Raw genomic sequence first — 135241 nt, 5'->3', positions numbered from 1 at the left:
AAATATGTAAAATATATTAGCTTGATATACTATTTTAACAAGAAGTAAAGAATAAAAAATATCACAGATTAAAGCGCAATGGCAGCAAATGCTAAAAATCAGTCCTTTGCTACATTGTGTTAAGTTTTTAATCTCAAATAAATTGGAAATTTTTGCGATTAATTGCCATCAACATACCTGGAAATGTAGACCTTCATTCAGAGAGGTTGTTTACCCTACTTTATGAATTTCAATAAGATATTTTTATAAAATATTTTTGAATTCATACACACACTTCACAAAACTTTGAATACAGTTATTTCCTCGCATTATCAGCAATTGTTCATTCCTTATTAATTAAATCGAAATATATAAGTTAAAATAAAAAAAATACTTGTAATTCCCAAATGTCTCTTCATAGTATTCTTGTCTCATATTATAACTTACAAAAATAGTTGTGTGAAGTCTTAAGTAGGGTGAATTTATAATTCTATGTATTCCACTGAGTGTTAAGTTTGGAATCAGCCCTTGATGTTTCTAAATGTTTTCACAACTCTTGAATCTTTTTAAACCTAACTAGAATGGATGAAACAGTTGCAGATTTTATATCTGATATTAAAAGCTAGAATTTTATTATAGGCACTTGAACATTTAACCAAGAAGTAATTATGAGGAATTTCTTCAATTAGTTATTGCATTTCTTTGGATTCCACAAAGTGTAAGATTTTTGGCACCAGAGGCTGTTCTTTATACAGTAAAACCTCGCAACAACAATATTTTGGGTCCAAATTAATATATTACATCGAGGGCCTACATACTTTAGAGACACGAAAAGATTTATTTTAATGTTGTATATGTACTAACTACACTGGTGTGCAAAACTTAAGCAACAGGTGCGTTTTTTGTCATAACTATACAAGAAATCATCCGATTGACATGAAATTTGAATATGATGTACATTATTTTGTACTTAAACGATGGTAAAAGAATAATGGCGCAGAAATGAATATAAAGCTTAAAGTAGGGTATGGAACAAAAAGAGGCTTTATTTGACATATAGTGGCGTTACACATGATTGCCTGAAGAAGCGTAAGTACAACTGGCAGATGTTCCCTAGTATGGGATATGCCCTCCCCTTACTGTAATTGTTGCTTGGCATTGTCTCTCCATGCTAAGCAGTAGCTTATCCAGGAGTTCTTAGGGTAAACGTCTCCATTCCTCCTTTAACGCATCTTTCAGCTGATGGGTGTTACCAGGAGTATACTGTCGTGTCGCAAGACGTCTCCCTAATGCATCCCACACATGCTCTATGGGATTTAGATCTGGAGAGTAAGCTGGCCAATCCATTCGTGTGATATCTTCACTTTCCAGTAGCTCTTGAACATTAGCAGTACGGTTTGGCCGGGCATTGTCATCCATAAAAATGAAGTCTGGTCCAATGGCCCCTCGGAACAGACGCGCACATGGGGTAGGATTACCTCATTGTAGTAGCGGTCTCCAGTTACAGAACATCGGTCGAAGATCTGAAGCTCAGTCCGCCCGTTCAACATAATGCCACCCCAGACGACAACTCCAGGACCACCGTAACGATCTCTTTCCGCGATGTTATTTGGATGAAATCGAGCTCCAACCTCTCCCCAGATCAACTGACGTTGAGAATCGCTTGTAGCACTGAAACGACTCTCATATGTGAAGAGGACGAGACTCCATTGATGAGGTGTCCAGGTTTCGTGTTCTCTGCCCCACTTCAAACGGTGCCGCCGATGGCTAACTTTTAAAGGTATGCAGCGTTCAGGACGTCTAGCAAATAAGCCACCTTTGTGGAGGCGTCTGGCCACTGTAAATCTTGATACTTGTCGTCCTGTGGCTGTGCACAGTTGCTGAGATATGGCGCTCGCTGACTGAAAACTGTTTCTTTTCGCCTGGAGGACAATGTAACGATCATCTCTTGGTGTTGTTTTCCTTGGATGGCCCCCACCAACCTTCCGAACAGCTGTACCAGTAGTTTTAAAGGCATTCCAAGCGCGAGAAACAACACTTTTGTTGACCCCGAACTCTTCGGCGACACTGGTCACACTACGCCCCTCCTCAAGCTTCCCAATCATTCTTCCTCGAGTAAAGTCGTTTAAATGATTTCTTGAAGACATGTTTCGCGAAACAAATCACTTGCACTTGCAGCGAATGTCTTTAACTACTGTGCTCTTCATCCTTTTATCACAACTTTGACCTGCTCCCGCCGACCCACAAGGTTTACGTACACTTACATCACCTACGACGTTTTATTTCTAAAATTTGCATACAAATAATCTTTCTACAGAATTACGTGCATATTATACTATACTGCAATTTCATGGCTATCTAATACTTTGTTTTGGAGCTGTGGCCGAAAAACCACTTGTTGCTTAAGTTTTGCACACCAGTGTATAAATGTATTTATATATTATGCAAAAAATTAAATTGCAGAGTGTTAATTATGGTTAAGTATGAAAAACATTTGAAATAAATTCAGAAAATGCGATCGTAAACATACCTGAAAACATATTTTATTGAAAAGAATCTGATATTTTTTTTTTATTCATTTTTTTGACTGTCGAGTCAACCATCAAAGTATGCATTGAGTCCAAAGCATGAAAATGATTTTCGTTTGTAAATGGTGCCCCAACCACCCTTAACAGAAAAAATTCTCTTTTGGGTGTTAATGTGATGCTTGTGGCATAGTTGCCAACTGTTCCGATGAAATTGTATTTGTTCCGAATTTTTAGCTTTCTTCCGAAAACACGATTTTAGATCAAAATGTTCCGATTTTTCGATATTCTAGCACCTTTTCACTTCTTATGCCAATTTTCTTTAAACCCAGGAAAGGTCTGAAAGCAGGTCATGTGATTTTTCCGCGTAACTCAAGACCATTGGTTAGCAGACTTCCGTGAACCAAAAATATATAATCCGACGAAATTTTGAAACTTTAGCTAAATCACGCTAGCGAAACATTTATGATTCTTACGCCAATTTGATTTGACTGATTTTCGCCATTTTAAATATTAGGAACTCCGTCAGAATCTGCTAATATCGCGATTCCTATTCACACGATTTTAATATCAATCATCGATTTTGGTATTTAGCTTATTTAAAATTTACGCGATTTAAAAACTCAATATAGCAATTTGTATTTTCTTGATTTTAAAATCCAATATAGCGATACCTATTCGCGCGATTTTTAGAATCCAATATCGCTATTCTTGTAAGAAGTAAGCTTTTTTTAATTAGTTACTATAAAGTTGTGATATTCTTCATTAATAAGTAATTTAATTAAAACTGTTAACTCAAAAATTATGTTATATGAAACGTGTATGGTTTATAAATTGATATTTAACTACTGATATTATGATTTTTGATATTCTGTTTTACTCTTTGTGTCATTGCTGTTGTTGTTCATTTACGTCGCACTAGAGCTGCACAATGGGCTATTGGCGACGGTCTGGGAAACATCCCTGAGGATGATCCGAAGACATATGCCATCACAATTTTGATCCTCTGCAGAGGGGATGGCACCCCCGGCTTCGGTAGCCCGGCGACCTGCACGCGAAGTCAAGCATTTTACGGTAGAACAGTTTAACGAGGACCCATACCGCACACCCTCGGTCCCTACGCAGGCTGATCCAAGTGGTCACCCACCCGCACACTGACTTTTTGTCCTTATTTCCCCTGATAGGAACACAAAGCACGATAAGCCAGTCATTATTTCCCCTGATTGGCTTATCGTGCTTTGTGTTCCTATTTTTGTTTTTAATAAGTTGGAAGCTATGTTGTGGTCATTTGTGACACGTAATCAGCTTTTAGCATGAAGGAAATGAAATCAGATAAGAATCTGTGACTTCTTAAGAGATAAAGGAGACAAGTTTTGGAGGTGGTCAGCAGTGAGTCTTCTCTTGTCAAAAAAGGATAAAATAAGATTTTTTACATTTGAAAACCAATAATAAATGGAGAAAATAAGGTTAAAATTTGGGGGGGGGGAACGATTTACAGGGGTTTGTTGCATCAGAAAATATCGTAATATTGAGAGGAGCATGACTTTAATTCATGTGCAAGTTCATCGGGACCACGAAACATAATAAAGGGAGTTATTGTTGTATTGGATATTGATACAAGGTAGCCAGAGTTAAATGCAGTATGAAAATATGGATGTTTAAATCCAAATTCAAGCTCACTATAAAATAAGAGGGTAGAGGGTTTACTGAACATAAGCATATTTGTAGCTCGAATATATGTCAAGGCTTAGACAACTCGTAGTTATATAATGCACCTTATAATGAGCTGCTTAAAATCTAGATTAATCAGCTATAAATACAGGGTTGCCACAGAAAAAAATTATTAAAATAGTTGCTTTTAGTAGACTAAAACTAGGAAAATAGTTGTCTAAATAAGAACAAAAATATGACTAAAATTTCGTTAATGACCTCATTGTCATACTATGATCCATTCAGTCAAGTTAGTGGCAAATATGATAATTTTTATGTAAATGTTAATATATATATGACAAGAAGTGATTTCTCAAATTCGAAATTTACACTAATATCGTATTAAAAATTGTTTTTTTTTTAAAAAAAATCATGCAGAATTTCGTAGCAATAATCATTTAAAAGGCGATCGAGAAATGAAATAGTGCAGATTGAACAAATTAAAAAGTAGACTCAAATTTGCAATTCAAAATTTTTTAAGAAAAAAAAAGTTCAGAAACTATCTTGTGGGGTGCAGATTTTCCACCCAATTTATGCTTTAAAAAAAACATCGCTAGGAGTACAGAAAAGTCTCCTTTTTCAGGCAAAAAGAGTTGTCATAGTTGCCTCATGCCGAAAATAGTTGCATTTTAGTCTCCTGTGGCAACCCTGTAAATACCAGCATTTCCAAAGCTTCATCTCAGAAACTGATAAAAGCATCTTTGATACATGTCAGATCTTATAATATAAGCTATATTTGCCTGTTTTTATGAAACCACTTATGTTGAAGGTTATGAAAGAAGTCAAAATAATCCTCAAAAACGAACTACTATTGCACTTAAATCTTACAAAGAAAGCTTGAAGATTTTGTGACTAAAAGATCACCTATATTGTTTAATAGAAGGGAACTTCCATGTGAATTCCTTAATGTTGGTCCAATTGTATGGATAGTTAGAAAATATTTTCATCAAGCTTCCAAATTTGTGAAATCCATGAAAAATATAGATAATTTTACTGAACGTAGTATTGCTCTTATTCGGAAGCTCAATTATTACCGAATGATGAGTCTAAATTTAAGATTCCTTATGCAAGTGGTTGAAGAGCATGGACGAGTATATCCAGACAGCGGTAAACGACCCCATGTCCATTGATTTTCAATAGATATAATATACTTACTTTTTATTAAGTTTAAACCATTTATCTTCTTCCTTATCCCCAAAATTAGCAGGGCTAAACAATGTCCATGAAATTCATGACCCGGAGGAAGTTGGCCACCAAAAGTGGGTTATTAAGAATGTCCCTTTTGTCCAGACCAAGACAGTCCAGGATATGTTGGGGAGAAGTCTGCATGTTGTGGCACCTGGGGCAGTTTAGGTAGATTTTAATACTACCCTCGAAAGAAAGGGATTTAAGGTGGCCACTGGTAAGTGCAGTCTGGTCCTCGCGGTTGCACCGAATGTTGAGTGCACCTCCTGGACGGGTGCTCTGGTGCCAGAGATGTTTGGGGGTTACGAGCCAGGAAACAAGGTCTTTTTTCTTTTTTGATGCCAGTTCCATGAAGGTGATAAACCATTTATAACAGTATTGAGTAAGAAAATATTAAAATTTGGTTTGCATGCAGGGGTCTGTTTAGGTTTTTATGAAAGGTATCTATTTTGTGAAAATTTAGACATAATTTGTGAAAAATTATATTAAAAAATCAGCACAAAATTATAGATTTATCGTTTCTTAAGGACAAAAAAATAAAATTTTAAGAAAAAGTATTTTGTGAAACTACCGTTTTTCCTAAAATTGAATTTGTGAAGGTACCGCTAAACGGTAGTAAATTCGGCCTGGACAGACCCCTGGCATGTTATCATTAATCACTTGCTTTACATACATTAAAATCCAAGCTGCTTGAGCTACCTCTAAATTTTAATATTTTATACTGAAACTTAACCAATCTTATTATTTCTCAAACCTTTTTAGATGGTAAGACCAAAAATCATGCCTTTTAGTTAAAATATTATTTGAGCTTTTGTAGCAAACATTTTTTTATGATGAATATTTAAAACAAAATAAATATCTCAAATGATTAATTAAATTAGTGAAACATGCCCTTCATGTGAACTTTCAATGCTGCTTTTCCCACTTGAGCGATGTCAATATTTTTACAACAAGAGTTTGCTTTTTTTAAATATCCTCAATCGATTCAAGCCAATCCTTATACAAATCATGAAAGCAGGGTTTAAGCTGAGTCTAAAAATTCATTAGCAAAAAAGCTAAAATCTGAAAAAAAGTTTTAGCAAAATGCTAAAATGCCATTAGGCTTATAAAATTACTTTATATCAAGCAAGTACTGTAAGTTATCTGACAAAGAATAGCTTAATGTACAAGAATATCAAAAAGAATACCTATAACAAAAAAAAAACACATTTATTATTTATGAAAACATTTTGGTTTATAATTAACAATCTTCCTTTCTTTCATGTTTGCCCATTTTACAAATGCTTCTTGAAAATTATATGCACTTTCAGGGCCCTCAATATTAATCATTAACAAATTTTTTACATGGTTGATTAACAACCTGTTTCGAATATTAGTTATAATCAAATTAAGGCAGCTAAAGCCCCTTTCACAGTCAACAGTGTGCATTGGTATTGTTGCACAATACTCTATAACAGAAGTTATTAATGGGTACTGTTCAGACACATCATCTTTATATATATATTTCGTCTGTTCGTGTGTATGTCACTGAACTCCTCCTAAACGGATGGACCGATTTAAATGAAATTTTCTGTGCACCTTCAGAAGGATTCGAGAATGGTTTGTATCTAATTTTTTTCATTTTTTGGACAGATTTAACGTATATTTTAAATATATCTTTATTTAATCGTATTCGGATCCAAACTAGACATAGAAACATAATAAATCAAAAATAATATTCACTCACGCTGCAACAAGTCATATTAAACTCTAATACTTATGCATGCCCTTAAAAGAAGAGCATCAAATATACTTGCAAGTATGTGAATAAAGGCAATGATATAGCAGTATTTCGAGTTGAAAATACCAATATGACCGCTTTTCCAGTGAATAACAACGACGAAATAACGCTCTACCAAATTGGCCGGTACATCAGCTCCAATGAAGCTGTTTGTCGCAACTTTGGATTCCCTATTCATGATCCTACCGTTAGTCATTTAGCCGTCCATCTTGAAAACGGTCAGCGCGTATATTTCACGAACGAGACAGCGATTGACAGAGCTATAAATCCACCAAGAACTACACTCACCGATTTTTTTTGAATTGTGTAATCGTGCGGATGCGTTTGATGCCTTTGCACAGACATTACTCTGTTCAGAAGTACCACACTATTTCACATGGGCTCAAACAAAAAGAAATGGACTTCCCGCAAGCAAGGCACACCGATGAAGGCCGTTGTCCCGGTTTATTCAAATCAAACGCCTTGGGGAGAGCATTTACAGTCAATCCAAGGCAGACTTAGTGCTTTTATCTTCGAATGTTGTTGGTTAATGTCACCGGCTCATTGTCATTTCAAGATATATGTAAAGTCGATGGAAATCAGCATCCAACATATAAAGATGCGTGCTTTGCACTCGGCTTGCTGGAAGACGACAACCAGTGGGGATGTATGCTTGCTGAAGCAGCATTGAACTGTACTGCAAAGCAAAATCGTCTACTATTTGCTATAGTATTAGCTACATGTTTCCCGTCCCGTATAGAAACGTTATGAGAATATCACAAAGATTCGATGACTGATGATATACGGTATCAATATCGCACACGTTGCAACGATATAACGATAGTATTCAGCGATGCTATGTACAATGAAACACTGATTGTTATTGAGGATCTTTGCATTATTATTGCCAAATTGCCACTCAGTCATTTCGGTATGCTTTCGCCAAATCGAAGTGCATCTGATTTATTAAACACTGACATGAATCGTGAACTTCAATACAATACGATAAAAATGGCAGCGATTGTTACTCGCAATGTCCCACTAATGAATGAGAAACAAAGGAGCATTTATGACCGCATTATGCTCGCAGTTTCAGCACGACAGTGTGGATTTTTTTCCTGATGCACCAGGTGGAACTGGCAAAACATTAATTACTTCGCTAATTCTCGGTGAAATACGGTCAAATAATGGCATCGCGTTGGCCGTTGCATCATCTGGCATTGCGGCAATTTTATTGGACGGAGGCAGACAGCTCATTCAGTATTTAAGCTGCCACTAAATATTCAAAACAACCCAGATGCAGTGTGCAACATAAAAAATATTTCTTCTATGGCCACAGTGTTAAAACACAGTAAAATTATCATCTGGGATGATTGCACTATGGAACACAAAAATCGCTTGAGGCGTTGAACAGGACATTGAAAGATATAAAAAAATAATGACAAATTATTTGGCGGCACTCTGTTACTCCTTTCAGGTGATTTCAGACCAACACTTCACGTCATTCCGCGTTTAATGTACGCTGATGAGATCGATGCTTTCTTGAGATCATCTCCACTTTGGCGTAATGTTGAAAAAGTTCTACTAAAAGTAAATATGCGCGCCCAAATGCTTCAAGATCCATCTGCTGAAACATTCTCAAAACAATCGTTAGATATCGGTGATGGAAAGGTTACTAAGGATGAGACTGGATGCTTAAATTACCGAACGATTTCTGCACAATCATTGATTCACAAGATGCTCTCATTAGCCTAATATTTCCCGATGTACACACGCAATGCATTCATCATGAGTGGCTGGCCGAAAGGGTGATTTTTGCAGCAAAAAATGTGGACGTCAATGAATTGAATCTGTAGATGCAACAGTTATTGCCAGGTAACTTGGTGACATGCAAATCCGTTGATGCAGTTTGCGATCCCATTGAAGCTGCAAATTTTCCAACAGAGTTTTTAAACTCATTGGATTTACCTGGCACATCACCGCATAATTTAGTACTCAAAGTAGGATCTCCGGTTATTTTGCTTCGTAATTTGAACCCACCTTGGCTGTGCAACGGCACACGATTAGTCATTAAAAAATTAATGAACAACGTCATCGAAGTCATTATTTTAAATGACAAATTCCGGGATGAAAGTATATTACTTCCACGAATCCCTATTATGTGCCAATCCCTATTATGCCCCTTATTATGCCCATACAGATGTGCCAATTCAATTTAAACGCATTCAGTTCCACATTAGATTGGCATTCATTCGCAATGATAAGGCCAAACAATGCCTGTTTGCGTCTTAGATTTGAACACACCATGTTTTTCGCACAGATACGTGGCATACTCTCGAGTGAGCAAACCATCCAGTTTATTTGTGTTAGATAAAGATGGAATGACAAAAAATATTGTACACTCCATTGCACTAAGAGATTAATATTGTTGACTAATATTTTCAGAATTCGTTGCATGTATAATTTATAAGAAAAAGTTGCAATAAATTAAAAAAATATATTATTTGGTGTGTTGTTACTTGCACATTCCATCATCGTTCACAGCGCTCCATGAATCTTCCACTCATATACCACATACGCACACATTTACAATAAATAAGATACTAGGAGGCTTTGCCCCCTGCTCGCTGGCGCACGCCAACCCCCGGAACTGCTTTCGCAGTTAATTTCGGATTGCTTCGCAATCCGATGCTCGCTCATTGGATACGTTCCTAACGTCTAGCTTTTGTATACTTTTTTGAACACTGAAGTTCTGAAAACTTTTCACTGTAGAAAATTCTAAACCTGTGCATTTCAATATTAATTTGAAATTGAAAACAGTTCGCATATTTTTCTTAATCACACTATTCTAAATTTCAGTTGTTGAGAAAAGTAACTATTGTAAGTTTTGTTTTAAAGTCTTTCCCACCAGAGGGCTAAAACCATGTGTTGTAAAACAATATGTAATAGTACTGAACGCCGGATGTAAAGTATCGACTTCGATGAAGATAATTTTGTGAGAATTTTCTTGATAATACGGTGAGAATTCACCCGATTAGACATATGATATTCACTACATGCTCTTGCGCGCCAAACCCTATCAATTAAAACGTAATTCGCGATCGCAACGAACTATAGGGGGCGTTGTTGTATGAGACGCTTACCTGCGATTTCCATATGAACCGTCATTCAGTTACTCTGAAGACGTCGTTAATGTAGCGTGTAGCATTGCAACGTTCCTTCTTTAATGTGGCTTATTAAATTTAAAAAAGAAAAATGCTTGATCTTCTTTCTTGTACAACCGAAAACAAAATGGTATCTCTTTTTATTAGAGAAGGAATATCCAAAACACATAGGAAAAATATTTGTACATTTACAGAAAAAAATATGTATATTCTTATAAGAGTTAAAACCTAATGCCCGAGAAATAGTATTACTAAATTTAATGATATAACATGAAAGGCCCATTTAAATTTTACATTCTATAGTTTTAAGAATCATATTAGTTCAAAAATTAAAATGAACAAAAAGTATACATAAGCCTCATAATTTTATGAAATTTAATTTTGTAAACAAAGCTTTTTGACACAAATTTTTATTAAAAAATTTCAAGTTTCAATAAAAATCATTATTTAGAAACTAAGAAACGTAAAATAAAGAATGCTGATGAAACAAAAAACAATTCTTTTTTGTCGCCATTTTTAGTGCTACGAATATTCGTCTTTGGGATTTGCCAAAAACAAAACAAGATGCAATTTTATTTTTTCAGGAGGGAAATATTTGACCGAAAAAACGAAAATGTACCAATTCCCACAACATAAAACTTTATCTTGGCAAACGTACGTTTTGGAAATGTTATTTCATTTGGAATCTTATTCATCAGAGTTCATATGGCGATATGATTGTTTTGAATCTATGCTAAACTCTATATCGGCTCATTTTCCACCGAAATCCAATTAACTATTTTGATTTTAAATAAAGTGTTTTATTTTATGAACTGTCGCAAAAATTTTAAGTGTAGATTGGCGGCACTTAAAAACCGCCAAATCTGTAGCGGCGGTGGCGTTAATACATCGTAAGTACCGAATTTTTATTCCATACTTTTCTGAATCATATTATTTCAAACATTGGAATATACAATATGTTATATCATTTAATTTTTCAAAAGTATTTTGAGAACAATTTTTATCAAAAAATTATAAACTAAAAAACGGAAAATAAAGAATTCTTAGGATAAAAAAAAACGATTTTAAGAATTATTAACATTGAAATAAAAACTTTCATATTGTTTCTTTTTTTATTATTCTTATAGTTCTTAATCAGACGTAAAAAACCATTCTGTAGAGAACCATCATCAAATGAAAAAAAAATATTTACAAGCAAATTTTTTATTGTAAAAATCATTGCACTTACCTGATTTATGATTCCCGGAGAATTCCAAAATGATAAGTTCCTTGTTTGAAAACTTTATTCTCAAATAATAGATACATAGTTTATACCTTCATTACTTTTAGATAACATACTACACAGCAAAATTTTATAATTGATATGAATTTGAATATGTAGCTAAAAACAGAATAGCTGAATTCTAGTTGAACTTATTCTTTCAAAATTAAAAAAAACTTACCAAGAAAACGATTTAAATTAATTAAGAATCAGCACAAATGGCACTATTTCAAGTAACTTGGATAATTTTTTATTGTTGTTTTCCGAATTATATGGATACAGAAATATATACTATTCTATAACGAAGAAGAATATGCTATAACTATTACAATTCTGTATGTTCTGAATTCATATTTATTCACTGGAATGACGAAAGCAATGTTGACTTCACTTTAATTCGTAATGAAATGAAGACAAGAAATGCATTTTACCTTAATACACACATCTGTAACAGTATCCGAAATCGGAAGTCATCAGTTGCAAGTTTGTTGATAATAGAAATTAAAAATTATTGAGGAATTTTTCTTCAAATGTTTGGCGTGTTCTGTTCCTGAAAGATTTACTAATATTCTGGAGATTTTTTTCAAGTTCTTCGGCCTTTTCCTTAGGGAAATTTTGTTTCTTATTTGCTGCTAAAAAATGGCGTCTGATTCAGTCAATGACTTTGATGGAACTAAATGAAAACGTGATAAATTAATGTCCGATATTTACAGGCTCCCGCTAGACGGCGTACTCGAGCGTTGCGATCGCGAATAGCGTTTTATATAATATAGATTAGCCATATACGTGCTCTTGCGCGCCGAAGTCAATCAATTAAAAATGAAAACTGTTGCCAACGCGAGAAAAGAAATATCATCGGTTTTATTGATACATACGTATTAGCGTTTTATATAATATAGACTAGGAGGCTTCGCCCCCTGATCGCTGGCGCTCACCAACCCCCGGAACTGCTTCCGCAGTTCATTTCGGATTGCTTCGCAATCCGATGCTCGCTCATTGGATACGTTCTGAACGTCTAGCCTTCGTATACTTTTTTGAACACTGAAGTTCCGAAAACTTTTCACTGTAGAAAATTCTAAACCTGTGCATTTCAATATTAATTTGAAATTGCAAACAGTTCACATATTTTTCTTAATCACACTATTCTAAATTTCAGTTGTTGAGAAAAGTAACTGTTGTAAGTTTTGTTTTAAAGTCTTTCCAACCAGAGGGCTAAAACCATGTGTTGTAAAACAATATGAAATAGTACTGAACGCCGGATATAAAGCATCGGCTTCGATGAAGATAATTTTGATAATTCGGTGAGAATTCACCCGATTAGCCATATCATGCTCACTACGTGCTCTTGCGGGCCGAAGCCTATCAATTAAAACGTATTAGCGTTTAATCTAATATAGATTAGCCATATGATGCTCACTACGTGCTCTTGCGCGCCGAAGCATATCAATTAAAAATGAAAACTGTTGCCAACGCGAGAAAAGAAATATCATCGGTTTTATTGAAGCATACGTACGTATTAGCGTTTTATATAATATAGATAAGATATATTTTCATACTCTAGAAATAATTCCTATGGCAAAACATCGTTTGCCGGGTCAGCTAGTTGGTATATAAAAATAAAAGTAATTCATTAAATGACATGTTTTTACATCGTTGCATTAAGATGTGTTTAAATAATCCCCATTAACAAAGTAATTCAGTTTCTGTAAACTGAAAATCTTTTCTGGGAGATTCCGAAAACAAATTGAAAATGCAACGGATTTCCTTTACACCATAATGCTGTAATTCTTCCGAACTATGGGGCATCCTGCTAGGTATAAATATATTGAACATTTCGATTTTATCCAAATCTCCCAATCTATCAGTAAGCTTTTTTTTTAATGGAATTTAGTAAAATCCTTTAGCAAAAATGCGAAAATGCTTTGTTGAATTTTAGCATTTTTGAGGGGTCTTTTCGCATTTTGCGAAAAAAGCTACTGTAGCGGAAACCCTGCATGAAAGACACATTTACCCATTTAAATTTGTAAAAAATGATCGAATTAACAAGAAATATTATTGTATGAATTAAGATCAAAGACAAAAAGAAAATTTAAAATATTTTTACCATAAAGCTTCATTGGTAGTAACAAATGAGATAACGTGTATAACAAGAAAAATGAACAATTGCTGCAAAAACAAAAAAAAAATAAATAAAATTCTTAAATGTAACAAACATTAACTAACAAGCTAATAACTTGAATTGAAAATTTAACAAAATTAATAATAATACTTTCCCAAATGTAAAATCACTCATGAAATCTACAAAATAATGTAAAACTGGTTAGTTGGAAACTCCTCTCTTTTCTCTCCACTGGCTTTCTGCCTACACCAACTTTTCAAATTCCAAGTTGAAAAGATTACCTCATCTTCTGAAGTTAATTCTGGAGGTGAACGGGAACACAAAGAGCTAGTATACTTTCCCTTAGTGTCCCCACCTGGCTCGTGATTCAATCACCCCTTTGATTAATAACTATCTTAACTAAAGGGATTTTTTTTTTAAAAAGATATTTTTTCACATTTTTTCTGATGATGAAAAAATAAGGACTCTTAAGCACCTTAAACCTAAAATAAAGACTTTCAAAGGGTACTGAATTTTAATGATGCAACATCAGATAATCACATTTCAAATATACTATCAGGATTTCACAGCAAGTTTTTTTTTTATATCTCTTTACAATTACCAGAATTAACTATTTCAATTTTATTTTTGATTCAACCTTTTAATTTTTCACTAATAATAATTTTCATTATTAGTACTCTAAATTAGTGCTCTATTAGTACTCTAAATTGCAATACTAGAGTGAAAAAATAAAAATAAAAATCTTCCAAAATATTTCATGAATGTATCGCAGTGAACTGAAAAATAAAGAGATAAAACTCTTAAGGATCTAAATAATTTTTTTATATACATCTATACATGATCACAATATGTATATTATTTTATATATGAAAAAAAGTATAACATGAGTGAAGACAGCACTGATATAAATTTCTATACATTTTTTTCTTTTGTATTGTTTTCCATGTTACAAAATGGTTACATAAACAACACCAACAGTTTATATATGTATATATATATAAAAAAAAAAAACAAATGAGAGATTCGCAGAAAAAACATAAAGTAGCAAAACTCTTCAATAACAACAACAAAATTAACTCTCCCCTTTCTCCACAGGGCATGATATGATCAGTCGTCACGTGGTTGCAAGTGGTTAGGCGCGTCGTCAAACATGTACTTCAGCCTGTAGGCTTCTGCCACGAGGACGCTGATCTCATTGTCACCCCAATGGAGGGTCGGAAGATTCTGTAGTGTTAACATGAGACCCTGTTAATAGAACAAATCTTGATAATAAAAAGACAGAATCAAAGCGAGAACATACACAAACCTCCATATAAAATGCAGTATCTTTTTATTATATTATACCAAAACTTTTACATAATGATGAGGGGTTGAAGTTATGAAAGGAGAAACACATCTAGTAAATGTGATACTTTTCTATTTGTGTAAAGTGGCTACCTTGGATGGGTGCATTTTAATGCCTCATTTTTCTTGTGTCAATAATCAACTATGTGTTGAAGGACAGTATTAAACATTACACAACTGAAATCTAACCAACACTGAAAATTTTAACACCTGCAAATGTGCTAACTAAATCAAGAATTATAAAATAACTATCACAAAATAAAGATTTCAAAAAATTAATTAGGTGCTTGTATTTAAAACTAGTTGTTCTAACTACAAGAATATATCTTAGTTGTAACCTACAATGCATGATGAAATGAAGAGGTAGGAAGGGTTACAAAATATAAGGAGTCTTAACTATCTTTATTGGCTCACAATGTAAAAGTAGTTAAACCTGATTGCGTTCCTAATATTCACTGTTGATGGGTAATGTAATAACATGTTTAAAGTCACTTCACTCGCAGTTATATTTCAACATAAGTTTCCTTTGTAATTTTATTTTACAGTCCTAGTATGATTAGCCTTCATTTCCAGCAGGGCCGGTTCCCGATTTTTAAGTGAAAGCAAAAAAATTTTTGGTTCCCCCCTCCACATTAAGGATAATAATAAACATGTACAGGGTAAAATAAATTTTATTCATAGTTTTAAAAATAAGTCAAAGTTTTCAAATTTTATTTATATTTTATATAAAAATGCTTGGCAAACTATTTATATAATGTATTTTTGTTTAAATTCGATAGGGCGGAAAAAAATAATATCCTATCCTAAGCAATTTCAGAAGAGCAATCAAAATATTAGATATTATATTTACATTTTTATCTACTTATCATTTATGCCTGGTTTTCTCAAATTAAAAGAAAGTATTGTTTGCATACAATTAGAAATCTTACCTTTTTATAATTTGAAATTATTTTATTTGATAATGATAAAAAAAAAATACAAAAAATTGGATAATAAGGTATAACATTTTGTTTTGCTTCATATTTTAACATGCCAAAATACAAGACATGAACGAAATATTGCAAAAAAATAAAAATTGTTCAAATGTATATATATTGGCTTATTCAGATGTTTTATTCAAAAGTTTCTTGCTTGATTATATGAATTCATTGCCAAATATTTATGACAGTACATTTCTTTATTTCATTCATCTAACCCTATTCATATTTTTTCTTCATGGATTGCTTCGCAAAGCATGGTCTTGAATAATCATTTAAAATTTATTGAATAAAGGTAAGAGCAAGGTAGAAATTATAAATATCATACTGATGCTAGCATTTATATTACCAGTTACAACTGATGTATACTAAGTACAAACTTTTAGACACTACAAAAATATGTCAGATTCCAAGGGAAAATTTTTTTTTTACAATAATATTTTACTAATACTAGATATGAAATAACAAATAAATAATTAAACCTATTTTACACTTTTCATGTTTCTTTCAAACTAAACTTGTGAAAAAAATACCCCAAAACTTTTTCAAATTTCCTCCTTTATGTGACGTTCAAAAGGTAATTTATCTTTAAATACATTAATCTTATATTATTGGCGAGGTGTAAGAGTTCTATGTAAAGCAATCCGATTCTACTAAACATTGATAAACTCTAATCATGAAGGTAGGAAAAATTAAAACTTTATTATAAATGCTTAATTTAATTATAAACATTTCTTTTTCACTATTACATTAATGTCTTAACCTGATTTGAATCAAGTTTAGATGCACTTGAAGTTTATTATTAATTGTTACAATGTCAGACCATGAAGTGGAGAGTCTTTGACGACTACCAAAATAGGTGCCAAGGTTAACTAAGATAAATTTTTATTTAAGTCATATAAAAAGTGATCAAATAGACACTTTATTTTAGCAGAAAATCAAGCTATTTTCTTTAATTTTTTCTGATGTAGTGTCTAACAATTATTCCCAAAATACTATAAATGACTAAAATTATATTAGCAACACCTACCTTTTTTCAAACAATCACCTTTTTGTAACTAACATATTGTATTTCTTAAAATGCAATGTCTATGGTTGCTATCGTAAAAAAGAAAGTTTTCAACCTAAATTTTCTGAGTCAGAAAAGGTTATAGCAGTTGACCTTTTTATCAGTGCAGACAAGAACTAAAATCATTTAAATTAAGAAATAATACAAATTTTAGGTTTTTAACACATGTGGTCATGTTTTTGTAAGCTTCAATGTTTGTTATCACCTGAACGAAAATTAAAATCAAGAACTGAAGCAAAATCTAAGCAAAAAAAAGAAAGAATCGTGGCAAAAATAAATAAAAACATGCTTTATGAAAGAAAAAGACAGACCTGGAAATCTTTTTCTTGAAGTAACTCTCGAGACCAGTACATGAGAAATGCTGCACACACATAAAGATGGAAATTGCTAAAACCATTTGCTTCAGACTGCAAAAGATAAAATAGTATTACAGTGATGAAAGATCCTAAAATTATTTAAAATGATGATTTTTATAAAAGATATAGTGACAAATTTGTATTGCCATACAAAATTACATAAAGTTGAATAGTAAAAGAATAATGTGACATTTTTGAGGAGAAAAAAAAATCTTACGCAGAAAATATAATGTTTTAAAGAATAAAAATATTCAAGCTTAGGTATATATAGTTCATATTAATTTTAAATAAACTAAACTGAATTTAAGAAGAAAAATTAAAATTTTCTTAAATATGTTTTGAAATTTCATTTTACTACTGGTATATAATTGATTAACAAAATATATTACATTTTCTTCATTGTAATTGAACCAAAGAACAGATTTTCTTGGATTTTAAAACCAGAATACAACATTTGATCTCTTAACACAAATTTGGGTTGTAGAAACAACTAAAACACATCATTAGCATGCATTTAGATCAATTTTGTATTCAATATATTGCAATAGGACTCAGGTCATTATACGTATAGCATAGCTGCCAACATTGGATTTTTAAAAAAAGGAAGATTTCAAGTCTACTCACGGTCCTTGAGAGAAAGTCATTAATGTAAAGAAACTGGTCAATTAAAAGAATAACTCAAATAATTTGTATATTTAATTAAACAGGGTAAATAAATTTTTAACAACTTAACAAACATTTAATAACATTTGAAGTAAATTACAATCAATGAAATAAAAAAACTTTGTTATAATAAGAGATAGATAGAATTACAGATAAGTAAAAAATTTATATAAATTATTTTCACGTATTATAATTATTTTTTCAAAGATTGATAAGTGCATGCTTTTGCCTTTTTTAAAAATTTGTCATCAAATGAAATTTCATAACATTTTTGATCTTTACAAAAATAATCTGCTTGAATAATTTTTTCAAGCATATCATCACTAAGTGATGACCAAAATTGAGTTCTGGTCTTCTTCACCTGGCTGAAAGCACATTCACTTTCAGCATTTGAATGAGTGAGAGATAGTACAGACAACATGAATTTGGATAGTGTTTCATATTTTTGTTGACCAGTTGCCCTTTTTATTTCTCCTATTCTTGCCCAGTACTTATCCATTTTCTCCTCCTCAACTGATTCTATTATTTTTTTTCCAATTTGAATTTCACAAAACTCCTGCTGCAGTTTGTCAATTATCAAATGTTTTTCCCCATCAGCTACTTGCAACATAATAGGATATCTTTCTATGAAAAACTTTATGCTAGTGAATGAAGCATTTTGAATGTGTCTAATATCAGCTATGGCTGCATGAAACAAAATTTCACTTTGAAAGGGAAATTTCAGACGCATGTAGTCACATATTGTGCAGAAATATTTTCTGACAACTTTAAAAAAATTCTTTTTATCACAATCTGGAAGTGTTCCCACTATTTCAGAAGCTGAATTCCCTACAATCAAGTCAGGATAATTTTTTTTATTTGAGGGCATATTGTAATTGATATCCAAATAAGATTGGCAATCCTGCATAACAGCAGGTTTGACAAATCTTACAAGAATATCCTTCAGAAAACTCAAGAGGACTGACCTAAGGACATGAATTTGAGGTGAGTTGGATTGCAGAAAGGTATTAAGTGTATCAAACAAATTGACAACATTTAAAAGAAATAAGCAATAAGCTTTATTTAAATCGTTAGAGAGAAAATAAAGAAGTCTCTCTTCTCGAGAAAGGATGCTGGAAGATCCTTTCTAAAAATCATATACTTAATCTACTTTCCGCTTTTTACTTGAAGACTCAGGAGAGATACTTCTTGAAGAATTAACACACTTGGCACTATCAATCTGACATTTTTAGGGAATTTTATAGTTAGATAAGGATGAATCACTGACCTTGGACTTACAGCCATCTTTGAAGAAGCTCAATAAGGGTTGCCACTGCTCTATGAGACAAGCAAGACATTTGCCTACTGACAGCCAACGAGTGCAAGCATGCTTCAGAAATTTTTTTTACCTCAGTGTCATGCAACTTCTGAAATTCCCTGAGTCGCTCTTTTCTTTTAGAGCTTTTCTCAAGATAGTAATATACATCAATGAGAAGTTCATCAATCTGAAAAGGAAGCATCGCAGAGCCTTTCTCTGCTGTTAAGTTCCCCAAATGGCAACAACAACCTAGCAGTGCAATATTTTCATTTGCTTTTTGCAATACCGATATTACACCTGCCTTTTGCCCTACCATCACAGGTGCATTGTCAGAACTTAAGGCGATGCAATTTTCAATCGGTATTTGAAGTGATCTAAAATTGCTTAAAATTAAATTCCCAATATTTACAGCAGTAGAGTCTCCTATTAAGACTGGTAGAGACAACAAAATGCACTCAACTTTAGCCTCAGAAGAATTAACTTGATAATTATAAAAATTAACAACAATTGGATATAATTTTGAATCATTATCATTGCTACCATCTAAAGAAATTGTAAAAGGGCTAATTTTAAGTGCTTCTATTACTTTTCTTCTTTTTTTTGATGCGATTTTACGCACAATTGCCGATGTTTTTGTCCTTCCTCATGCATAATTTTTCGCAATTTTTGAGTCTGGAAACATTTTTCTGAACAACTGTCCAGCATGATCGGCACAACTAATTGGCAAATTATGCTCAATTATAAAGGCAGTAAACAAACTTTCAGCCCTAATCACTGCTTCATCATTATCATTCGTCACAAAAAGATCCTTTTTGTTATTTTCAATGGCTGAAAAATTTCTCACATGCTTTGATGTGCCCACATGGAAAACTATATCGCTATGTCCACCGTGCACAATGTGGAAATCAGTTCGACATGGAATACAAAAAGCAAAATCATTGCCTTTTACCGACTTTTGAATAAAATCAAACACTTTTGAATAACTGTCTTTAAAATTTTGATAGTAATAAGTTTTTTTTGACATTATTAAGAGTACGAAAGACCTAGAAAACTGCTTCAAATGAAAACATAACAATCCACTCGAATGCCATTAGATTAGAATATTTACTAAAATATTTTGCGGCTGCGAGTAATTAGTTTTCTCCCTATTCTTCACTGAGGTTACGTTCCCGCTTACACGTTGATCACGTGATCCAGAGGAATTGGATTAGTTCTTCAAGCACGCTAAGTTTATGACGTATTTTGAAATTGTAGCACTGTTGTATCAGATTTTCGCTATAAAGCAAAGAGTGGAAAAATCGGAAGATATTAATTAAAAAACGGAAGATGGAAGAATTTTTTAAAAACAGGAAATCTTCCGGGTAAACCGGAAGAGTTGGCAGCTATGTGTATAGTTTATTAATTTTCCTAATTTCTATTTAAACCAGTGAAAGTGCTGTACAGAATTTGCTCCAAATGTTTCCTCAATTGTATGCAAATTTATAGAAATTTCTCCACAATTTTTTATATATGGGATTAAGAAGAAAAAATAGCAGACGAAGCAGGAATGTCTTTAGGCGTTAGTCAAAGTTTCAGAAAACATACTTTAATAATTCCAGGGGTCTGTTTAGAAGAAATTTGGGTGCGTTAACGGACCCTTCACAACATATCTTTTTATAAAAACGGACCCTTAACAAAATATTTTAACTTAAAAACGGACCCTTCACAAAATAATTTATCTTTCAATGGAACCCTTCACAAATTTGTTTATCTTCATTATTGTTTTGTTAATCGAATAAATCCTTCCCAGGATGGGGGGAAAAAGAAAGACAAATGCAAACGAACTAAGTTTTGTCTTCGGCAGAAGCTCCTTCCTTTATTCGTTCGTAATGAATATTCTGCATTCAGTAGTATAGGCTAAATACCAAATATTTGCATGTTGCATCTCTAAAATAGTAGCAGCAATTGCTGTTTATTTTTTAAAATTTAATTTTTTGAATTATAATTTTTCAGTGTTGAGCATAATCTTGTATGTCTTTACAATTTAAAAACTCTTTGAAGAAGTTTTTTTGCAATAACGGACCCTATTTGCACAAATTCACAAAAGCGGACCCTGGTTGAAAGAATGTGACTGAACATTTATTTTATATTCACAAATGACGAGCAATTTTTCACAATTTTACAAAAACGGACCTTTCACAAAATTTCTGGACAGACCCCTGAATTTCATTCTATTACGATTGGATTGACTGAATTTGTTCGGTGTATTTTATGAAATGGTGCCTGATCATCCAGTAACAGTCAATATGCAAATATTTTTTCAAAAGTTTAGAGATTACCAGATATGTATCCCAGAGGCGTATGGTGCATGCGAGAGGTAGTTCTCTCATGAGAAGGTTATTCATCCACCGGAACGAAAACTGCAGGTACTCAATGGAATGCTTCTTCAGGTGGGTGTGAAGGGGAGCTATGGGAAAAGGAAGGAAAAAAAACCATAAATATTCATTTAAATAAATAGTAATTATTCAAAATGAGCTGCATATAATTGAGTGCTAGATCAATAAAATTGCAATATCAGAACTTGTGTGGCATATTGTATTATGAAACTCTAACAACTTAAATATTTAAAATTATCGTCAATGTCTTTACAAAACAAAAGTTAAAATTAATACAATTATAAATAATCACTAACATGATATACTGGCAGAAATGAAGAATGTATAGCAACTACTTTGGCAATATGCTGATCAAATTAATTTTGCTATTCTATTTACAATTGTATTATGCTAGTAAAAAAAAAAAAAAGACTTTAATTTATTGAATCAATTATTAAATACAATCAAGACAAAAGATTTAATAGTATTCAGTCAGTGGCAGAAACAAAACATGGAAGAGACATCCAATCGATATTAAGATTTAAAAAAAATTTGAAAAATAACATTTATAATTATAAGAACAAAAATGTATCAGTTTGGCCTATTCACTTAAAAAAGCAAAGAAGCATCAAAATATGGAGAGAAGGCACCTTTACTTGTTATAATTGTAAAAAAAATTATAATAAAAAGCAGAATACTCGTAGCTCTATATCTATAATTTATTAACTAAAACCATTATAATTATTTGACATACAAAATTAAACTTTTCAACATGTAAACATGAAGTTCAAGGAAAATATTTTATGATGTATATGTTTTTTGAACAAATTTCATAAAGAGGTTATAACGCATTAAAATACTTTACAATTGAAATTTTTTTTTATTGGCTATGTAGTCTTTTTTTTATTCAATTTTTGCTGAAATCTTCATGAAAATAAATTTAAAATTAGAATTTAGGTTTTTAGTAATATATATATTTACTATGTGAAGACTTTTATATATTTATTTAAATAGGTTTTAATTAACTTCTTAAAGGCATCTAATTAAAAAGTTTTTAAATAACTACTCACATGCTTGAATTTATTAATAGAAAACAGTAAAGGCATTCTTTTTTTCTCTTTTAACAAGTTAAAAGATTTTTATGCTGGTTGTGCCAATTTTTCTATCCATTCAAAAAACAACATTTACTTTTTTCAATTTGCATAATACACACAAAATATTAAAAATTTATTGTAAAATCCTAATAAACATTTCACATTTTAAAACCTTCAACATTATGTCCACAATGCTGTTATTTTAATAAAATAGTTGCCATTGTATGATTTCTTATTTTAAAAAATACAAAGATGTACTGAAGGGAATTCATTGATTCTTTTAAAAATAATTTCAATATTAGAAACTACTGCATAGCCAGTTAAAGGGATAACCTGTGTATTACAATTTGAGTTTATCTTGTCTCATAAAATTCAATTTTGCAGAAAATTTAATATTTTCAAAATGCTGCTTTAAGTAAAACTAAGATAAGAATTTTTTAAAAAAAATCTTTTTCTTCTTTAATTAACAAAATAGCATTTTATTTAAAGATTCCGACAACCGCAAAAACAAAAGTTATGAATTTTAAAAAAAAATAATTCCTACAACTATGAAATATGAACATTTTTTTGCTGATTAAATAAGTTGCCATTTTAGGAATAAATAAAATAAACAAATAAGTGAATGAAGATCTACCATCAATCCTTTGTATGAGCTCCTTCAAGAGGTGAACTTTCTTCTGAATGCCTGGTTGGGCGAAAGTATAGTTATCTTGTATTCCATCGAGAAGCTTTGCCATGCACCAGTAACTGTCTGTTTCAACCTGCTGAAGATAATCCTCATCCAGGGTGCTCACATCGTAACATTCGACATCAGCACCTAGAGGGAAATTTATTTTTATCAAAAGATGTTTTTGCAATACAACAGTTCACACATTGTTACATTTCATCAATTTGAACTTAGATCGCTTTTTCAGAGGAGTCTAACTATAGCTTATCAGTACAACACAACAGTTAACATAGTATGCAATTCAAATGAGCACACTTTTAAGGTACATATATTACTAATATAGGTATATACAATATTAATAAAATTTAACAAAAGTTTTACAAAGAAAAAAAATAAAAGTTACACTTAGAGAAAAGTGAAAAAATAAAAGCAATTAGAATATTATACTTCATAATTAGGGCTGAGCAATAAATAAATATATTGTGAATTATCGACTTAAAAGCATACATCGTCATGTCGATGTAACGACTTCCGTCTCGTGCGAAGCACCCAAATTCAGATTTAAGCCCACCGATATAAGAAGATACTTGCGATTTAACGACATAACATACTTGTCTACACGAACGCTGTTACCGTGCTGATGAAGGCGATTTTGATTTCGTCTGGCTGAGAAGATGTTGATTATGTCCTGCTACAAAAACAATATTTATTTAGTGATGTTGAATCGCAAGGAGCAGCCTTAAAAGCATAGACGTAATGCTTCACTTTTTTATTTATCATTTCCTCCCTCACCTGGGATTTTACAATTCTTCTTGATTATTGTCAGCAGGACATATGTTTTTTTGTGATTGCTGTGCATTTTATTTTGGCAGAACTTGATCATTTTTACTTTTAAGGTACATATATTACTAATATAGGTATATACAATATTAATAAAATTTAACAAAAGTTTTACAAAGAAAAAAAATAAAAGTTACACTTAGAGAAAGGTGAAAAAATAAAAGCAATTAGAATATTATACTTCATAATTAGGGCTGAGCAATAAATAAATATATTGTGAATTATCGACTTAAAAGCATACATTGTCATGTCGATGTAATGACTTCCGTCTCGTGCGAAGCACCCAAATTCAGATTTAAGCCCACCGATATAAGAAGATACTTGCGATTTAACGACATAACATACTTGTCTACACGAACGCTGTTACCGTGCTGATGAAGGCGATTTTGATTTCGTCTGGCTGAGAAGATGTTGATTATGTCCTGCTACAAAAACAATATTTATTTAGTGATGTTGAATCGCAAGGAGCAGCCTTAAAAACATAGACGTAATGCTTCACTTTTTTATTTATCATTTCCACCCTCACCTGGGATTTTACAATTCTTCTTGATTATTGTCAGCAGGACATATGTTTTTTTGTGATTGCTGTGCATTTTATTTTGGCAGAACTTGATCATTTTTACACCAATAAATCTTCAGTTGTTTTTAATTATGAAAAATTAAAACAAAGCCTACATTTATTTTTAATCGTTTATATTTTTATCTTAATTTTTTAAAAGCAATGTTTTTTTTTTCTTAATTATAAAAACACTTGATACTTAAGAGTATTTTGTTAGTTTTGCTAGCAATTTTCTCTGAAGTTTTTAAGAATTTCTCAATCTATAAGTTATTATTTTTATTTTATAAATATTTTGTTTGTTATTTTAATGTTTTTTTGTTTAGATAAAAACTAAGCAAAACTTTTTATGTTATAGAAGCATTTTTTTAGAAGTAGCATTTTCTTTTGTTACTGATTTATTCCTTTTTATCTATTTTTGATTGATTTAAGATTTCTAATTGCATAATTTTGATATTAATAAAAAAAATTGAATTTATGTTATATTGCGATGATATTTAAAAGACGACATAAGGTTTCTTACATCTCCCTGCCCTATTCACGATAAAATTGAATTGACTTCTTGGAATCGATGTTTCAGTTTTTAGGATAAATTTAAACTCGCATCCCTTTATCTGCATCTTTATTTGATCCTCTAAAAAATTTTCATTAGCAACATTTAAGATTTGTTTTTCATGTCCTTTTCTATAGGGAAAGTTTCACTTCTTAGATCAGTTTATTTTCTCACCAAGTTGAAAACTCTTTCAGATGTAGTATTGAATCATAGATTTACTCCAACTCTTGTTAGTTATTAGAAAACATATTTTCCAGATCTTTAGAGTCTAGACTTCCTCAGAGTCTAAACACCAAATGACATTAGACACACACGCATAACAACTAGCAAAGAAAAAAAAGGGGGGGAAGGAGATACAGTGTTTTCACTACAGCGCGAGAATCTCGCATATTATTTTCTTTTCTCGCATTAAAAAATGATTACCGCGAGAAATTCGCGCATTCTACAAATCAATTTCAAAATTCGCTAATTTCTCATATTTTAGAAAAAGCTTCGAATTACGCCATTTAGAATAAAATCCGTTTCACATTTCTTCTTGGATCTTCATTATTTTCAACATCTGCCCGTTATCTAGCTTCCCTATTTACCAGTATTGCTCAGAACCTTTTCGAACAACAGAACACAACCACGGAACCCCTTTCAGAACACATTTCTCTGCAACCACGTGTTTACCGTAGGTAAGGTTTCTTCATGTGAGACGTTCAAATTTTTTATGCACTTATGTAGGATGGACAAATACCTTTTAAAGGCAAAATCTTCTATGCTGATGCACCAAAAATATTCAATGCTTTAAAAAATAGAAAACGTTAAAAATGTATTATAATTAAAGAAATGATTTTTTTTTCAAGAGTTTTTGTGCTTTTTTAGTTTTTAGAAATCTTACTTAACTTCTTGAAATCTCACCCTATTTGAGAAAGGGTGAGAAATTCTCACCCATTTTTTTTCTATGATGAAAACACTGAGATATAAAATAGGTGTGAGGGGGCAAAAGATCAATCTAAACCAGCCTGGATTGAAGAATAACCCAGATGATATTATTACGAAAGTAGATAAGGGGGATCTAATTGTAGTTTTAAACTAAGTTAAATATCTAGAGGAATTTCAAAAATTAAACGAGGAAGACCCATATAAAGTAAGATCCTAGTATTAATGCACTACAATAAAAACGAAGTGTTTTAATAATCATTTAAAATGCATGCTCTCTTACACCTACACTGTGCTACATTTTATGCTTTATCTAAAGTTCATGAGACAAAACACATTGTTTCTAATATCCGCACCACTTCTTATAAATTAGCCAAGCATCTTGTTTCAAATTTTATCTGCACTTCTTAGAATGAATAATTTTGCAGTTTAAAACTCATATAAATTTATTAATTTAATGAGCATTTAATCCTAGTGAAAACATGATGATCTCTTTCAATCTAAAAACTGTTCCCCTTAAGGGTGCCATAAACTGACTTATAACAACATTTCCACTTTAGTCAAGTTGAGCTAGAAATCTAGTTTCACTTTTAATGATAAATTTCATTGAATGATTGGTGGCAAAGCAAAAGGTAACCCTCTCAGCTTTTAAGTGGCCTGTATATGCACTATTTTGAAATGAAACTCCTTCATAAATAGATAACTCAATATTATGAATTCTATAGATCCTTGTATTCAATTCATATTTGAACAGTCGAATGTTTATTATTCTTAGATATTCTCAGAAATGTGATGAATTTCTCATTACTATTTATCAGAAGCTGTTTGTGGTTTCACTCCCTCCTCATAATCTTTCATTCCATCCCCCTAACCAAAAAGACAGCAGCTTTAGGATGTTTACAGTGTTTCTAAAATTTGTTCTAATAGTTATCTTATCTATGAAGAGCTCATTTACATTAAAGCTATTGCTGCTGACCGTGAATTTCTTGCTTGTATTTTCCCTTTCATTTAACAATTAATTGTTTATCTGAAAATCAGACCGATAAGATTTTGAATAAATTTGAGTCATTTTTCTCCTTTTAATTAAATTAAATTTCACCAACCTATAACTGATATTAATAGCAGCAGCATTTATCACATTTTATGTGTGTATGATAATATATTGGACTTAAGCATGAATGACATGTCAAAAATCAGGATATTAAACAATCCCCTACATATTTTGAATTTCAATCATAGGTTAGAGTTTTGTAGCACTAATCTACCGGATTTAATTTTTGGGACCACTTTGTACATCTTTTTGCTTTTCTAATGTCATTATAATATGTTCATTTCTGTATTTGATTTGAGCTATAGGCACATTGTTTTTTGCTTTAATTATTGATATGTTGAAATAGCAATATTAAGGAATTTTAAGAGTATTTTTATAACTGCTTGATATGGGGTTATTTGGAATAGCAGTTTCAAGCGGAACAGTTAAATTTACTCTACCTGGAATTGTTAGAAAAAAGTTTTTATTTTATTTTTTATATACAGCTTTTTTCACTTTTGAAAAAAATTAAATGAGAAAAATGTATTATGGAGAAATAGAATAAATTGAATTAGGAGTGGAGCAATTTTATATAAAAGCATTTGCGATTGGAAAACAGTATTAAAATGAAAGAGTGTTGTAAACTCACCAGTAGGTATGTAGTCTTGCAAGAATACAACAAAAAAGGGTGTCACCAGATCATTCATTCCTTGAACATAGCCACTGGCAGGATGACGAATAGCCAGGATGTAGAGTATCCTTTCAAATGCCTATACACACACACATTAATGTAATAATAATATGTCACAGTTCAAGTACCATAAAAAAAAAACAACAAGATTCTCACTTTCTGTACAATGTCTTGTTGAAACAACGGAACTAGCGGACTCATTCTGGGCACGTCTATGTGGATCTATAAAACAAAACACTGTATCAAGCAGTATTTAGAAAAACAAGGATTTGCATTTTTAAGTGAATGAATGCAATACAGCTCAGTTACACTAAACTCTTCACTTACTTACCATAACATGCTTTAATGTCAAACCATTTTTTGATACCAATTTATTATTTTTATTGAACAGGTGTAATAATGAAAATCATCAAGGAAATCGGTCATAGCTGCTAAGACTATCGAATCCTTTGTAATGATTTATCAATGAGAGAGTTTCTTTTAAAACCTTTTCTCCCAATTATGTATTTTAACATCTTATTGCTAACCATAAGTTTTTAAAAAATTTAATCAAATTTTTTTTTATTCAGTTTGTCTTTTATATAAATATGTTATGGATCTGTTTAAAATTGGCATGCACTTATTTAAAGATATTGGAACTGCCATCTTAGACCACCCCTTCACATGTCAGAAGATAAGCTTAGGATTAACAAAGAAAGCAGGATATTTGTAGCTCTGATCAGAATCACATTGGAACTGCATTAAAAGATCATTTTTATTTACCTAGAACACTCTGCTCACCAACCTCTTTATTCATCGATTTTTACCCTTTCTTAAAAGTCAATATTTTTCAGAAAAAATCATTTTGTTTATAAATACATAATTATTATAATTAAATGTATGAATTAATCACAATGAGTTGAACAATTACCTGGAAACTCAAATGCTTTAAAAAAACAATTAATAAATGATAAATAATTGTTAACAATTTATAATAATATGAGATATAAAAGTTCAAATTGGAATCTGCTTCTATCTCTGTTGAGTATTTTATTTAAAATTTTGAGATAAGTAATAAGATTTAAAACTTGCAACATCTAATTATTTACTCTTTAATTTTTTATTTTATTTAACCTTTTTTCTTCTTTTTTCTCTGTTACTTTTTGATATCCAGCTTACAAAAAGAAATCAAGAAAGAAATAAAACTTTCTTCAATGAATAAATAATCACAAATTAAAACAAAAAGAATTTTTTTTAATTATAAAATATATAACTTTCCCCTCTCTCTTTCCTCCTCTACATTGAGGTGCCAGCTGGATCCGATATTTTCCCTCTGGCAGCTCAGTACTTCACACGAAATTTTATCACTTAAGTCAGCGATTTCCAATTTTTTCTGGTTATAGAACTCAAGCTTCTTCCAGTGGAATCCTAACGTCATAATTCAAGCAAATAAAGACAGCTGAGAATATTAATCATTAAAAGACTACTTCATTTTAACTTTTAGACTTTTTATATTTAATCAGATGAATGAAATTTTTTTATTGTTCGATCATTAAAAAATCTTTCATTTAATTTTATGTTTGACAGTTGAATTCACAGATGAATCTACTCCAGATAAAAACTTATTTCTTCATTAAAGATTCTTTTTTTTTTTTTAATTTGAAAAGCGCAATGTTAAACAGTATAGTATTTTTTTTAGAAATGAATGCCCTTTTTTTTAAAAAAATTTTAATAATTGTAGTTAAAAAATTATACATATTTCATTTCTCTTATTTTAAGAAATGAAAATTCTCTTACTCTATAAATTCTGTTACTTTAAATATAAATTCATTAAGGCAATTAAAATAATAAATAAATTATGGATTGTTAATTATATCTAAATATAATTTCAGATTCCACAAATGCTAAAAAAAAGCCTGTTGAAAAATTTTTTAACTATTAAAACCCCTTTAACTCTACCACGGGATTTTATAACTTCATGAAACACCATTTGGGAACCGCTGACTTAATCTATCGCTAGCGTTCGAAAAGCCAAAAAAATAATAAATTTATTGCTTGAAAGCAATAAAAAATTGCAATAACTTTTAAAAAATTGGTATTTTGGAAAAAAACCCTAAGTTCATGAACAAAAATAGTCCTTTCAGTAAAGCTAAAAAAAAAATGCTTATTTCTCTTTAAAAAAAAGGAATAACATTGTTTTTCTGGTTCAAACCAGGTTTTTTTGGTGGTTTAAATTTGGTTATTATTAGTTTATTTAAAACAAATGTTTAAATAATACTTATGTTCTAAATTAAAATAATTAAGTTATTATGAAGTATAATCATGAAATTTTCCATCCATTACCTAATATTATCAATAAATATTTAAAAAACATTAACTTTCCGACAATAAAAATAACATGATAAAAAAGAATAGCTGAAGATTTTGAATATGCTAATTAATTATTTTACATTTCATACAACATACAAATAAAAAATTAATATCAAATTGATATACAGTGCCCGCCGTTTATTAAAATCACTTTTGTTTTATGCTCTTTTGATTTTATTAAGCGGCTGATTTTATTAAGAGGCGATTAACCATTTGAAAAAAAATAAAAAATTTTACGATATATTCTAAATGCACACACTTTAAAAGCTGAAATAGTGACCACATTAATGCTTTATTTTAACTAACTTAATTATTTTAATAAAGTAAAACCCTACATAAGATTAAATTTACAAAAGTTTTGCAAGAAACCGATCAATGGTTGCTTGAGTTGCAGTATTTAAAGTTAACGTTTCAACATCATTTGAGAGTTTATAGAAGTTTTTACAGTTTTCGATATTCCTCCTCTTTGTTCTAAAGCTTGCCGCAATACATTAAGTGCTTTTCTGACTTCCATTGAAGATGGCACCGATGAGTTTATTTCATCTTCTGAGTCTGATTCCTCCATTTCTTAATGGGAAATAACTTCGCAATTTTTGATGTCTGTAACAATTTCAGAATCAGATTTTTCTCCTGATGTTTGCAGGTTATTGTCAATAGCTACGTAACGTGAAAAATTCTCGTCCATTTCATTTTCTTCCTTGCTGATCATTTCTTCGAAACAATTATGAGCCCCATCTCAATCTCCATTGAAGCTTCACGTTGACAACATTTAGGAAGCTTATCATAGTTTTGCAACACTTCGAATTTATCTTTAAAACTCAAACCCTTCCTTTTTGGCATGCTGATAAAATTTAACACCAAACGAACTTAAAAATGATATGTGCTCTAACTCTAACTATAATTTACTCAAACGGCTTGAATAATATGGAACATGAGCACAGACAGTTTTTGGAAATCTATTCATGTTCTCTGTTAAGATAGATAACAAAAGAAACTTCTCTCCCTTCTATGGTTCATTCAATAAAAAGTAAGATAAGAATTCGACCCCCTGTTGAGTGAGATAGGTTTCTCCAAACTTCATTCAAGTCAAGGAATTAACATTGATTTCTATGAACTCGCCGCTTACCACCCACATTTTTCCTTAACTCTTACACTATGTATATCACAGAAAAGTGCTAACCACACCTGTTTCACAGGTTTGTGAGTAACTGTTGCTTCTTCTAAAAAATCTTTAAACTTCGAAAAAATAAAATTTTATAAATAAGAACAAAAAAAGCTGGAATATTGTACCTTTGATTTATTATGTAGTCAAAATTTTGATTTTAAAAAGCGGCGGCATTGATTTTATTAAAGGATGTTTTTAACATGTATTAATATAGTAACTATTCGGTTTTTGCCGATTTCATTTTATAAAGCAGCTGATCTTATTATCCGGTGATTTCATTAGCGGCGGGCACTGTACTACTAATGTATGTAAAAACCAGTTTCCCTAAATTTGTGAGTACACATGAAAATATCATACTTAAACATTATTTAATGTCATTAATTTATAACATTTGTATCAAAATACTTTATAAAATTTTCCAATTCAAGTCATCACTTTTGATGTGCTTGAGTTGCCATGATTTCATCTTAAATTTCTGTCGATTTCCAATCATTTTTCAGAAAGCTATCTATTGATTTTTAAAGTTTGAAGCTCTTAATACAATGTTATTATGACACAGAATTTGATTTACTATTTTCTGACACACTATATTCGCAACGATTCCGCCATAAATAAACATAATTTTACGACCATCTCCAAAAAGTTTTTTAAATTTCAATGTCATTACAACAAACAAATTTTGCATTTGAGCTTGCTGATTGTTTTGCCGCTGTTTAGATACTGTTTTCACAACAATTTCCATATTTTTTTTCTTCAAAATTACATGCAAATTTAAATTTGAGTTAAAATTATTTGACAAGCTTGGTTCGCAACGGTTTAAGATACATTCACCCCATTTTTTAAATGTTTTTCTATAATTATCACTTTTTTGGCCATTTCTACATAGCTTTTAAAATGTTGATGCTTTTAATATGATGTTATTATGGCACACAAATTTAAAATGTACTTTTAACCATCAGTTTGGAATGATCTCATCATCTAATTTTTGAAATTCCAATGATTTGAGAGACAAACAAATATAGAATTCCAGATATATTCACCACATTTTCCAAATGTTTTTCTATAATTATCACTTTTTTGGCCATTTCTACATAGTTTCAATAAAAAAACGTTAAAAAAAAAAAACTCTATTAAGAATGTTGAATGAATTAAAGAAGACTAACCTGCCTATAAGTCTCGTGATGACCTTCCTCATCCCGCATGTCATAATACCGACTTATAAAGGCCAAATAATCTGCTTTTCTTCTTTCAAGAAAGGGCTTGCGTCTCTCAAAGCATGTTGGTAAATAGCCCTATCATTAATGTTACAAAAACATATTAAAATAGTAAAAGAATAAAAACATTTTTGCTTCGGTAACACATTTATGTAGTTGAACAAGCATAAATTTGTTTTGAGATTCATCACGCAGATTTAAAAAACACTTTTATATTTTTTTCTCAACTATTTTCATTTATTTTATACATTGAAATGTTTATCTTAAAAATAACTTACTTTAATTAAAAATTTTAAGAAGTATAATTGATAAAAACATTCCAAAAGAAATACTGAAGGCATGTTTGTATAGTTTAAGCTTATAATAATTTCCCTGGATATCCAAAGAAATAATTGCTCCACTGCCATTTGGAAAGATTTAAAAAAATATCAGAAAAAAAAAGCAAATAAAGAACAACAATCTTTAGATTAAAAAAGCTCTTACTACCCTACACATTTTAGATCATCGAGGCATTAAAAGAATTTTGTCTTAGTAAGAAAACAAATACAATAAATTTTATAAAACAAAATATGATGCATGATTTTTTAAAATTATATTGAGAGACAAATTTAATGCCTAAACTTCACTCATCAAATTTTTTTTCCTTTCCAGAATAGCAGTGGTTTCCAAAGCATCCTGAGGTGCCTCAGTCCCATGGCAGAATTGCGTCGACGCCGCGACACTGTCGCAGAACGTTACAGAATTTTTGCAGAAAGATTTTTAATCTGGAAAGGGAAAAATGTTGGCTACATAATTTTTCCAAAAAAAAATTTTTTTCTGCAGAATTTTTTTGTCTTTCTTGTCTGTTCTTCTTGCGCATCAGAGAGGAAAGAAATAATCATTATTTTTCTCTTCTCATTTGAGATTTTTAAAAAAAAAAAAAAAAAAAAAAAAAAAAAAACGGTAATAACTAGCTTTAGTAAGAATACAAAAAGTTCAATTTAATTGAAAAAAAAATTCATAAAATCTGTATGGCATACATTTAAAAAAATAAAAAACAAGGGTGAAAATTTCAGGTGAAGTAATACATACTGCCAAAAGTTTCCAGGTGACTGGTCGCACTGTAGCCGGTATACCAGACCAACTTAATTTCCTTAGCTCCTCTGAAAAAATAAAATATTAGATACAATTAAAAAAATAACAGTTAATTTATCGTTACACCCTAGGATTAAAATACACAAACCAACACAGCTTCCTTGATACTTTCAGGTTTACTAGATTCTTAAAAAAAAAAAATTTAGAATTTTTTTTCATAATTTTTAAATTTCTATTTAATAAAATATTAAGGACCATAAAATCAGCATTATAAATAACTTAAATTTAAATAAATCTTAAAGTTCCTAAATTAGTTTTAAAGATTAATCAAAAATTTAATTTAGTCTTATACATTGTTGCACTTTTTTAACATACTCATTTAAAATAATATTAATTTAAAACATAAAATTGACGATTTATATTTAGACAAATGCAATTAGGCAAAATATATAGAAAACAAATTAAATAATAGAATGTGAACTAAATGTGCATAATTTATATTTTTAAAATTATTTATAACCTATTTTTTACAAAATTCTAGTCTTATGTCAAATTGAAAGACAAATGTTTTGAAATATTAACAAAAAGAAATTCAAATTTAAGGAAAAAACGAGGTAAAACTTCTTCCTCAGAGTCTTAAAATAGCATTGGTAATGTTGCTATTTAGAGAAATGCTAGAATGCAAAGCAATCTTTAATAGAGCTTTCTTAAAAAGATAATATTAAATTTCTAACAACATAGTCATCAAGTCATAGATGCTTGAAAAATAAAATATTACTACTGAAATAATTTTTAAAAATAAACTGTAATTAAATATTTAGAAAGATGTTTAATTATTTCCTTGAAAAAGAAAGGAGAAAACTTTCCTTGTCTTATTCAAAACTCTTATAGAAAAATAATAAGACTTACTCAAATCAGTGTTTTGACTATTTAACAGTTTGTTGAATGCCTCAATCCTGGCAGCTTCACGCTCAGTAGAGGAGCCAGCAAGGTTGGAGATGTTTGGAGTGCCAAAGAGGGAGGACTGTTTTTTGAGAGTCTGGCGGATCCCGATTCCTGGACCATGGTGGTGACCCTCTTTATGGGAATTTTCCTCACATCTTGGAGAGTTACCTTCATGCAAATTTAAAAAAAAAAAAAATTAACCTTGATTTTCTTCATTATTTGTGACTGGTTGGATTTATGATTTGTTTCTTGGTTGGACGTGCACAAGCAAAGGTCATCAAGAAAGTTAGATCTCCATTAACTTTAATTATTATTATTTTTTTAAAAATATGTTATTTTAATTTTATAACTATCCTTGAACAGCCAACCCAATTTTTGGGTTTCCGACTACTAATGTTCCACTCTGTAGTCTTGTAATTTTGAACCCAATCCAGAAGACAAGAGAACTCCGGGGTCAAGTATTGGGAGAATTTGCCTTTGTGGAGGACTTTTTGATGGAATTAACCAGCATTTGCGTTACACGGACAGGAAGACCACGAGAACCTCCGCCAGTTAGCCTGATGGCAAAGGCCGTCTACCACTGAGGATATTTCATGTCAGCACTGTGGTCGGTGCAAGCCGGATGCGGATTCGTTTCGGCCAGTTATTGTTGGAGATTCATTTCATGGGAAGGCCAACGCTCTATCCCCTGAGCCATTGCGGCTTAAAGAAGAAAGAAGAAAAAAAAGGGAACAAAATGGACATTAACTAAAAAATTTAATAAAACAAAAGTTTTAAAAAAGAGTTACATTTCCTTACATGCAGCTAACCGAAAACTACCGACAACACATTTGTAGGTATATAAAAACTTTGCTGACAATAAATTCACCATAGAAGAAATTAGTTGCATTTCAATTCAATAGTCTTCCAGCTGAAAGTTAAGTGTCAAAAAGGGTAATTAATTAGAATTTAAGTAAGTGTTATGATGGGTTAGGTGATCGGGCAATACCAATTGTGGCACAAATTAACTATATATAATTGGCATAGTATATTAAAATGAATTAATTTTTAGTGACAGATTTAATTAATTTTATTAGGAAAAATCACTATAAGTGGTTTATTGAAATATTTAAGATTCTTAAAACTAGGAATCTTCGCTTTTAAAGATTAAAAATATTTTTTTAATTAGTAAGAAATTATTCTGAAGCTTCAGACACTTTATTTATTTATCATTATTTTTTATTTTTTTTTATTTATGTTTTACCTTAGAAGTCTAAAACACAAATTGTTTGTATTTATAGCATTTTCTTGGTACAGGGTTCCCACTCTATGATGAGATTGAAATTCAAGGACTTTCCAGGACTTTTCAAGGACCTCAACAAAATTTTCAAGGACCTTAATCTAAGACCAATTTTAAAAATTATTCTCTTCTATTTTACTAGAAGCAACAATGCTTGTTGTGGCAATAATTAATTTCAAATATAATACCTAAACGCTTTGCCTATAAAGAGAGAAGAAAGTATATGTATTATGGATTAAAATTTATATTTTTTTAAAAACAACCCTACTGGTTTTACATATTAATTCACAAAATCATTTTCAGCACAATCTATAACTAATGGTAATGAGGTGTTAATGGTGAAATCCTTTAATCCTGTGTATTTCCATGTGAACGCTGCATGAAAGACAGAGCTAAATCTATTCCATATTCCATGACTATTCCATAACCCCCTCCTCTCCTCTATTAAACATCGTTTCTGAAATTATTCATCCATAATTTACACAACCTTCTCGAAATGTTATGCAGAAATAATTCTTTCTGAAAATAAAAATTAGAAGGAACATATCCCATTTTCACCATGTTTAAAAGCATTATTTGTTATGTGTAATCCACAACGGCCAATGAATATGACCTGGTGGGAATATTTCTCTTTTAATTCACACTGAAGCTTCTAATAGAATTTCCAATTGACATAGGGTCCATCCATGGATAATTGAAGTATTTCAGAGAGCTTTTAACCATCATCCATGCATTTGTAAAAAGAGGACAAAATATTTTCTGCAGTTCCATGACCCATAAATTGGGAGGTAAGATACTTAGTGCAAACTTTATTATCAATTCCTTACCATAATGTCCATCTGCTTAGATTGTAGAGACAGATTTAACGTCTCATCAAAGAGTACAGTGTAGCAATCAACATTCTTCAGCTCATTTATAAGAATCCCTTTGAAGTATAGTGCCTATCCAAAGGAGCCCAAATAGGCTCACTTTGCGGCATTACAAAAAAAATTTTCTCGCTATACAGCTATCAGCAAACATTTTGGAGAACAATTTACTAATCCCTTCACAGGAGTTACATGAATAATTACTAGTGATGCACTTCAGATTCCAGAGAATTTCAGCATCAAGCACATTCCTTTGACCAGATAAGAAGACAATGTTACCTCGGCCACTAAAGTTTCTGTTTCACATGGGGCACACAATGTTGAAGGCGTAGTTACACCATTTGAATTAGATGTTGATGTCTTTGGAAAAAGAGAACTCAGGGCATGAGTCTGCTCTTTTGTTTTACCTTTCTTTCATGTGTGATTTCAGAGCAGATTCTTCCATTTTCGCGATATCGATCTACTTCATGCATAATCGGCACTTGGCTCTGAACTTCTTTTCCGGCATCGATAAAATCCATTCTTTATAAGCTTGATTAGTCGTCCATTGGAGATTAAAATAGCACTTCCCAGGCATAACTAGTCTAAACTACATAACACAAATACAAAGCCATGCCTTTGCGAATACGCTTTACAATAAAGTTTTGAAATGACGCAAACATAAGGACAAGTGCTGATGGTAAAACGGCAAATTTATTGAAAACTAAAAGGTACATATTGTTAAGAAATTCGAGAGTATTCCAGTTTCGATAAGAAAAAAGAAGATCTAAGCATATGTGAAAGATGAAGTGGAGTCTCACCCCGAACGTATTGATTGTCTGCTGTGCTCCGCGCGCTTGGCCGACACCAAGACGCTAGGCCCGGTTAGAAACGGTGGCGTTAAAAACCACGTGAGAGAGCTCGGGAACAAAACAGAAAGAACGAGAAAGATCCGCGGGTGTTTTATTTATTTATTTATTTTTTTTTACGGCAGGCACTGAACTTGCGTTCTTCGCCTAGGAAGATGCCGGAGTTGTTACTCATTTAACGTTACCCAGTGGGCACCTGTGAACCTAAATCACGGAGGCGAGCAACATTACCCACGCCACACTGCCACATACCCGTTTATAGGGTGGGCCACATTCACACATCACAATAGAGAACACACACACAGAGAGAAACATCCATGCCCTGAGCGGGATTCGAACCCGCAACCATTGACTTCACAGTCAGGCACGCTGACTGCTCGGCCACCTAACCGGCGACAGCTCTGTATCAAATATTTTACCCAGGGTCCAGTTTTGCTCCTCTTATGCCCATAATTTCATTAAAATAAAAGAAATAAAAATCCCCTGAATATAAGTAAGTAAAAACTCAACAACTCAAAAGGGTCATCGGCAGTATTGGACAAACTCAAGGATCTATCAAGTTTTTCAAGGACCTAAGACATTTTTCAAGCACTTTCAAGGACCTAAATTTAGCAAAAAAAAATTCAAGGACTTTCAAGGACTCTCAAGGACCGTGGGAACCCTGTGGTAACATTGTAAGAATAAGTCTCATTATTGAAGGTTCTTTTTAAGGCAATTTTAAAAGCTTTTCACTTTTTCACATTGCTTTAAAAGAGGTAATGGAAATTAAGGTTTCAAATTTAAGGCCCCAAGCATATATATAAAAGAGAAAATAAATGTACTTAATTTTTTTTTTCTTTCTTAATGTTGTAACTTATAATGAATTATTGTTTTCATTGATTTTGAAATTTATTTGACTAAGCACTACATTTATTAGAAAACTAAAATTGCAAGTCAATCTCATTTGTATAAAAAAAAAAACAACAACATGCCTTTATTTGATATATTAGTATAAAATATTACCTACAATTGCAAAACATTGGTAATTTTATCTAGGATCCAGGTAGCAGAATCTGTGCAGCACCATAGCAGGCACTGCATTGTCTAAAGATTAAATAAAGAACCTTGGGGAAAAAATCAGGGCCGGCAAGTTAGGAAAATACCTGTTTCTCCCAAGTATTTTCTTCAAGAAGTTAAAAGAAATTCAAACTAAGTAAGACAGTCACCATGACATTGCAGTAAATAACTGTGTGTAAGCACATTTGTGAACAGATTAAAAAAGGCTGAGGAGTTGGTTTCATAATTAAAATTAAATGGACAAATCCTTACAGCAGATTCGATATAAAACGTTTACGAGCTAAATAAAAGAATAGATATTTTGATACACATAAGTAGGATATTGCGTTTTTTTACATATAATTTTTATGTGTTTAAATTTTATTATTTTATAATTAAATGCATAGTTTTAAATATTTTTGGAATTGTTCAAGCCTCATTATTAGTTTAATTTTCTTGAATACGGTTTTATTATTCCTGAACAGTTATTAAACATTATATATATCTGTTTACTGAAGATTAAGAATGGTTTCAAGTGCATGCATTTATAAAATGTAGGGAAGGAGGTACATCGAAGATATAGAATATGTGATTTAAATGGACAATAGTATAATGTTTATTTTCTTCAATGATGATAACCAAATTTCATCATTAAAATTCTTTTAAGCACCTCTGGAACAACAAATTCTTCTCCAACAAATTGCAACTTCTTTAATCAATAGAATTTCATGATGAATGGGTGCTTATGTTTTATTTATGTCTGCAACATGTTATGCCCATAAGTTCTAAAGACTATGAACACTACTGAAGACCTTTAATATTTTACAACCCCTTTGGACTAGAAAGATAAATTGCGTCGGATTGCTTATAGCCATGGATGAATTTTAGATTTACAAATGACATTCGGAAATTGTAGATATGTTTCAACCCGTGGTGCTTTGGATTGTTCCGTCAGTGATTTGTTCTTACTCCGCCTCATTCAAGGAGAAATATCATTCATTACAGTTTGGATTTAATTACTTCAGAAACAAAAAAAAATTCTATTATCAAAACAAAAAATTTTTTCAGGCAAAAATGATCAAGATTTCCCTTATCCCCTAAAACAAAACATTTTACAGATTTATTGTGCAAGATTTTCCCTAGCTTCTACCGAGGAGCACTTGTATCGATTTTGTGTCACTTGGATATACATTCTCTGATTAAGATGGTTAAATAAAATTAATTAGCTCTTTTTAAAATTGTGTGCCTGTTTGTCCTGCTTGCAAAACTACCACCCTTTGACTTATTTATTTATATATATGCTCGATACAACCGATATTTCATAGCCGATATTCAGTTAATACAGGCCATATATAGAATTGTAAGATTTACCCAATATTTTAAAGCTGCTATACAGCCAATGTGGGTCATATATATAATAGCTCGATTCATCCAACATTTTATCGCCCCTATCTCGCCAATATCAGTCCTATACAGATTTGTTAAGTTCAACCGATATTTTATATTCCTTATTCAGCCTAGGCTAGTTCAATATAGAAATGTTCGACTCAACCGGTGCTTTATAGCTGTTATTCAGTCAATATAAACCTTACATAAAATTGCCCGATTGACCAGATATTTTATAGTCGTTAAATAAAACCAAAATTTAAAATAATAAATGCTTTTCTCTAAAATCATATTTGTTTTCAAATATCACGGGCATCGGGCCATGAAATTTGCTAGCTATCAATATAACTCGATTGCTACTTTTACAATAAAATCAAAACATGCAGTGCTCTTGGTAACTCAATTTTCTAATATCAGAGCTTGTCATTTTGACCTATGTGAAAATATTTTATTTTATAAACAACCGACCCAATTCTGGGTTTATGACTACCAATGTTCAACTCCGTAGACTTGTAATTTTGAATCTAATCCAGAAAACAAGGGAACTCCTGGATCAAGCATTGGGAAAACTTTGCCTTTTTGATGGAACTAACCCGAATTTGCATTTCATGAAGTGGAAAACCACAAAAGCATTCCATGGTTAGCCTGACCATAAGGGGACTCTAACCCATGATCCATTTACCTCTCAGGATACTTTTTGCCAGCTCGCACCGACTCAGGTGTGGAATTTGTATCAACCATTGCTGATATTCGAACCCATTGAAAGGCGAACGCTCTACCTCCCGAACCACAACGGCTCTAAGCTAAAATTTTTGTAGTTATCATTTCCAGTATTTCAGTGAAGATTGAGTGTTTAATTGGATTATACATCACGTCTTCTGAGCCTCACTCTATTGCCAATATTTCAAATGCAGCTTTATCAATCAATTTTTTAACTCTTGCAACATTAAACATAAATCTTGACCAAGGTGAAAATCACATTCAATGATTCTGTAAATACAGTGATAAAACAGTTTGCACATTGTGTCTTCTAATCCCACTCTTAAATGGAGCCAATAGCTCAAGTGCAGCATAAGTAACCTATTTTTTTGCATCCTGTAATATCAAGAATAAGAATAAATTTTTAAGACCCCATACATCGTTCAGTTTTCTATGTCAAATCACACTGTATTACATTCTGCATTGTACTGCGAACATTCTAAATAGGTGACTTTCGGAAGTGATCTGAGCATGCCTAGTTTGATGCATGGAACACAGTGAACAAGTGACTTGCAATTTACAATTGCGACATTTAACTACTCGTACTGTTGCTACTCAGTCTAGATTAGACACAACAGGGTCCTTTAGCCTAGCCCCACATGGGCAACTTGCAGCCGTGATCTGAACACACTTGCCTCAACCAACACTCTACAAGCCAATATTAGGATGACTATATTTTGTAATATTGGTTCTAGAATGGCTTTCAATAATTGACAAATATCATTTTCTATGTAGGACCCTTATAGACTTACAATAATGTTGGGTAAAAATCGGGGTGTCTAGATTTTTCACTATTGGTCCTAGATTGAAACAAATCTTGTTACGATATTGAAAGTCATTCTAGGACCAATATTGAAAAATCTAGACATACCAATATAGGTCCCTTGGTGCATGTTCTTACGGGACCTAGCCAATTTTAAGCCCAACTGGGGCTAATGTAAAATTGTTGCTAGGGGTGGTAAATTAATCAATTCAGTAAAAAATAGAAAGAAATAGCGGCCCAGCATCAAAAAAAAGTAACATTTAGAAACCATTAAGTAAGAATCATTGGCAATTATGTTATTTTTTTGAGACAAATTAAAACGAGCACATGTTTCTAAAAGATGAAATTAACATGTAGAAAAACATACTTGCAAGGATCTTTGCATTTTCCGATGAAGCTTTCTTTCTATGATGATGACTGTCATTCAAGTTGGAGGAATGATTCTCATCTTGAGAAACATTTTGAAGATCAGGAGAATCATATCCAATGGAAGTTCCCTTACTGTGGTTATGTAATACTTTTATGGCTGTGGATTCTGCCACTTTAGGATGAATAGGGAAATCTAAAAAAGAAATTTATACATTTAAAATTATAATACTATAAAAGTAGGACGTTAATTTATATATAAACAGTCTTTTTCAAATGCTAAAGAGAGCAGGTAAATAAGGATTTATTAAAAAAATAGTCACATTTTATCATAACTGTTGCCGTTAAATAGTTTGTTAAGCAAAGAAGAGCATCAATCTAGCTTAATGTATTGAAAAAATATTTCCAACATGCAAAGATTTTCTGAACAAACAACTTCATAAACAGCACATTTTACAGAATTTTGTTGCGTTTAATATTTTTTATATTAGTATCAAGTTGTAACACAGTAATATAGCATATTGCAGTTTATACATATATATATTCTTACACACGCAGTACAAAGTCTCAAGTCTAAATCTTATATTTGCCTAGAAACAATTATTAGCAACATCTTTGATATAATAAAGTTTTTATTTGGCCAAATCAACATCAATCTCAGTTTTTTTAAACTGATTTTTGTTAATTTTAGGTGACGTTGTGTAAAATCTCTGAAAATTTCAAGTTGAAGCCTTATACTTGATATTATTTCTAAATCATACATCGATCTTAAAATTAAAATTTGTTGATGATATGCAAGGTGTGTATACAGCTGTTTAGAAGAAATTTGGGTCCGTTAACGGACCCTTCACAAAATATCTTTTCATAAAAACGGACCCTTCACAAAATATTTTAACTTAAAAACGGACCCCTCACAAAATGATTTTTCTTTTAATCGGACCCTTCACAAATTTGTTTACCTTCATTATTATTTTGATAATCAAATAAACCCTTTCCAGGACAGAAAACAAGAAAGATGGATGTAAACGAATTAAGTTTTGTCTTCCGCAGACGATTCTTCCATTATTCGTCCGAAATTAATATTCTGCGTTCAGCAGTATAAGCTAAATACCAAATATTTGTATGTTGCATCTCTAATTTAGAAGCAGCAATTGTTGTTTATTTTTTAAAATTTAATTTTTTTAATTATAATTTTACAGTGTTGAGCATAATCTTATATGTCTTTACAATTTAAAAACTCCTTGAAAAAGTTTTTTTTTGCAATAACGGACCCTATTTGCACAAATTCATAAAAATGGACCCTGGTTGAAAGAATGTGAGTAATTTTTTCACAATTTCACGAAAAACGGACCTTTCACAAAATGTCTGGACAGACCCTTGGTATATATAGGTATATATATATATGGTATATATATATTCAAATCATGGCTCTAACAAAACGCAAGTTCTTCCAGGGTTGCCACAGTAAAAAATGAACAAAAATAGCTGCTTTTAATAGCCTCAAGCATGAAAATAGTTGCCTGAACAGGAACAAAAATTTATCAAAAATAGTAGCCAAATAACTAAAATTATAGCTTAATTGTCAAATACTATTATTAGGACTGGGTGATGTCAGAAATTTTAAATCGTGATACATCGTCAGTTAGACATCACAATATAGTGATATATTGCAATTTAGCATATGTTCAAAAATTACCTATGGGAAATCTTTAAATCAATCAAAAATAAATAAAAAGGAATAAATCCAGTACAAAAGAAAATATTAATTCTAAACATATTCTACTGTGACATCAATATCATTGCTTAATTTTTTCAATTAAATTAATAAAGATGTCAAAGTAAAGGCAAACCCAAGCTTTATTTCATTTTTCGTAAATTAAAAATGATTTAAGATTTATTGGTTTAAAAATAATAATACTGTAACAAATTATTTTACATACATGCATTAAAAATTAAAAGAAAAGAAAAAAACGAAAGTGGAAAACAAACCAAAGAAATGTTAACTTTAGAAAAAAAAATTTTTTTTTTCATTACTTGTTGATAAAAAAACATGCTTTTGAAACATTAGACCCCTTTTTATTTACTTATTTAAAATAATAAAAAGTAGTATTAGCTAATTGTCAAATTCTGTACTTAATAAATGCAAAAATATTTTTACTTATTTATTATTATTTTCATTTTTGAAAATAAAATCGACCAAAGATTTATCTGTTTAAAAATGATACTGACTATTGAACAAATTATAAAACAAACAAGTATTGAAAGAATTTTAATAAAAATTTTAAAAAAATACTTTAAATACTAACGTTAAATTATTAAAAACGTCAAAACAATACTAAACTTTTTATTTAATTAAAAAAATTTTTTTTAACTAATAACCAAATTTTTTTAAAACTTTGTTTTCATTTTCTTAAAAATAAAAGCAAATTAAATAAAGGTAAGTTTTATTTTAATTTTTTTTATAATTAAAAACGACTGAGCATTTATTGGTTGAAAAACAATCAAATTATTATACTTAACTACATGTAATTAATTTAAAAAAACTAAGTTTTTATAACAAAGTTAAATACAAAATACCCCTATTAAATTATATCGCTTAAAATAAAAAACAATAATTGAAAAAAATCAATGATTTGATCTATTGAGTTCAGAACGAAAATTTAAGATAACAGTGATTGAGCAGCAATCGCAAAGTAACAGTAGGTCTACTAAAAATAATTGACAAGAATCGTTAAACCCAGACAGAAAAAAAAATGATATGAAATAATGAAGAACGAAACAATCGCTGCAAAAGTCTCACTGAAAATAATTTACAAGAAACCCGACAATTATTTCCGACTAAATAAAATGCACAACGATCGCAGATTATTTTCAATGGGACTTATGTCCCATTGAAAATAATCTTCAAAAAACGCAAAATCCCAAAGACAAAAATTGACATAAAGAAACTATGCATTGCGTTCTACACTCTATAACAAAAAAATCGACACACCAAGAAGGAGTTGTCCGATTGAAACGAAAATTGGTGGATAGGAAGACAATGTACAGAATAGTAAATGATTAAAATTTCAGAACAATTGAATAATTTATTGCAGAGTTACAGTAGCAAGTTTGATAAGGTGTTGACCCGCCTCTAGCCTGGATACAAGCTGCCACACGCGTGGCATAGACCGATAAAGCTCCCGGACGGTCTCCTGCGGTATTTCCCGCCAAATTTGATCCAATTGTCGAACAAGGTCATCAACATTCCGTGCCAGATGCAATCGCCCTCCCATCATATCCCAGACATGCTCGATGGGAGAGAGATCTGGTGATCTGGCAGGCCAAGGAAGAGTTAGACAAGCTTGCAGACAGTTCATAGCCACACGTGCCGTATGTGGTCTGACATTGTCCAACTGAAAAACCAGCCCAGGGCGCTGCAAAAGGAATGGTAGCAAAACAGGTCTTAGGATGTCGTCAACGTACCGCTGTGCAGTAAGTGTACTTCTAATGACGACCAAAGGGGTCCGGCTGTCAAAGGAAATGGCACCCCAGACCATAATGCCTTGTTGAGGGCTGGTGTGGAGTACAATAGTGAAGGCAGGATCCCCCCTCTGCCCCGTGCGTCTCCAAACACGTCTTCGACGATCGTCAGGACACAGTTGGAAGCGGGATTAGTCGCTAAAGACTATACGTCACCAGTAGGCATCATTCCAGCCATATCTGTTCAAAACATTCATGCATATGAAATTTCAAAGCAATCGTTTGATTGCTTCTTGGTGCGTCGGTTTTCTTGTTATAGAGTGTATATTACAACACTGATCCTCGCACGAAACCGGGAGTTCTGATTCAATTCGCTCTTCGTCATTCAACATCACGAAACCAACATCATCTTAATAGCAAAATGCTATAAAAAGCATCTCTGCAGCTAGACGAAATCAAAATCGTCTTTGTCAGTGTGGTAACAGCGTTAGCTTAGTCAAGGATCCTTGGATATTAAATCGTTAAACCGCAATTGTAATCTTATTCCGGCGGCTTAAATCAGATTTCTGATGCATCGCCTAAAACGAAAGTCACTACATCGGCCTACTGATATATCCGTTAAATCGATATTTCGCGATACATCGATTTATCGCCCAGTCCTAACTATGCTCCAATTTAAAAAAAGTTTTGTACAAATATAAAAGGTATACATATTAGAAAATAGGTATCTAAATAAAAGTCGAATTACAATAAAATATGAATGCTAATAGAAGGAAAAAACAATTAAAAATAACAAAACTGCCCCTCAGAGAAAACATATAACAAGTACTTTATTAAATCCAATGGAAATTTAAATTTTTGGCTCTTTGGACATAAATGATTGTATAAAAGATTGCTTTCTTTTATTAACGTTCTGAAAAGTAACGTTCATTTTTGCGAAAAAAAACTTCGCCAAGAGTAAAAAAAAGTCTCCTAATAGTCGCCTATTCCTGAAAATAGTTGCTTTTTTAGCCTTTTCAGGCAAAAAAAGTCGCCATAGTCGCCTAAGGCCGAAAATAGTAGTAAATAGTTGCATTTTAGTAGTCTGTGGCAACCCTGTTCTTAATCAATTATCAGCACTGAAGAGGTAGTGCTGGCATTACTTTTATTTTACCACTTGCCCTCGATTTTCTACTAACTAGTTTTAAACTTCCTTAAGTAAACATTAAGGCTGAATTAAAAATATCCCAGTTATCTCTCGTTGGTAGGCTATTTATGCCTTTAATGTTATACTACTAGTTAAGATTTTAAAAATCAATGCAATTTTTTGATGCAAGATCAATGAAACGTCAGCTGCTTTTACATCCCTTTATTTGCAATTTTAATTGGTGCTTGATGTAGAATAAACTGTACAAAACTTGTTCTTTAGATGGTAAATCGATTACAGTAATTTGTGGCACCATATACACAATCAGGCAAATATTATCTTTATGTATTTAAATTACACAATGCTGAAGCATCTAAACTTCATTTCAAAAATGTAATTTTTTTCTTAAACATGCATGCTTTATCTTTTATTTCAAAAATAATATTTTTTGCATGAAGCAAAATTTATTAATCTTGTAAAAGTTAGTAAATTTCTTTTACAAAACAACATTATATGAGCATTGTTGTCATTGCGTTAAAATATGGTAGAATAAAATTGTAAAGTAATTGAATTTAGAGATATCAGTATACTATTCGAGTTTATCCTATGATATTTTTCCATTAATATTTAAAATCTTAACTTCTTCCCCTCGTTGAAACTAGATGAATATAATGTGAAATGATTAAAATGAATGATTAGTTCCTTTTTTAATTCTTTTTCAATATTCCGACATGAATATGTTTAAACAATCAAGATAAATGTTTTAAAATTCTATTTGTATGCCTTTGACAAATTATTTCATGACAAATTCTAAGTTTTACTTTTTTTTTGTTGAAATTTTTCAAGCAAGCAAGACAAGAAGGCACACAAACTTCAATGCAACCTTTTTTAAAAGTAGCATCTACGAAAATTATTATCACTACACTTCTTGTTCAACATTGATTTGTTTTCAAGACATTTTTTGATATAAAAAGGTAGGAATGTCAGGAATGGAGGTCGCTGTGACTTCCTAAACATTTTAACTACTCGGCCAATTTTCGCCGTGCCATTATGCTTATCTACTAAAAATCATTTTGTTTTACTTAGAAAACACAAATGAAATTATGATCAAAATGTCTTACTTTGTTTAAATTCCTAATTTATTTGGAATAATTAAGTTGTAAAGCTCCGAGCAATAAATAGCACATAGCCTTTAATGTAAAATGTAATTTTTAAAAAAAATGTCAAGACATAAAAATTGGGGTAGTAAGAAAACTTAGAAGAAAATATTGAGAAATTTTCTCAGATGTAACCGTGTCAGAATTTTTTGCGTTATCGGGCATGTAATTATAAAAGAAAATGTTTTGAACTTTACGCCAATAGAATTCGCACACTCATTAAATTGATGGAAGGCTCTTAAAAATGATGCTACAATTAACATTGCGAATTATCAATAGTAGTTTTAAAATAAGCATTTTTATTTCATATGTTCTTATGCTGGTTTTATTTTATTTCTTAAATTATTATGTACATTAACTGAAAAAATTGGGCATTAAGTGGCATTTACTATATCTGTGTCTACTTTATTATTGTTCACTTTTTATATTCGACAAATATATTTTAAATAAATTCAACAAATTTTTGATCCTTTTTTTTAAAAATATTTAAATATTGAATCTATATTTTCATTTAAACCATAAAATAAGTTTCTTCAAATACTTATTTCATTCCTATCCAAGGCTCAAAGAGATTTTAAAATTCCAGTAGAGAATCAATTATCCGGGATAATCGGGGTCATCGCTATCCCGGATGTCTGGATCGACCAAAAAGTGTCGTTAATCGATGTTTCGTCGAACCCAAATTACAAGGAAAAAGTGTAACACATTTTAAAGTAAGAGAAAAAAGAAAAGCACTCCTAAATTTAAAAAGAAAAACAAATCTTAGAAAAATAACATTTAAAAGAATGAAAAAAATTGCAAGTTTAGACAAGGAAAACAAGTTTAAAAAATACAAAATTCTCATATTTATTTTTTAAAAATAATTAAAATTCCTAAATTAACTAATATAAACAAAACCAATGATTAAATAACGCAATATATTTCATACCTAATTACTAAAAGGAAAACTTATTAATCTAAATAAAAACGAAAATTATCAAACCGAAACAATAGGTAAAAATGGCACTAACATAAATATTAAAACCCGGAACAAGGCAAGATCAACGGAATTCAGAAAAAAGAAGAAGAAAATCTAATGATAAAATTTATGAATAAAAAGAATTAACTTATTGAGTGCAAAATTTATCGTGAAAAGAAAAAAAAATCAAACGTAGTGGAATCAGAAAAACAAAATTGCAATCTGCTTCATAAAATAATCCTATGTTTAAATTAATAAACAATTCTCTTTTATTTTATTTTTTTTATAAAAACACGATTTTTAACAAAAGCAGATGTGATCCCACATCAAGAAAAACTTGCAAAGAATCAGAATTTATTCAAAAGAAAAATATGTTATTTTTATTAATCGATGTCAAATAGATAAATATATTTTTCTCATTCATCTTCTGTTTACTGATATGCATGTGCAAAGCATTTTTCCGCTACAAGGTCATGGAAGAAACGACGCTTCTCTGGGTAAACTTAGGAAAGAAATACTCCCCTTCCTCACATTTTCCTCTACTCAACTTCAAGGATGAGTCCAATTTACGTTTTTTTTTTTTTTTTTTCATAATCGTTCTAGTTTAAAATGGCGGGAAAACCGAGCAAAATTTTCCCTGGTTATCGGGATAAATGGTTCTCTACTGTAATAAATTGTTTGCTATTTGAGTCATGGAATAGTAAAAAATTATGTCTTTATCTTAGCTGCAAATTAATTTCTGTTTTTCATATTTATTTAACAAACGATTTATTATTTCCTGACTAAAACATAAGTAAAGCAGTCCTACAACAGCCCTTTGTGTGCCAGGAGACTCATGGATGATAATGCTCCACAATGTGGAAAACGCTGATTGTGACAATAAGGTCAACATTGCATACAGGAAGGAGTCTTTACTTCCCAAATAAACTGGTACCCTTTAATTTGAACCTGCATGGGCTTCAAGCCGCCACTGAGGATCGAGCTCCAGTTCTTCACAACAGTCTACTAACCAATTGCACCTCATCAACTGGAATAATTAAATTTAAATCAGCAATATATTTACAGAAAAAATTAACACAAGGCTCTGAGAACTTGAAAAATGTTGGTGGTCAGTAAGAATAGTTTCACTACCCTATTTTTAAATTTTTTTTTATTTTCAAAATTTGAAATTCTGCTAAATACATATTTACATCTGTTTTTAGTACAAAATGAGAAAAATACTTATTATAACAATAATATTTAAAGAAATATCAAAATAATAATAATTTATATGCATTCTAAGCATTGTGTTTTTACAATTAAATATAATTATCTGAGAATTTGTGGTTACCGTGTGTACCATATTGCTGGTTTTTGTGCAAATTTATAAGTTAGGCCGCATTTTGACCAAAGCTTCCGAGTCCATGTGACCCAAAAAATTGTGAAGGTAAATTCGGAAATTATGAACCTTGCAAAAAATTATGCGATTGCTGTGGATAAAAACAATTGTCTCTTATTATTATTATTTTGCTGAAGTGAATATAAATGGTATGTGTTTTGGCATTCTTTTTGTATAATACGAAATGAATTGAATTTGAAATTATTACAAATTTATTATGAATTACACATCTAAGGAAACACACGACAGGCTTGATTTTGCGCCCATTTCATCGCAAATCCATGTGATTTTTTAGGAATAATTTTCATGAATTTCAACGTTTTTTTTTAAAATCCTGATATTTTAATAAAATATTAATACAGCAAAAGAATTTCAAATTGAACATTTAAATTATGTATTTTTAATTCACGCCGATTTTGCAGTGAATCTACATTGTTTATCAAACCACTTCATCGACTATGGATTTCTAAATATTTGTAAGAAAAAAATATTTTTACAACTGAACTATTACATCTAATGAAGCTCGATTGTGCAGGTGTGTAATCACCTTATGATTTTCGACTATGTTCTTTCAAGTTTTTACTGATTTCACTGTAAAGCCATATATTTTTCAGCAATTACTGTTGCAGATTTCTAAATGATCTTTCTTAATCCTGACACGTTCAATCAGATATTATTGTGTATGCATTTTGAATTGTGCATTTCAATAAAAACTTTTTTTAAACAAGCGTTCGATTTGCTCTGATTTTGTTTTAAACACTAAACATACCAATGACTTTACAATACAACATATAATAACTGGTTTTTTGACCAGTTACCGTATGTTTAGTGTTAACAACTTGCATGTTTTTTTTTGTTTTTTTAAATTCAAATTGCACTCGCAGTATTCTAAGAAATTTTAAAAATTCTGATATTCCTAAATTGAACTATTACGTGCATTATTATTATTATTGAATTCCGAATTGCACAAATGTGCATAATTATTTTTCAGTTTTCGAAAACGTTAGTTCGATTTAGCGTAAATCCATTTGGTATTTGATTGCAGTCCCACAGTGATTATTTTTTAAATGATTAAATTCAGCTTAACTATATTCCTACTTTATTATTTAATAAAAAATAGCCGTATTTTAATTGTTTTCGTACTTCCATTTTACTTTTTCTTTGTAAAGTAAGAGGATATATTTTTCTTTTTATTTCTCTTTCATCTTCTTTTCACTGATATGTGTGTGCAATGCATTTTCCCCACCCCCTCATAAATCGAAGAGAAAACGAAATCAGCATGCCACTCTTTTAAATTTGACCGACGGCAGCTTATCAAAAAAATAACTATTCTTTTGGAACACACAGGAGAAAATAAAACATTTGTCCCTTTCCTGCCTCCTCTCTATCTAAAGATCTTCAAGGTCACTGAAGAAATCAAGTTTCTCTGGACAAACGGGGAGAAAAATTATCCCCTTCACCACATTTTCCATTACTCAACGAAAGGATGAGTCAAATCTCTGCTTTTTTTCTTAATCATTTTAGTTCAAAGGAAAACTGAGCAAAATTTTTCACGGTTCTCTGAATACCGGATAAATGGTTTTCTACTGTATTTTGAAAAATCTATTTTCCAAACTTGCCAAAGTTCAGACAATTCTGTACGTGGGACTTTCTCCTGCATATTTATAGTAAACTTTTAAAGTCAACTTACTCTTATATTGAGAGTTCAAGTTTTTTATTTTATTAGAACCCGTGCTAGAAAGAGGATAGGACGCTTTCTGTGTCTAACTACAAGTGGACTTTAATGAATGAACTTTATAGGCAATGAGTAGTGTCCTGTCTGCAAGTCTAAATTGAAAAATGTTTTTAAAATTTTCAGGAAAAAATTGAGAAAGTACCCAAAAAAATTGCAGAAAATATACTATCACATAGCCATAGTGTCATTATAAAAATTTTGTAAGGATAGGAATTAGCAATACCTAGATTATAAGAAATTCACTACAGCTGTGCTTTTTTTTCTCTGTTGAAAACATAAAATAAATGTTATGTTCTCTTACAAAAATACTTCATAAGAATTAATAATTGTAAGCCAATAACTAAGTGGGCTAGATAACAGCTTTATTTACATTATGATTCTAAGAATATTACAAAATGAAATCGAAACTACCTGCTGTTGAACAAAATTCATCATCCCCAATGTCCCAAGCATCCTCAGTACTATCTTGAAATTCTTGAAACGAACTAGAAGACGACGTTTTACGATGTTTCGTCTTTGAAGAATTTTTTCTAGGACTAATATTCCTATAATAAAAATACTTTTACCGTTTAAAAAATGGCAAGCAATCTATGAAATAAAGTACAGTAAGACCCTGCTTAACGAGCAGGATACGTTCCATCTAAGTAGAGAGTAATGCGAAACAGCGCTAAACGATGCTATCTTAACATGTAAATAATGAGGTTAGGGGAAGATGGATAGAAAATTGGTTAAGTATTAAATTTAATAATTATGTTCCTTTAATTAAAATAAAACCAAACATTTATTTTTTACAAAAATAAAAACAATATAAACGAATATACGTACTTATAAAAACAAATAAAATTCTAAGTCAGTCCGATCATTCAGTCTATTTTGTGTTTCCAATTTTCTGCCTTTTCGTCAAGAAAGCATCTAATGTAGTTTATGTTTTCCTTTTGTTTATTGTTAGAAGTTGTTGATAAGTGGATAAAGCATCTATAACACTCCGTCTTGTTTTTGAACTCCTGTCAAAATTTGGATCATTTTCAACAAATTGGTCCATAATTTCAGTTATAGTGGTCAAACTCCTTTTTACAAATGCTTCTTTTTGCTCTTCTTCGTAATCACTACTATCAATATTTCTGTTTTCTTTTTGCTCAGTTAATTCCTTGAGCTCATCATTAGAAAGACTAGCTGCTGTATCTTGAACCATTTCTTCGACCTCTTCCACATTTACCTCATCTAAATCGGTTTGTTTTGCTAATTCTACTATTTCATCCATATCGACAGAGTGTCCAATGTCTTCGATCTTACTTAAATCTGGTCAAATGTTCTTCTATACACCTTTCAAAGATCTTTCTGTTCTCATTTCAAGAAAGGCTTATGTTTTCTACAGCATTCATGATATTGTAGTTTTTCCAAAATTCTCTTATTGATTGCTTCTCTTCTCCGTCTATTTTGTCAAATATCTGCTTTAATGTCCGCTGCAAGTAATAAGCCTTAAAATTGGATATAACGCCTTCGTCCATTGGTTGGATTAAGGCAGTTGTATTAGGCTGCAAAAAAACCACTTCGACTGGAATGCATGTTGTTAAGTCTGATAAATTTGCTGGGTGGCTTGGAGCATTATCAATTAATAGTAGTGCTCTTTTTTCAAGTTTTTTAATTTCGCAATAACGATTAACAGATGGGCAGAAATGTTCAGTGAACCAATCCTGGAAAATTTTCATAGTTATCCATGATTTTTTATTAGACTCCCAAATTACAGGTAAAGTTGATTTAGATATGCCTTTCATCGCTCTTGGGTTTTTGGAGTGGTAAACTAGTAGCAGTTTTACTTTGAAATCTCCGCTTGCGTTACCACCCAGTAGAAGTGTTAAGCGATCTTTTGTGGCTTTAAATCCTGGTGCTCGTTTCTCTTCGCGGGATATAAAATGTTCGTTTTGACATTCTTTTCCAAAACAGGCCTGTTTCATCAACATTAAAAAAAATTCTGGAGGATAGTTTCCTTGTTCAATTATTGTTTTTAATGTCGCAGGGAATTCAGCCCCTGCTTTCGTATCACCATTTGCTGCTTCTCCCGTAATCTTTATGTTGTGAAGATTATTTCGATGTTTAAATCTATTAAACCATTCTCGACTAGCAACGAAAGTTTCACTTATGTCACTTACATCAACCTGAATGTAACAGGGTTGCCACTCAAATCTGGAGAAAAAAATTCCCTGTATTTTTCCTGTACATATTATGCAAAATATATTAAGAGAAAACAACAATTACTGGGCTCTTGTGTGAGCAATTGTTGGGTTAACTATATTTATTAGTTTTAATTGCTGGAAGAACAGCTGAACATACTTAAATAATGCTTTAGTAAATGAAATAGTTTAGTATAGCTGAAATATCATGGTTAAACATCCCATAGATTAAGCTCTGAGTGGTCACCATTTTTTAAAAGACATACCTTCATTTTCCCTGTTATTTTAAGTGATTTTTAAATTCCCTGTATTTTCCAGGCTTTCCCTGTGGAGTGGCAACCCTGTGTAATTAAAAATTCTTCGAGCTTTTTCCATTATGATAGATTGGCTTAATGGCATATTGCATTCAATTTCGTGGTCAATCCATATAGACATTCCTTTTTCCATTTCCTCTATAATGTTATTTTTAGAACGGGTAATTCTAGTTGCAGAGCTTGACGTAGTTGCAGTTACCGAGGACAGTATTTTTTCTTTATTCTTAAGAATTATCCTTATAGTTGAAGTTGCCAAATTCAATGCAGCACTAATTTGAGATTGACGTTCACCAGAATCTAATCTTCTATTCACTTGCATTTTAGTTTCCAGTAAAATAGTTTTTCGAGGTTGTTTTCTTTTCTTGTTTTTCATTATCACTCATGATAAAAACTAAAGATCATAATATTTGTCACTGTATTAATCGTTATTGTATTATATAAATTTATATGTGCTTACAATAATGTCAACAAATGTTTCAAATGATAAAAATGCGTTCGTACAGCACCGCACCAAACAAGAAACAAAACTACGCTGTTTCGGATATGTTCTGTGCATATTTGGGGGACTCCCTGTGCACAATTTCGGGGAATCCCCCTGTTGAAATAAAATAGCGCTAAACAAAATAGCGTTAAGCGGGGTCTTACTGTAAATTATACTAATGATGACTAAGGTATTTATTAAAAAAAAATTTAGAAATTTTCTTCACTACATTCAATGATTGTTGGAAGAATTTATGAAAGTTATATTAAACGATAAACAAAGAAAAACATTAATTAAACGAAAAAATTTAATTTAAAAACTAAATGTAAAATTTTAAATGCAGCAGCAAAAAAAAAATTTTTCTTTTCAGAATCAAATGAATAACATTTGAAAAAATGAGGTTATTTTAATTAATATGGCTCAGGAGATTTTAAAAATTTGGGATTCTCAGATATGAGATATTTAACTTACTTTGAATCTGAGGTCAACTGCAAATTGTGAACGGAACTAGATACAGGTCTATAAAAAAGAAAATATAAATTTCAGTCACTATATGAAAATAGTCTAAATAAAATAATTTTTAGAAGTATACACAAAGCATCAAAGTATACATAAAGTATCAAGTATAATTTTCTACTAATGTGCTCGTTTAAAAGCAAAGCGCAATTTTAAAAAATTTTGTAAATAAAAATTCTATTAAAATTCTTATTCAATATTAAAAGAATTCAAGGACTTTTCATTGATTTTCAAGGACCTCAAATCAAATTTTTCAAGAACCAAACTCAGTAATACAGCTAGTATGCATGTTAACCAGATTTTATGATTTCAAGGTTCATGCCCCATTTTGGAAAACAAAATTCAAATTAAAGGTTGACCAAATATTAACATTTTAAAAGAAAAAGTTTTGAAGATAATGTTTAAGTAGGTACTAAAAATTGGCTTAAGTACTAAAAATTGCTTTAAGTACCAAAAATTGCTTTAAGCACTAAGAATTGGTGGGATTTCATTACCATTTTATTTTGGAAGCCTCACATAAACACAAATAACCAGAGGTTATTGTGACTCAAAAAAAAAAAAAAAATCCTTGAAATTTATTAATTGAAGAATGAAATTCCTTAATAGTAAAGTGATTGGTGCCAGTAAAATGCCAGAAGTAGAGTTAAGAAACTCTTAAACTGTTTGTATGCAAATGTTCTAAAAATGAAGCTTGTACTTTGAATTCAACAAGCAATTTAAGTCTGAATATTGTATGATTCTTTGCATATTTGACATGTTATAGTGTGTGAGCAGAATCACTGATTGGTAGTAGGCACAAACAGACATAGATAAAGAAATATCCTTTTTTATAGTTTAATCATTATAGTAACATGTAAATAAAGTAAATACCCTGGTGAAATAATTACTTAAAAAGAGATAACTTTGTTTGAAAGAACAAATTATCTCACTTAACACTGATTAAGAGCTGCACATACATGTCGATGTCCATTTAACCTCAAGTAAAACGGAATAAAGCCTTTGAATAAAACTGTAAGAAAGTCCTCTAAACCCTTAAATTACATTTAACACATAAACACTGTGTTGAATGTAATACTGAGAGTTCAAAATATTTACACTATTTCGGATAACTAATATTAAGAAAAGTGTTAAATGTTTCTTACTTGATACTGAGAATAATTTAACTAAAAATGCAATGAATATTTTAGAGAGCTCCTTGATAGGAATAGCAATCAATGCCACGTTATATTTAAAACAAACGGCTGGATGAAACTTACCTTCCAGGGACGTTGTTCGTTCTTTTCCAGGAAACTGCTTTTTCATGTGACACATCATAGTAATTTTGCATGTTGTTTAAGCAAAAATTGACAATCGCTCATATTAGAAACACACTTGAAAATTGTCAAGTACATTAATGAGATTCATGAAAAGGAAGTCGAAACGTCATATCACCGGCTAGAATTTATAGGATACAAATATAATGTAAGTTAGCAGCTAGGTTAAAACAGAAAATTTGTACTTTAGTACAAAACAAACAAACACTTATGTTGTAATCAATAAATTTGATTGTATTTAATTTTCCATATCATCAAGACAACAAAAGTGTAACTGTAATCGTAAAGTGAAACTGCAAAATCTTTACTATTTTTTAATTATTTATTAAGGCAAAAAACTTTAAATTTGCATTTTTTTTTTCTATACAATTTAGTATTTCATAGATCATCATTTTTAAATTTTACAATAAGGGGACATTTTTTCCGTTGTTTTTTAATTTATTACTCGCAGTAAAAATAGTTCTTGGCAGTACTTACTTAAGATTGTGAATGACGCCATAGTTGTTGACACATCCTGGTCTCTGGAAACAAAACAAACCGGTTGATTTAATAAGTATGAGTTGATCATTGTATTAAAAACTCAGTTTATTTTAGGTTATTTGAAATTTTTGATTTATTTTACCGATGGTACTTTTAAATTTACTTAGTTTGAACCATATGGGAATTAGACGTATTACTTCATTGTTTAACAGTATAATTGCTTATTTTATCCTAATACTGACTGGATAGACTTAGTTTAATATAACTGTCATAGATTAATTTTCTTTGTGAAGATTTCTAATAGAATCGCATCCGATAATTTTCTGAAAATGCTCTTGATATAAAGTAATTATTATCAATTCTTACGCCTTCTTGTTCAAAAAAAAAAAAAAAAAATGTTTCTAATATATCTAAATTGATTTCTGACTCACGAGCACAATTCTCTCGGGTAGTTATTTTTGCATAAATTTTTTTTCATTCTATTAAAATTTTTTACATTAACAATTTAGTCATATTTAATTAGACTTTAAATTTCCAAAACTTCTTTTTTGTGACCCACTTTTCTTACGTCTTTCGTTTCAAATAAATTCTTTTGGCATCTTTAAAAAATATAACATTGGTCAATTCATGTCAGTACTCTTCAAGATTTATAAATATTTAGACTGTTTTAAGACCTGTATTCAATTTCTTGCAAAGTCAATGCTTTGTAGTGATTCTTCCACTTATGACCATTAAATATTTAAAAATTCTATTTTTTTATTACATACAAGCAATTCTATTTTATTCTCATTAGATTTTATAAACTGAGTCGTTTATTTGTGAAACATTTTTTTTTCTTTCCATAACATCAAAAGATTCAATGTAATTTGAATATTTTTGTATGAGTATCTGCTCATTTTTAGTAGACCTCTTGTTTAGTTTTAAAAAAAAAATCAAATGTGTTGTAGCTACCCAGGGTGGTACCTTTCAAAATTGTCTTATTCTATGATGATTTTTTTTTGTTTTGTTTTTTTTGTAGATTCTAACATGCCACTGCTGGATTATTTCAGTGCATGTCCAATATGGAAATCCTCCCAAAGAAGTAATAAAATTAATTGTTTTGATGGATGAAGTATCTTAATGGGAGTTATTAGGTCGAGTCATAAGTAACTTTCGATGCAGCTAAGTAGAATCTATTGTATGTATCTACCTGCTGTGAGTTACCATGACAACTAGTTTTTATTTTCACTGTATAGATGAGGCTTCAGTTAATTTTTTGTCAACTGTTTTGTGTGATGCATGTTACGCTTAACTGTTTTTTTTTTTAACCTCTGAAATGGAGAGTCAAAAAGTACATATTCGTTATGTAATGCTTTTGGAATTTAAACAAGGCTATAGTGCTAAGGCGACAGTTAAAAAAATATGCAGTGTATATGGTGAAGGACTAGTAACTGATTGGGAACTTAGAAATTCGTTTATAAAATTACGTTCTGGAAATACGACCTTAAAAGACGAACCAAAGGCGGGACATCCTTCTGACTTTGAAAACACACCGTTTAATAGCAATATTGGAGCAAAATCCATGTCAATTAACCAGATAATTAGAAGAAAGGTTGATACATCACAATCAACCGTTAACTGCCACCTGGAGAAATTAGTGATAACTATCAACAAAACTACCTCACAATCTCAGTGAATAGAATAAAGAAGATCGCATGTCAATCACCACAAGTCTGCTCTCACGGGTAATAGTTGAGCCATTTTTAAACAGAATCGTAACAGGCGAGGAAAAATGGGTTACCTATGACAATATAGTCTGCAAAAGGCAGTGGCTTGATAATGATTAACCACCCCTACCAGATCTGAAAGCGAACATCCATGGCAAAATGATTTTATGGTGGGATTGTCAAGGAATAATTTACCACAAGTTTTTGAAGTCATATTTAACAATTACTGTGGATAGATAGGTTCAGCAGTTGCAGAGAGTGCAAGAAAAACTCCATGAAAAGCGTCCGGCACTCGTCAATCACAAAAACGTCATTCTTTTACACGATAATACACTACCACATACAGCAAAAGTGACTCAAGAAAAATTCTTGAGGTTAGATGGTCTGTTTTACCTCATTCACCTTATCCTCCGGATCTTGCACCAATAGACTACCGCCTTTCCTGTTCCTTACGAAATTTTTTGAGTGGAAAAACCTTTAATTCTAAAGAGCAAGTCAGGCAGGCTGTCGAAAACTTCTTCCAGTCCAAACCAACCACATTTTACAAGGAAGTAATTGATAAATTACCAAGAAGATGGGAGAAGGTTATAGATAATAGTGGTGATTACATAATAAATTAATATAATTTTGTTATTCAATGAGGGCAAAATAAATGTTTGATAAAAAAACAGAAGTTACTTATGACTCGACCTGACAGAAGAATTAAACATCTCATATTTCAGAATAATTTACAGGGAACTGAAAATAACAGATTCAGGGCATGGTTAAAATATCAAGTGACGACAAATAATTTACTCTAGATAAATAGCATAAAAGCTTAGTTTTTAAAAAATTATCTTTTTCTTATCATTAGCATTCTAAAAATAAAATACAAGTCAGAGAAAACCTGGAATTGTTAGGGAATTTTATTTTGACTATAAAAAGCAGGAAAATTGAATTTTTTTTTTTTACAATAACCTGAAAAATAACTAATTTTAAAATTGTCGGTGACAGTAACAGGGTTCGTTGATTTAAATCAGCTTGATTTAAATCACGATTTAAATCATGATTAAAATCAAATGATTTTTTTAAAAAAATCATTTATTTAAATCAACTGATTTTTATACATATATTATATTGATTTTAAAAGTTAAAAAACAGTGCTTCAAATTATTGATGCTTTTATTATTTTCTTTTCTTAGTTTTAAAATTTATTTTAAATAAATTGCTGCATTAATTAATTTTAGTTAACGAAATTACTTTCTTTCTTGGAGTGTGTTAAACACATTTAAAATTACATGTTTAAAAATCTTTTGATTCTTAACATTGAAAGTACAGATTAAAGTAAATATTTAATGCTGTCTTAATATAGACTTGCATAGCTGTAGAAAGTAAATAAACATGCTTTTTTTTCAAAAAGCAAATGTTAATTAAAATTCTACCTTTTGATTAAAAAAGCATGAAATTCAAATCTACATTATAGTTTATTGATGGAAATTTCTATATTTCTAAAGCTTGAGGTTATATTAAAAAGAAATTACCTTAATATGCCAAAAATAGAAAAAAAAAAGCTGAGTTCAGATATTTTTTTCCTGATATAGTGTCATTCTTCCCTATCAAAGTCTATTTGAAGCAGTAGGGTTATTAACTGGTTTTTATTTTTCTTCTCATAATATGTTTACGGTATCTTTGAAATTATCAGATTTTCTTTTGTGAAAAAAAAATTCCAATGAGTACATAGATTGTTTTAAAAATGTTTTTTAGCTTAACTTATGTATTTTGATAAAGGATTAAAAATGAATATTTTAACATAAAAATATATAGATTGAATATTTATTTTTTGATGAATAACAACATTTATAAACACAATCTGTTGCATTTATTTTGCCATTTTATAAATCATGAGAAAAAAAAGAGATCACAATTTTAAATTAAAATTATGCTGTGCTAATTGAAACTTTGTGTTATTAGTTAAAGTAGTATTCTTTAAATTATCTATTTTATCTTGTCTTTTAATTTCAATCATGCCTTTGTATCAAAATGGTCGCTATGCATTATAATGAAAAATTATTTTAGTAAGTTAGAGCTTCTAAAATATTGTTATAATATAGTTTTAATATTAATTTAATTAAACATTTATAAAGTTTTTTTGATCATAAATTAAAGCTCTTATAGTGTATTTAAATAAAAATAAAAAAAATCTGATTTAAATAGAAAAAAAATCCGATTTAAATCAAAATAATCCGATTTTTGTGATTTTTTTTTTTTAAAAATCAAAAAAATCACGAACCCTGGACAGTAATGAGTAATCAGTTGTTGAGATTTGAGTTAAGTAATTTTCACATCTATTATAATTATTTGTTGCAGAAATTCAGCATTTTAATGAAACTTTTCCATGTTTCGATCTTCATTCAATGATATTTTTTTCCTAATAAAATTTAATATTTGATGCACCAAATATGAAAGTTATAGTTTTCTGAGGAAAAATTGCTTGGTATACATAAAATATAATCTGGGTTTACATTGTAATTTTCTTGAAAAGTCAGAGAATTTTTTTTTCTGAAATTAGGTGACAACCCTGTTGAAGTTTCCATTGCTTCTAGCAGGAGAAATTCCCTGTTGCATAATTTTTTTTTGGGGATTTCTGCTTGAAAGCTCTCTTGCAATAATATCTTTCAGTAAGATAATTTTAATATTAACAATTACGTATATTAATAATTTAATGTAACAGGAGCATTGTGTTTTTTTTATTATTTTTTTTTAAAGAAACCTTTTCAGATTAAATCAATCTGTTGATAAAAATTTTTTATGAAACATTTGATATTTTTTTATTGTGATATTATGTCGATATTCTTATTTTATGTATAGGGGAAAACACACTAATTGAGAATTGTAAAATACTTAGCAGTAACTATCAATAAAAAGATCAATGGCAAAACCACCACAATCGAACTCTTCAAAAAGGGGCTATTTAAATGTGTGTTTGTTCAAATGTGTGTTTCTGTTATTGTAGTGAATAATATCATTCAAAATATCAAATTTAAAAACTATGTAGGAATCAGTTGCTATATCTACTAACAAATATCTATTGAATCATTAAGTTAAAAAGTAAATACTTAAATCCGTGTTTTGAATTTACCACGTTCTTTGAAATATGTTGTTATATTTGAAAACCAATTTCAATAACTGCTGAAAAGCAATTGTTTAAATGTGCAATTTAATTTTTATGTGTAGAAATAATATCAACTCACAAATAACCGATACTTTGAAAACCCTGTAAAAATTGATAGCTCTAGCATTAACTGTAAAAAAAAGGACAATGAAATCGTCACATGAAGAGTAAATAATCAAATAAGCAATTTGAGCTTTGTGTGCAACAAAACTGTAAAAAAACTGGGATTTTTTTTAATGTGAAAATTTATTGCAATAACAGTAAAAAGAATGATTATAATATGTATACTGCATTGTTTATGATATAAGCGCAAACTGAGCATATCAAATTGTTATTTCTTGGATCTGCTATTCGAACTTATCGTGCCTTAATGATATTGGTATTTTTTTTTAAAAATTGTGAGAATATCAATAATAATAACTAAGCAACAAAATACATCGGATTTTAAACAACCGAGTAAAAATTAAAAGCAATAATTGTTGAAAAAGAATTCAAAACATTACATATATTTACGATGTAATCAGCATGAATTATGAATGTTGAAGCAAAGAATCAAATGTGCAATTTAAAATTTTCATGTACATAATTTCTAAAATATTGGATGGATTTTATTTCAATCAAATTATAAAGAAAGACAAACATACCACATTGATTAATTAATATGTTTGCTACAAATCTAAATTTATAACAAAATTCTCACAGTTATATTTTATTAAAATGTGAAATATGGTGATCATACAAAATATAAGAAAAAGAGCATGATTTGTAGAGCAAACTATCTTTTAAACATGTATGGTTTAACATTTTTTTCCTATATATGCATCCTATATATTATTGATTAAAAATTTTCTAGCTGAACCCCTTAATTATTGAATTTCTATTTTATTCTCTAATGAGATGAGAACAATCACAAGCATTTCTTTCTCCTCTGATGCGCAAAAAAGGCATCTTTTGAATATAATTCTGCAGAGAAAAAAATATCTTTAGAAAATTTCTGCAGTTTTTTACTTTTCAAAGGAAAAAATCATGCTGTACGAATTTTAAAATGTTCCGAGACAATGTTAGCGTGCCGCCAGGATTCTGCCACGAGTATCAATGTATGTAAAGTTGAATTTTTTTTAACCCGAAATATAAGGAATGTCATAATGTACATGAATTTTTTATTATATTACTAAGTTAGTTCATATTAAATGGATTAATTTAAAATGCAGATCTATATTAAATTATGAGGGGAAAAAATTAAAATTGTATTTAAATAGAAATTTCTTTAGCAGAAGAATAAAATTTTCCGTTTATCATTATATTTTCTTTCATACTTATTGACTTATTTTAGTTGAGAGCTTTCATCTTAAGAAATTTTGAATTAGACTTATTGAAATATTTCATAGCGTAATTATTCTTTAATTTTCATATTATTGTAATGTTTTCATATTATTGAAATAGATTTCATATTTTATTTTGTTGATATAAATTGCATTTTCAACTGAAAACTCTTAACTAAACTACATTAAATCTAAATTACAAAATTGAATTAATTTTTAACCATAATTAATGAAAAATAAAAAGTAGTTAATATAAGCTTAAACATAAATTTCAATACAGTAAAACAACACACTTTGAACAATCAACACTTTTAGCAATTGGGCAGCCGCAATCAAGGTGAGGGAATCAAAATGATTCTAGACACTGCTGTGACACACTGGTGAAAAGAAACAAGTTCTAAAATGCCTGCGTTTTAGCAGATAGTTAAGCAATTTTACTTTAACAGATAAAATTTTTGAAAACTGAAGTTATTACAACTTATCATAATATTTTTAACTTCCAAAATTATTAATAATAAAATAAAACTCATTTCTGTAATGTTCAATTATCATTTCCGATTCAGATATTGAAAACTTTTTTTTCACTAGAGCCATCTTTTAAAAATTTGAAGAAAAGAAGTCAAATTAAATGAGAAAAAAAAATGCGTAAGCATAAGAAAACTATCGAAACAAGCAAGCTTTTGATTACCAGATACTAAGAGTATGATAGCGAATAAGGAAAACTACCTGTGTGTTGCCAGATATTTTGAACTTGCTGAATATCCAAATCCATCACCGATCTGTCCACTTCAGTGACAAGCTCGTCATCTGTGGTGACTCCCAGACCCTCTCATCACCAAGCCAGTCACGGTGACCCAAATCACCTCGATTTCGGTCCCCCATTTGTAATAACTTTTAATGCGCTCATTTGCGTCAATACAGAGGTAAATCCGTGTGCGGTTTCGATCCTTTTGACAACTATTATTGCTACAAAGTTTCTCAATGTTTTTTGTTTTTTTTTAAATCCCTATGTTGTTTATACATTACTATTACAAGACATATAATTCAATTTGTGCATTTATTAGAGATTTTTTGATGTGACAATATCACTGTTTCTTTTTTCTTTTTTTTAGATCAACTTTTTTACTGTTATTGCTACTAATGCCCGTGGTTTTTTTCTTAAATCTTGATATTTTCTTGTGATATTATTAAAAAATGAGTTATTCGAATTGCTCATTTGAGTAAATACTTTCTGACGTTTACGCTTGATATACTCTAAATCTGTGTGGTGTTTCGATCAGAGTACTTTTTGTTGCTGTTGATTTTCACATGATTTTTTAAAATCCTGATATTGTGATATGAAAAATTTTAATCACGCACGTCAGTATTCACTATTTGATGCAATAATTCTTTTTATTTTACAATAAATTTTCCAGCATATATAACTACTAATTTTTACATGTTTTTTAATATCTCATTGTTTTTAATATGATACTATTTTTTTTATAACACTGGAATCTTAATTATCCCCTTTTTGAGGTGTCCAATTTGTGTGATTTTATCGTAAATACGTATGGTTTTATTATCAATCTTTTTTCAGTTATAGCCATAAATTTCACTGTTTTTTAAAATTCCTTTTTTTTTTAATGCAATAAGACTCACAAATAGCAAAAAAAGAGGAATATGTAAGATTTTTCAATATATTCTTTTATGTGTTCATGAGGAAAAAATATATTGGCTAAAAAAGTGTTTTCTTTAAATTTTGTAAATGTTACTTTTGCACATAAGAATGACAGTCTTTTAAATCTTTTCTACGTTCAAAGAGGAAAAAAAAATTATGTTCTAAAAAAACTATCTATTGACAAAAAATTAGATAATTTCTTCTTCAAGCAATCACATCTCTGACTTGATAAAGATGTTTTCTTTTTATTTATTTTTATATTGTGACATTTTTTTTAACCTGTAAAGTCCTTACTTTATTGTTGGAAGATGGTTTTTAAGGAGATTTCAATTCAGCTTTCTCTTTTAAAAAAATATTTTTAAAAATTCTCATTAAATTAATCTATTTATCAAATTTATTTTTCTTCCTTCAAATAATTCTGTTTACAGTAAGTGTAATCAAATTATTTGTATTTAATAATTCATGTTTTTTGTATTTATTCTTTTTTTCCCCCGTTGAAGGTTTGGTGTATGGATTCACCTGAAGAAGATGAAAACAGTCTTCAGTGCGATTCTCCAGATGAATGTGAAAGGACAGTGGTCGATGCTGAAGTTCAGTTAGAACCGAAGGATCTTGAGACTGTCTTTGATAATAACAGTTTTACCAACCTTCAAATGAAAATGCCCATTGCAGTGCAGAATTGTGTCCCCACTGCATTACAAGAACTTGTTGTCATTACTAATACGGGTATCATAGTTTGCCTGCTGTTTTAATGTCATTTTTTACTTTAATAAAGATATGTTAAATAATAATTTAGTGACAACACATTTATTGTTACATGTCAGGCTCACGTATTCTGTGGCATTATATTCTTAACTTGCCACCTTTGGCAACCAGCTTTGTCATGTCTTGTACAGCATATAAACTTTAATGATAAACAAGCTGAATTCACAGCAAAACTGTATTTAAATATTCTTCAACTCCTTTAGTTTTAAAATATATATTTATAGTAACCAATTTTTTTTAAAGTTGCCAACAACTTTGCCTGTATGTGAGAGCTGTTATGATTTTTTTCCAACCAGAAAAAAAAAGCCTAAATGGGTTTCTTCGTAATTGCATTTTTTTATTTACAAATCAACTCTAGATATTAAGTTTATAATAGAATAAATACTTACAGCATACATTGAAATATTTCCATTACTTATGTGCTTAATTTTTTTTTAATGAAGCTATTTAAAAACATGTATTAGAAATTACAAATAATGTTCTAAGGTATTTTAATAAAAGTTTGAGATACTAATTTCCAATACAATTGAAACTATTTTTATTACCACAGTTCTTAAAAGTCCTTAAAAACTGCTTAATTTTTATTTTAGAACATAAGGGCCCATAAAAGAACTTAATTTTGGTGCAAGGTCTTTAAAAATCTTTCATTTTTTAGTACCACTATAGTTAACAAGAAAAAAATTTCAGTTTGATTTTTTAAAACAAAAAGTCGTTCTTTTATCATCTAGAGTTGGACTATGCATCTAGGGTTGAGCTTTTTAGAGAGACAGGAAGGGATGTGTGTAAGGGGGCAAGGGAAAGAAAGCATGTCCTTTTACTAATAATATTCTGCCTTTTGCCTAGACTGAAAGTCTATTAGGAGAGTGTAGCATTCCGAAAGAAAAGAATAGAGTGTAGACAACGGAGATACTGCTCATGGAAAAGATAGTGCTTTTTTTGGGGGGGGGGCAGTTATAAGGTACCTAAGTAGAAGACCCACACTGACCTTCAAAATCAACAGAATTCAAGAAAAGAAGTATCAGAAAAAAATTTTGAACTAGAATTACTAACAACTTGATTACTTGGAATGCTCGTATCATCTTTTTATTTTATTTCATATTGATAACTTGAAACTTCTTAAAAGTAACAATTATGTGATAGTTCAAATTTAGAGATCGTCCACTTCTGGTTCAGACTTATTTTATTTCAGTCTTTTTGTTATCTTATGAAGAAGAAACTCAGCATTTTTTCTGTCAGAATTGTTTTTCTTAATATGGCACGATCGCTAATTAGAAAATGATGTTAAAGATAAACTTATTAACATTGAGTAGTAAGGTTTTTCTCTTATCCATCTAATTGCAGTGAAAGCATTTTGCATTTCTTATACATTTCATTTCACTATTGCAATAAAGAAAGAACTTTCAAAGTAGGTAGTTGCTTAATTTCTCAGGTTTTTTTTTTAATTTTAATTATCCTTGTATCCAAGTTACGATTTATATAGCATTAAGTTTTCATATCATTTGTTTATTTTGGTATGCATTTGTTCTTGAGTATGTAGATTATATATAATTGAAGTAATTTATGGTTGTATAAAAAATAACTCTAGTTATCATTTTTCTTTTTAACTTATTTTGATCCATATTTACATTGAAGAATCTATTTCCAAAGTGTAGAAAAATCATATCATTTGTTACCTTACATTTATCAAATCACTTGTTAACTTACATAAGCATTCACAATCATTTTTTTAAAAGTCATTTTTGATCAACTTGCTCTTATCTAAATTTATTTGAGAACTTTCATCGTTGCCCATTTACATATATACATATGTATACTACTGGGCATTAAAATCGCTACACCAGGAAGGCGACACGCCACGTACCTGAAATTTACAGGATGGTTAAAGCATGTTATGATATGCAATTGATGAGCTTATCAGTGCATTCATGCCAAGCAGGTGGTGGTGGTGACACCTACAATGTGTATAAAAGAAGAGATTTGACAGTAAGTTTCTCATACAGAAATTGAATTTAAGCGTTGTTCTTGGGTAAAATTGTTTTTGTTATGCCTCATGTAAGAATTGGAAATGATAACCAGCACATGTCTGAGTTTGATCTAGATTGAATTGTGGCCTACCGGGATTGCGGTTTATCATACCGAAGTATTGCTGCTCGCGTTGGTCCAGATCCCATGACTGTTAACAGAATATGGAATTGATAGGTTTATGTCGATCATATGGAACGCCGTGCAGGTTCTCAGCGGCCTCCCATCATCAGCGGAGAAGACCGACATGTTATCCACATGTCCTTAAGGGATTTTACAGTTACGTCACAAACCTTGAGTCAACAAATGGGGTCATTTGCAGGACAGCAAGTTTCAGCACGTCGACCCAACTTCGGCTACCTTTGACGCTGCATCACAGGCAAGAGCGCCTCCAATGGTGTGATCAACGACGAACCTGGACACAGGAGTGGCATGATGGCATCCATGTTTGGCGACATCATGGAGAAAGCCCATTGGCAGCTTGCATTCGACATCATCATACTGGCCCATCACCTGGAGTAATAGTATGGGGTGCCATTGGATACACATCTCAATCACCTCTTGTTTGCATTGCCGGAACTTTGAACAACAGCTGTTACATTTCTGATGTGTTAGGGGCAGTTGCTCTGCCTTATCTTTGAGGGCACCATAATGCTACATTTCAGCAGGACAATGCACGACCGCATGTTGCCTGCACTGACCTGACCTTCCTTGACTCTGAACATGTTAGCTGTTGCTCTGGCCAGCACGTTATTCTGATCTCTCACCAATTCAAAACGTCTGGTCAATGGTTGCCGAATGACTGCCACACCACCGCTCATCAGTCACTACAGTGGATTAATCGTGGCATAATGTTGAAGCTGCATGGAATGCTGTACCTGCCCATGCTACCCAATCTCTGTTTAACTCGATGCCCAGGAGAATAACTGCTGTTATTGCTGCCAGGCGAGGCTGCTCTGAGTACTGATTCCTCAAGATCTATACATCCAAATATCCTGAAAATTTAATCACTTGCTCTTCCAACTATAATGTACGTGCCCAACAAATAGCGTTTTGTTATTTGCATTCCTTCTTGGTGTAGCAATTTTAGTCGACAGTAGTATATATGTATATATATATTGGAGAATTGGAAAATATACCACCCAAAATGAAATTTTCAAATCAGAAGATTACACTATATTTTTTTCTCTTGGTTTCCTCTTCTTAAAAATAGTATAATATGTATGTATTTCACCAAAAAATGTCCTGATTTTTTCAAAAAATCTTGTTCATATTTTTGATTTGAGCAAAGACTGTATAATAATAGTGCAATAAGACTATTCCATTTTAAATAAATCTTGCTTTGTTTATTACGAATCTGTAATAATTTAAAATTAAAGGTGCACAACCTTTTTCAGTGAAGGGCCACTTGCACACAGAGTTGTCAAGGCTCCAATTTTAGAATTCAGCATGTTGTAATAATATTGTATTAAAATATCAGCCTTAAATTGTATTAAATACCACCAAGAAATGCATGATGGTAAATACTGAAAAATTATCAATAAATCATTTATACAGTCGAACCCCGCTATAGTGAACTATCTGCGGACTCAGTAATGTGTCCACTATAAACGATGGTTTATTTATCCAAATTTTTTTAAGAATATTTTTTACATAAGACAGTTGAATGATTGAAAATTGGGTTTGCAATTTTACATAAGTTATTTAATAAATTATTAACTAATTAACTGATAATAAAGCAAAAATTAATAAAAAAAATGTCCTTATGTAGCTAAAAATTAATTTTAAGTCCACTTTTTATGAAAAAAGAATTTGATTTTTGATTAAACACAATTTGATTTTATATAGAGTTCATCAATTTTCTTATCTACCATGTGCAAAGAATGCAAGCTTTTTTGATCTGCATTTTCTATAGAAAAAAAATATAATAATGACATTTATGGCCGAATTTATTTCAGCTATAGATGGTGCTGAAAGTCCATTTTCTTCAACATTTGCTTGTAATAAGTCTTCTCTACCTTTTTTTGTTTGTTTTATTTCACTGACAATTCATCATGGGCAGGAGTACCAGAAGTGCAAATTGCTCAATAACCTCTCTAAGAAAAATGTCAATTTCATGTTTTTTTAGCCATAAGGAAATAGGTAAATTTTCTTCATCTTCTTCCTCCACATTGGAATCTTTTTCTTCTAAATTCTTTGAAAAATGTCGGATACAGTTGCAGAGTGTAGCTGATGTCTATTGCCTCCATGATTTTTCTAGCAAAACTATTGCTTCTAGAAGAGAGGTGTTGCATTCTGAGTCCATGTTGTTGTTTTCTCAGAGTTATTCGAAATATGCGTAATTAATTGTCTCCTATAGTGAGACTTCAGACTGTGAATAACACCCTGGTCCGTTGATTGCAACACAGAAGTCGTAGTGATAAAAATGCGAGCTTAATACACTTTAGACTTTCTAAATGTCGAAGTTCTTCAAAAAAATTTGAGGTCATCCCCACTTTTTGATTGACTTTGTAGTTAGCGGGCAGTTTTTTAAAATTTTTAAAATACCTCGGTTTTTTAGATTTACCTATGACAGATAGTTTTCGCTTTTCCAAGCCGTTCATGTTCACACAAACAAGAACTGTTATTATCATTTTGGAGAGTTTCCCATTAGTGCATTTTTCTCCTTTAAATTTTAACGTCTGATTGGGAATCAAGTTATAAAATAGTCCAGCTTTGTAAGCATTAAAAATTTCTTTCTCTTCATAATTCTGTATAATATTTGGCAACACTTCAGTTTTCCATATCCGTTGCATCAACACTCGCATCTTCTCCAATAATCTCTCCTGAAGAAATATTGTTCCGTTTTTTGAATCTATCCAGCCATCCATTGGAGCACAGGAAATCTTTTTCCTCTAATTTTTCAGCAAACTCGTGCTCTTTAATTTTAAGCATAGGTCCGGTCACAGGAAGATTTCTATCTCGCTAAGTAGTGAATATTTTCAACAAAGCTTCTTCTACGTTTTCTCTTTCAGCTCTACACAGTTTTTTTTGACGAAACCATATTTTTGCCATATGCGGCAAAAATTGCACTTCAATTTATCCAAATGTTTGAAACTAGATTTTGACAAAGAAAAGTCCTTACTCAGTGCCGATTGATTGATTCCATCTTCAATACGTTTTACAATTTTAACTTTGTCCTCTTTTGAAAACGCTTTTCTCTTAAGAGAATTTGCATTTTCACTGCTTTTCAAATAAAAATCTTGTCTCAAATAGATAATGTAAGAATATGAAGAAAGCAGATGTAGAACGAGTTAGATTGTTCCCCGTCTTGATTGTCAAGGGGTGATTTGTAAAGAATATGGTTTGAGCAGATAAAAGAACTCCAAAAATTCAGCAGGTGACCAAGTTAACTAGCTGTAAAGCAAGCTTGGAGAAAAGGGACTTAGAGAGGCTTGTTAGGGAGGGGGGAGTATAAAATAAATGCTCTGTTTAGCATTTATTACAGTATAGTTAAAAGTGATAAGCATAACAATAAGACACATATGACACATTGTATAGGAATGCATTCATTTTCAGTCCGAACACCTGCGAGTTTAAAGATGGAGGACTGAAAAAGATATTTAGAGAAATGAAATATGAGTCCACGATAACCGATTTTCCAAGTTCTCAGCTGTTTAATATAAGCGTTAAAAAGAACATTATTTAAGTAGGAGTACGGACGGGACCACTAAATCAGTTCACTACCACCAAGTGTTCACTATAGCGGGGTTTGACTGTATTAACAATAAAATTAACACTAATAAAGTGTGTCAAAAATTATAATTTAAATAAGCAACTTGATTGTCATAATAATATAATATTTAAAATATCAATTTACAATCAGTGGTAATATTTTGCAATTAGTACCAAAAATCCCTTTAAAAGATTACTTGAATTTGTGATGAAGTAGACACAAATATGAACATAAAAAAAGTAATAAAAGATAATAATATCCTATTAAAAATACTGTGATTTCTTAAACCATGTACATATCAATTCGTAGCAATAACTGCAGGCAAGGGAATAAAAAATTATTTTTATGTATGATGAAATCATCACATATGAAGTGCATCAAAAAATGATAGTTTAATTGCAATATCGATTTTCAATACCATGTGGAAATGCATAGCATTAACTGTTGAAAAAGAAATGATCAGAAGATTAATTTATTTATATTAAAAGTAGCAAGAAGAAAACCCACCAAAAAGGGATTATTTGCATGCTTAATTTCAGATTCGAGTGTTGTAACAATAGTGTATTAAAAAATATTGTGTCTCTCAAAGCCCTGTGAAAATGCTTGGCAATAAGTGTCAAAAAATGATTGAAAATTTTTTTGGACTTAGGATGAAACCTGCACAAAAAAAGAGTGCCAAAAGTGTTTGCTCAAAGTCGATTAACTTAATATTATATTAAAAATTATGAAATTTTTTAAACCATATGGTGCGACAACCACCGTCAAACCATATTGATTTATGATAGAGTGTGCGTCATAAGGTGATGACTAAAATGTGTGACTCAAAATTTACTTTTTATTTATTTATTTATTTCAAAATGTATATATATATATATATATGTAATTTATGTTAATAATGATTTTTTAAAGATGCTCTACATTAACAGGTGGAGGGCTACAGGTTGTGCATCTTTGATTTAAATTGTTATATCTTGAAATAAGTTTAGGATAATCATTGACGTTCTGTAGGCCATCAAATGTCCAAAATTTCGAAAGCAGGGCAAGAAATTAAAAATCCTACGCATCTTGTGCAGCTCAGAAATTTACCCAATAATTCAATAGACTAATAAAAACTTATGATCTCCCAAAAGTCACAACATTCTTAATTTTTATAACCCTTATCTTCATTCTTGTAGTCAGTGTTTCCAAATTATTATACACTTGTATTGGGTAATTTTTTTAAAATTTAAATATCACTCACAGTCAAACAAACCATTTTCTCTTTTTAATCTATGCTGTTACTGAGAGTTACTGTTCCTATGTGATGCATGTAATTATGATTTTATTTTGTTAATTAAATATTTATTATTCATTATAAATTAAGTCTGAAATCTGGAGCAATAAAAGTTGCCTATTTATATTCTGAATAAAATGTTTTAAAAGTTGTTGAAACAGGTATTGTGACATGGTAAACCATGTAACAATACCTATTTTTAAAGGTTCACCGTATGAATTAACCTCTAAAAATAAATAAATAGGATAATTTAAAATGTGCCGCAAAATTTATGTAGATTCATATAAAAAACATTTTAGCATTTTTGTAAAATAAATTATAACAAAAGTGCCACTTAAGTAGATTATAGGCTTTTTGTTAAAGCAATGCCAGCAGTTGATGAAACTACATTTTGCCATATGTATAATACAAAAAATTTATTAACCTTTTTAGTTTTGTGGAATGAATATAAAACTGATCAAATGATTAAGAATTAGAAAACTTATCATTTTGTTTTCATATTACGCTCATCAAATAAATCAATCAATGTAAATTTGTTATTGTAGGAGCTGGTTTCCTAAATGAACACAAACTTCCCATCAATGCAGCTGCCTTCAATCATCCATCAGACGGAAGTGAAGGTCTTGCCAAACGTATTTGCATTGAACAAGATGGGCAAACTTTTATTTTAGCATTACAAGGTAATAGACACTGCTTCATAAATTTTCTACAAATCTAATTTTTTTTTTTTGAAAGAATTATTGAAACATTAATCTGTTTTTTAATCCTTAGTGAATCATTTAGTTTTTTAATCCAATTAGTGAATTCATATATGATATATGATAATTTTAAATAATATGAGATTAAATAAAATGATTACTATACCTGTTTGTGTTTTTAGAGAATTTAAATACTTTATTTTAAAATTTGGTTGTCCCTAGCTTCTTAAACCTCGTTACCTTATAATTTACAATCTTATTCTTGATTGTTGATTCATTAACGTTAATCTGTTTTTGTTTTACATATAATATTCATATGAAAATTGTTTTCATTCTTTTTCTAATTACCTTTTTTTTTTTCAGTATACTAGCGCGTTTCTGTTCTGTGTAAGGTTTTTCTTTATGGATTTTTTTTTAACCCCTCCCTTTTCGCTCCCGTGAAAATGACAGAGTGAAGTTTCGCACTCTTATTTCTCGTTCCCGTGATATTTCCTGGCTAGAATGTTCAGTAGTAATGCGCCAATAAGAATAAAACTAATTAATTTCTTTTGCCCAGAAAAAAAATTATTTCTCATTTTACACACCAAATGGCAGTACCAGGATATTTTTAAGGTAATTGTAGATAGTTTGGAAAATTTGTTGTGTCAGAAGGGATGAAAACAATAAGAGATGTAAGAAGGAAACTCGTTACTACTGTCCAGATTGTGATGTTGGCCTCTGTATCTCATGCTTTTAAATTTATCACACAAGAAAAAATTACTAATCTTTATTTATATTATACATAAGTTTGATAAAATTATTTTTTATTATTTAAAACACATATTTTTTAAATTTTCCTTGCTTGCTGGAAAACCAACATTAAGTCATAGTAACCCTAAATGTTGGCTTTTCCTGAAAATTTAATTTTTTAAAATTTCAAGCTAAAAACAAATCGAAAATTGAAAATGAATACATATATTGTTCATACACATAATTTTATATAATTTTCAGGGATAAAAAAAATAGACACTTTTATGACCACTTTCTTGAAAGTTAACCGATTGTTAAGGGTTGGAACAAAAGTTGGAACTAAGCAAAATATGATAATTTTAACTCATATTTATAAAATAATTATATAATTGGGGGGTGGGGGGATTTTCGGACAAAAATGAAAAATACTTCTGAAAATAATGTAGCTTGGATTTAAAACTACAAATGATAACTAAGAATGAAATGTAATCTTTTTTCGCATGAATGGATTTTTGTGTTTTAACATGCATGCGAATGTTATTTTTACATAGTATAAAGTTTTAAAAAAGTGTTTAAATAATGGATTAACATGGATTTTTAAAGACCCCTCTGAAACTTTGTGATTTATTTAACAACTGCTTGCTCTTCTCAAGTTTTTTTTTCTATTTTATTTAAATCTGTATAAAAACATAATTTTAATCCTTTTAAAATATGTACATTTTTCATTCTTTAAAATTAGTGACATAGGTTTAAAATAGTATTTGTAGATTTTATTGCATTTTATTAGGAATAATGAATAAAAATATTTCGTAATCAATTATTTCTTTATTGACAAATTTCTTATGTACGTGAATTAAATTTTAAGAAAAAATATTTTGTAACAATCCTTGTTTTTAACTTTCTTTGCTATAAACTGTAAAACTATTGGTTTTCTTTAACTTTTCTTCTGTAGCATATATACAAGGCTGCCACTCTTAATGCATAATTTTTTTTTTTGTAAAAATAAATAAAAATTATGAAAGTAAGAAATTGAAAATAAAAATCTTCGGAGTAGTATTGACCACTAGGTAATATTTAAGTTAGTAAAAACTGAAATGCTTTCTATTTAATAACTATTGATGCTAAAGACCAAAATAGGAATTAATATAAACAATAACCAGTTAAGTTTAGTTGTAAAGTGGATCTGGAATGCCTTTAGTTGTTTCTCCTCAAGTTTGTGCAGTTTTTAAAGATCCTTCAAGCAGTTTAGCCGAGGGGAGCCCATGTGGTCTAAAATCCAATCCCGAAATGAGTTAAGAAATTTTAACAATTAAAATATAACAAAAAAAAATTAAATACTAAAATTCCTTCAGACCTTCCACACCCCCCCCCCCAAAAAAATGAAAGCCTGGCTATGCCACTCTATCCCCCCCCCCCATCAAGACAAAATGAAATGAATCAGTTAGCATTCCAGATTTTCTCCAATATTGAAATAATTTCTTTTTTTTTCCCTTTCAAATCCGAAATTATCCTCCAACCTTTACTTATTTTCTGTTCAAAAACCCTGTTTAATTTATCATATTAAAATATTTAAATAAATTTTATTTTTTAAGTCAAAAATTTTAATTTATTTGAATATTTTCTGTGTGGAGTTTCAAGAAATATAGTGATTACCTTCTTTCTTACTTTAAACAGCTTTGAAATTTTTAAAGTTATTAAAAAATTTCTAATATCACTGAGGTAGAGTCTCCTAGAATTCTAAGACTACTATACTTCCAAGATTACAGTAGGGCAAATGTTTTGCTTATGCCACTATTATCCTGTCTTTGTCACTCCGATACTCTGATCAGCCTTATTTATTTACATATTAATTTAGGATCTGCATAGTTTTTGATTTTTAAATAGACTCTAAAAATATACATGTATCTAAAGAATGCTCATCTCTATGTATATTAATGTTGGTTTACTTGTAGATGGACTTGAAGGTTTCTCTAGTATTGTAGAAGTTCCTCCTAAAGGTTTTCCAACTTTAGATCCCTCCCAGGTAAAGTTATATAGGTTTTAATGAACTTTTTTATTAGAAAATTGATCTAGTTTGAGGCTATTTCCCCCCCTCTTAATGAAGTGGAGTTAATATGGGATATTCAGTGAGGGAAATAAAATAGAAAATTTGGGATTCCCATTTTAATGCATTGTGTTTTCAAGAATTTTTTTTCTATTCAAGAAAATTTCTGTAGTACTCACTTAAAGTTGAAAGGTCGTGCGCAATTCTTAGTGGCACTGTTAGTGAAGGCGTTGCTCACACCACTGGTTGAAACGCTGGGGTAGTGAGTTTGTTCCTGGTTGCCGACTATACAACCGGCATGTATACGCAGCAAGGTATATGTTGAATCTGTCGTGCCTGAAAGTCCTTTCATTGGCTGTGGTGTGGAGGTTTGAAGAAAGGGGTACCAATTCAGGTGCTATCCATGTCATTTGACCAGGATCAAAATTACATGACATTCTTACCAAAGTTGAGCAAAACTTTAATGGATTACATTTTTGAATTACAGTAATCAAATCACTCCTAATCATGATTAGAACATGACATCATTTTGATTACAGCTGTAATTGTGATTACATTACTAAATTATTATTAAATCAATTACTTTTTTTAAACTGAAACACATAGAAAAAGTTGCTTGAAATGGGTAGGGGGCCAAATTAATCTCCAAAACCGTACAAAGTACGTCCCTGACGTTTCAGAGCGTACGCTATGTCCATTGCTGTCATAGTTTTCCTCTTTGCGTGCTCAGTGACAGCATCACGGATAAGCTTCTCAAGGAAAATTTTGAGAACATCTCTATTTTCTTCGTAGATGAGACCAGAAATTTGTTTGACACCACCTTATCAAGCTGAACACCTGAGGGCAGGTTTCATATAGACTTAGAGGTTGGGCAGCTTTGACGAGCAGGACACATCGACCAGAGGTCTATTGTACCCATGGCAGGTTTCATGATATCTTGGATATTATCACGCAAAACTTTACAATGACGCTTGGCTCCTTCCTTTCCAAATACTTTTCCTCCTTTATCACAACCGGCCGTGATGAACCTTCATCAGCAAGAGAAGAAACAAAAATACTTTTTTTCATATCCCTTATGAGCTTTTTTGTTTGTTTAGCCTCACCCACCTGTCTTCCTATTAGTTGATGGGTATTGGTAGACAACAATCAGTTGTGATTACTTGCAATCAAAATGTATGATTACATGTAATAACGATTGCATACTTTAAGTAAATGCAGTATGAAAGTATGTGCTTACATATTTTTATGTAAGTAATAAAATTTGCTTATGTTTGCAATGCATTTATATGTATACATATATATATATAGTAAATGTGTGTACAGTGCACAAAATAAAAAATGGTCCACCCTAAATAACTTTTGATTAAATGATCAGATTTTCAGGTTCTTGGAGTCATTCTTCAAGGGAGTGACATCAAATATGCTAATTTGTACAGATCATATTTTAAGTTATCAAATCAGAACAAAAAGGTACTTTCTCTAAATACACATATCTTTTTTTGACAGATTCGGATTTTTGGCTTCAGAAATATAGGGTGTAGCCGCAAACTGGGAAATATGGTCCCAATAACTTGGTCAGAAGGCCCTTAATGTTAATTTTATTTTTTGTATATTTTGCCATATTTCGAGGTTTTTTCCAAACTTTTGATATTTTAAAATTTTGTGGATTAGTATTAATTAAAATAATAAAAAATTCTAAATATTTATTTAAAAAATTTTTTTTCCAGGGTCATTGGTTAAATGAATTTTAAATCTGAGTGCAAACATTTTTCAAGTCTCTTGAAAATTTCTCAGTATGCGGCAAAAGCACAAAAAGTAAAACTAACGTGAAGGGATAAAAACTTTGAACCACTCTCTTGACCAAATTATAGGGACCATAATTTCCAGATTGCAGTTACCCCCTATATTTTAGTGATCAGAAATCTGAATCCGCTGGAGAAAAAAAAAGTATGCTTATTCAGAGAAAGTACGTTTTTGTGCCTGATTTCATAACTTAAAATTTAGTCTTCACTGATTAATTAGCATATTTGAAGTCACCTCCTCAAACCATCAAGAATGAGGCCTAGCTATTGAATTAGATTAAAAGTTATTAAATGTTTTTATTTTGGAGCACTGTACATTCATAGATATATTTTGGGTCAGTGGTCGGAAGTAGCATACTACAAGTAAGGGAACTACCGTAGTCACAACTTTTTTTCGTAGGGTAGTGTGCTACTTTTTTAAAAAAGGTAGTGTAGTGAGTAGTGTGATACTAAAAAAAAGTAGTTTGTAGCGATTCCTGCCAAATACTTTTTATGTTAGTTTAGTATAGAACAGGGTTCTAACGCAACAAATTTTAATTTGATGAGTACAATTCTTTACGGGTCTCGCAAATAATGCAATTTTAAATGCCTATGTGAGTTAACAATAGTGTACTTAGAGTTACGTGTAACTAATATTTAAGCTAGCCATTATGAATATATATAGATAATTTATCTATTTTTTCACTCTTTCACATGTGACTGTAGGTTCATAAAACGATGATATTTCAAAGGAAAGAAACATATTTTTGATGTGCTTAATTTCTTAGAGGAAATAAAAGAGCACTTGACAAGTATTTGGTAATTTCCTAGCATCCCTTAAATTAATTATTCTCTGTCAAGAAGGGCATAAAAATTTGAAGACTAAATGAACAAATTCTAAAGAAGTCTTTTAGATAATCAAACTGGCTCATGTAAACATGAATAAATATTTCTAAATAATTCTTCATGTTTAATCTAAGCCAATGTTTTATTCAAAACCATTTTGAACATAATGTGTAAATTAATTTCTCCGGCAAAGTTCAGTTCCTTGAAGTAGTGAAGTAGTCACTACAATTCCAAAATAGTTTTTAGTTACTATACTTAAAAAAAAAGTAGTTGTAATTATCTGCATTTGTAAAAAAGTAGTTGTAGTTCTAGTAAACTACAAAAATATTGTAGTTTTTCCAACCACTGTTTTGGGCTCATACAATAGTTGTATATCTGTACAGTGCACAATAAATGGACCACCCTGAAAAACTTTTGAACTTATGATCGGATTTTCACATTCTAGGACTCAAGAAGGTGACCTCAAATATACTAATTAATTATTGCGATATTTTAAGTTACAAAATTAGACATGAAAATCTACTTTTTCTAATTAAATATTCGTTTTTTCTCCCGACGGATTTATACTTCTTACCCTCAAAATATAGGGGTAGCAACAATCTAGAAAATATGGTCCCAATATTTTGGTTCAAAGTTTGGACCCCCTAATGTTAATTTTACTTTATGTGTATTCGGCCATAACTCCCGAACTTTTTACGCAAATTCAAACATTTTTGCACACAATTATAAAATTTGTTTATCCAAAGATAATTTCCATGCAAAAAATAATTTTTATTCAATATTTATTATGTTTCATTATTTTATTTAATAATGATCGAAAAATCTTTGAATTGTAATACATACAATTTTTTGCATTATTTTAAAGATTGTAATTTTACATGTCCAAACACAAAGTTGGAGTAAAATCGGTTAAATAGTTCCTGAGAAATTGAATTTCAAATAAGTACTATTTTTTAACACAGTAAATAAATATTTTTTAATTAACACATATATGCTGTGCATATATGTATACTTTAATATGTATTTGTGTATACTTTATTAATACATATGTACAGTGAAATGCATTAATACATATGTACATAAAAAACTGATCACCCTAAATAACTTATGATCTAATGATCGAATTTTAGCATTCTGGTACTCAATTTTTGTGATTCAAAGGAGTTGGCCTTTAATATGCCACTTAATTAGTGCAGACAACATTATCCAATCAGATACTGCATCAGACACAAAAATGTATTTTTCCTGAATAAACTTACCTTTTTATGATGGATTTGGAATTCTGACCCACAAAATGTAGGGGATAGCTTCAATCTGGGAAATATGGTTTCCATAGTTTGCTCATGAGAGTGTTCTAAAGTTTTAACCCATTTCTGTATATTACATATATCTGAAGAACTTTTTGAGCTGATTGAAAAGCTTTTGCAGACAATTGTAAAATTCGTTTTTCCTAGGAAAATTCTATGAAAAGAATAGCTTTTAGGATATATTTATTGTTTTTTATTATTTTATTAAATAATTAAATTTTTTACATGAGTGCAGTTTTATATGACCAAATACAGAATTTAAAGTGAAATCAGTCGTATAGTTCCTGAGAAATCGAATTCTGAAGAAGTAGTATTTCTGAAATTGGATTTCTCAAGAACCATGCGTCCAACTTCATTCAAATTTTATATTTTGCCATGTGATATACACTCTTTAAAATGATGTGAAAAATTGTGCACCTTACAATTCAAAAAATTTTCGACTTCTATTAAATAAAAAAATGCTTACTAAAAAATTTTTTTTACATGATATTGTCTTTGGGTTAAGGAATTGTATGTCAAAAAAAATTTTAATTGGCTTAAAAAGCTGCCAAAATATAGCAAAATATCCAAAAAGTTAATTTATTATTAAAGGGGCCAAACTTTGGACCTTTCTCCTAGCCAAAGTATAGAGACTATATTTCCCTGATTGTGGCTACCCCCTATATTTTGAGGATCAAAAATCCGAATCTGCCAGAACAAAAGATCAGAGAAAATATATGATTGTGACTGACTTATAATATTGTCTACGCTAATTAATTAGCATATTTGAAGTAACCCCCTCAAACAATTAAAACCAAATCCTGGAACTGGACGATTCCATCGTTAGATCAAAAGTTTTTTAGGGTGGTCAGTTTATTTTTTTTGCACTCTACATATGTGCACTATATGCATGTTGAATATATGTGTGTACATATGTATGTCCAATGGGTTAACCATTGTACACATATATTATGGATATGCAGATGCTATTAAACATACATACAAATGTACATGCATACTTTGGATGTGCATATATTGTATATATACCATTTATAAGTACAGTATGTAAGTGTGATGTGATCATTACAATGTTGTGTGCATAAATACTAACTGGTCCGAGGCCTTTGCTGTTTTCCTGGGTGTCTAGTGCCTCAGGTTGTAATTTTGGGGATATCCATAACCGATATACACTGAAAAGGGGATGCCTTTCACTTGGACTAGTATTCTCTGTACATTCAAGGAAGTAAGTTGCTTTTTCTGCTAATTCACCTGTGTGTGCTTCGAATATATATTTAATTTTCCAGCTTTGCTTTGTTTCATCACTTTTTATAGATTCTAAGATTTGAAATTTAAATTTGTAAAACTTCCTAATTCCACTTTAAGAATAAAATGTAAAGAAAGCATTGCATTTTAAGAGAATATGGGCGTAGAAGATATTTGGCTCGTTGCTTAGAAAGCTAAAAAAGTATTGTCGCCAAGCATTCAGGTCCAGATGGATATCTGCTACTGATTTACAAATAAATATATTTCCTTTTGAAATTGTGTAAATTTGTCTTCATTTCCAAAGAAACAGTTTTAACAGAAGAGGGGGACCTAGGATGTCGACTACGGATTAGAACTGGGTGAGTTTCTTTTCAACAATCACCTTATCTACATATTCCACACAAACCAGTAAAACTTACCTCTTCTTCCCAGCAGTAAATATGTATGTGCTTATTATTTGTATGTGCAAAAAATTTACATATGAAAATACAATTTTCTCTTGTTAAATACATACACAAGTATGTGCATAAATTATATATACATTCATTGTGTAAAAACGTACATATCTACATTGTTTGCATATGCATTTGTAATTAAATATTAGATTTATACATAACGTACATATATTTTAAACCTACATTATTACAGAGATCATGTAAATGCCTACAATGTGTATCATTATACAATATATTATACTATCTGTACTGTATAATATAAACATTTATACATGGTATACAATCATTTTAACATGCAATCGTATATTTAGATATCTTGTTATCATAATTACATGTAATCATATATTTCGATATTTCAATTGATTCCTTAATAGTCAATTACTTAGAATCACTATTACAATAAATTGATTATCGTAATCACGATTACAGTTATTATCAAAGTTTGTAATCATGATTACTGTAACCCGTTACGTTTTTGCCTGACTCTGATGTAATCAGAGATCATGATTACTTGTAATTGTGATTACAAGTAATTGCAGTAGTTATCTGTAATTAATGCCCATCTCTGATTTCAACCATGACTGTTTAAAGATAGAAACATAAAATTTGGATGATGAATATGAAATGAATACCTTGTCTACTCAACTTCACATTAAACCTTCATTTTACTAAAACAGCTTATAAAATGTATTTGCTAAGTTGATTTTGAAATAGGCTTGACTATGTAGGATATATTGGAAATCTCATATTGCATTTCTGAATCATATTACTTTTTTCAAATAAATTATTGTTGCAAAAATAAAATTTAAGTCGTCAAGGGATCTATTGACTTTATTTATATAGTAACGCTTTTAAGTATGATCTGCCTCATCAAAATAGCCAATAAAAACATTTTTGATATGAATGCAGTAGACAATAGTAATTTTTAATAGATTAAGAGAAAAGGATACATCAAAATTCTTAAGAAACATTCAAAAAGAAAAAGAGAGTTTATAAAAAGGATGAAATTCTTGTATTTTTTTTGTCTTAAGTTATGTACTTACATAATCTTCAAACATATGTTAAATCAAAATTTATTTGTAAAATTTTAGTTGCTGAGTTTGCAAGAGTCAAGCAGTTTAGCCACAAGAGAAGGAATAAACCAAAGCTGGTTTACTAGCAGAGAAGAAAAGACAACTCTCCACAATAAGGGTAACAAAGTCCATCAGAGTATATTTTAAGAGTTTTTCTAATAACAAATCCTATTGACTTATGTACTCATTCTCTTGTCTCCTACGATCATGAGGTCTACTATACTTATTTTACATATCAATGTTTCAGATAAATTATTTTTATAATACACTTAAACCAAATATATGAAATTCATTTAACCTTTATCTCTTAACTAAATATTGAGAACTATAAATTTATACCTTCGATTTTGTTTATATATATATAAAAATTCACAAGTTGGTATTATTTGATAAAAAGGTTTTTACATATTCATGATTTTGGTACAGTTCACATTCAAGAAGTTCTTGCTTTCTTTTTATTTCCAATATTTTATGCAAGAATAAATTATTAACAATGGTGTTTTTACCAAAGATAAACCATCATGACTGGATAAACAACAACGTTAAAAATAGAAAAACAACTGAACACTACAAAATGCTTGCATTCTTCCTGCACCTTTCCCCCATTTAGAAGCAAATTGTTCCAATATTAGATGTGTATGAATATTATTTTTTATTCTTTTCTTCTTAGCACTACAGCCCAGATCTTTCCCAATGAGTTTTTTTTAATATTGTTAATAAAAAAACCAAGTTACAATTTTGTATCAAGCGGAATCAAATATTAAAATATTGTTTCTGTCTATTAACAATCTACAAGCACAATCACACTAGCTCTAATTTTTATCCAGGAAAGACCATGGAAATTTTATGTTAAAAAAATTTTATTTTAAAAACTGCCATTGTGAAAAATTGGGCATACATTCCATGTTTTCTCTAACCACAATCATAAGTGGGTTTAATTAAAAAAAATTATATACTTCCAAAGAGAGAATTTATATGTCTTCCTGATACCAAATATTAAAATATTGTTTCTGTCTATTAACAATCTACAAGCACAATCACACTAGCTCTAATTTTTATCCAGGAAAGACCATGGAAATTTTATGTTAAAAAAATTTTATTTTAAAAACTGCCATTGTGAAAAATTGGGCATACATTCCATGTTTTCTCTAACCACAATCATAAGTGGGTTTAATTAAAAAAAATTATATACTTCCAAAGAGAGAATTTATATGTCTTCCTGATACCCAAGGAAAGTTTTGATATAAAAGTTCACACATGTTTTATTTGGAAAATGATTAAGTAAAGTAAAATTGATTGGGATAAAACAAATAATTCAGTTAAGAAATTAGAATAACCAAACAAAACACAATTGTATATTAATTTTTAAAAAAATATCTAAATTGTGTAACTGCAAAAAATTTATATTGAATCAGGAACACTTTAGCGAGGAAAGTATCACATGGTAAGTTCTAGAGCAAGCCTTAAAAATTCTCAGTTGGAAGCAATTTATGACCTGAAATCGAACAAAAAAGTGCTTCTGGGGATATTCCATACTACTGAAATAAGGACAAAAAAAGTCCGAAGTCAGTGAGAGGCAAATAAAGGAGTGAAAATGACACGGCTGTTTTCTTAGAGGATCAGGTAACTTAGTAGGTAGTAGATATAATGTCAGGAATATTTTCATCAGTGAATAAAGCGTTTTATTCCTCTTTCAAAATAAGATTTGAAAAGTAAAGAGTGACTATTATTTTATTTTTGTGAGCGCTTATTTTTTTATGAATTTCATAATTAATAGTCTATGTAAACTATTCTGTGTAAAAATAAAATATGAGGAAATTAAGTTTTGCAATGACTTGGACTGGGAGGCATTAGGTGGCACTGATTTTCACTATACAGTACTGTCTTTTCACTGAGTGGACTAGTGGTATAATTTAATATGTTAAAATATGCACTGCTGTCCATACATTGTAATATGCATTAGCTGTAAGTATATCATAAAAATATAAGTTTAAGCTCGTAGGAGTAGAGACTATAATACTAAAATAAATAAATATCACAGTTAAGAAAGATACAATGTCTTCTTATATGTTTGTTTTTTTTTTTTTTTTTGTTTACATTTTCTCCACATTTTTATTAAAAATTTTCTGTTTTCTCTTATTTCTCTTAGTTTAATTGAACTACCAAGTATAGAATCTAATTTAAAACATATTATTTGGTGAGTCATCAAATTTGCCTTAATTTAAGAAGTTTTCATTATGTAATATTTATGATAAAATGTAATTCCGTCAACATCTTTTCTCAAGCTGTAGGATGTTTAAAAAAAATTTTATACGGAGAACACATTCTGTAAAGAAGCTGAAAATATTAACTGAAAACTGGAATTTGAATTCCAAATTTTTAGGAAAAAGATGGAATTCTGGTAATTCATTGTTCTAGGTTATCTATTGCGCTGATTTATTAATGTTGTAGATATACTTTTTTGTGACCCCAAAATTTAACTGTGGTAATTTATGTGGTGTTATTTTATAAGCTTTTGTACAAAGAATGCTAAAAAAAGAAAGAAAAGTTTCAAAAATGAATGATTTAAGGAGTGCATTTAAAAATATTCTTTATTTGTAGACGTAAAATTAAATCAACCCATTTTTCATTTAATTTATTTTTAGGTCACCTTTGGAAGCAAGGAATGTGGTCTAAAGAAGAAATAGAACTACTAGAAAGCAATATACAGCTCTATTGTAAGGTAACATAATTTCTTTTATCTTCATAATTAGTTTTGTCATCATTTTTCTGCCATTTTGCATAGATATTGAGCAATTGTTCAAATATCCTGAGCATTTTGTTATGCAAAAAGATATGGCTACATATTCACTAAATTATATACCGAACCAATGAACAGAAATTGAATAAATAAATTATACTTTTAAAACAATAAAAAAGGAGACAATAAAAAATGAAGTAATCGAGAAACTTTCAAAGAAAATTAGGAATTCAAGATTTAATAAGTTTTATTAAGTATGCGTAAGCTGTAAGTACATAGAACCCATAATAAAGGAGAACAAGGAAAGAAATAAAGAAAAGGACTAAATAAATGAATAATAAAAAAATTAATTATTAAAAATTTTAAAAAATTTATCGAATTTGGAATATTAAAAAAAAAAAATCTGAGCCATCACATTTTTATGAACTAATACAATTATGCCCTCAAAAATAGTTCTTTCTTATATTAATTCAGCCAAAGCAAAATAAATATATTATAATGCTATAGTGTAAGGCGCACCAAAAAAAGAAAGAAAGAGAGAGAGACTGATTTATAAACAAAATTTTATCAAGTAAAATATCAGGAAAAATAAAACACTAATAGAAACATCAAAAAAGGAAAAAGGATGTCTTGTTCCTATAACTAACTTGCAAAAATGATTTTAAAAATTTGTGTACTTAAGTTGTCAGATTATACACAATACAAATCTCAATATTTGATTTTAAAATCTTATAGTTCTTTCTTATATTAATTCAGCCAAAGCAAAATAAATATATTATAATGCTATAGTGTAAGGCGCACCAAAAAAAGAAAGAAAGAGAGAGAAACTGATTTATAAATAAAATTTTATCAAGTAAAATATCAGGAAAAATAAAACACTAATAGAAACATCAAAAAAGGAAAAAGGATGTCTTGTTCCTATAACTAACTTGCAAAAATGATTTTAAAAATTTGTGTACTTAAGTTGTCAGATTATACACAATACAAATCTCAATATTTGATTTTAAAATCGCGTGAATGCAAATTCCAATGTATAATTTTCAAGTCACTTGAACATATATCACCATAATATTTGGCTTTTAAATCATGTGAATATAATAATTTGATATAAAATCGTGCAAATATGAAACACAGTGCGCAATCTTAAATTGTGTAAAAACAAATTGAGATGTCTGATTCTATCGCAATGTATGATTTTAAATGATGTTAATATATCTGGTAGGAAAAAGCTTAAAAACAAATATTTCTATGCAAATTCTAAACAAATATACAATGACATAATAACAGGAAAATTGCGTCTGCAGGAAGCAGAGAAAATAACACATCCATCTCTGCCAGATTAACCTGTGCAATCTTGACAGTTTCTTTGCAATACTAAACTTGATTTTGACAAATTTTCCGGTAACCGAGTTCATACGTACATGTATATTTTGCATATCTGCAAATAGATTTTCCATTTAAAAATGAGATTTTATTCCATATATAAGATCACTAATAGATATCATTCCAACTTACTCAGATTAACTTTTGCTCTACTTTCTCACATTTTCACATTAAAGATAAGGTATAAATAAAAAGCCGTATATTTAAAATTCGATTTCTCAGGAACTATTTAACCGATTTTGCTAAAAAATTTTATCTTACCATGTAAAATTACATACTTTAAAATAATATTTAAAAAAGTATTTCTTACATTTCAAAATTTTTCGGCTAATATTTATTAAAATACCGTAATTTCGCGGAGATAGGCCGCGGCGTTATTGATTTAAAACTTTAAAATTTAGTAGGAAGGCGTGTCTAACAATGCGGCCTATATAGTATTACTTTTTGTTCTTCTTTAACAAATTTTGCTTTTTAGAAACCCCACTGGAAATTTCATCATCATTTTTCCACCTGTTACTGTGCTTTTTATTTATTTTTTCATGCTTAATGTTTCTCCACAAAATGGTCAGTGCACCTGGAATTTTCCCCTCCCTACACTCCCTAATCCTTTCTTGGAATCACTTTCTGGAGACCACTATCCACAAGAGAACAAAGTCTCTCTTTCCCTTCTGCCATATGAACAGCTATTGAGTGTAGGAAATGGGCGTGGAGTGGAGAAGCATAAATCAGAAAGGAATGAATGAAGGAAATCAGTGTGGGGCCAGTGATAACATAAACTGTAAAACAAATGCTCCCCCTGCATTTTTCAGGAAATATGTCTCTTCCACTTGTCATGAAGGCCTCTCTCCACTCCCCTTTTTTCTTCAGCTGCTTGTTAAAAACCATGTGAATGTTTGATGAATAAAGGGTGCTGATGAGCTTGGAATAACCTTGAATAATCTTACAATTAAAATGCTCCAGAAGAATTTCCTTTCAACTGGCAGAGGGATCATTTAAAAAAAAACATGAATTGAGAAGAAAAAATAGGGGGAGGAATTGCTAAAAATAGAAACTTGTCTTAAATGCTTGGGAGAGCGCTTTTTATTGTAGTTTTTTTTTCATTGCTCATATTTCTGTCTGATTTCGATCATCTTCCTCAGCTTATTTTTTTTTAATCGTTTTATCTTCAATTCTGATGCGTTTTTGTTTTATTAATGTTTTTCTTTCAATAATATTTTTGTTTCGTTTATACTATTTTCGTTTTGTTTTAGCATAACTTGTATTTAAGTTATCCAATTTAAATGCCTCCCTTCAAAAGGAAAATTTTATACAGCTGCGTTTAAGCTGTCAGCATTTAAAAGAGAAAAGGAAACTGTGATAAATGGCTTTAAAAAAAACGGAAATCATCCTGGGACAAAACGAAACCGAAAGTGAGGCTGAAAGTGTGAGTGACGGAGATTAACCCGAAATAAACAATGGACTAGTAAACCTAATTTACTTTTATACAGAGAGTTCTGATTTTGAGGGATTTTTAAGTGCAGTGATATGAATATATAGTGACAGGTAATATCTAAATGAATTATTCTTTAGTTTTTCTTTGAACAAAATTTGTTTGGATTTATCGTTTATATCTAAAACAGGATTTTGGATTGTTGATTTAAAAGTATCATCATTTTATTTTTAACAATTTTCAAACTTCTTTTAATGGTTTTCGATGTATTATTTTAATGGTTACTTCACATTAAAATTAGAAAATGCTTAATTTTACTTAAAAAGTTATTGAAATCTATTTTAAATACGAGGATTGTTTCTATTTTTTTGTATATTCAATACCCTTTTATTGGTTTTTACTTAACTATTTAAGTTATATAAATATACGTATTTAGAGCATGTGTTAAGTCTTTAATCAATACCTGTGTTACGTTCAAAATTCGTTAATTGTTAAAAATTCGGCGCGGCGTGTACAATGGTTGCGGCGTATTAGGTGAAAATCTTTTTCTTTCCTGTCGATTTTTGAGGGCGCAGAGTATATACCAGGTCGGCGTTTCTCCGCAAAAGTACGGTAATAAATATTTACTAAAATTAATTTTTTTCATGGAATTATCTTTGGATAAACGAATTTTATAATTGAATGCAAAACTGTTTCAATTCACTTTGAAAGTTCTTGAGGTGTGGGGAAATACACGAAAAGTAAAATTAACATTAAGGGGTCCAAACTTTGGACCGCTTTCCTGATCAAACTATGCAGACCATATTTTTCAGATTGCGGCTACCCCATATGTTTTGAGAGTTAGAAATCTGAATTCATTAAAATAAAAAAAAATGCTTATCCAGAGAAAGTCCAATTTTGTGTCTGATTTCGTAATTTGAAATATCGTCTGCACTAATTAATTAGCATATTTGAGGTCACCCCCTCAAATGAAATTTTTTTTTTTAATTATCCAGCAAAATAAAGTATTACCTTGTACAAATCTTGTTTTCTGGCCAAATCCAAGCTAATTGACAAATCAAATATGGCTCTTAACTTCAGTATGAGCACGCCTTGAAAGTATATCCCTCGCTACCCTCTTTTTACACTCTAATTTTATATTTTGCGATCTGGCAACTTAGTTCCAAAAATATTTTAAAATCATATTTGCAAATCGCAAGTCAATTGTAAGTAGTACATGGCTTCTTTCTCCCTTCTCACTTTATACATTCCTATTTATTGTGTTTCATTTTGCAGTTTTCGTGATTTTTTGTGATATTTTTACTTCTTAAAATTTTTGTCAGACTATGAATTTCAAAGAACAAGGTTCGAGTAAGAAGAATGGCGAGTCAGAAATCATAAGTTCGAAAAACCACTGAAAGAGGAAGTTTGAACATTTAAAAATATTTTAAAGACAAAATTTACTTATTAATTTTTGGTGTGTTACCTTTTCTACCCTCATTATGCAAATGTTGTTCTTTGAATGGATGTTAAATGTGCCTGTATAAGACAAATCAAGATTAGATTTGGAGATTTTTTATGAATCTCGTGTTATGGAAAGTAGAATACTCTTGTCGTTTGTTTTCTCTTATAAAGTTATGTGATGTCTAAGTTTAGTTATAATTTTGATTGCTAAATAAAAATTCTTGTAAGTTCAAAGATGACTTTTTCATTATAACACTTGCTTAGCATTTTTCACTATGCACTCAACTATGCTGTCAATTTTATTTACAAATCGGTCTCTTTTACCTCACTTTTGTACTTATTTAATGATAATCGTGTTACTTCGCGATGAGATTATATCTTTTCATTGTTAAACTTTCTAACATTAATTAATTTTTTTTAAGGATTTTTATAATTTTTATTTTTTTCTCTCCCTTCTTTTCCTTTACTTTTTTCATTTCTGTCTTTGTTTTCTTTGAGTTCTTATCTTATATAAAAGCAAGTAGCTAATTTTTGGATTAGTTATAGGATGTAAGTTATTTAATTGTAAAACAAACTTTTTTCAAAACAGGGGGAAGAAAGTATTTTCACTGTTAAATACTTAGGAAACTTATAAAAGTATTTAGAATTTTTATATCAGCTATTGACAATTAGTTTAATATTAAAATAATCTATAATTATATTTCATTGTATCAATTTTTACCATAACTTTATTGCAAGTAACCAAAATTTTTGAAATTTATGAAAAAATAATTATTTATTTACTTATTTTTTCTACAATAGATTGATTGGAATTTTTTGAGAATCTATGTTAATAATGTAACTATGAAATTCTAATTAATCTTTCTTTTAATTTTTTTGTCATTTATTTCATAAAAATTGAATAAAAAAATTTATTTTTTACTTTTTCGTTTTGTATGCATATCTTGGGCATCAACTTCCACCTGAATTAATTAAATATTCAGAGAAAAAAAAATGCATATATACAGGGTGTCTCAGTTAAGCGTTTCAGAACTTCTAGAAGGGGTAGGGGGCAGCCTGACGACTCGAAATCATTTAACAATGTGGGGTCAGAAATGATTTCCTGAAGCGGTGACGTACACAGACGCACCATAAAGAAAAGAGACCGTAAGTGAAAAATCGTTTTAATAATACATTGAAAAAAGCATAAGGCACATGGGTCAAAGTAAGTGTTCGAAGTTTCTGCCACCGGCTACAATGCACACCTCACATCTCCGGTGCATGGACATCCGAACATTCTGCAATACACCAGGCTTCTACAATACTCCAGGCATATCTCGAATTTCTCCGGCAGCTACTGTGATTCTTGCAACCAGCTCCTCAGCATTGTCAACAGGGGTGTCATAAACTAGTGTTTTCATATGACCCCAGAAATAAAAATCAAGACATGATAGGTCGGGTGACTGAGAAGCCAACGTACTGCAAAAGCTCAGTCGGAACTTTCGAACAACGCCATCTACCGCATCAGGAAAGCATTTCCGACCCCGCATTGCTATATGATTTCGAGTCGTCAGGATGCCCCCTACCCCTCTTAGAAGTTCTGAAACACTTAACTGAGACACCCTGTATGTATATATTTATATATATATATATATATACATTTAAGTTTGAAGATTTTTGATGGGATAGGCCATAGTTGTTAAAAGCTTTAGTTCTAAATTTGTCAATTATCCCACTATACTTTACCCAGATTGTCACAGCAATTTTTATCAATTATGTATTTGTTATAAATTACGATAACAATATAATTCCAAATTTTTTGTTATTATTAAGTCATAGGACCAAAATACTAACATTATAATAATAAATATAATTTGGTCAAATGTTAGATAATTTCATTCAAGAATATATGATAATATAAAAAAGTATCTGTCAAAAAAAAAATTTTGAACTTTAGTTCTTAAAATTATCATATATTGTACTTCAATGTTCATAAGAATAAAAGTAATACAGGTCAGTTATTGAAAATTAAAGTTTAGCTCTTTAAGTAAAATAAATGCTTGTTTATCAGTAAATAAGTAATTAACAACTTGACATTAATGATTGACTCTTGCTATTGGTACTCACACACTCTTTAGGTTTGTTAATTGTCCAGCTTTGGGAGAAGCTACTGTTGTACAAGATGGTGGCTATCTAAATTTAAAATTGCCTTATTGTTTAAATACATATTTGTTTTATTTATTTACCTTTTTTTGGCTATCGTGCACATATTTTTAGATTTTACCATTTAAAAAATTTATAAATAATTGCTTTCAATCGTTACTTCATAACTTAACCTTCTAGGTGACTTCATGATTTTTACTATTAATTTATGAAACTGTAACTGTTTAACTTGGGCTTTAATGAGTTAAGTTTTGCCTTGCATTTTTAATCAGTTAACAGCTTAGAAACAGACATCTAATTGTGGTAGAGCCCCAATTGGATGTCTGTTTCTAAACTGTGTTAGAAATATAATTAGATGTCTGCGACATTATCATAAGTATGGATTCTGATTGGCTGTTGAAACGTGGCATTTGCTTATGTTAGCAACTGTTCTTTCCATTTATTTTGAGTAAGTCTAACTGTCAAATATGAATTATCTTTAGTGATACATTTCTTATTCTTTCACAAAGAATGATTTGTTTTAGTTTGGTTAGTACTTAATACAAAAAACAGGCACTAAGCCATGTAGAACATATACTAATTATATAACAAAGTCACTATGTACAAAAAAAAATCCCTGTTACACTAAAATACATAAACAAATAATAAATCTTGATTAAATACAAGACATGTGCAAGAAAGATTTATCTTTAAAAAATTCCAATATTCGATACAGCTTTATATTTAATTAACTTCCCTATAATTAACATTCTATTTTATGTGAAGAAGCTTAGTTCAACCTGAAACCAGCAATTTCCAGAATATTAACACTCTATTTTGTTTATAAACAACCAAATGGGACTGAGTGTGATTGTATATCAGTGTTCTTTTTTCATGTTTAGAGTATCTCATTAAATGATTATTAGAAAAAATATGAGTTAGTTAAAAACTGCCCTAGCCTCGAGTTCCTAACTTCAGCATGGATGCTCTTCTTAAAAATAGCTTTCATGGCTTAAAATTGCAGTTCTTTCCTAAAAAATTAATAAATAAATAAAAAATTCTTTTTTTTCCTTTAATTTTTTTTTTTACTATTTTGCTGCTTCAAAACTTATTTACTTGGTAAGTTTTCATGTGTATTTATTTCAGTTGTTAATTAAATAAAATAGTTTACATAATGGCCATGACAGCCTTGTTGGCTGGGCGCCGTGAGAATGGGAGTTCGAACCAGCTGGCTGAAAACCCTTCATGTAGTAAATAGTGACTTGTATATGTTAAATCTGTCGGGTCACAAAGTCCTCCAGGTTCCCATCCATCCGTCTGGGGGTACTGCATTGGAGATTGATTGTTCACTGGTTCAAGTCAAAATTATGATCTGTTGATACATGACTGAGTCATCTGAAACTCTTAATCAGTTGTTGGTATATCCTTTGATATTTTTTGCTCATTTTCATCTCTATCATTGGGAGCAGACACAGAAAGAATTGAATTGTGTTGCAGTCAATGTAAGTGTCATTGCCTTTGAAAGATCTTGGACCTAAAGATTGTACATAGGAAAGGAAATCCAGCTTCCATTGATATAATGTAAACCAGTCCCTTAAATTTAGGTGTGGTCCTTGTGTATAAAAGGAAAAGTAACATTTAGGGGCACTGCAGCAGAGGTTCTTAAAACTGGTTTGCATCCTCCTCTCCTCCTAACCAATACCGCTGTTGGGGTGAAGAAGAAAACCTTTTTTTTTTTATTGTTTGTTTGATCTATATTTTTACACTATTGATAAGCAGTACTGCACTATTAATTGAGAATGCATTTTATATTAGTCATGTTAAATCTGCTAACACATTTTGACGTTAAGTGGTTTCTAGGTGACTCGATTGTCACTTTGCTTCTTATGCTCTGGACCTTAGTCTGCTAAATCTGACTATGTTGCTCACCCTGTAAGTTATTTTTCTGGTATAGCATACTTAACCCAGCTGTTCTCTATATCAGTTACGTATTAAAAGAGATGGCCTTTACTCCTTAAAATGGCTATAATTTCTGTGGTAATATTTTATGTTTTGTATTAGAGTATTGTTTTCATTGATTTTTTGTCTATACATTTTTTAATCACTATTTAAAAAAAAGTAAACAACAGAAATGTTTCTAGTAAACATGAAATATTTCTTTTTAGGAGCATGATATTACAAATCCTGCTACAATTGTGTTTGAGATGTCCAAGGATGAAAGAAAAGATTTTTATCGAACTGTAGCCAAAGGTTTAAATAGGCCTCTGTTCTCCGTCTATAGAAGGGTGATCAGAATGTATGATAACAAAAACCATGTTGGAAAATACACTTCTGAAGAACTGGCCAAGCTTAAGAAGTAATTTCTTTTTCAAAATTTTTTTTTTCTCATTTTCTACTACTGTTATATATAATTATTCACAAATTGAACAAGACACTGAATATTTCATAATGAATCCGACAGCTATTGAATCTATGCTGATAGGTTATTTTTATCTATTATTGTTATTACATTATGTTTATTTTTTGTTCTCTCAATGAATGATTCATCATTTATAGTATGATAAATGCCTGTAATTTTTAATCCTGTTTATTTATAGATGTCCTAATATGGATAGCTAGGAGTAAAATTCGAAATACTACAAAAATACATAATTTTGTACATACATTATATAACATAAAAAATACATTAAGTTTAGAATTAAAAAGGTTGATATTTAATTAAACAATTTTAATGATTTTAGAAAATTGACATTTATTAAAAAAAAAAACAGACAGAAACATGATTTGCCCATTTCGCACAAATTTTTATCCACGATCTTCACGAATAATATTTACACACAAAAATATAACAAAGAAGTTTTTAGTAAATTTATTAATAATAACATACAATTAACTCAAGGATTTTATATAGCACTTAATTACATTAGTTGGGTATCCATTGTTTTTTATTAAATTTTTAAAGAGTTTGTCTATTTATTTTTGGATAATTAAACATTACTATCTATAGTTTTAATTGTATTCTTTTAATATATTCATTTAACTAAAAATGGTATTTAAATAAACGTTTTTAGAAACATTAGAATTTCAAGTAATAAGTTTGTTTATATTAATATTAAAATCATTTTTTATCGTATAAATCAACAAAGCAGATATTTTCTTCTTTTTTAATACCCAAATCCAAGAATTTAAATTAATATTATCATCATGATTACGAAGCAAGATTAATTTCTCGGGGTTAATATTATTTAACAAAATTTTATAATCTTGAAAATTAAAGTTAATTAAATCATCAATAAATCTTAAAAAAAATTAATACTAAGAGTATAATTTTTTTTCATATCAATGTAAAAATAAGTTAGCAAAGAGAGATGAAAAATTAGATCCTTGTGGTATTCCATCAATTTGAATAAAAACTGAATGTTTTCCATTGTAAAGATAATTATTAAAAAGACAAAAATTAATTAGCATTTCCCAATGATCAAAATCGTGATTAAGTCAAATTAATTTGCAATTAATTACACTTAATTGTGTTTTCAATCATTGTGAAATTCTCAATAATTTTTGTCTTTTTAATAATGGACAATTGCAGCATCTCTTAATTTTTTAAAATTCTCTTTTAAATCTGAAAATCTGATTGTTTTTCCCTCCAAATGTGTATTTATTAAAATATTAATAATTTCAATTGCCCAAAAAGGCCACCGTAGGTAATGCAATCCAAAATTATCACTGATTGGTTATGACGTAGCGTATGCAGAATGGAAATGTGTTGCCTCCATCTGCTCAGGTTATTTCAGTGCTCTTTTAGTTCTTATATCATATGAACATCCTTTGTAAATTATTAGTAAAATTTTTGCTAATTAAATTTACGGTTTTGAGAGATTGTGCAGATTTTTAAAACTTCAAACTGTTTATAGTGTTCAAGTTCATAGAAAATATTATTATATTCCACTTATTTTTAAGATTAAGTAATATGCTCAATTACACCTTAATTACTTAATCAAAATCAATCTCACATTGGATAGAAATAGTGTACATTTAGATAAAGGGTGCATGATTTTATTATTCAGTATCTAACTCGAATTCAACAATAATTACACAAATTGTAATGATTAAAAGTATTTTATTTCATTGTGGTTCAGTGAGTTGAATCCAAACTGAAACTTAAGAAGTGAAGAAAATATAATAAAAAAATTGTTTGCGCTCAGCGCCATCTGGTATTATAAATCCTCAACACTCCCCACTTGAACTCCTCTGAGTTCACTAAAATTTTAAACATAAAAATTCGACAAAAATAACATAAACATGTTAGAAAAATAACATTTAAATGCAAATAAATTTGAAATGAGATGCAAATGTTCATTTGAAAGAAAATAAAAAAAAAACATAAACTATTAAAGCTTATCATTGTTCATTTCAGTCATTGAGTTCTAAAGGATAAATAAGTTGTACTGGGCGTTTATATTCGCCGTTGGATTTGCGAATAAGGCAAGATCTTACAAGTTCATCACGCCCTTGAAATACTTTTGTTATAATACCTATGTCCCATAATAGTTTTGATTTTGTGGTGCCCTCCATCAAACTCACATCTCCCACTTTCAAACATTTTGTTAGGTTAGGAGAAGTAAAGTTGTGTGCAGATCTCAAATTAAACAAATAGCGCTCCTTCCAGCGCTTCCATAAATTAGCCAACAATGTAGCTTGGTATTCTTTTCTTTTTATAAGAATCTTTTTGGTGGATTCTCTATGGCGTACACAAATCACTAAATCAAAAAACTCAAACACTAAAGTTTATAACTGGAAACTACTTATTTCCACAGTTAAGAGACAATTCATTTTTTTTATGCGCGGAACCGTCAAATACAATCCTTAATTTGTTAGTTAGTTTATCGTTTCTTATAACCTCCCTATGAGGTAAATAACATTGTTTATAATTTTGAGGATCAGTGTTTTTAACTTTCTCAATTATCCCTTCGTTTTCGTAAGTTTTTATAACTTTTTTATATTCTTCAAACAAGGATTTATCATTTTTGAATCTCCTTTTTAATTTGTCAAACCTCTCTGAAGCCAGCTCAAAGTTATCATTTAACAAATGTTTTGTATTTGGTCTCCAGAGAAGTCGCACACTATACCTATTATTTTCAAAATGCAAATCAGAATTAAAACCTTTTAACAATTCACTTTTATTATCAACATTTTCTTCGTTCATAGTATTTCTTCCTAATCCTTCAAGGTTCCAAAACAAAGAATAATCAACATCAGATATTATACTATTATTTACAATCCTACTTAATTGGCAATTATTCATGAATCTCCCTTGAACCACAAAACCAAATAAACTATCGGTTGCAAAGAGTCCTTTTCCCAGTCTCAAAGACGTATCAAAGATTACGTCATGTAGGAAATCGGCACCGATCAAAATGTCTATATCAGCAATTTCTCCGGTATCCGAAAGAAAAATATTATTTTTCCTTGCTAATTATTTAATTTTCTCATGGGGTGCGGCTATTTTCCCACACGTTATTTTTCTACTACAAATGCTTCAATGCAAACATTTAATTTTTTATCGTTTTTGTTCTGAAGATTTACTTTCACTAAATCGTAAGAACACCCCTTAGAAATTTTTTCTCCAAAACCGAAAACATGCAACCGTTCAGTTTTAATGGTCCTGAGGTTCAACTCATTGCAAATATCACTTTTCAAAAAACTACGATGGCTACCAGAGTCAAATAAAATTCTAACCAACATCTTTGCATTACCATAAATCAAATACGCTAAAGAAGTCTGTAAATAGATCATTTCATTTTGTTTTCGTTTCGAAACACATGAAGCGGTAACGGATGCCAAAGTATCGTTTTTCTCTTTCGACTCATTATTTATTGCTGATTTATCGCAAATTAATTCGCTATGCGGTTTCTTACATAATGTGCAAATACATTTATTCCAACATTTTTTGGATGTGTGATATTTCTTTAAGCACCGGAAACAGCGAAATTGATCTTTTAGCATTTGTTTTTTTTCTTCGATGGTCAGAGAACAATCTTTCGATTCGTGATTTTTGGAATTACAAAGCAAACAAAATATGTTGTTAGATGCCGAAACTAATGCCGAAGAAGATGAGAACATCCGATTATAATTATGTTTACTACGGCTCTCCGACCGTTGCTGTGTTTCGAAATGAACACTTTGTTTTTTAGAACTATTAGACAACACATGTGAGGCTTCTCTACATTCTACCTCTTTTCTAATAAATGAAATTAGTTCATCAATGTCAAAATCTACACTTGATTTTCTATTTTTATTATAATCTAAATTTAAATCCTCTGGTAGCTTCTGTAAAATAACAGGACAGAGTAAATTACCATAACTACCTTTTGTCACATTCATTGATTGCAAACTGCGAATGTGGATTTCACATTCGTCATAGAACTTACGTAGAGCTTTAATATCATATGAATTTCTTACAGAATTAATTGATAAAAGTTTATTCATATGACTACTAATAATTAAATCTTGCCTACCAAATCTTTCGGTTAGCAACTTAATAGAAGAATCATAATTACTTTCAGTTAATGAGAATCCAGAAATTGCACTCAAAGCAACTCACCCGAAATACATCTTAAGATAATTAAATTTATCAATTTTTTTAAGACTCTCATTACTATGTATAGCTATGTTGTAGCTATTCCAAAAACTGTGCCACTCACAGGCATCACCAAAAAAAAATTTTATCTCCAATTTAGGTAATTTAACGTTAGCAATGTGCGAGATATTTCCATAAGTTATATTTTCTTGTAAATTATTGTTACCACTATTAACCGTTACTTCCTGTCCTGTAGTCTGGCATTTTAGTAAATATCTTTCGATTTTGCCTTTATAAGCCACTACTCGATCTTGATACTCTTGACTTTGTATAATTTCACTTTCAAATTCCTCGCTGTTTTCAAAATAATTTTCAATTTTCAAATCAAGAGCCTTTAAAGCTTCGTTTTTTTCATTTAACTGATTTAGATAATCATACAAAGTATCATCAGGAAGTATTTCTAATAACAATTTGTCAATTTTATTTATTAATTTTGTAATCAGCTGTCTGATTACAGCTCTTTTGGACTTTAATTTTTCAAAATCATCCATTATAAACAGCTCGCACGTTACTATAACAAATACAATACAATTAATACAATAAAATATCAAAAATAAATTACCGACTTAAGGGAGACCGAAACAAAACAAATGTTAACTTACATTTCACGTAGGTGGCCTATTTCTCGGCCGGTGTAGCACCATAACTCGAATTCAACAATAATTACACAAATTGTAATGATTAAAAGTATTTTATTTCATTGTGGTTCAGTGGGTTGAATCCAAACTGAAACTTAAGAAGTGAAGAAAATATAATAATAAAATTGTTTGCGCTCAGCACCATCTGGTATTATAAATCCTCAACAGTATCACATTAAAAAAAATCAGTGTTTTCATATCTTAACTTCATTGAAAAATATCTATCATCGTTACAATTTATGTGCTTAAGTTCAAATATTTGGGTAATGAAATTTTTTTTTATTTTATTTACTAGAGTTGAAGAACTTTTTTTTTAAGTAAATATTTACTAATTCAGTTTATTTCTTCTTTTTTTACTGTATATTAAATATTTAAATACACATTAATGCTCATATGTATTCTCAATATTATTCTTTGAGTAAATAGGAATTTTGCTATAGTTATGAAAATTGTTTTTACCTTTAAAATTTAATTTCCCTTTTTGCAATATACAGGGTATCCGCGCACCTGGAAAGTCATGAATTTCGGTTTTGAACAAAATTTGTCATGAAATGTCATGATTTTAACTATTTTTTTAAATAAAATCATGGAAAGTCGGATTTAGGTCGCCAAAAAATCTAATTTTTAAAATGGAATTTAAAAATACCCTCCCATTTCATGGTGTTCCGAATATCAGAATTTTTAATAAATTGTAATCCACATTAAATCCATTTTATTAAAATGTGAAATGTTTTTATCATGTTTTAAATGAAAGAAAAAACATCATTTCTAGAGCGAATTATCTTTTAAACTTCTGTGATTTCAAAATTTTTGTTATTATTTATTTTTGATTTTATCAATTTAAAATTCTAGCTGAAGCAAGCCAGTCATTGGCAAATTTTTTTAAATGAGAACAGAAAAATCAGGAGTATTTCTTTCCTTTCGGACGAACAAGAAAAGTATCTTTAGAATATAATTCTGAAGAAAAAAATTTTTTGCTTCTGTATTTTTTTCGGCTATTTTATTGCTTCAACTCTTTCTTTATTCTGTTTTTTTTTTAAATTCAATATCTTTATATATGACGATGCAGAATATAACAGTTTTGGTTATACCTATCATTTCAATTCGTGTTATTATAATGCTTTTTTAAATTTCTTGTGTTTTTGTCAGAGAAAATAGTAATTTTGTTAAGTCATGAAAAGTTCTGGGAATTAGTCATGGAAAGTCATGAATTTGAAAATCTAAAATGTAGCAGATACCCTGAATATAGTATTTACCATATATGGTTATTGTTAATTTTTCTCCTTATTTCTAAAAACTACGTGATAGCGCTTGCAAAGAAGAATTCTAAAATGTATAATACATTTTGCATAATACAATACAATACAATACATAATGCATAATACATTTTTGATGAAAAAAAATTAATTGAAAAAGGTGAAAAAATCTCTGGTTAAGCATTCCTTATCGCCAAGAAAAAAAAAAAAATCAACACCTTTAAGAATCTAGTCCATTGAATAATATCTGGCCATCAACACCGTCACAGTCTGTATGAATATGACATGTACTTATGCTTAAAATTAAATTAAGTCACATGATTTTAGCAAATATCATTAAGCTAGACGTTTTTGTGAATAGTTTGTGAATAATCATTTGTCTCCCCTTCTCAAATGAGAACGAAAGTGAGCGTTTTTTGCTTATAACTAGTACCCTATAAATTATGCGAAGATGCGGAAACCCGCATAAATCACAATTATCCGCATAATTTACAATTTTCCGCGTAATCGCAGCATATCTGTATAATTTTTATTTTTCAGCAAAATGTATTCGTTTACCAGATAAATTTCTCCTTAAGGGTTTTTTTTCAGTTGAAATATCTTCTTTTTCAATTCCAAGAATCTTTTTGGTCAGGTGGTCAGATTTTTCCAAGAATATCCCCCCCCCCCGGCACATAGCTTCTTATCAGACACCATCATCTTCAATAGGAAGCTGGTTGAACAGCTTTCGCGGTGTATAGACCATAGAGGTCACCTCTATGGTATAGATCGCAGAGCTAGAAAGTTGGGGAAGAATGATCAACTCCAGTCCCACCTCTTTTCTTTGTAGTTCCTGGAACTCCACAAGATATTGCTTAAGGGCCATGCATTCCGCTTTATTCATTCTTCGAGTATCTGCTCGGTGCATGTGAGTCTTTTCATTTATTGATTTAAAATTAGTTTAACTCATTTCCACACAAATAGTCACTGTAAACATGTCTCTATCTAAAATTTTAAAAAAATGCCATCCATATTTCTGCACAGGATAGATGTAAGCAATATCAGAGTATTTTTCACGCTTCTGATGGAATAATGTTCTGTACCACGTGTAATATTGCCGTGGATCACTCAAGAAAGTGTGTTGTCGATAAGCATTTGGATAGTAATCGTCACATAACAAATAAAAGAAAAAATGAACAAGAGGACAGCGAAATGCAGGGAAAAAAAACAAGCAACCGTGTCATCAATGTTCAAGAGAAAAACCGAATGTGCTGAAATGCGCAATCTTTTAAACTTTGAAATTGTTGACGCATTTACGAGTGCTAATATTCCAATTGAAAAAATGGATTACCCCAAAATGAGAGAATTTCTAACGAAAAATATTTCGGGTGCAGGTGCTTTACCTTGTGCTAATTCGCTTCGCCAAAATTATTTACCAAAAGTATTTGAAGTAAAGAAGAATGAATTGAAAGAAATTCTTCGTACTACTGATTCACTGTGCATCGGCTTCGATGAAGGCAGTGGTGATAAAGACAACTATGTTTTACATATTTTAGCTGTCCCGCAATTTACAGATACTGCAATGATGCATCCTTATCTTCTGCATAGCATTCATCTTGAAGCTGTACAATCGACTACAGTTTCTCAAGCCGTAGTGCAGTGCTTTACAAATATAGAGATTGATTTCAACAAAGTTTCAACAATCTTAACAGATAACGCAACTTACATGACTCGGGCTTACAAGGAAGTGTTGCATACTCTACTGCCCAATTCAGTGCACATGACCTGCAATGCTCACATTCTTAATTTAGCGTCTGATCAGTGGCGTGAACATTTTTCAGAGGTGGACAAATTCACAGGAAACTTTAAGAAATTGTTCAAGCATTGTCCTGCAAGAAAGCGCCGCTATTTAAAGTTTTTAACAGATGACAATAAGAAAGCTAAACTTTGTCCAGTACCAATAAAGACACGGTGGAATTCCTGGTTTAAATCAGTGCAATATCATGCTGAACATTGTAATGTTTGCTTGGAATTTTTTAGCAGTGAAGTAAAACTTACTCCTGCCACTGCTTGTCTCAATCAGTGCAAAGTTTTGGTGGAAAGCAAGTACGTTTGCAAAGACTTTCAGTTCATTGCAGAACACGCTCAGATATTAATGGATACTCTTCTCTCTTTCGAAACATGTGGTGTATCTATTCACAAAGCTTACAATAAGATTTTTGATCTGCGGTCTAAACTTCGATGTAATTCTCAGGCATCATACTCACGAAAAGATTCACGCAACGTATTTCTTCAAGAAGTGTTTCACAAAACAATTGTAAAGTTGAATACTTTCTACTCTCCAGAACTAGACGTATTCAAAAAACGCGGGCCCAGGTTTAGTCAACCTGCATTAAACTTCATGAAAGCTGCTCGAGTTTTTGATCCAGAACAAATAGTCAACCTCAATATTGAAGACGACGATGTATTCAAGAATATTCCAGGAATGAGTCGTCAAGATATAAAACTCGAGTATGCTGCTTGCAAAGAATATGTAAAAGAATGTTCAAACCAGGACTTAATTAGATTCTGGAATTCAGAGGTAGTCTCAGAGAGATTTTCAGAACTTACAAAAAAAGCAAGACAAGTGCTCTCAGTGCTTCCTAATTCAGTAGATTGGGAAAGAGCTGTATCCTGCTACGGCCAAATTTTTACAAAACAAAGACGGAGTTTGAAAGAAAACGCAGCTTCTGGACTAACTTCTGTCCATTTTAATAAATTTTAATAATTGTTCTGATGTAGAAAATGGATGTACAATACATAAGGTAATTTAGTTGAAATCTTTACTGTATTCATTGAAGATTTTTTTTTATTAAAACAGGAAAGAAAGTTGAACTTTTTCAAGAGTTTTTTTTTTCTTTTTTCAGTTTCAATTGTTTTCTGGGTCATTCGCAACCCACATGCCTAATTTTTAAAGTCCTTGCCGCATAATTTTTAAAAATCGCCTCATCCTAGCCGCATAATTTTTTAAAAATTTCCGCATAATTTATTGGGCCCTACTTATAACTAACTTAAATAGCCCTCTTAGAAAAGTAACAAAATGTTTTCTGGAGCTTTGGAGGGATTCTGAAAGCATTGGAGGAAGATTTTTTTTAAAAAAACTGACTGTAATTATTCATTATCTTTAATTTTCAAGATTATACAATTTTGTTACATAATATTTACCCCAAAAAATTAATCTTGCTTCGTAATCATGATGATAATATTAATTTTTTAGATTTAGGTGTTAAAAAAGAGGAAAATATCTGGTGTGTTGATTTATACGATAAAAATAATGATTTTAATTTTAATATAAACAAACTAATTACTTGGAATTCTAGTGTTTCTGGAAACATTGCTTTAAAAACCAAATCAAATGAATAAAATTAAAAGTGTAGTAATGTTTATTTATCCTAAAATCATTGACTTAAGTGTATGTGTTTATTAATCAACTTCTTAAAAACTTCTTTGGTAATCTATATTTTTGTCATTTGTAAATTCAATTGGGACAAATTCGTGGCTACAAATCTGTACAAAACAAGCAAATAATGTTTCCCTATCTCTTTCTTTTTTTCTTCTTTTTTTTATAAATGTTAACTTTCTAAAATCATTAAAATTGTATAATTAAATATCAAGCTTATTAATTCTCCGCTATAATATTATTACCTTGCTCACATCTATTTTTGATCTAGTCCAAGGTAACTAATAAATCAAATATGCTTCTAACTCTGTCTTATTTTGCAATCTGGCAATCTTATTATGAAAATATTTTAAATCATTCTTGAAAGATTCCGGTACTTGTAAGTTCATTTGAATTTGTTACTTGTTTTATAGATTTTATTTTTCGTTTTATTCTATATTTTCTGTTTTTTGCTTGATATATTTTATTTCGTCTATATCTTTTACTTAATGTGCTCAATTTTCATTTCAAGTTTTTTAGTGCTCCTCACACTATTGTATTGATATATTTTGCTTTGGCTATATTGATACAATATTGGAAAGCACTCCTTTTTGCGGATATAATTGTGTAAGCTGATGAAAAGGTTACATATTTTAATTTTTTTGTTTTCTGACTTTTTATTTTTTTTTCATGTTTTTTTCTCTCAATATTTTAAACTTATTTTATAAGTTTTATGTGTTTGCAGCTTACACGCAGTAAAAAAAGCTTATTAATTTTCTTTGTTTTTCTTTTTTTTTTCTTTTGGAATTGGTATGTTTTAAACAAAAATAGATTTTGTTATAGTATTGTTCACAAAATAGTAACTTAATACAGAGCTCATTCTAGGCAGAAAAAAGGGCAAGGTGCAAAAGTTTGAAAAAAAGGGCATTATTGTTCTAAAAAGGCTATAATTTCTTTCTATGGGCTTTACACATTCTATTGAAAAAACATTGTCATTTTTTTTTTTTTTACTTTACTAAAAGTACCAATGCAATCATATTAATTACTAATTTTTATTAATAAATTAACACACACACACACACACACATATATATATATATATATATATATATATATATATATATCGAGTTAATGAGCTAATTAGCTTAGTAATTTATTTAAAATGCATGCATATATTAATAAAATAATGAATGTATGTTTTTAAGTGTCTGTAGTTATGATTTAGTAATTAAAACGATTAATAATAATTATGATTTAATGATAGTGAAGTAAACTGCAAACTTTCAAGGACAAGTGCAACAAGGGGGTGTGATGGCTAATTTTCCTTTCCCATATAAATCTATGTATTGACAGCAATGACAAACTAAATAAAAAGAGTTGAAAATAAAGAAGGGTTGAGGAAGGAAAGGGCAAAAAGGGTACTATTACATCAGGGTACTAATTTACTTATGGGGCAACAGGGTGGATTCTTTTGACTAAAAGGGCAGCAGGGTGCTGCGCCCTATTTACCCTGCCTAGAATGAGCTCTGCTTAATAGTAGTCAAATTTCAATCATTAATACTAAGGGCAACTCTTAAAGGATGATGTAAAAAGTATAAAAGTTAACAGTTTTTATTCACTTCATGAAAATATTACTTTACAAATGTATAGTATGGTTTTTATTATAGAATTTCATAATGTGAATAATTTTTGATAATTATAAAATTGCAAATGACTAGATAAAACTGAAATTGATTACTTTTGTTTATTGACTTTTATTGATTGACTTTTATAAAAATATGTTTTATACTCTAGCAAGTTCAATCAAGTTCAAATTTGATAAAATTGGCTTATCTCAAAAAAATATTTTTAATGCATTTAAAATAAACACTTAAAAATGATATAAAATTTATCAGAAAACTCTGTATAAAGGGAAGAAAAAAATAATGAATAAAAATTTAGCTACTCAAGTATTATTTGTTAGTTAAATTTGAAATATTGATTCATGAAAATCTGCTGGACGTAAAATATAATTTGGAGAAGATCGAGGGAAATGGATAGTAGCAGATTTCAGTTAATATTTTATTTAGTATTTCTGTATTGCTTAGTAAATAATGTGTGGAATGATATTATATCATTACTGTTATGCTGCTTCACAACAACACAGAAAATTAAGTCAAATTATATTGCCTAATTATTCTACTACCATCTAAATCTTACTTTTGCATATTCCAAAAATAAAAAACGACGCAAAATAGTAATAGGAAATAGAAAATCTTATATTGTATAACATCAAAACCGATGCAAAAAAATATTATTTTATTTATTTTTATAAAAATATTTGTTTGCGTAGTAACTAACATAATATAGTGCAGAGAAAGACCTTTTGTATCATTTAACATTGATTTATCATTTTAAATTTGGGCAAAATAACATTAGGTTTTCTGATGTTATCGAATATTTACCTATTACTTGGGTAGTTTCTTTCAATGTAAGGAATATAGTAGTACTTTATTTTATATAGAACTTTTAACATATGGGGATAAAATTGTATTATATTACATATCACACTATGTATTCACAAACATCATACTAATTTTCATAAAATTTTAAATATCAATACTGAAAGTAATTCTAAAGACATTTATCAATGACTATTTTTAATGCTGTTAAATTGTATTTTAACATACCTAATCATAAAATTATACATTAACTATAGTTTATAAAATAAACTTGATTTTTAACCATATATTCTTAAGTTGCTGAGTTTTCTTTTTCAGAACAATGGCTAATTTTAAAAAAAATTATTATGTGGTAAAAAGATTAGTAAATTTTTGATATTTCAGCCGAAAATCTTGTCTTAACTGATAAATTTTATTTTCAAAATTAAAACTGAGTATAGTTGGATAATATCGTTACAAGCTGTGTAAATATACTTTTGTGAAGATTTAAGTTCTGCAGATTTTCTTTAAGTTTGTTTTATATATAAGTATATGCAAAAGAAGGTCAATTTGCATAATTTCTTATTCATGTGGATAAATGTTGATGTTATCTTCGTAATATGCAGGTATAAGACAAAATAATAGGAACACCTGTGAAAAAATGAAAATATTTTATTAATAAGGAGTTGGACCACCTTTGGCCTGAATGACAGCTTGCATTCGAAGTGGGATTGACAAATAAAGGTCTTGAACAAAGTTCATTGGAATTTGCAGCCATTTCTCTTGCAGGGCTGTCTTCAGTTCAGAAAGTGTGCATGGAGGAGGAAACCGAGCACGGACTTTTTTCTCCAAAACACCCCACAAAGGCTCATCAGAGGATTCATCAGACCAGATGACTTATTCCCATTGCAGTTGCGTCCATTTTAGGTGGTCTTGGCACCACTGTAGTCTCTTCAAAGCATTCTGCGCTGAACCTAACGGTTTTGGAATAGCTACTCTGCCATGAATGTTAGCAGCATGCAACTCCCGTTGAATGGTTTTCATGGATACAGGGTTCTGAAGGTGGGTATTCATCTCGGATGTTATCACCGGCAGTGTAGTCTTGCGTTTTCGATCGACTATCCTCTTCAACACCCGTCTATCACGGTCTGACAACTTCGACTTCCTGCCGCTGTTGTGCCTTGCCGAAGGCACCTTACCCAACTTTGTGTATGCCGACAGAGTCCTTGATACAGTGGTCCTTGAAACACCTACAAGGTTCGCTGTTCTGGACACGGACGCTCCAGCCAGGCGAGCTCCGATTATCATGCCTCTTTTAAGGTCAGAGAGGTCGGACATAATCTCGTTTTGCTAGAAACAGATTTTTTCATGCAAATCTCACACTGCCAAATGCTAGACAGATACCTTGCCTTTCATCACCACTAGGTGGCACATTCTTGCGACATGTGCCCGTCGCGTATTGGACGGTCGAGAATGACTCCATTCTATCACAGGTGTTCCTATTATTTTGTCCTATACCTGTACATATTCTTTCATGCCTGTCACACATTGAAGAATGGTTTATGTTTAACCCATTTTGGAATAAAATAATTTAGATATCAAGAAATATTTAGTTTCAGATACTTTTAGATTAGTATGTGTCTATAGTTTATTTTATATATATATATATTATATTTTTAGCTTGTAAGCTTTGAAATATAAATGTTATAGCTAAGATTTTTTTTCACCCAAATTTTTATTGCCTTGCAGTGTTTTTGCTTAGCATTTACTAATATTATATATTTTGGGAGAAAAACTTTTTGTTAAATTTAATTGGGCAGATAAATAAATTTAATTAAAAAATAAAATTAATTCAAAGCAAATTAATATCTAAAATTGCTAAAAAATTTCTTAAATTATAATTAAATATCTTAATTTAACCAATCAAAAAATTGATTGTGATTATGTTTTTTGAAAAATAAGGATAGCATAAATCAAAATTCGAAACAAATTATTATAATGAGTCATTTAAGATTAAAATTCTGCATAAAATTAAATAAATAATATTAAAATAGTTAGTTTAAAAAAATTAAATGTAGGAAATGTTTTTTGCTCTTTATTAAATTTTATTCGTTTTAAAATTGAATTATTCCTCTTTTAGTTATCTAAAATAATAGTTTATCAATGTTAAGTTCTTCCATTTTTCTGTTGTCTTTTCCCCCACTTTTTCCTGTGTCCTGGAAGAAATAATTTCTTCCGGAAGAAATCATAACTCTGGTTTCAATTTGTTTTGTGTTTTCATTCTGTAAAAATAAACTGCTGTTTGTAGAAAATGCAACACCATGAAGGAATCATCAGAATCAAATGAAATTCGCAGCAAATGTCAATTATAGGATATTATGCAAATTAATAAAGTTTCAGAGCCATCGCGCGTGCGTGGCGCGCGCAGCGCCCTCTGAATTGATGCTGAAAGCGTATAAATAAAGTGCTGTAGCGGGACGTTGAAAATAGTCTATGATTATTTGTTAGTGGCAAACGTTTAGTGAGACCTGAGTATGCCTCCACGACGGAAGAATAAGAAATTCAAGCAACTTACGGAGTTTGAACGAGGGAGGATAATCGGCCTTCGAGAAGGAGGATTTTCCTATCGCGCAATAGCAGCTCGTATGCAGCGGAACAGTTCCACAGTGATGCGAGTTTGGAAGCAGTGGACCGACGAGCACCGAACAACTCGAAAAACATGCACTGGACGACAGAAGGTGACGTCAGAGCGCGATGATCGACACCTGCTCCGCATGGCGGTGAATGATCGCACAGCTTCCTCCAGGCAGCTGGCAGCACATTGGTCTACTGCTACAGGTGTACAATTGTCGGCTTCGTCAATTCGTCGTCGTCTGCTGCGCCGTGGATTGCGTGCAAGGGTGCCATTATACAGGATTCCCCTCACGGCGGATCATCGACGGCTGCGTCGGCAGTGGGCTCTTGAGCACAGAGACTGGCGAGCTGATTGGCACCAAGTTGTCTTTTCAGATGAATCACGCTTCAATTTGTGGACCCATGATGGCCGTGTTCGTGTTAGACGTTATGCCGGTCAACGCTGCCTTCCTGAGTGTATTATTGAACGACATAGTGGTCGAACACCCGGAGTTATGGTCTGGGGTGCGATTTCGTATCATGGACGATCCAATTTGATACGAATTGAGGGTAATCTCAATAGCAACAGATACGTCCGTGAAGTGCTACAGCCCGAAGTCGTTCCTTTCCTTCAAGGCATCCCTGGAGCTATCTTTCAGCAGGATAATGCACGCCCACATGTTGCGCGGACTGTTAGAGACTTCTGTTCAGCACAACGCATGCAACTTCTTCCTTGGCCTGCTTATTCGCCGGATATGTCGCCTATTGAGCACGTGTGGGATATGGTTGGTCAGCGTCTCACTCGTGATCCGCGTCCTGCAGTTTCCAAAGACGAACTTTGGTTGCGCATACAAGCGATATGGAATTCTCTTCCTCAAGCAGATATTCAACATCTGTTTGACTCCATGCCACGTCGTATAGCAGCACTTATTGCAGCGCGTGGTGGCTGCACCAAATACTGATTTCGGACGCTTAATTTGTTTCTTTTGTTTTGAAAATTTCATCATTTATTTGTATCAGTACAAGTCGTTTCTGCATTAAATTTCATTTGATTCTGATGATTCTTTCATGGTGTTGCATTTTCTACAAACAGCAGTTTAGATTCTGAATGGTTAGTTCTAAAGAGAAAAAAATTTGTACATTCTTGCTCCATTATTTTCCAAATGCTTAGATTAAAAATTAATCAGTTCATAATTTTTTTTAGAATTAATTTTGAAAAGTCTAAAATTGTTTAGCATTGTTGTTTGTGCATTCTTATTGAAAAAAAAGGATGACGTCCTTAATTGGCAAAAAAGATCTGGAAGTCTTTGGTTATCATCAACATAAAAACATTATTAAAGTTATATGGCATTTACCATTTACTTGTAAATTTATATATTTTTCTTATATTTAACCACATTTTTAATCTAATTTGTTTTCAGATGGTATATTTAAAACTTAATATTTGAGGCTTAACTGTTGTGGTATTTATATTTAACTTATTTTTTCATTTCAACTTTTTTTATTAAAATAGAAAGTAATCATTGTGAAAATCTTATTCAAAGCATCAATTTAAATTATAGGCTTTGAGCAAAAGTGATGTTCCTTTATATAAAGTAATTATATGATATTATATGCAACAATTTATGATAAACATACATTCACATTCAGTGACCATCTAATTTACATAATTATTTTACTATATTCAACAAGTTCTATAATAACCAAAAATTTAATAAGAATTTAGAAAACAAGCTTACAAATTAAATTTCAATGTTAAATGCAAAGTGATCAGGTCTAAATCATTTGAACAAAATCAGTGCTAATGGAATGAAACTTTTTAGCATCTTATAGTTGACTAAATTTTAGTTTTAAATTCTAGATCTGTTTATTGTCAAGAAACAGAAATGACTGTAAAACAAACATAGTGACCCAAACTCTCCAGTAAATAAATTAGATACACTTATTTAACAGATTATTTTTATACATATAGACTTGATTATATAAAATAACTAAAAATTAGATAGCAATTCATGAAATTTTTAGTTTTTTTTTTTAATTTTGTCTAAAAAAAATTTCCAGGCTTCGGTCTGTTTACGGAAATGACTGGCAAGCAATCGGCGCTGCAATGGGAAGAAGTGCATCCTCTATTAAAGATCGCTGCCGACTCATGAAAGATAACTGTAATCAAGGTAATTCTATTTTAAACGTTATTTTATTCATTTGAGAATAATTTTATTTATTTCAGAAAGGAAGAACATCAATCATTCTAAGTCTTTTTGCTGTCAGATTTTGTACAAATTTTGGTTCTTTTTTTATTTTCGTTAAATTAATTGGAAAAAAATAAAGAAAACTTTTCTTTGTGTTTTCTTTGGAAGAACAAGTTTTAAAACTGGAGTAAATATGATTTGCTTAAATAGTTCCAGATATATAACAAATTACTAAAACATCAAGTCAAACTTTCAACAACTCTGTAATAACTATTGGTATCATAGTTTCCAACAGTATGAATGTGTCTTTAAAAGACATAGATTTAACCAGTAAGAGTTCATTTTTATGTCTGATTTTGAACTTTAGAAAATCATTTGCACTCCCTCTAACTTTTTGACCTTGAATCTTCTGTCAAATTATTTAAAATTTAATGATAATAAAGAGGGGTTAGATTTATTTTTCCCTGTATTCTCGGACTCTAACCCAGGATCCGCCTACCACTTAGCATATTTTATGTTAGCATTGTCCGTTCAAGCCAGATGCAGAATTCGTATCGACCATCCATCTCTGGGATTCAAACCTGTTCACCTCTTTGGTGGTGAGCTCTCTGTCCCCTGAGCCACAGGGCACTTAATTGTAATATTTCTGAATAAATATTTACATTTTCTAGTTAGAATTTTTTTTTATGACTCCAGCTTGTCAGGAAATGTAATTATCGAGCTAAGCCCTATACAACTATGTAAACTATTGCTTCTAAGCTAAGTCACTTCCAATCTTTTATTTGCAGGCAAAGAGCTCTTGTCTAAGTGTTGTGTTATAAAGTATTTGATATTTCAAGTTTTTGATTATTGCTTTTGATTCAAGATGTTTCTTTGAAAACTTCAGGAAAATGGTTGCCTGCCGAAGAACGGAGGTTGGCCGAGGCCGTGTACGACTTGACGAATGCTCTTCCCGGTGAAATGATATCGAGCGGTTTGTCTTGGGCTGTTGTAGCTGAGCGTGTAGGAACTCGTTCTGAAAAACAGTGCAGAACTAAATGGTTGAATTACCTGAACTGGAAGGTCGCTGGAGGAACCGAGTGGACCCGTGATGATGATGTCACTTTAATTTGCAGGTTATTAGCACTTAAGTTATTCATTATTACTGATATTGTTGGAATTGACTAATATAGGAGTTTATTTCTAAATACTTTATGATTTAAAAAAAGGAAATCTAGACTTTTTCTTGCTCTGTTTTCCCTAATACTACACATCCTATTTCCAAACAAGGATTAAGATTAACGTTAATAAGTGTAAAATTAAGAGATGTTTTCAAATTCAGTCAATTGTATCTGTAACTACAAAACTACTGGTCAGATTTTTTGAAAATTAGGTATAAACATAGGTTGATAAACAATAAAAAAAACATTCATGTGCTGTTATGAATGTGCAGAAGATATGAAACTGTGGTTATATAATTGATTAAAAATATATATATGTCTCCCTCTTACTAATATACAGGCCTTACAGAATGTTTGCAGTTTAGCTAATGATCTCTCATTCAACGATGCCGTTTTTATGGCCCTCTAGGCAGAATGTAGCAAAACTATCTAATTGAAGAAATAAGGAAAATAAAATGAAAATTCTCTTTTACTTAAAACAAATATGTTACAAAAATGTGAAAAATAAAATTTTCTTGTTATAAATACTCTATAAAAACTGTTAAAAGAAACATGATTTATAAGTGTACTGCATCCTTTCCTTATTTATATATACTCCTTTGTAAATGCAAACTATAGTTGAAAATTTGAGCTTTCTTGGTGGTAATTTTAAATTTTGATGTCTTTTGCCTAATATCTGAAACCGTGTAAATTAATCAAAAAAAAATTTCATAATTAGAAAGCTATTTTATCTTAAAATAATTCCATGTAGATTATATCTATTATTTTTTTATATTCTTAGAAATAGGATCCCAATTGTTTTGTCTAGAGAGTTAGTTTATTTCATTGTTATGGTTTGTTTTAGTCCTATTTGATTATATAGCTTGTTTGATTCAGTCCTATTTGTTGAATGGCCTATTTACTTGATTCAATTTTTTTCCCTTTCTTTTTTTAAGCTAATATCTGAAACTGTGTAGTTCTGGCAAAGTTCATAGAAGTCATACTATAAAATTTTTATCTTTATAGAACTCACTATATGTTATGGAAATCAAAATAGTTAAATGAAATGTTAAAAATTTTGTTCTTTACAATTTAAAAGTTTTCCTATCGTTATTATGTTAAATAATAAAAAAATGTTGTTTTTTTTTATCGGAATTATTTTTGGATAAATGATTTTCATAAATATCGTAAGCAATTCCTTCCTTTGAATAAATTATTAATATATGTGCGTGAATGGATTGACAGACCAACTTTCCAAAAAATAGATTTGTTTATTTAGAAAAGGTTTGTTCCTCATAACTTAAAATGTGCTTTGCACTTTTTATTTTGTTTAAGATCCTGCCCCTCAAACTTTTAAATAGATCAAAAATTTAGGTGCTCCTTTTTTTATTTACAGGGTATCCGCGCACCTGAAAAGTCATGAAAAATCATGGAAAGTCATGAATTTCAGTATTGAACAAAATTTGTCATGAAAAGTCATGATTTTTGCTATTTTTTAAAAAAAAATCATGGAAAGTCATGGATTTTGGTTTTCCAGTGTTGCAAGTGCTGCGCCAATTGAGGAAACCTGGGCCTATATGCTCCAAATTGAAGTAGTAGGCTTAAATTGCCCCGATCTGCGCCAAAAGGGATATTTTCCCCTGGGTATCGCCAAGTCACAATTTTGCGGCAACCAAGCTACTGCCATTTGATGGGTTGCTCTGGATTCAGTGGGAAGGATTCTTGCACTCTCATGTGCAACTCTGCTTCATTTTGCAAGATATTCTCAATTTCAGGTTTCATTTTCCACTCTCTGAAATGAAACCGAAACTTCCCAGGAATTTTCGGGGACCGACTAAGCATTGCCAAAGTTTAATAGCGAAAGAAAATTTTATTTCTCTTGTTAATTTCATCGTTATTGAAGAGCCATCGTCTTCGTCAATGGCAAGCTTATGGCCTTCTTGCTCTATTCTATTTATAGAATAGTACTCATGATCTTGGAATTAACTTGGGGACCATTCACTAAGTACATATTTTCATGTTGATCCTCAGAGCAGTCAAGAATAACAAAGCTTCATAACCTCAAAATTTCCATCTCCCTTTTATTAATTTAATTTAATAAAGATAAGAATTAATTAAGTTTCTTAAGTGTAAATTTTTATCTGAGGGACCATCCACTAATTGCATATTGTTTTTAAACATTTATTTTACTTTATTACTTTTTTTTACTAATATTTTTTTTTATACTTATTGCATTTTATTATTGTGTTATTACTTCCAAAATTTTCAGTGCTCTTATTTTGTTTCAGGAAAATACTTAATAATATTTAGAGGCAAGATTTTAAATAAGTATGAATAGAGTGGCTTTCAGAATTTTTAAAGCAGCAAAAAAATCTTATGTTTTTCAGATTTGTCATTCAAAAATACTTTCATTCATCTCTTAATGATTTGATTTAAAACAATTGATATAAAATTTTTTTAATTATCACAGATTTGTTAAATATTATGAGTGTAGGGACAATATAATAATTTACTTCTGACAAAAATTTTTTAGCTTCAATACTCATTGAATTTGCATTTAAAAATTTTTTTTTAATCATTTCATTAATGAAATATTGTACTGGGTAACCAACTTTAATTAAAGAAAATTAGGGGCCGTTCACTAATTTGCATTTGTAATATAAATTTATTAAAGTTTGCTTAATTCTTTACATATTTTTATAAATTCCGTATGATCAATATTAATCTTGTTAATGTTTTATTGAATAAACTATTACAAATAACATTTTTTTAAATTTTAAGAAAAATATACTCAATAACCTTAAATAATAGTTAAATTAATTAGAGTTTTAAGTTACCTTTTACAGAATTAAATAAAGTAATTATTAATTTAAAAAATAGTATGAGCCACTCAATATTGAATTTATTTAAATTGCTTTTGCCAGAAGCTCTTTTTTAAGTAATATTTCGCCTATATTAAATAAATGTTTAGGTTTTTTCCAAACTGAGACACCATTGATTCACTTGCTGTATTATGAAATGGTGTCTCTAGTTTAAGCATTGTTAGGGCGTTTTTTAAAAGAGTTCTGCTTTTCTTAGTTTGACAGGAAAGGACTTAAAATCTTTGGATGTAGAAAACGCAGAAATTTGGCAAAATTCAAATTTAATAGATGTTGGACTAGATACCACAAATGCGATGACATCATTATCTTCTTCAGTAAGAAATTCTATGTAGTTAGGTGCCAGGTCTATGGCACGTGCAAGAAAGTTATTAAAAGCATTGCCTCTTGAAAATAGGTTATTATACCATCTTAAATTGTTGCATCCTGTAATGAGAATGGAATTCTATTAAGTTAATAAGATATCTGGCAACAGTAACCCCATTCATTATAAAACCTGAAGAGGCATGTTTGTTACTGTTACGTGGAGAACCAGAAGGTTATTCTTGTGACTCAAATGAATATGCACCAATTGATGTGTTTTGGAAAAACTATTTTGCGAAGAAATATAATTTGGGAAATATCAAATATCCTCTTATACTTTTTAAAGCTCTTTTTTGCATACCACATGGGAATGCCGATGTTAACAGAGGTTTTAGTACTAGAGAGGTTTTAGTTTTTTTCATATGTGTGAATAAAAAGCTACTTGACAATAGGGCAAGTTTAAATTTGCATAGTGTTAATGATTTGAGACAAGTTGCGTCACTGGGGATTTAAATAACTTTAAAATTGATAAAGATATGGTTAAAGGAACTCGTGCAGCATTTAAAAATTATTCTGCTTGATTAGAGGTTGCGAAAAAAGAATGTGAAAACACTGAAACTGAGGAAAGCAGATTGAAAGTTGCTGAAATTGATTTGCTAAAAAAATTGAAGGCTTCTCAAGATCTATTAGCCGCAGCTGAAAAAAATATTAAAGATGGGTTAAATAATAAAGACATGTTGATTATAGAAAGCGGACAGATCCTCTTATCTGAGGCTAAGTCGAGCATGGCAGAATATTTAACAGAATTGGAAGCTACCAAAAAGAAACTTAATTTGTTTATGCAGGGACCTTTAAAAAAGTTAAAAAAAAATAAGATATGCCATTAATGAACAAAATTGAAAACTCTTGTTTTAATTCTTTTTATTAAATATGCTCCAAATCTTTGTTTCGCTGCTCCAAAATTGCTTTTGTGTTGCTTGAAAGATGCTCCAAAACCATGTTTTGCCACTTGCACCACTGGTCTCCGAAAAATCTAATTTTTATAATGGAATCCCCCCCCCCCAATTTCATCCTGTTCCAAACATCTGAATTCCTAATAAAATCACCACTCAGGCATATTTTATTAGAATATAAAATGATTTTATTATGTTCTTTAAAAATTATGGTGTTCTTTCAAAAAATGAAAGAAAAAAGATTTCTTGATCGAATTATCTTTTAAACTCTTCTGTCATTTAATAATTCTTATTATTTATTTTATTTAATTTTATCAATTTAAAATTCTAGTTGAAGCAAACCAGTCATTGCAATTTTTTTTTTCCTAAATGAGAACAGAAAAATCAGGAGTATTTCTTTCCTTTCAGATGAACAAGAAAAGTATCTTTAGAATATAATTCTACAGAAAAAAAATTATTTGCTTTTTTTTTTTCTAGCTATTTTATTGTTTCAATTCTCTCTTTACTCTGTTTTTTAAATTTAAAATCTATAAATATGAAGATGCAGAGTATAGTTTTGGTTATGCCTTTTATTATGTTATTATAATGCTTTTTTAAATTTATTGTTGCGTTTTTGTCGGAGAAAATAGTAACTTCGTTAAGTCATGAAAAATTCTTGGAATCAGTCATGGAAAATCATGAAAAGTCATGAATTTGAAAATCTTAAATGCAGCAGATACCCTGTATTTAGCATAGTGCACTGTACATCTTATCTGAAAAATAAAATAAAAATATTTGTTTTCTGACCAGCATCAAACTATCTCTGTGATTCAGTTTTGAAGAAAAAAAATTGGTTCCAAAATGCAATTATTCTGTATATTGGTTTTGAAAAATATACTTTTTGGACAAAATAAAATAATTATGCACTTATTCATTGTTCAAAAGAACAAGTTTGCTTGTTTAGCTGAATTTTATTTATTGAACGAATAATTTTTATGTAATTCCAGGGTGTATGCTCTGAGTGCCTCAGATGAAAATCAGGTAGATTGGAATGAGCTTTCTAAAGACTGGATGAGGTTTGTCCCACAATATTTTTTTTTCTATTTAATGTTATTCAAAGATTGTCAAAAAAAAAATCCATTTGTTTTCCATAGTGTGAGGTCACCACAATGGTTGCGTGGGAAGTGGTGGAGCCTTAAAAGACATGTGCCAAATTCAAACACTGTATCGTTTCAAGGTAAACTATTTATCCCATTGAATGAATTAATTCCACCTACTTTTTATTTCCTGCAGGGCGATTCCACGAAAAGTGGTCCTGAGTGACTAAATTTTCAAAATTATCGTAAAATCAAAAATGACACAATTTCGGAATCTAGAAGATGTACATTTTTTAATAGTTAAGATAGTTTTTTGAATTACAAAAAATATTTATGTGAATTCTAACAAAAGGTGGAACACTGTGAATTTTAACAGGAGTTCTCTTCTTTGTTATGTTATATTCCAATGGAGTTCTTAAAATATTAAAGAGCAATAAAATAGTTTTTAGTAATAAATATAGCTATTTTACTCTTTTATCATTGTTTAATGTATTTTTTTAATTTGGCCTAAATTTTTTTGCTTGTTTGAAAGTCGATTAATCAAGATAGTCTAACTTCCCAGTAACACACGTAACATAATTTTGCATTTTTTTCTGTAAAAACTTTAGTAAAAAAGAAAATTTAAAATTTTTTTGTTTTATAAATTAAGAAGGCAAGATATGCAACGGAAAAAATTCTCGAATTAAAACTGCCAATAGTTAAAATTTTATAATTAATTTTATTCAAGGTAACACACGTAACGAAAAGTTACGCGCGTTACTGTTATGTGTGTTAGAGGTACTTATACACTTTAATTATTTATTTATTTTCAATAAAATATTTAAATCATGTTCGGACATTTTTTATAACCGCCGCGCAACTTTAATGCCACAAATACGGAATTGTAAGATTGTGGTTTTTTGTAAAATCTGGTCGGTATAAGCATTAATAAAAAAACAGCATAATAAGACGATAATTTTGAAACTTTTGGAAATTGTTTTCCCAAACTTCTATTTGTTATACGTTTATGTTTAAGTAGAATATTTCGACTGCATTTGCTAGATTATTATAAAATGGATAAGTTTAAAATAGTGTCCTTATCTGGATTTAAAAGAATAAGAAGATGAAGAAAAAAAGAAAAGAGCATAAGATTCTGCACTTCAAAGGAAAGAAAATAAGAAAATAATGAAAGTTAGACTTGAACTTTCAAAACAGATTGATAATGATGTAAAAGGTTCACCACTAAGTATTTCAGATGAACTTAATTATTAATAAATGGATTTTCTTCAAAAGTTAGATTGTTTATACTATGCTTGTATTGAAACAAGAGCTGGTTCTCTGGATTATTACGGGGAAAAACGGGCAATAAAACGAAAGAACTATCTAACAATGTTTCTAAGAGAGGCTTATACTGATTTTTGTCAGTTCCATCCTAAACATTGTTTAATTTTCCATATTTAGTGCTTTATGACTAAAACATTTATTGCTACTGTAAAACTTAGAATCGAAACAAATATCATGAAATTTTTATTCTTTAACTGGAAGGCTAAAATTAAGTTTATGACAATACATGGTGATGGCAGAAGTATTTATGTATATAAAGTAAAAGAAATTTTGGATCTAATTGTTGGAAGGGTGCTTCTGATACTTACAAAAATTTCTCATTGCTTGTTATAGGTTTCTAACCATCATTTATTGTAGTTTGGTAACGATGAGAAAAAGATGACAATAGCTCACAATAAAAAATATATAATGGCAAATGTGCAAGAAGAATGTTTTGAAATAACTCTTGAAAATTGGACTAACTTTCAATTATACGTAAGAGTTAAAAGAATCCGAGGTGATACTTTCCAAACAAACATATCTAGCATTAAAACCAGGGAAATTCAAGTTGACTTTGCAATGGCATATTCTTTTGAATATCAAAACGAATTTCAATCAGCATTATGCTATCCAGCCACAGTTCCGTTATTCACAGCAGCTGTTGTCTTAGACGATACTCTCCTAAAGAGTTTAAAATAGAGTCCTTTACAATATTTTCCTAAGGCAAAGACAAAGGTGAAACAATGTCTACACTTTTATTTTAAGACTGTTTAAAAACGATTCTACTTCAGAAGATGAGCTAACAGAAACTTCTATAGTAATAAGTCAAGTTAAGAATTTAAAAATAAATATATGGTTGAATTATTTCATATTTTGTCAATCAAAATATAAAAAAAGAAATTAATTTGGAAATATTTTACGATATCACATGCAGAAGTTCCTTCAATGGGATAGGTGTGTTGTACAAAATCTTGAAAGCGAAGCAAAAGGCAAAGTTATTTATATCATTGTGTTGTTATACAAAAAAATTTATTTGCTATCCAGTGTTGTTTGCAAAGCTAACCAATCAACTCATGCCTAATACAACAGTATTATATATTAGCCAAAAGGAAATAAAGATATTAATTGAAAAGATCAATACATGGCAACATGACAAAGCATAAAATCTATGCATAAGTATCGTTAGATACTTGAATAAGATGCATAGATGCACATTGTGGCACACAAATAGTCAGTAAGTCAATTTCTGTGCCCTCCTGATCAGAAGTGCGCTTATAACTGAAATTAAAACGACATATGCTCTATCTCGGGAACATTATTGACGCAAATGCACATGCTTGTAAACTTAAAATGCAATATTTGCATAAAATAATTGGAAAATATGCATATTTTTGTTTCCAAACAGAAATGATTTTGAAGGAATAGATGTGCCTAAGATTTGCTATGTTTTACTCTCTAAACCAGTATAAAGAAGGGCTACAACCATCTTTCCAGACCATTAACTATTTTATTTGCTAAAATAAATTGTTTTTCTTCTGCTAAATTAAAATAAATAAATGTTTTAGTGCAACATTTATGACTTCTCAGTTGAAATATTCACAGAGGGTAACACACGTAACGTTCTGTTAACACACGTAACGTTCTGTTAACACACGTAACGTTCTGTTAACACACGTAACGCACCAATTTCACCAAAATAAAGAAGTTTTTACTGTTGCAAGAAATTTTTAAAAATCACTAAACACAGCTTCGATATTGTATCTCTCTATAAAAGAAAATATCTTAATTTTTTGCCTTTATACTTCACAGAATTAAATGAATATATTTAGAGTTTCAAATATCTAGCATTATAAAGGGTAACACACGTAACAAAATTTCATAATTTTTTTTTTTCAACATCAAATTAATTTGCGCCTTCAATCTTCGTTTTGAAAACTTACAACACATATAGATTTAACAACAAATTAAGAAAAACATAAAAAATATCTAACAAGTTTAATTTAATAAGTGTTAAAGTTGAAATATGTCGTGTAAAAGTAACAAACGTAACGAAAGAATTGCCCTGCAGTAATTTCTTTTTCTTGTATAATTTTAATTTTAAACTAATTGTTCCAGTGTGAACTCGATTAGAAATGTTTTAACTGCTCAAATAGATTACAGCATTACTATAATTATTCAGCTTGCAGGGGATTTTATTAAAATTTAATTCTGCATTAAAAATAAAAAAACTTTTTTAAGAGCGCTCTTTTGACCAAACTACAGTGGGTGATCGGTTAACGAACATAATCCGTTCCAAGATTATGTTCGTTATCCGAATTGTTCGTTAACCAATCATCGATTCACCATAGACTTCTGTGTGAAATCGATTAATTCGTTCTGGAGACCCTTAAAATTAAATTTTAAAAAATTTCTAATTTCTTAGTAAGTTTTTTAAAAAATAATACATATATATAGTTTTGCATATTAATCAGTCCTTTTCATTTTTTGCTTATGGGGCATTGAAGAACGTGTCCAATGTCAATTACTTTTCTCTCTTTTTCAGGATTTTCCGGAAGTAATCAATAGCATTGTCGTTGTAAAGATCCCCAACCCTACTGACATTAGCTAGGTTTGGGTGCTATTCTAATGCCCTTGCTCTGACATCCTCCCACTTTTTCAAAAGATCTTTAATGGCAGATGTCGGCATTGGTCCTCTTTCGTCTTCCTCTCGTTTAGAAGGAGAGACATTTCGCTGTGTTTCTTGGTGTTCTTCATTCAAAATTTCTTGGAGTTCTTCTGTCTTCAGTTCATCTTCATGTCCCATTATAAGCTCTTCCATGTCATCCTCGTTCACCTCCACTTCCAGATCTTTAGCAGTTGTCAAAATTTCATCCATAATTTCAGGGGTGTCTCCCTTATCACCTCCGTCTCCTTGAACGAAGGATGGACACAGCTTCCGCCAAGCAGAAATCAACTGTCGCTGTGTGGCTTCTGACCACGCCTTTTGAATGATACGAATAGCTTCAAGAATGTCAAATTTTTCTTTCCAAAACTTTTTTAAAGTCATTGTTGAGGAGAATTGGCTTGCTTCAAAGCACCGACGAAACAGCGCGTGAGTGTACAATTTCTTGAAAGCCGCAATAACCTCCTGATCCATCGGCTGAATCAGCGAAGTCGTATTCGGAGGTAAAAACTGAACTGTCAGCCAGGGAAAGTCTGTCAACAAATTATCTTCAAGATCCTTTGGGTGTCCTGGTGCATTGTCCAATAGCAGCAGTGCTTTCAATGGCAAGTCATTGGCATCAAGGTAGTCTTGATGCTCGGGGCACAAACTTCAAATAGCCATTCTTTGAAAAGATACTGCGTGACCCATGCTCTCTGATTCGATCTCCATATTACTGGCAGTTTGCTCTTAATTATGGAATTTTTTTTAATACTCTGGGATTCTCAGAGTGGTAAACGAGAAGTGGTTTAAGCTTCATATCACCACTAGCCTTAGCTCCCAAAAGTAACGTCAATCGGTCTTTCATAGGTTTATGCCCAGGAACACTTTTCTCATCTTTCGTGATGTAGGTACGGTTCGGCATGCGTTTCCAAAGCAAACCAGTTTCATTACAATTAAATATTTGTTGTGGGCGATACCCTTCTGTTTCAATGAATTCTTGAAATTTGAGACAGAACTTCTCAGCTGCTTCTTTACCGGCACTAACAGACTCACCACGCATTAATACATGTTTAATTCCAAACCTTTTTTTTAAACTTTGTAAACCAGCCAGTGGTAGCCTTGAATTCTAACTCCTCGGATGACGAACCTGGAGTTTGTTCTTTCAATTTCTCAAAAATTTCTCTAGCCTTCTCTTGAATGATAGGCATACTAGTTACACCTCGTTTCATTTCCCGTTCATATATTCAAACTAAAAGCAACCTCTCCATTTTATCATGGATGGCACTTCTTTGCGTCGCAGATGTGATTTTCGTTACTCCTTCAGCTCCTCATAATAATAATGATTGAATGACCTTTAAATTCATTGTTAATTCAAGTTTCATTTAGTAATTATTAATACTAAGCATGCTTTAAGCATTTCTTCTTTCAGTGATCTTATTTTGTATGCAAAATGATAACAAATGTTTAATATTATTTTTTTTTTCAGGCCGAGAAGTGTTCGTTAGAATTTGTTTTGTTCATTATCCGAATATGTGTTCGTTGTCCGAACACAAAAAATCTTTCTTGAAAGTGTTCGTTATCCAAATATGTGTTCGTTAAACGATTTGTTCGTTAACCGATCTGTTCGCTAACCGATCACCCACTGTATTGGGACCACATTTCCTAGATTGCGGCTACCCCCTATTTATTCAGAGAAAATATGTTTTTGTGTCTGATTTTGTAACTTAAAATATCATCTGCACTTATTAATTATCATATTTGAGGTCACCCCCTCGAGCAATTAAGATTGTGTTCTAGAACGTGAAGATCGGATCATTAGATCAAAAGTTATTCAGGGTGGAAAAATTTTTTATGCTAACACTTTTAGATTGTATTTTTATGAAATAGTCAAATTCATTAAAAAAGGAAGTACAACTCTCTACTCAACTGAAATTCCTAATTTTAGCTCATAGTTAATTATTTGCATTTTTTATTTTATTTATTTAGCATTCATGCTAATGAATGCTCCTTATTTATCAAAATCTTAATATTTTTATCTGAGTACTGAAAATTTATGAACTTTTTCCGATGTCCTAAAAATGTTTCTTTTTTTTTATTTGTGGTAACAGATTTACCATAACTATAAAAAGAAATTTTTTTTCTAAATTTTACTGTTTTTTATTTTAATTTTTTTTATTTATTTTTTTTTTTTTTTTAAATAAAACCAGAGTTTTTAAACCCCCAAAAATTAAAGTTGATAGGTCCGACATATCTGACAAATATTTAATAATGTTTCAAAATTTTGTTTTAAATAAGGATTATTGTGATCTGCAACGAATAGTATCATATTATTTGCTCAAAATAACAAACCTAGCAGACAACTGAATTCAATGCTATTTTCTATGCTAATAAATTCAATGTATCAATGCAGAAATGCATATAAATTGAAGAGCCTCTTGAAATACTTCAACTTCGTATCCAACTTCAGTGTGATAAGAGAAGCAACCTAAACATTTGCCATGAGATAACCTGGAAACTTCTTCAATGTTGAAATAATTTTTGCAACAAAATAAAGTATTTTTGCAAATTGTTTCAATACTTTTTATTATTTTTCTCAATTCCTGCTTTTTCTCTTAATCTCTTTCAATAGAGGTATGCGAGTACTTATATCAACATTTTGTCCTGAGAATCAAAGTAAAGGAGGAAGAAGTACCCAACACAGCTGTTATAAGCACTTCACTTCTACCAACTAATCTGGCTCAAGCAATATTTACACGTCCAAAGCCGGCTATTCTACAGTCGCCTCCTCCGCCCATTGTCGTCACTGCATCTCCTGCTCAAGGTATTCCTTTTTCTGATGATTTCTAATTGGCTACTCTTTTTTTTTTATCAAATAAGTCAACTCTTCAGGGATAAGTGGCTGAGTAAGTATCAAACTTCGTATATGATGTTAGATTTCATCAGGGAAAAAGCAAATTATTTAACCTCTATCCTAATTAGTTTTATTTCTCAAAGTTCTTTTTTTTTAATGGTCTGTGGTTTAACAACGTTTATTTAAAAAAAAAAAAAGAAGAGAGAGACATTTTGCTTACATCATATACAAGGAAGATTTTTGCTCTTCTGGTAAAGAATCTTAATTCTAGTTTATCTGCATAATGAATATTTTTTTTTAATTACGTCCATCATTTGCTCTCTCGAGAATGAGAAGTCTTGCAGTCCAATATAACAAAGAAATATCTCCAGGGGCGGAGAGCGTCTTGAAACTAGAAGAATTATGGGTCTCCTGAAGGGGCAGAGCAGTTCCATAGATGCCCGCCTTTCATATGGGCCCTATTTGTACATAGAGTACAGTTAGGAGAGTGAGAAAAACCAACACGGTGCAAGTTCGCATGTAAGTAATCGTGCCCCGTCAACAATTGGAGAGATGAAACACTGATAGCTCTAGGGAGATTTTTCGGAAGACAGGATGACAGAAGGCTCTCCCAAGGTTTTCCAGAAACTTGCTCTCTGTTGGAAGAAACCCGGAGACTTCGAAGCTTTAGTTTCACAATTTGTTTAACATTTCTCAAATTTGTGGGCAACACAGGGAGCTCCAATAGAGATGCCTCTTTAGCAAGGTTATCAGCCTTTTAATTACCCCATAAGCCACAATGGCTGGGGATCCATTAGAGAGTTATCTCTTTTCCACTAGACAGAAAAGCATTAATAATGTTTTTGCAATTGAATTCAATGACTGTAGGGAGTAGAACATATTTTGAAACAGTGTGAACTGCGGCCTGGCAGTCGATGAGGAGGACAAATCTAATTTCTATAATGATATGAATGAATATGAACAATGACATAAGTTTAGATCAAGTTGTTTTGTTTTAGTTAAATACTTAATAGTGTTATTGTAGCATCTAAAATAATCATTCAATAAACAAATGAAATCACAGTATTTAGAAAATTTCTTCGTGTCATCATTCATGGTGAGATACACTTGCTTGTTCTTTCTCACTCTTTTATTCTAACAAGTAAATATACTTTTGGAGATATTGTTGTAGGTTTAGGAGTGTTGAATCAAACATTTAGCTGACTTTTTGTTCGGTTATACTTGCTCTCCCAACTTTTACTAAAAAAATTCAAAAGATATGGCAGGAAATGCTGATGGAAGCATGTGATGGAACTAAAAAGAGACTTAAACTAGTTAAGAAAGTAAGAAGCGGTATTGTTTTAAAGCATTTGTTGTAAAGATTGCTACTTTAATTTAATGCAAAAAAGTTTTTCCATAATTTATTTTGTATTACTGTAACAAAAAATGGAAAGTGTTGGAGAACTTGTTGATATATCTCTAATAATGATTGAACTTTATTATAGAATTGAGATTCATTGACCTTGAGACAATTATTTTTACCTGGAGGGAAGTTATTCATTCCTTTATAATACTTATTTATATAGTAATAAATTCCTTTAATATAGACTCCTTAAATTTATCATAACTTTCTCCTTGATTTGAATCGCCCTTGTTCCCTTCAAAGCCATCACTATTATCCTTCCCATATACTCCTTTGGAATCTTATAGAAGTTCAACATTGTCTCAGCATAACTGAAATAAAAGGCCCATTCCTATGTCTTAGTCGGATGCTCCCATAAAACATTTTTTTAAATCTAAGTATTTATGAAAATTATCATATCTGTCATTTTCTCACAGACAATTTTCATTATTTGCCTCCCTCAGCTCCCTTTCCTCTCTTATTTTTTGTTGCTCCTGGTTCTCTTTCACTTTTTGTACCTCACGTTATTGTACCTTCCTGTCTTTTTGTTCCCTTTCTAATCTATTTTCTTTGATTTTTGCATGTATATCTTTGATATTAGTTCTTAATGTACTTTTCATGAATTTTTCTTCTTAATTTGCACTCTTTGTGATTAATACCCTAACGCTATAAGTTGTTACATTCTCAGGAATGGCCAAGGCTTTAGCTTCTTCTGAATAAGATCTTCCTTTTTTAAATTAATTTCACAAACACTAAAACAAAATTTCTATTTGAAGATATTCCGAGGCAATAATTGTAATTCAAAACTCATACCCAGACATTCTATACCACAGCCAAATACATGAAATGTAGAAAGGATTTACATAACATATTTTATAGCATGCAACATTCTAGATATACTATTACTCTTTATTACACATACTATGTACAATTTACTCTAATCAGTTTTAATTGCAAAAACACAATAAATACCTTGTACCCTTTTAGTATCCAGAAAGAAAATACACATTTATTTCTCATGAAATTCATAAACTCTTCAACACCATAAACTTAAGAGGAATAATCTACAATGACTTATTGTTGAATAAAAAAAGCTTTCATTGACCAATTTTTCCTGCCAAAATTACTTTTAACTTTACAAAATGCATAATCACAATAATTATCACTTTAACATGCCATTTACAGAACTTTCTTATCAGTAATATCATATTCAGTTCGCTATTAACATATGAAACTGCAATTTTAAGATACTCTTATACAAATTTTATTGAGATGTTTAATCAATATTTTTTTCTTCATTGACATTTATTCTAAGTAAACAAACAAACAATAATCTTCAAAAATGCTGAATCACTGTTAACTGTATCATTATTATTAATCATGCAAACAATTATATTATTAATTAGCCAATTCCTTAATCTGAGATAAAAATACACAAGGCGCACTTTAAACTAAAACCAAAAATAAAATTTTTCCCCTCAACTACAGCTCTTTTGATTTTTACCCCACAGGAAATATGTGTGTGTGATTTTTCATTCATGCATAAGATAAAGCTTAAAATATTTTATGCAGCTGATTATCACTAATATCATAGGTCATTCCACGTCCATTCACTGTCTACCATTGGTCGGCTTCTTACACAGCTCACCCTTTAGAGCAATAGGGTAGCAAAAGGGTTCTCCGTATCGCTTATGGCAATAACTATCTTTCAAGAAAAGAATTTCATAACAAGGCTTTTCTTCAATCAACATTACCAAAAGATTCACATCATTCTAAATTCTTATAATTTTCCACTGTTTAATCATCTCTGTTGAGGGGGTCGGACTGTATAAACGAAGATTTAAGGATTGACAAACGAGGACTATTTAACAATGTTTTTTAATGAAACAATGAATGACGCCATTCTGCAAGACATCTGACTACAACGGAACAAAAAACAACAAGAACTCTCCTTTTCGCCACATTAAATAGATAAAATGTAGCCAAAGCCATGAGTGGCACCAACAATCTCCTCAGACCTTTTTATCCTGCCAGGTGGAGTGAAAGCTGTCTTTTCATTTTCAGATTGTCCAAGGATTTCTCTAATTTTAATTAAACTTTGATTATCCCTTTTTGATTAACTCATAAAACTATTTATATAATTATAAAATGTCCCACTAGGAGCTACTCTGCAACAATTCCTCACCTCAACTCTTCTCTTTATCCACGCCATCTATATCAATTTAAAGTCTCCAATATCTTTTTTAAAATAGTTTCTCCCTCATGATAGGGGACTCACCCACTGACCTTGAATCCAGGGCATGGGAGTGGAGTCCTGACAAATATTATAAAAGCTTTTTAAAAATATCTTTTAAAAACTTTTAGATATTTTTCTATCTTTACTAATTATAGTTGTTTCAGGTTCTTCCCCCGTGGTGACATTAACTAATGCTGCCCCTTGTACTGTAGACATGACATCTGCTGTCCCAGTGCTTCAGGCCCTCGAAGTGATCCCTCAAAACATAATCACAACGAATCTTCTCTTGACTGCTCCTCCTCTTCCCCTTCCTCCCAACCAGATCATCATTCAAACCATGGTGGTGAGTTCTCTCCCTTCATACACACAACAAAAGTTGTTTTAATACTGGATTAGGTTGCAATTTTAATTACATTTTTTTTGTGTGTGTGTGTGCCTCAAATCAACTATTATGCAGATTCACTGATATTGTGGAAATGATTTTAGGAAGCTTGAATATTTATTTTTGCTAAAGCATGTAAAAAGCACTTTCAAAATTTAGTGTCATTTGGAAGCTGGTAATAAATGTTACATAAAAATAAAAAATATTCGAAAACATATGTTTCTTTACTATTGGATTGTTTTTTTTTTTCAAATCTCTTTTCGTTTAAATGGTTTTTATATGATAGTTTTTTGTTCATAATAGGTACTTTGGTTTATAATTGATTTAAATGTCTGAACCTTTCTTTCTCTCTACTACATAAATCAGTGATGTGGCAGCCCATAGAGCGCCAAGGTCTACCATGTCCATCTCAGTTTTCTTGATCATGGGCTCTGGAATGCAGGAGCAGATGTTCTGGTTAGGTTGTCAGCTGAACGCAGAACCCCCAGTGTTTAGTTCCCAAGCATGCTTGATCGACCTACTGAAGGGATGAATGGCCGAGTCAACCTTGCCCGGCCCGTGGATCGAACCCTGTGTAATTAATAAATCGCTTTGTTCTGGTACTATTGTGTACTTAAGACATGTTAAAACTAAAGTTATTTTACTGAGTAGTTAATTTTTTATTTGGTTGATTATGATTTTTTAACATTAAAAGTAGGGTAATCTTTCGAGAACAACAAAAATATATAAAGAAAATTCAGCTTTTTTTCTTTCCCCACCAAAAAGTCTAAATATTTTTTCCAGTTTGTATAATGAGAAGAAAAATTTGGAAAATAAGTAAAATCTAATAATATTTAGAAGTTTCCATGGCATACTATTATTGCAGAGAATTATAATAATTGAGCTTGATGCCATAAGAACTACCCTTAATAATTGTTCATTTTTCAGCCGGAAGGACAAGAAGATTCATCTCCTCATGTGATGATCAACACTCAGACGTCTCTTGCGTCCACTCAGATACCTTCTGCTCCACCCTCCCCCTCTACAGTATTAGATGAAGAAAGATCTCCCCTCATGGAAGCATCTTTTGAAACTCAGGTCTGATATTTTCCTCTAATCTTTTCTCCTACATTTTTAATTATTCATTACTAACTTTGTCAGAATGTTGATATCAAAGTTAAAACTTTATATATTTTTCCTTCTTAATGGAAAAATAAATCCCTCTTTCTATATTAAAAAAGAAAAAAAAATATGTTCGATTGAAATTTTTAAAATATTTTTTTTATAAATATGTATTTAACTTACATATAGAAAATATTAAATAAAATAGTAAAATTACGTTTTTTTCAAAACATTACAAATTTTTTATTCTAAAATATTTTATTATTAAATATTATTTACCTTAGTATTTATTTTGTTACTCACCTTTTATAGGAAAAAGTATGAAATTTTTTAAAGTGAAATTAAGAATGTTATGATTAATTTCCTATATCAATTTATTCAAGGGTGATAGTATTTCAGTAAAGTACTAAAATTCTAAGTTTTTTTTTATTGCAATGCTGAAAAACTGGTAATTTTTATGAAGATATTTTTACAAAAAATTTAAAATTTATTTTCTTTAAAGAAAGTTTTAAATTTTTTTTTATTGTCTTAATGTGTGTGAGGAGTTAAGAAAAAGCATGTTTTTTTTTCTCTCCATGGATTGTTATCAGTCTTCCCCTAGAAGAATTTTGTCCTTCACTTGCAGAATTTCTTACCATTCGTTATTTTTGTGTAGGGATTTTATTTTTCCTTGGTATATATTATTTCTTCGAATTTTTTCATTAACTCTATTGTCCTTGTATTTGTTAGTTTAATTTTATTAATATGGAACATTAATGTTTTTTTATCATTTCCCTTTAACTTTCTACTCATAATTTTATCATATTAAAACAATTTACAAAGTAAGCATCTCAACATACATCGCAATTATGTGGGAAAGTTACACCTTATCTTATTTGTCTGTCATGCACACTAGGCTGTCCATGGTCATGAGTTATTTTTTAACTCCTTATTCTAACTTATTTTTTAACTTTTTCCCACTACGTTTTTCTCAACAAACCCTACAAAAATTCAATCACATAAACTTATCAATTCAGATTTTCATTTGTTTCTTTCTCGGTAAAATATTTAAATGAAAAAATATTAATTTTGTTGAAGACATCAAAACCCTGCTTACAATTTTCCTTGAAGAAAAGCAACACAAATTTTACACTCTGATGAACTTTCTAAAACTTTGAGTATAGAAAGTTCATTATTGATAAATAAATATTTTTTATGAATATATTTTAAAAGTCACACCTGATAATTCTTACATTTTATTCTAATGATATTCTTTTTGCAGACTCTGAATGAAAATGACAACATGAATCAAGATTCAGACATTGAAAATGTGAATCATATTGTTGGTGATGACACTCACCTCATTTCCTCAGGTAATTTTTCCTTTTTTCACTTTCTCTCTCTCTCTAAAGATGGAAGCAGTACATAATTAAGAATAATTTGCTGGAGATTAACTAACTGAATAAAGTAAATTAAGTATCTGAATAAATACAAATTATCAACTTTTAGAAATATTTTTTTCCTTCAAAAAATAGTAAAAATTGTACTTTTTTTTTTCTTTTTAAAATACATGTTCATAACTGCAAGTAAAAAGTAAATTGTTAATGTCTCTTTCAACTTTTATTGTTTAAAAAATAAATTTGTTTGAATTCTTCTTCTATGGTCTGGTCAGTCAGTAAAATCTAGTAAAATTTTTGCCCATGATCGCTTACTATATCATCTGTAACATCTTTTGTTAAGATAGTGTCTAAAAAAGTATACAGCATTTTAGCTTTGCAAGATATTTTTTTTACCAAGTGTATGGTTAAAGCTTGGTTAATTCATTTCTAATGGTATCTGGATGATAAAACATAACGAGGGAGTTGATTGTGTAATATTATTTATTCATTTCAGATCCTATGTTAGCAGCAGGTTCTGGAACAGGAAATTCTGATATGGAATCTGAAAAGATGCATTCTCTGGAAGTTCATCACCTCACTCACAGTTAATTATAATAATCAATAAAAGTTATTTGATAGTTTAATCTATTTACTTCATTCGTTCGTATAGCAAGAAAAAAATTTCACAAAGAATGTTTTATTTATGCATTGAATTTCATTTTACTGGTCATCAAGAATCTTATTATATTAAGATTAAATTCTTCTTTCCTTTTTTTTTAGAAAAAAAGAACTTCTCTATTTCAAAATATTGTCGAGTCTCAGTAGCTCAGGGGTAGAATTCGCTTCTATAAAGCCGAAGGTCCTCGGTTCGATCCGGGAAGTGGACACTAATTTTTCTATTTCGTTTATGAGCATTCCAGAAGCTTCTGGAATGTTCAGTCTATGTCATTTCCTCTTTCGTTGTTCCTAGGAAGCTTCTAGAACATTATGTGATAGTATAAAAGCGATCCCGTGATTGTAAAGAAGAGTTCTTCTGGGCGCAGACTGGTTCCCGGTGTTTGTAAATTCCTGATGTTAATAAATTATCAAAACCTCATCTTGTAATCTTCACTAAATCTAAACACTTTAACGTGACAAATTTGGTGGAGGCGCCGGGTAAGAGTTAATCTCTCAATCAATATCACGGAGCAAAACACTGACCGGCTTAGAAGAAGCCGTCGAGTCCAAGGACTTCTACCTGAATTTGGACTATATGAAAAACCTAAAGAAGCCGTTCCTGAAACGACTGTGCCAAAGACAGCCATGGCCAATGTGCCAGAGACAGACATGGTCACTGGGGACCAACAGGATATTAAACCTGCCTTTTGGATGACGCCAACAGTTGCTGCTGAAGCCAGGAAACCAACAGTCTTTCGGGGTACTCCAGGACGAGATCCGACAAAATGGCTGAAGGAATACCAGAGAGTGTCATCGTACAATCATTGGGATGACACTATGCAATTAGCTAATGCCTACTTCTTCCTGGACGGCACCGCAAGACAATGGTACGAAAACAATGAGGACTCACTGACGTCTTGGACTTTATTCGAAAGTGGTTTGAAAGTGACCTTTGGAGATACCCAATCCTACCTCCGACGAGCCAAAGACCACCTCAAGTTTCGCGCGCAAAAATCCGGCGAACGCATCCAGTCTTACATTCAAGACGTTCTCGGACTTTGCATTCAAGTTGACCCGACCATGTCCGAAGGAGATAAGGTTTCCCACCTCATGAAGGGCGTCGCAGAAGATGTCTTCCAAACCCTTCTTACGAGAGAAATCCTAACAACAGCCGATTTTACAAAGTGGTGCCTGTACATAGAAGAAATGAGACAAAAGAGAGTGGGACGGTACAAGTTTGCCAGATTACCTAATGTTGTCCCTATGGCCGCAGCGGACGAAGCACCTGACTTGGCTGTGCTAATTTGTCAGATTGTCAGAGACGAAATTCAACATGTAAACGCGCAGCCATTCGAAGTCCATCCCCGTGAACTGCAAACTACTGAGGCTTCTATTCGAAGCGAGATGGACCGATCCATAGCAGCCCTTACAACCAACCGACCTCCCTTTATCACGACAGGACGCCCGATTGCAAGACCTCCTAGACGTTTGACTACATACGCCGCAAAACCACAAAATAATGTTCCTTGGAGTGAACCCCAACGGAAGACCGACCTGTGGCGTACCACGGATAACTGTCCGGTGTGCTTTCATTGCGGACGACCGGGGCATGTCGTTCGCTATTGTTGGGAACGCCCAAGGCCGGATTAACCATTAAGCACACTAAGCACGTGCTTAGGGCACCAGGTGATAGGGGGGGCATCACAAAGCCTGACTAAATGTTAGCAGTACATATTTTTTTTTTTAAACATTGCTTAAAAAATGTATCATTTTGAGCTTCCATTTTAAGAGTAGGTAACAAGCTTTTCTAAGTACAAAATTTTACATAATAAAAGAAAAAAAAACAAAAGATGTTATGTATCAAAAATTTTTGGTCTTATAATGAAATTAGGTAGCGAATTTCTATGCGATAAAAGCTCTATTTATTTATCCATTACAATGATTCTATAACATACTACTGCGATTCATGTTTACAGAATATTTTTCACAGTTGTAGCAAAGTTAATACTTCGTCAATTTGATTTATGCATGTTTGCAGTTTTTGTGCATGTTTTTGTTTTTATGTGCTGCACATTTTTCAAAAATATTTGCTTACATTATGTTTTTAATTATATTCTCATTGCAACTGGAAAAAGAAGTCATCAAATTACGAAAAGGTTGTGTTACAAAAATTTATTTCAAAATTTTACGTCAAATAATCAACAATCTGGAAATAGCCGAATATTGAAATTAGATTTTAAGATTTAGAATATATACTATGTAATATGAATGCAAGCAGCTAGTCTTTTAATAAGGAAGGAATTACAGGTTCCTTAGTCCTTAGAGTCTTGTATAAATACAAATGTTATAAAAGTTGAGCACATAAGATGTGTAAATTCACAATGTGATTTGGATGTTCGTTGACGGTGAAAAATACGTTAAAAAGAGTATTCATTAAAACTAGTTTAATTTTAAAATCAAATATAAGAAATAAGTAGCAATAAAATCAAATTTTCAATCATTGAATTGGGTTTAAGTGCAAGTAAACTATATTTTGTACATCTTATAACGAAATGTGTAGAAATTACAATTAGGAAATAAGAAAAGTTCTGAAAATTTCAAATCAAAAATAAATAGCCAATTAAGGAAAAATATTTTTATTAATTGAATTTAAAAATATGTTTAATAACTAATAAAGAAAATCCTTAATGATAATGATTAAAGTTTGAACCAATCAAAATTATTATTGAAAATGTATATAACTATGTAATTTCATCAATTTTTATTAAGATGATAATTCGAACATGTAAATATTTTGAAAATAATAATATTATTTCTGTCACTAAAAATAAATTTAATCGTTGTTATTAATTTTTACTTGCAGCTCGTGTGTACATCAGATTGAAATAAATAAATAACTAATTAAGGTATTTCCATTGTCCATTTAACTTTTTCTTAAAATAAAAATTGGTCATTCTGCATAAACGAGTGGGAAAAAAATTGTTGTTCCTGTTATTTTATTATAAGCACCAGACTGCTGGGAAACGTGGTCCAATTTAACCAGATCTTGCTTTCTGCATGTAACAAACAATCCCGCTGTAAAACAACAAAAGCTGTTTATTGCCAGCATTCGATTTCATGAATTCAAAGGCTCCTGAAAAGGACCACCGTGATTGTCCCCAACATATGTGTTAGAATACAAAGCTACATTTTCCGAGAAGAACCACTTTAAGGACAAGACTAGTGTAACCAATTGATTTACTACAGACAGAGAACATCCTTTCATCTCAGATATCTTTAAGCATCCTATAGGCGACTCGTTCTCCCTTCCTTTTTTTTAGAGAAAAGGGTTCATATCTCAGAAAATTCAAATTGTCTTCCTTTCGAAGGCTACAGGTACAAATAAATGGTGACTTAAGATTGAAGAAAGTGGGAGGTCTAGGAAAAGAAAAGTTTCTTGATTGACATAATTTTCAACCAATAACTTTATTTAAGCTACGATCAGTAACTAATTTCCCGTATTTACACACCCCCGTATATACACACAAATTAAACATTTTGGTAAACACTTTCAGTGGCGTACGCAGAATTTTTTCAAGGGGGGGGGGGGTTCATAATTTTCAGAAATTACTAAAAGAAATTCGAGTATGTAATAAAGCACTATTACTTCCCTAATTTAGACAGC

At 30.5% G+C, this 135241-nt stretch overlaps 3 protein-coding genes across 6 annotated transcripts; 2 read left to right on the top strand and 1 right to left on the bottom strand.

The window, feature by feature from the left end:
- Positions 1–14502: 14502 nt before the first annotated feature.
- Tbc1d22 (TBC1 domain family member 22) lies at positions 14503–57065 on the bottom strand. The gene is made up of 13 exons (XM_016051055.5): positions 56721–57065; positions 55420–55467; positions 52394–52527; positions 42168–42362; positions 34829–35032; positions 33917–33987; positions 32795–32923; positions 28274–28339; positions 28076–28196; positions 23491–23673; positions 21727–21854; positions 17404–17499; positions 14503–14947 (listed from the first exon to the last, which is right to left on the bottom strand). The coding sequence occupies exons 1-13, from the start codon at positions 56789–56791 to the stop codon at positions 14810–14812; spliced, it is 1584 nt and encodes a 527-aa protein (XP_015906541.2). The 5' UTR covers positions 56792–57065; the 3' UTR covers positions 14503–14809.
- Positions 57066–57192: 127 nt separating this feature from the next.
- Positions 57193–131564, top strand: LOC107438692 (uncharacterized). Of its 4 annotated transcripts, none has more exons than XM_016051022.4 (16): positions 57193–57330; positions 65597–65822; positions 73417–73551; positions 76251–76321; positions 83065–83164; positions 85692–85768; positions 94328–94518; positions 111188–111297; positions 112202–112430; positions 117576–117644; positions 117723–117805; positions 124241–124432; positions 128244–128422; positions 129389–129538; positions 130824–130914; positions 131435–131564. In XM_016051022.4, the coding sequence occupies exons 2-16, from the start codon at positions 65606–65608 to the stop codon at positions 131527–131529; spliced, it is 1989 nt and encodes a 662-aa protein (XP_015906508.2). In that variant the 5' UTR covers positions 57193–57330; positions 65597–65605; the 3' UTR covers positions 131530–131564. The 4 variants fall into 4 exon arrangements, with proteins under 4 accessions (XP_015906508.2, XP_015906515.2, XP_015906523.2 ...); XM_016051029.3 differs by having other exon boundaries at positions 57275–57602; XM_016051037.4 differs by having other exon boundaries at positions 57292–57371.
- Positions 131565–132091: 527 nt separating this feature from the next.
- Positions 132092–133358, top strand: LOC139425716 (uncharacterized). Its single transcript, XM_071181561.2, has one exon. The coding sequence runs from the start codon at positions 132223–132225 to the stop codon at positions 133225–133227; it is 1005 nt and encodes a 334-aa protein (XP_071037662.2). The 5' UTR covers positions 132092–132222; the 3' UTR covers positions 133228–133358.
- Positions 133359–135241: the final 1883 nt, after the last annotated feature.

This window comes from Parasteatoda tepidariorum, chromosome 4 (genome assembly GCF_982258835.1).
Source record: "Parasteatoda tepidariorum strain Cologne lab strain chromosome 4, Ptep-v5.0, whole genome shotgun sequence".
NCBI classification, from domain to species: Eukaryota; Metazoa; Arthropoda; class Arachnida; order Araneae; family Theridiidae; genus Parasteatoda; species Parasteatoda tepidariorum.
The sequence above is the reverse complement of the archived record's forward strand: the minus strand, read 5'-3'. Positions and strand labels throughout refer to the sequence as shown.

Coding starts and splice junctions, on each gene's coding strand:
- LOC107438692 (XM_016051022.4), top strand. CDS start 65,606: ATGGATTCACCTGAAGAAGATGAAAACAGTCTTCAGTGCGATTCTCCA. Junction 76,322..83,064: donor CAACTTTAGATCCCTCCCAG/GTAAAGTTATAT, acceptor GTAAAATTTTAG/TTGCTGAGTTTGCAAGAGTC. Junction 129,539..130,823: donor AAGCATCTTTTGAAACTCAG/GTCTGATATTTT, acceptor TTCTTTTTGCAG/ACTCTGAATGAAAATGACAA.
- LOC139425716 (XM_071181561.2), top strand. CDS start 132,223: ATGGCCAATGTGCCAGAGACAGACATGGTCACTGGGGACCAACAGGAT.
- Tbc1d22 (XM_016051055.5), bottom strand. CDS start 56,791: ATGCAAAATTACTATGATGTGTCACATGAAAAAGCAGTTTCCTGGAAA. Junction 52,528..55,419: donor CAGTTGACCTCAGATTCAAA/GTAAGTTAAATA, acceptor TTTTTATTATAG/GAATATTAGTCCTAGAAAAA. Junction 35,033..42,167: donor AAATGCAAAGATCCTTGCAA/GTATGTTTTTCT, acceptor ATTTGCATGAAG/GTAACTCTCCAAGATGTGAG.